General features: G+C 41.6%; 1 protein-coding gene across 2 annotated transcripts; it reads right to left on the bottom strand.

Moving 5' to 3' along the window:
* Nucleotides 1-40,105: 40,105 nt before the first annotated feature.
* On the bottom strand, nucleotides 40,106-130,231 carry LOC148010529 (uncharacterized). Of its 2 annotated transcripts, none has more exons than XM_087672040.1 (5): nucleotides 129,568-129,671; nucleotides 41,453-41,521; nucleotides 40,978-41,372; nucleotides 40,780-40,889; nucleotides 40,106-40,701 (listed from the first exon to the last, which is right to left on the bottom strand). In XM_087672040.1, the coding sequence occupies exons 2-5, from the start codon at nucleotides 41,517-41,519 to the stop codon at nucleotides 40,542-40,544; spliced, it is 732 nt and encodes a 243-aa protein (XP_087528166.1). In that variant the 5' UTR covers nucleotides 41,520-41,521; nucleotides 129,568-129,671; the 3' UTR covers nucleotides 40,106-40,541. The 2 variants fall into 2 exon arrangements, with proteins under 2 accessions (XP_087528166.1, XP_087528164.1); XM_087672038.1 differs by lacking the exon at nucleotides 129,568-129,671 and adding an exon at nucleotides 130,037-130,231 and having other exon boundaries at nucleotides 40,112-40,701.
* Between the last annotated feature and the right edge of the window lie 13,948 nt (nucleotides 130,232-144,179).

Here is a 144,179-nt window from a genome sequence, read left to right as displayed (position 1 = left end):
AATCATGAGCAATGTGAAGATGTTGATGATGTACAATGGTTGCATTTTGAAGATCTTGAGTAGCCCATGTTTAATGAAGACACACATCAACCTAGGGAATAGTTTGAAATTCTATCTAAAATAGATGATTATGGGTAATTGTTTGATTTGGATGTCAAAGATTTTGATCTTGTGGATGACGAAACTCCAAAATTTCCATTTGATCTGAGAGGTAGGGAGAATATTATGGATGCTTTTGAGGCTAATGGTTATGATGTAGATGATGATTTCTATGTTGAAATATCCTTTGATCTAGATCCTTTCACCTCAAAACACAATTTTGATGGTGGCATCCTTCAAAGTCTCTTAGTGATGTGAAATCCCATACTTAAACTCAAGAAGAACTAGTAATGATGGAAATATTTAAGGTAGAGTGTTGAATTCATTGAAAAAATACATTGTTGTATTAAAATCCTATAGTGAATTGAAATCTCATAACTCCACTAAGTTCTAGGTTTAATGCTTTTAAAAGATGTCTAATGTTGCCTACTTCACTCCAGACACTTTATTTGTCTAATTAGGAGCTACCCAAGAAGACTTATGGCCCTTTTACTATTATTAGCCAAGTTTCTTATTGATTAACAAGACATTCATATTTTGGCCTTCTATTAGTACTTATTTCATTGGAGATCTTCATCACACTTATGTGGATACTTCTAGATGAGGGCTACATATTGTAGGACTTCTTACCTTGAGCTTCCACTCTATAGTGTCCTATATTTTCCAATTTTGAGGAAAAAACCTTTTCAGGAGGGGATGACTTGTCACACGTAGTAAATTTAGCCTAGTCTTATTTTGAGAAATGAGCATAAATTGTGAGAACTAGGGCTAGGTGTAAAAGGAGAGAGATGTAACATTTTGGAAACTTTTGATCATTGTATAATAATTCTCATTTGTGGAGCTTTGAGGTTTCCATCCTCCCACGTTTCATGGAGGTGGGTATCCATGTACACCTTTCATGGGGTGAGTTTCCATGCCCTCCTAGCAAGAAGATGTGTATCCTTGCATGAGTAGGCCTCATTAAGTGCCATTATCTTTGATTTTTAGTCATGGTTCCTTCTTGCCATGAGCATTACAGGAATATATGCTTTGGCTATGGCTTCTTGGTTCTATTTCATGTGTTTTGCCAAGTATCTTAAGTTTCATTTCAATTAGAAGTTTCCCTCCATTACACTTCTTGCCCATGGCAAAAACGCCTCTCACATGCATGGATGACAACAGAAGCAAGGAGACAAGTGAGTGAGTACATGCATGGGTTGTGGATCATAGCTTGCCAATACGAATGACTACAATGTGCCAAGTTTTGGTAAGTGTGTTCACTATATTGCATTGAGTCATTTAGATTTGTATAAGCATGCAAGTAGGCTAGGTGAGAGGTAGCTACATGCTTCATATGTTGTTGAAAGCCTTGAATCAATAAGGATGTGTCCAATGGTCCTAACCTTGAGTTATATAGCATAACAACATAGCTAGATGCAATTAATATCCATGGCATCTCCATGCTAGTTAAAATACAATACATATATACCAAAAAGTGAATGCATGTGACAAGTCTAAACAACACATAAGTTTCATGATCAAGGATAGAAACGAAAATTAGTTGATTTTCACAAAGTAATTATAAAAAAGAGATAGTATAAATTGCATATGTACTTGGAAATAAGGAAGAAAGGTATTGATGCTTTGAATTGAGAAGCATGTCCACATTGAACCATATTTAGTGTTGTTTTTAATTACCAAAGCCTTGCTTTTTAATTCATGTGCTATGCAAATGAAAGAACAATGCTAGACGAATAGATTATAATGCTTTTTATCATAAAAAATATAAAACTATATGAATTGTTGATATTATTTAATTGCACACACATATGCTATGCGCACTATGATAGTGCCTCTTATGAAGGATATCAATGCATAAATTGAATGTCATATGATCCTTGAAATAATAGTTCCTACAAAGTCTATGATAGACACAACCACATCTACAAGAATTTATATATCAATCTTTGAATTGTTGAGACTACTTTATAAGTTGATCATGTGACTTTAAAGTAAGGTAATGGAATCCTTATAATTCATTTGCTTTAGTACCAAATCCTTGTGTTTCTTTGTTCTTTCCTCACTAATGACATCCTTAGATACATTTATTGTGAACAAAACTATGACTTTAGGCTTCTGCTAAAAGGCCTAATAACAATGTATCATTTCCATTACTAAGTTGAAATTTGGCTTCTTTGAGTCTTGGCCAAGGTCATGATATGAAACCCATTGATTCCTTCATGGTGAGGGGCATAGTAGTGAAAACATCTTTAATGATGAGATGTTGAAGTAGTTGCAAGCTAGTTAAGGAAAGGATGGGAGAAATAGGAGGAAAGAGGGTTAACGGTAGACTAAGCAATTTAGAACAAGTGGGGGGTACACAAGGGAAATGGTCTACATTGGATTAATGTAGGTGAGCCAAGCTAATCCCTTTGAAAATTAATATCACAATCAACTCTATGCTTCCATTCTTGTCCTAAGATTAAAGTCTCGTAGACCTAAGGGTGCTTGGGTAGGACAACCGTCCATTGAACAATTTGACTAGTGCCAACTTTGAATGTTGCATAGAATTTATCCATAGCATTGAGACTCTCTCTAGAGAGTACCAGCTTGGACTTCAGTGGTATGTATTGACTCAAGGCATCAAAGATGCTCATAGACATGGTATGGAATAAGGGTTAGCAAACTTCTATCATCGAACAATGCTAAGATCATCACTTGATTGTTGAGATTGCAAACTCGACACATGTAGACATTGATTATGGATCACTTGGTAAGATAGGTCCACACATTTACAATTAGCACATTGGTGGTCATTATGATTCTAACATAGACACCAACTTATCACTTACTATATTTGGTAAGTTACAACTACTTACAGCTAGCATAATTATAGCGCCAGTAGAATAGTATAGTTAGTTATGCATTGTTTGACTTAGTGGGTCACTTTCCTTTATATTGTATCTTATTTATACTTTGTGTATATTGCATTGTGTGTGGATAAAAGAAGAAAAACCAACTAGAAACGTTTTGGTCTCCATCCCTCTTGTGTTATTGAGCGTGCTTTCTCTTGAGCATATTGTGTGTGTTCAGCACAGTATCTCAAGCGAGTCCCCCCACCATGTGATTTGTGACATTAATAAGGGGATGATTGGCCGTAAATGGCAACATTGGGGTAGGCTAGAGGAAATAGGGAAAGAAGGCATTCTCATAATTTGAGACTACAATGAAAATGGCAAGCATAAAAAGAAAGTTTGACACCTTAGAAGATCGGGTAAAGGTATTATAACATGATGGAGAGGGTGCATTTGGAAATAATACTTTTTTACACAACTATCATTGTAGAATTCCACACAATCCCTCCCAATCATGATCAACTACACATTGCCAACGTTAGAGATGTCTTTGACCTTGTAGGGGGTCCAATGCCTCTATATTTAAGTTTCTTCTTGTGTCCCTTGTCATAAAGTAAGAGAAGCATGCCTATGTTAATCCATTGTATTCTTGTGTTTGGATATCAATTCTCTTTAACATTATCAAAATGCTATTATTTTTCTGTCGATACACTTGCATAAGAGTGAAATATCTAAAATTCTTAAGCAATATATGAGATAACAATAGATAAAATTGAAGTTCAAGGAATTGTCACGTTTCCTAAGTAGAATAAATAGACTATAATCTAAAGGGAAATGTTTATCTAATAAACAAGAAATCACTAAAAGTACTAAATTTAAGGAAAGTTGTGAGAATTACATCCTCACTTACCTCCAGTGACTTACCTCAAGTGGATCACACACTTTGAAGCTATCACTTGCCTTGAGTTGGGATTATCTTTGTACCTTGGGTTGACCTACCTTGAGTAGAATCCTTACCTTGAATGAACTAAACCTACAAATTCATTTGAATATCTTATGAAGCTCCATTATTATTGGAAAAAACACAATGATACTACATGAGAATTGCACAATTGCTATTTCCACATTTATCACTCTATACCACAACAACTTTTTTGAGGTCATACAAAATCAAAACACTTTGATATAAGGTTTTCCTTCAATTGATTCAAGGATTCAATCTATATTTCAACCCATTTGAAAGCCACTTTGTTCTTTTGTAAAGCATGAAAGGGAGTTATAATCTTTGTAGCCCTAAAAAGTGAATCTCCGTCAAGAAGAACACTCTTCTTGCCATTAATGATCACTAAACCATGGTTGAAATATATTGAAAAACTATAGTTAAATGCTTCTTATGCTCCATTTCATTCTTTTGAGTAAATAATGATGTTAGCAAAGAATTTCCCCACAAGGATCTATGTTGGTGAAATATCACGTGTATCATATCATGCAAGTCAACTATGATTGGTGCATCTTAGTCATTTTTGAGGAGGCTTTGTGTTCTAGGCTATGTTAGCTAATGTTTAGGTTGGCCAAGGCGTTTGTGATGGTGTATAGTCTGGCTTGTAGGGCCACATGTTTAATCTATCAAAACTTATGTTTGGAATGTGGAGACTCAACCAAGCTTTTATGTTCGATGCAGATTGCAAGCTCATCCACTTGGTATGTTTGGCTTGTAGGGCCACATGTTTAATCCATTAAGTCTCATGTTTGGAATGTGGAGACTCAACCAAGCTTTTATGTTCAATGCAGATTGCAAGCCCATCCACTAGGTATGTTTGTACTACTATCTTTAATGTAAATTCAACATTATTGATTGGAAATGTTGGTAAAGAGATTACTAGCATAGCTACCCTAGAGTCTTGCATCCACTTATCTATGACAACCTATATGATGCTCACATATTTCAATGTCAACAAAATTAAAAGAAGGAAGATACTACAAATGAGAAGTTCAATCTTGCCACAAACACGTGACCCAAATGATGATTCTCAAGAGACATAGTTGGTTGCTCAGCCACATTTACAATATGATCATTCACATGGGGGAAATTTTTTAGCAAGCTTCTTAGGCAAGTTTTTTCAGGATATCTTTATTTTAGGTGAGCCTTTGCTCCATCATTTAGATGAATGAGATCATGGTTTATTAGACATTATCAAATCATTCCAACAACGGACTATGCTAAAACATGTCACACAAATGAGCATGTTTTACCTCTGATTAGTCTCATATACTTTATTGTGCACCCAAGTGGAGTCTTGGTCTCTTGATGCTATGCCCCAGATCTTTGAAATGCTCTGTTAATGATATTGGTTCTTTCTCTTGCACCATTAGTGTCTGGTGTGGACTTTCTTCATTCTTGATGTCTATAGCTTTGCTCTTACCTATCATAAAATACAATCTCGTGAGGTTACCTTTCTTTTTTTGGTCCCCACTTTGCGAAGAGAATATGCATGTTGATGACATATGCATGCTCTCTCTCCCTACCTCCCTCCCTCCCTCCCTCTCTATCTCTATATCTCTATCTCTTCCCCTCCCTAAGACTCTCTCTCTCATAAACACATAGTCTCTCTCTCTAACACACACACACACACACACACACACACACACACACACACACACACACATCCAAAATTGTGACCCTTGGATATATCATATATCTATAGTAAGCACATTGTATGTGTGTGTGTGTGTGTTTTATTGACTTGGTTGTGCTGGCCAGTCATAAGGACACCAATCATTCTAGTAAGATGAAATGGTGATTGATAGCCTGTCAAGGATGCTGATGGAGCGGCTTGCTGACATTGCAGATGCTCCGATAGATCCTCTAACTTCCTCCTCCTCGATCGTGACCTCTGGCTCTGTGCTTTCCATTGTGCTTTGAAACACGGTGAGCTAGGATGATGGGAGCTGCAGTAGTACAAAGCTGCGAGCGAAGGGGAAGATGACACACCTAACTGTAGGTGGTGAAATTATAAGTCTAATTGATTGATTGATTAATGCTATGGACGGCATCGACGTTGGTCTTGGACGTCATGATGAGGAAGAAGAAGAGCGGTGAGTACAGTGGCTGCAGTTGGCTGGCGAAGACGTTCACGCTGCTGGCTGCTGGCGGATACGCTCGCGCTGCTACGAATACCTCCAGCGCCTAGTGCTCCCGCTCGCGCGCCTGCAACGATAATTCTCACATCCATGCCAACGTGCTTCTTCGGAGCATGCTATGGACGGCATCGACGTTGGTCTTGGACGTCATGATGAGGAAGAAGAAGACCGGTGAGTACAGTGGCTGTTGGCTGGCGAAGACGTTCACGCTGCTGGCTGCTGACGGATACGCTCGCGCTGCTACGAATACCTCCAGCGCCTGCTGCCGCTCGCGCGCCTGCAACGATAATTCTCACATCCATGCCAACGTGCTTCTTCGGAGCTGCACGTTCACGCATCCAAAGCAACCACCCCAAAAAATACAGACCCATTCAGTACCTCTAGGGGTATAATTTGTAAACAATTTAACCATAATTTATGGATTCTTAAGTGCATGTGATATAATTCTCCTCCCCATCGGTCCCACCCCATATGGTTGAGAGCCTTTGCCCTACCTAATAGCGCCACTCACATCCACACTTCACGAATCTCCCATTCAAGGTCACACATTTGATCCTCAATAGATCCCACATGTCATCACTCCACACCTTGTTGAGACGTCAATGCCAACCCCACACATCATGAGGTCGCCCACCACCTTTCGACATTTCACATGCCTCCCTATCAACTACACAACAATTCTTTGTAGACCATCTTCACCTCCCCCATTGTGTGCACAATGAGTCTTAAGTTTGTAGACCCCTTTCGCTGCACGTCCCCTGCATATCAGGCTCAAACCATTCACCCTAGTGCACTAGCTAGTTTTAGCCACCAACCACGAGCATATAATTGCACTAGCTATAGCAAGGTGCATCTCCTCTTGCAACAAGAGAGAGGGTTAAGATGCACATCTAATTGTGGCACATTCATGCCATTCACCCGCCAACTTAAAAAAACATAGAATCATTCAGTATCTTTGTGAGTGCCAAGACCACTTCTATGCTCACAAAAGGTACCAAATGCTATTTTGCAAACAATTTAACTATAATTTATGGATTCTTAGGTGGCATGAGGTGGGTTGTGATTTTATGTCTAGAGAGAGAGAGAGAGATTTGGCAAGAGCTTTTGTTGGCTAAATCTAAGCTGCCAAATCATATTTAAGGACAATTGCATACCCCATTTGGTAGCTCTAGGAGTGTTGAATTTGACACTCCCATAGCTACCAAGGGTATCTGAGTTTTGCATCCATTTTGTACTTGACATGATTGCTTGCAACTTATTGCATAGGGATGATTTGAAATGGAGTGGTTTTGCAATGTGTGGCCTTCCTTTAGACTTCGTTAGTAAAGTAGTTTCAAAATTCTTCTCAATAAATCTTAATTTCAAAGATCTAGTCTTGTCCTCACCACTAGAATGGCAAGGCAATTAGAAGATGGTATTAAATAATACAAGGCTACAAATTGGAATGACCAACCTTGACATTGAGGGGCTTCTTTAAGTGCAAATGAGAGACTAGGAGCAATGAAATGTTTGCTTGCATACAAGTGTATGCATACTTGTTAACATGAAAATGTTTAAGCTACCCACATTTATGCTTCACATTTTGATGTTATGCAAGTAATTCATTGCAAATGATACTTTTCTTGAACATCAATACGTTACAAGGTTACTTGGGATAAATTTTTTGTGCTTGCATTGTTTATTTTGGTGTTGATAGTCGAACTATATGACTTTTTCAAGTAGACATGATGTTACTATTTAGCTTTGTCGTTTGATTGCAATCTCTAATGAACTAGAAAGATAAAGCAGGCTAGTGTTGTATACTTGAACTTATGTAAGGACTAAGTTGATCGAGCAAGATCTTCCATCTTGTAAATAGTAGATCTTGTACACTGCTTGACAGATAATGTGAGATAGTCATAAAAAGTAGAAGCTTGTAAGATCAGATATGCATAAAGGTATCAATGCTTACAAGGGATATATAAGCTCACCTACACAAGCTCACTAAAAAGATGCACTTCATTTACACCAGATAGATGTGAAGAGTATAAAGTGTCAAACTTTAGTCCTCTAGCAACAATAAGTGACCCTTTGCATATCTCCTAAGAGTGACTGCCAAAGGCAATACAGTAACCACAATAATCTAGGTGTCTAGTGCTAATCAAGGTCCTCTTTGAATATGATAAATGATAGACACTTTTAAGCACAAAAGAGGAACCATTGGCAAGTGATAAATATATACCTCCCACCCAATAATGTGGCATGTGAAGTCATTGTCTAATTGAAAAAAAAAACATTTTCTTCCTACATCATAAGAAGCAAATTACTCCTTTGGAATGACATGAAAGGATACTTTTGCATCAAGGATCCAATCTTCTAACATACCGTCATCAATAGCAACAATAAATACATCATCAATAGTAGAGACATATAATACATCACCATCATCACTATTGCTATAAATAGTGTTTACTTCCTCAATATTTTCCTCGGGGTTCTCTTCCTTTTTGTCATCCTCATCAGTTTTTTGCTTGCTTTGAACTTGCTTTTCCATTTAAGTCACATCCCTTTTAATGTGACCCTTCTTATTGCAGTAAAGATATTTCCACATCTTCCCTTGTGTGAGACTAGCTTTAAAAGTTTCCTCTTTTATAGGCTTTTCTTCTTGGATTTGACCTCCCTCTCACAGTAAGTATACTAGAGTCCTTCATATCTACATTATGTTAATTAGTAATCATATTTGTTGTAACTTATTATCTCCTACTTGTGAGCCTATAACTTGAGTCATACAAGGACTTTAGGAGCTCTGGCATGTCTATCACTTGTTTTAACAGAGGAGATAACTCATTCTAGAGCACTTAGTTTATTGTCTTTCAGTGTATTTTCTTCTCCAATTGGAAATTTGTGTGCATTTCTCGGGTAGTTACTACTTTTCACAATCTGCCTCCACTTGTCGAGCATTGTCCACCCTTTTTGGGTTTTTTTCTAAGCATTTCTAGTCATTTTACCAAATGTTGGTCAGCCATATTTTTTTCCTAGATTTTCAATCAACCATAGTCTCCCCCATTCAGCTGGCTCATTCATTCATTCATCTTCCTCCTTCCCTAGTAGGTGCACACTCTGACTCCGTCATCTCCCTCTGTCTCTGATGCTACCATCATCATTATCTTGATAGGGTACCCTCACTGACGTTGTGGGCTAGTGTAGGGACTGATCAATCTCCTTTGGCTTTCTCGTTTGTATTAGCATTCTTTCTTGTTTAGTGTAGATTTCATTCTTCTTTTTTTGCAATCTCTCTATGTTCCTTTGTCTTTATGTTTTTGTTCCTTTCCATTGCACACTCTCACACATTATTCTTTCTATTGATCTCCTCTATGAGCAAATTACTCTTAATTTTTGAATTAGTCAAGCCCTTGCTAGGTATTGAATTACTAATAACAATCCCAAAAACATCCCAACTTTGAGGTAATGTTACAAGCAAAAACATAGCTTTAACAAAATCCTCAAAAGCAATATTTTGAGCAAAAAATTAGCTAAAGCTAGTGTTCAACTCATTTATATGGGCGTCCCCTCTCCCGTACAAAGATCAATGAGCTTCTTTAACTAGTCAACTTGAGATGGAACACTTTTCTTTTCATGAAGGCATGACAATTTATTTTCAAACTCTGTATGCACCACCATTTGTTTTCATCAAACTCTAGATTCTACATCTTTCACATTAAAATATTGATATAGAGATATCAACATGATAATATAGCATGTAAGATTATCAATTTTATCCCAAATATCCATGTTGATGTCTTCATGCTTCACACCTTATACTTTAATGGGATCAATTTCCTTCTTTTGCACCAAAATATTATAAATCTGCTCCTTCTAGTAGGAGAAGTTAGTGCCATCCAACTTTTTAATGTTAAAAAGTGAATTATGGAAGAAAATGATGAAGCCATAACAAACACAATAGATGCAAGTCACAAAAGCAACCAAGGTATTATCTACAACACTAAGAAGACCAAAAATTACAAAACGAACTGCTTAAGACAATGGCCAATGAGTAGCAAAAGCAATGTCAGAATAACCTAAGCACTCTTCAACGCATACCAAAGGAAAACAACCTCCAAAACACTAGTACCTTCTTCCTACAACTTGAAAGTGATTCCAACTTGGTTAATCTTAATCCAAAGTTTGCAATGAATGGCTTTTCTTAAAAAATAATGCTTTATACATTCTATATTTAAAAAATGTGAAGAAAATTTCTTGAATAGTCCTATCTTTGAAAGTGTATCAAAACAAAATTTTTAATATCAAGAACAACCTTCTATAACACCCTAATAAATATTGGAGCCCACAAACATCACAATCTCTACAAAATTAACTTCGTTTATCTTTTTTCTCTATAATAGATTGAAGCATACCTCCAACTTCTTAGACTAAACAAGCCATATGCTTTTACACTCAAGCTGACCCTACTTTCATGAACAAGTTGCTCCTATGTCTAAGTAGCCACTGTGCTTGCATACATCAATACATGAGCCAAATCTCTTCTCAAGTAATCTAAAAACCCAATTGATTGCCTTGTTTCCAACCATTATTGTCTATGCAATGCTTGAAAATTGACTATGCTAGTCCCCAAATTGAGCCTCAATGAATCCCTTAATTGAAGCACTTGATTGAGTTAAATTGGAAAGTTCACTGTTAAGATTTATCTCTTTCCAATCGAGATAGCAAACATGAATGTCAAGGTAAAGCTGGACTTCTCGATCTTGTGGTAAATCTTGATACCTTATTCTCATTGCTCTAACCATGAGATCCCACAGATATATAGCTCTCAATCAATTGAGAGGAAGCAATGAAATGATACAAAGTTAATGCATTGAGAGAGAGAGAGAGAGAGAGAGAGAGAGAGAGAGAGAGAGAGAGAGAGAGAGAGAGAGAGAGAGAGAGAGAGAGAGAGAGAGAGAGAGAGAGAGAGAGAGAGAGAGAGAGAGAGAGAGAGCACAATAAGTTTTAGGTGGGGGGACTAAAGTAGTACATTACTCTTCTTCATTATCTTTACTTATGTATGCTTATATAGTTTGTACATGTACAAGGGGTATGCGCCACCTTTGGCCATCAACCTTTATCTTGACATCATGTCACTGACACACTAGATGGAGGCTGTTAATGGATTAGTAATATGCTACCATGTCAATTTAGACATACCACGTAAATAAGTATATGTCTCAAATATTAGATTGAATTGAATATCCTAGGAAAATACTCAAACATTAAATGAAAAGCAATATTTGTTTAGCATGTTTCTTAGCACAATGAACTAGTATTCAAATAACACACAATGAATCATATTCAATTTAACAAAATAATAGGTATTCTACCTATTGCAATGAAACATGTCTTGTTGAACTTTTTGTATAGCTACTATCTATATCAAAATACATAGTTACAATTTAGCCCATTGCATCTCTCATACCAATCTTTAAAAATAATCATGAATGTATCAATTGGTGAATCAAACTTGGAAAATTAAGACAAAGAGGTTCATTTTAAATCATTGCCTCATAATACTCAGTGAATATGGAAAACAGATTGGGCTGGTTGTTGGTAATGAATGCCATAGATGTGCGAACATAGCAAAGCACATGCAACAAATGCTACAATGCGAAAACTTAGCAAAACACAATGCAACATGCATTGCACAAAACCACATATTTAGGAATTTGAAAATTTCATAAAGTTTAGGAATTTCTAATGTGATTAATATTTGAACACACCATCAAATCTTATCCCCTTACTTGAAGGTGAAATTTTTGCTAAGTACTATATAAAAAATCCCCCCAAGTCCCACTCTTAAATATGGGGCTAAGATTTAACCACTTAGTCAAATCTTTACTCCTTATTTGAAAGTGAAACTTGGAAGATTCCTGAATTCGTTAATATGGTATCAGAAGGATAAACATGCATTAAGAATAAGAGCTACTAAAGGCCTATCTGAACATCTTTCAATATAAAGAAAAGCTCAATTAACATCCTCTTTCTAGTAAGGAAGATCCAAGGACTAACTAAGTGAGCCATTAGCACCATCTTTGTAGTAAGGAGATTCTAGGGCTAATAGATAAAATAAGTTGGTTGCCTCTTATCTAAATAAATCCAAAAATTAAAAGTTTCAAAGCCAATCTATATACCACAATAATATAATATGACTTAATTGCTACCAAGTGCCACAAAGGTGGCCCATACATGAAGCCAATTTGTGAAATCATTATTAGCCATCGTGTGTGTGTATGTGTGTGTGTGTGCACATGCACATGTGGGTACATTTATCAATATACAGGTATACCAATGTACCAATAAAGATTTCAATAGTAATACACATTATTCATAGCAATACACTATTTCTTTGTTGCAACAAACATATCTACATCATGATAGCATCACAGTGTCGAAGGGTTTTTGTCGAAATGTCGTATCCATCGGGGATCAGAGATAGAAGGAAGTAGAGATAGGAGATGGAAGAGAAGACAAAGAATAAACAAGAGGTAAACACAATAATGACAAAGCACAATGAATCAAATCAATATGTATTGACAGAACCTGAAATTCTTTGTCTGGCACTACTTAGAAGCACTCTCCAAGCGTTAGATCTCCTTGAGCTCCTTCGTACACAAAAAACGTGCATCAAAATAAAAGCTTCCTCTATGCTACTCATAACCCAAATTTGGTGGTTGCATTGGCTTCGGAAGGGGGGTAAAATCCTAGGACACTTGGTTTAGAATCTCCCAGTTGGCTCCTTCTTCTTTCAGTTCTAAGTGCAGTTTTAAGCCTGTCAACATCGATCGCGATGAGCGCAATTTTATCTCTTTTTTTTTAAATATGAAAATTCCCATAACTGGCTGAAATAGCAAGTTACTTTTTGCATACAATCCTAATCTAGAAGCTTTTCTAACTTTTTTGGATTTTTATAATAAATAATATTTAAAAAATGCTAAGATTTTAAAAAAATCTAATATTTTTGGATAATCCATGCAATGGACACTAGCACTAATGACTCAGGTCACATTGACTATCTACATTAATAAGGAAGTCGGATGATGATACACTCCAAAGTTTTTCACACCATGTCTGCGTAGTGGCACGACATCAAACACAATAATGACAAAGCACAATGAATCAATTCAATATATATTGATAGAACTTGAAATCCTTTATTTGGCACTACTCAGAAGCACTCTCCAGCCATTAGATCACTTGGAGTTCATTCGTAGACCAAAAACGTAGATCAAAATAATAGCTCCTCTGCTACTCGAAACCCAAATTTGATGTCTCCGTTGGCTTCAAAAGGGGAGGTAAAACCCTAGGACACTTGGTTCAGAATCTCCCAGTTCACTCCTTCTTTCAGTTCAAAGTGCAATTTTCAGCCTGTCAACAGCATCCCCATGCACGTGATTTCGCCAATCTATCTTTTTTATGAAAAATCCAATAATTGACTGAAAAAACAAATTGCTTTTTGCATGCGATCCTAATCTAGAAGATTTTCTAACTTTTTTGGTTTTTTACAATAAATAATGTCAAAAATAGGCTAATCTTTTGTTTCTCTTTCGTTTATCTTCATCTCTATTTCGTTTCTCTTCCACAAGTACATTCGTGTTTTGTACCTTTGCTAAATATACATACACTGAATATGCATCTACTGATGATTCCCAACCAGTTATGTTACGAATGTCTTGCCCTGCATGAGACATTTCACAATCAGTAACCTTTCTCTTTCAGCTGCATGTAAAGCATGTGTCTGTATTTCAACCTTTGGACCAATGATCACTTGGCCATGTATTCTATCCAACTGTAGACAAAAAGTAGAAGCATGTATCACCGCATAAGCATTTCGAATAGCCAAGTATTCCAACAACTTCTACATACCTCCCTTTTTAAAATTCAAAGCAAGAGATAATCCCGTTTCTTGTGCATGGATCTTGCCATCTTTCCAAAAGATGAGCTGTCAAGCCAAGGCCTCTTGATAGGCAGCATAATTCTTTCTCTCATGTTGCAAACTATCACACCACATACATATTTTTCCTAGCTTAAGGGTTGATGCTCGTCCCCTATCCTCTTTGGTGCACAGATCGGACGCTGTATGCGCGCGTAGTGAGCGCCGGAAGGTCCCCAAGAACAAAAGACCTCTACTTTTGCACAAAAAACAAGAGAGAAGGCTTGCATGATATGAAGCAAAAGACTAATTGGGTTCAATATCCCCCCATGCCTTGTGTGAGCGCTCCACAAAGCAAGTATTTGATATATTATTCATCTCTAAGCTCAAAAAATAGCCCAATTTACAATTAGCACGCTTTAGCTTTTGTGTTTGCTTTTGTCCCACTTAAGAATTAAAGCTATTGGGTGTCCAAAGAGTCGAGATGTGTCCAAATACAATGTCCAATACAAATATTTAAATCATGCGCCCATGCGTATACAAAATAATAAATAAATATTAAGCACCTTAATAAATAAGCGTGTCAAAATAAATATTGGTGCCACGCCTAAGATGTGCGCCCATAAAAAATGGATAATTTCTTCTAAATACCTTGAATACACGCTATCGCCCAGTGCTTCCCAATGCCACCGCTGCCTGCTCTACACATCAACTGAAGCATTCACAATTGTTAGAAAATAATAAAATTAAATCGACAAAAGTGAATACCTAGCAATTTTCAGCTACAAAATAAATAAATTGGTTAGAACTCAATCCTAACCTTAATTTATTACGAGTGCGCACTCTAAACTCATAAACATCTATTAATTTAAATATGTATTTTGAGAAATCACCCGCTATAGAATCACCCATTTGCACATTAAATTAACAAGACGTCCGAAAAGGACATGTGTCCCCATCAACTTTTCGCACAAGGAATCCATCTTGTGTATGAGCCCTGGCAATAAATAAAATTTTACGAAATCCACTGCAAAACCTTACGAAATCCACCGTGGAATATGCCTCCTGGCCTCATACCCCTAGGGCTGGTGCACCGATCAGATTCTATATGCGCGCGTAGTGAGTGTCGGAAGGTCCCCAAGAACAAAAGAACTTTACTTTTGCACAAAAAACAAGAGAGAAGACTTGCACGACATGAAGCAAAAGACTAATTGGATACAATCTCCCCCCATGCCTTGTGTGAGCGCTCCACAAAGCATGTATTTGATATATTATTCATCTCCAAGCTAATAAAAATAGCCCAATTTACAATTAGCACGCTTTAGCTTTTGTGTTTGCTTTTGTCCCACTAAAGAATTAAAGCTATTGGATGGTCAAAGAGTCAGGCGGTGCCCAAATACAATGTCCAATACAAATATTTAAATCGTGTGTCCATGCACATATAAAATAATAAATAAATGTCAAGCGTCTCAATAAATAAGTGCATCAAAATAAATATTGGCGCCACGCCTAAGATACGTACCCATAAAAATTTGATAATTATTTCTAAATAACTTAAATACACGCAATCACCCAGTGCTTCCCAACGCCACAGCTGCCTGCTCTACACATCAACTAAGGCATTCACAATTGTTAGAAAATAATAAAATTAAACCAACAAAAGTGAATACCTGGCAGTCTTCAACTACAAAATAAATAAATTGGTTAGAACTCAGTCCTAACCTTAATTTATTACGAGTGTGCACTCTAAACTCATAAACATCTATTAATTTAAATATGTATTTTGTGGAATCACCCGCTATGGAATCACCCACTTGCACATTAAATTAATAAGACACTTGAAAAGGACAGACGTCCCCATCGACTTTTTGCACAAGGAATCCATCTTGTGTATGAGCCCCGACAATAAATAAAATTTTATGGAATCCATCGCAAAACCTTACAAAATCCACTGGTGCACAAATCAGATGCTGTATGCGTGCGTAGTGAGCGCCGAAAGGTCCCCAAGAACAAAAGAACTCTACTTTTGCACGAAAAACAAGAGAGAAATCTTGCACAACATGAAACAAAAGACCAATTGGGTACAATCTCCCCCCATGCCTTGTGTGAGCGCTCCACAAAGCATGTATTTGATATATTATTCATCTCCAAGCTCAAAAAATAGCCCAATTTACAATCAGTACGCTTTAGCTTTTGTGTTTGCTTTTGTCCCACTAAAGAATTAAAGCTATTGGGCGCCCAAAGAGTCGGACGGTGTCCAAATACAATGTCCAATACAAATATTTAAATCGTGTGTCCATGCACATACAAAATAATAAATAAATGTCAAGCACCTCAATACATAAGCGTGTCAAAATAAATATTGGCACCATGCCTAAGATGCACGCCCATAAAAAATTGATAATTTCTTCTAAATAACTTGAATACACGTTATCGCCCAGTGCTTCCCAACGCCACCGCTGCTTGTCTTACACATCAACTGAAGCATTCACAATTGTTAGAAAATAATAAATTTAAATCGACAAAAGTGAATATCTAGTCATCTTTAGCTATAAAATTACGAGTACGCACTCTAAAATGGTAAATATCTATTAATTTAAATATGTATTTTGCGGAATCACCTACTATGGAATCACCCACTTGCACATTAAATTAACAAGACGTTCAAAAAGGACAGGCATCCCCATCGACTTTTTGCACAAGAAATCCACCTTGTGTATGAGCCCCGGCAATAAATAAAATTTTACGGAATCCAATGCAAAACCTCACAAAATCCACTATGGAATATGCCTCCTAGCATCATACCCTCGAGGTGGAATAGCAATTGTTCTGTTGAAGAGGCCGAATGGATGCACGCTCGAGACCTAAGTGCTTACCTCTCACTGCTGGCTCCACATTGAGCCAATAGTAATTGAGGACAATTGCTATCCCACCCCAAGGATATGATGCTAGGAGGCATATTCTACAGTGGATTTTGTGAGGTTTTGCGGTGGATTTCGTAAAATTTTATTTATTGTTGGGGCTCATATACAAGGTGGATTCCTTGTGCGAAAAGTCGATGGGGATGCTTGTCCTTTTCAGACGTCTTGTTAATTTAATGTGCAAGTGGGCGATTCTATAGCAGGTGATTCCGCAAAATACATATTTAAATTAATAGATATTTATGAGTTTAGAGTACGCACTCGTAATAAATTAAGGTTAGGATTGAGTTCTAACCAATTTATTTATTTTGTAGCTAAAGACTGCTAGGTATTCACTTTTATCGGTTTGATTTTATTTCTAAGAGTTGTAAATGCTTCAATTGATGTGTAGAGCAGGCAGTGGTGGCGTTGGGAAGCACTGGGCGATAACGTGTATTCAAGTTATTTAGAAGAAATTATTAATTTTTTATAGGCGCGCATCTTAGGCGTGGGGCCAATATTTATTTTGACGAGCTTATTTATTGAAGTGCTTGATATTTATTTATTATTTTGTATGCGCATGGACGCACGATTTAAATATTTGTATTAGACATTGTATTTGGGCACAAGCCAACTCTTTGGGCACCCAATAGCTTTAATTCTTTAGTGGGACAAAAGAAAACACAAAAGCTAAAGCGTGCTAATTGTAAATTGGGCTATTTTTTGAGCTTAGAGATAAATAATATATCAAATACATGCTTTGTGGAGCGCTCACACAAGGCATGGGGGGAGATTGCACCCAATTAGTCTTTTGCTTTATGTCGTGCAAGCCTTCTCTCTTGTTTTTTGTGCAAAAGTAGAGTTCTTTTGTTCGTGGGGACCTTCCGGTGCTCACTACGCGGGCATACATTATCAGATCTGCTATATACATCAGATTCCATGTGTTGCCAATAAAAATCTTCAATCAGTGTACGCAAAGTAGAAATAATCCCTCTATGGCCTTGGTATGGTGGACAATGAATTTCATGCAAAACAAATGATCGAAATGGAACAATTACACATAATCCTTTTCATAAAACATAAATCCATCAATATAGGACAATGAATCAATGGGAATCCAATTATTTGCAACTAATTTATTCCAATCAGCTTGAAAACTAGGATCTTTGTCATAAGTAACTTTCATAGGGAGAAGAGAGTCAAAAGATATCATAGAAATATTGTGAATAGTCGGTCTTCTACTTAAAGGATCGGCAACAACATTCTCTTTTCCAGGTTGATATTGTATGAGTGGATGAAAACTTTGAATAAAAGCAGTCCATTTAATGTGTCGGTCAAATATTTATGGTTGACTAAGGAGCTGTTTAATGCTTTGTTGGTCAGTTTTGATCATGAATTCAGATCCCATTAAATAGTATTTCCATTGACGTAAAGCTTGTACTACAGTTAGCAATTCCTTTTCGTAAGTAGAATAATTTAAGTTCAGAGGGTTTAAGTTTGCAAAGTAGACTATGGGATGAAAATCTTGCATAAGGACTGCTCCTATTCCAGATCCACTAGCATCAGTGACTACTAGGAAAAATGGTCTATTGAAGTCAAGTAATTGCAATACAAGAGCATGAGTTAAAGCATGTTTCAGTAAATCAAAGGACTTTTGTTGATTGTCAGATCAATGCTATACAATGCCTTTCTTTAATAGTTTTGTCAAAGGTAATGCAAGCAATGAAAAATTTATCACAAATTTTCCGTAAAAGCTAGCAAGACCTAAGAAAGAACGTAATTTGTGCACATTTTTAGGTATGGGCCAATTCAAAATTGCTTTTATCTTTTTAGGGTCAACTTTAATACCTTCAGATGAAACAATATGTCCTAGGTATTCAATTTGTGTTTGAAAAAATTCACTCTTTTCTGGATTAGCATATAATTGATTCTCTTTCAATAATTTGAAAACCAAAGATAAATGTTCATAATGCTCGTTTTCATTCCTACTGAAAACCAATATATCATCAAAGAAAACAATGACACAATGCTGATGCTTCAAAAATATGTGATTTATCATACGACTGAATGTGGTTGGTGTATTAGTTAGACCAAAAGGCATAACAAGGAATTCATAGTGTCCAAATTGTGTTCTAAATGCAATTTTGAATATATCACATGTGTCCAATCTTACTTACAGATCCTTGCCGCTTTGGATATCTATTTAGGGTACGATAATCAATGCACATGCGATAGGTATTGTTTTTCTTCTTCACTAATAAGACAGGTGCACCAAATGGAGAACTACTAGGTCTATATGGTTATGTCTATATGGTGCTTTACATGGTGGTTGTGATCGAAGAATTAGATCTATCTTGTGATCTTTGAGACGTATAGGTGGTAATCCAAGTGGTAAGTCAGCAACAAAACAATCTTGAAATTGTGAAAGAAATTGTATGTGCCTAGGATGCATTTAATTTTCTTTAGCTTCGATTTCATTCACCCATATTAAATAGGATTTGCTACCTTTTCGTAATGCACGTTTAGCTTGAGTATGACTAAGCAATGGAAAATTATCGAAAGTGTGCATACCATGCAATGTGATTTGTTTCCCATTAGAATAAATCTTCATTGAATGCGTGGAATAATCTATATCGAGATTGTACTGATGACGCCAAGACATTCCTAAGATAATGTCATTCGATTGCAAAGGCACAGCTAAGAAATTTCTACGTTCAACATAATCACCAATTTTAATTTCTAAGTCATGCACTTCTTGTGATCCATTATATCTAGTGCCTAAGAATGCAACCTTGATGTGATAATGTGTAGAAACAGTATGTAAATTCAATTCTTTGACCAATTTTGCAGAAATAAAGTCGTGTGTACTCCCATCATCATGTAAAATGGTCTTTTCTTTACCATGCACAAGACATCTTATCGTTAATAAAGAATGGGGATTTGGCATACCTGGTAAAGTATCTAAAGTAGTACCAATATCGTCATCGTCTTCCATGAAATCTGGCATTTCTTTATGTTCATCTTCTGTCGCTTCCAAATAATTTACATTGTCTCTTTTGGCAATTCCTCATGGAAGATTCCTCGTGGGAATCTTGTTATTGTAGGTGGTGCAAAGTGTAGTACCCTATATTCTTTGCTTGTATCTAGGTCAATTGACAATGTTTTGGCTATGGCTATAGTTCCACATAAATCTCTTTGGTATTGTTGCATTGGGCACATATCTTTGAAAGAAATAAAAATGCTTCACTTTGTAGTATCTTTTTCCATTAGACTATAAGTGTTTTGAGTCTTGTGATAGTTGTTTATATAGCAAGTAGACACATAGTACACATAAGAAGTTTGTATGAAGTGTATGGGTGAGCCTTTGGCTCTTGTTCATTTGGATGCATGTGGTCCCATGCCTTGTCTTTCGCGCTTAGGTGGTGTGAAGTACTTTGTCACATTCATTGATAATTACTTACATGAGGTCTAGGCTTACCCTGTTAAGAAAAAATCGGATGTCTTGTCTACCTTTCAACGTTGGCTCGCTCTTGTTGAGAACCATATTGGTGGGTACAAGCTAAAATTCCTAAGGTCCAATAATGGGGGTGAGTACAAAAGATTTTGAGCGGTTATACTATGCTTAGCTAGGCAAGCTTAGCACAATATTTCTGGTCTGAGGAAGTGACTACTATCATACACTTGATTAACTCGTCCCTTTGCACTGCTATTGATTGCTAGGTTACAGAGGAGGTGTGGACTGAAAAACCTCCATCCTATGCTCATTTGTGCATCTTTGGTTAGGAGGCATTCTAGCACTTTCCAAAGGGCAAGCACAATAAGTTGGATCCTAAGTCTATCAAATGCATCTTTCTTGGTTATGGGGAAGCAAGTGAGATGGGCTATCACCTATGAGATCTATAGGCTAGCAAGGTTATCCACAATCATGATGTCATTTTTCGTGAGGAGGAAAAGATGCATGAAGAACTTGAGCATGTGGTTGAGGCACACAAGGCGACCTTTCAAGAGGAGCCTCTTGCTCCCATACAATCAGTAGACAGCTTGCACCAGCTAATACTCTAGTGGCTGAGACTCCTCCTATTATGCAGAATCAACCTACTTTAAGATGCTCTACTAGAACTAGACATCAGCCCACCTTCGTGGATTATGTCATAGTGACAGTTGCATGTGATTATCTCTCTTATGATGAGGCCATATACAAAGATGATAGTCACTCATGGGACATGGCTATGCATTTAGAGTTTGACTTCCTATAAACTAACCATACCTGGGATTTTGTTCTTTTGCTTAGTGGCAAGAAGGCATTGACATGCAAGTGGGTATACAAGCTGAAAAGTATCCCTGAACGTCCCAAGCCCGCTTATAAGACCAGATTGGTAGCTAAGGGTTTCAAGCAGGAATATGGTGTTGACTTCGATGAAATCTTTTCTCCTATGGTCAAAATAATGACCCTACACTTGGTACTAGCATTGGTTGCTCCAGTTAGATTTGGACCTTTATTAGATGGATGTAAATATGAAATTTTTTACATGGGGACTTGCATGATGAGATCTATATGTAACAACCTAAGGGCTTTGAAGAAAAAGGTAAGAAATGCCTAGTATGAAAGTTGAGAAAGAGCCTTTATGGCCTTAAGAAGGCACCTAAGGAATGGTACCACAAGTTTGATACTTTTACACACATTTATAGGGATATAGCGATAGTGCTATGGATATGTGTTTATACACCAAGAAGGCTCATGATGACAGCCTTATGATTTTGGTACTCTATGCGGATGATATGCTTATTACTGGGAGAGCTCATGATGAGATGGATGCCTTGAAAACTTAGCTCAATAAGAGCTTTGAGATGAAGAACATAGGACATGCCTCATATATTCTTGGGATGCGCATCACACGTGATTGCTCTAAGGGGCTCTTTTATCTCTCACAAATTGAATATATCCAGAAAATCCTTAAATGTGGTTTCATATGCAAGATGGTAACTCTATTGGTTTTCCTCTTCCTTCTCATGTGAAGGTTAGTCTCAGGCCAATTGTTCAGATGAGAAAATGGATGAGATGGTCAAGATCCCTTATGCATCTACAGTGGGCAGTTTGATGTATGCCATGATAGCTACTTATCCTAATATAGCATTTGCAATAGGCATTGTGGCACCTTCTATGGCTACACCTGGTAGAAGGCATTGGGATGCCATCAATGATATCATGAGGTACATGAAGGGCACAACAACTATCTACATATGCTATGGTAGCCAAGATATAGCACCGTCCTCTCTACTACCGAGGTTGGGTATGTTGCAGCCATTGAGGCTTTCAAGGAGGCTCTCTAGTTAGGCCATTCGGTGGTAGACCTTAGTATTATTGATGCAGTCCCTACACTACTTTCAGATTCTTTGAGTGCTATTTAGTTAGGCCAAGAATATGGTCTTCCATGCAAAGACAAAGCACATTGAGATGTGTTACCACATTATTCGAGAGGTCATTGAGGATAAGTCCATTGAGCTTTTCAAGATCCCAAGTGACCAAAATCCTGCAAATCTACTCACCAAAAGTGTCTCAACAGTGTTTAGCCTTCCTTAGGAAGCTGATGGGCATTGGATGAGATGGTATCTTTACTCATCTTGTTGTACTTTATGTACGTTTGTACTTTGTTAATTTTTTATCATTCTCTCCTCACTAGGGGCACATTCATCTAAGTGGAAGGTTGTTGGGGTAAAGGCACTTATGCCTAGCCTCTCATGTATTAGTTACACTGACAGTACCTACACACCTATGTACTGCATGTGGTGAGCACCCATCAATATCACTTTATTCTTTATTCTTTTAGTGACATTTAAATTAGGAAAGGTTAGTTACACATTATGATTGTTGGAGTTCCCACATCTTCTCTCTCTCTCTCTCTCTCTCTCTCTCTCTCTCTCTCTCTCTCTCTCTCTCTCTCTCTCTCTCTCTCTCTCTCAGGAAAAGACAAAGTGCAGGATAAGTCTTCTGATTGCAGCATAGTACCTACAAAGTCCAGTGTTAAAATTGAAGAGATCAATGTTATGCAGCCTGAGAATGTTGTTGATGATGATTATATCCTAGCAGCTTCTTCTGGTGCTTTGCAGATGACAAAGATACACTCTATGTATGCATAGTGTTGGCTCTTGGACTCAGGTGCATTCTTTCATGTGACACCTTGCCGAGAGTGGTTTCATTCATACCGTACTATTTCGGGTTCTGTGCATTGGGTGATGATAGCTCTCTTGATATTGTGGGCATTCTCTAGAGGTATGCATTTAGTATTTTCTTCTTTCGGTTTATTCGAGTTTACTCTGCACTTGTTAAGGAGCTTTTCAAGGCTTAACTTAGCCTTGTTGAGTGCTTATTGAGTTAAGGAGCAACAATTTGATCCATTTTTAGTGGATACAGAGCATGGTGTAGAAGTCATGGACAATTATGGAAACTTGATAACACTATCCTATTTTGGTCATAACGTTTACATATGATATGGAATTTAGGCATTCTATAGCTAGAAATAAAGAGCAGGACGAGAGCTAAAATTTTGGGTACTCATAGATTTGATTTTGTGCAATTTTTTGTTATCTTTTTTACACAAAATATAACTATTTTAGTTGGACAACAAAGAGTAAATTCCATAATGCATGTTTGATGCATTGAGGGTGCTATTTTGATGCCCCGATGGTATGGTTATGCTTTTGGATTGATTTGAGAAACAATTGGCTTAATTTTCTTAGAGATTTCATTGCTATAATAATAGGGTTGAATGTTATTTATCAATGAAAAGCTTACCCTAATGCTCATTGATGCCTTATGGGATACTCCATGGATGTATTGCTACTTCAATTGTTATGTATACTTTTCAATATGCTATGGCATGCTTTTGAGGTAAGATTTAAGTTCCATTACATTGATATTGGTTGTGGTTACATGCCTTGGTTACTTTAGTGGCTTACATAGTTATGGGCTTGAAACACACATTGGGTTTTATGCTTCTGGATGCATGATTTATGGATCTTGGATGTCTGGATGTCATTCAAATGATGACTTGAGCTTTGCTTATTCATTTGGTATTCAAATTTTGATTTAGTGGGAGCTATTCAACTTTATGCATTGAGCCAGATTAGCACATTGATGTACTACAAAGCATTTCGCTTATGCAGTTGAGCTTGGAGCTTATTATAATGAGACAATGGAACTCATTACGATATGTATATGCTCTCTTGATATTTATTGGAAGCAATCACCCTATCATGGGTTGATTCGATCTCTTGGCTTGGACCTGGTACTTATTTATGTCAAGGTGTTATAAGTGGTATTTATGTGCTTCTAATTATGTACTGAGATTTGCTCAGTGGGTTATGTATGTGGCAATTCTCTTCATTTACCTTTGAGACCTACCCTGTGCATGATGTCTATGCCTATTGCATGTGTGGTTTCTGACACACTATAATTGTGACAGTCTTCAATGCGGATTGTTCATGGCTTATTTCTTCTTGGTTGCTCATAGTTGGTTGTTGCCATATTGCTACAATTTATTACAGCAACTTGTCATTTAAGTTCTTTGCATTCTATTTGTCACCTGGACTTGACAGTCTTTTGCTTATAGTTTGTGGACAGCTCATTACTTTGGCAGTATCTCTTGTCTCTTGCTTGATCTAGCAATAGTTTTGGGGCTGATTTGCATGGTATTACAACATCTTGTCTTGCCCTTTTGTGCACTTTATTGGTCTCATTATGGCTAGTGGTTCTCACGATAGTTCTCTCTTCAATATTGAGAAAGTGGATAGGATCAATTACAGCTATTGGAAGACCCATGTATGGTAGGTTTTGGTGTAGAAATTGTAGGCTAGACTACTAAAAAATGGAGTTGCCAAGCTTGAAAACATTACAACCGAGGATTGAGATGAATTGGATGAGCTATGCAAGTTCACAATCATTTTATCACTCTCTAAGCAGGTTCACTACAATGTTGTAACTAGAAATCAGACTACTTATGAGCTTTGGACATAGATTAAGAATCTCTATAACAAGCAAATTCCTGCATCTTAGATATATTGGCTAAAACTGTTGATGGACCTTCACATGAAGGAAGGGACTTCTACGTTTTCACACTTGAATGAGTTTCACTCCATCATTAGCAACCATTTAGCTTCACAAAAGATTGAGTTCAAGGATACTTTGCATCCTTTATTTCTACTTGGGACTCTATCTGAGTCGTGAAACACTTTCTGTATGGCTCTCTATGCTAAGGATAGGGTGAAATCGCAAGATGTTACGAGTGCCCTCTTTTGACAAAAGAGATGAACACAAAGAATGTGGATGCTTCCTATACATCACATGCATTGACAATGAGAGATCAACACGACAGAAATGGTCATGGTAGTGACTCTAACAAGTCTCAGTCTAGGACATGTGGACAATCTTATAATAAGTCTCATGACCGTAAGTTTGATATCACTTGTCATTATTGTGGGAAAGCATGTCATATTCGGCCACAATGCAATAACATGCACGAAGATAAGTGCAAAGAAAAGGGAAAGAGTAAAGTGTAGGACAAGGATAATGATCGCAGCATTGTGCCTAGCAAGTCTAGGGTTAAGTTTGCAGAGATTAATGTGGTGTAGCTTGATGTATCTCATAATCTTATCTAGGAAACTTCTTCTGTGGATGCTTCACAGGTGATTGATGCTTTGTCAAGATATACTCAATGTTGGTTAGATTCAGGGGCTTCCTTTCATGTGGCCCTCATAGAGAGTGGTTTCACTCCTATCATAGTATGACTAGATCTGTATGTTTGGGTAATGACCTGGCATTCGAGATAGTTGGTATTAGTGATATCCAGTTGCATTTTGGTTCATGTAGCATATTCACTCTTCATGATATACATCATGTATCGACTCTAGCTTTCCTATGATAATATTGTTAATTGCACATCGTGCTAAGTCAAATACCCTCTATACTTTATTTACATCTGGGTTAGTCAACCATGTTTTAGCTGTGGCTGCAGTTTCACATGTATCTCCTTGGCATCATTGCCTTGGGCACGTCTTTGAAAGGAATGAAAATTATTATCAATCTATAGTATCTTCTGCCCTTAGACTATAAATATTTTGAGTCTTGTAATCATTGTTCATATGGTAGATAGTCACATAGTATGCATAAAAGTCTGGAATGAAGCACATGACTGAGTCTTTGGCTCTTGTTCATTTGGATGTGTGTGGTCCCATGCCCTGTTAGTTGCTAGGTGGTGTGAAGTACTTTATCACATTCATTGATGATTACTCATATAAGGTTTGGGCTTACTCTATTAAAAGTAGAAATCGGATGTCTTATCTACCTTTCAATGTTACCTTCCTCTTGTTGAGAACCAATCTCGATATAGATTGAAATGCCTAAAGTCCAATAATGGGGACACTTTTGTGATAAGTGGTGTATTAAGCATCATTTGACTGCCCCTTACACTCCTCCCCAGAATGGAATTGCTGAATGCATGAATGGGGAAATTTAGGAGAGAGTCTACAGAATACTTAGCCAGCCAGGCTTACCCCAACACTTTTGGGTTGAGCCAGTTACAACTACCGTAGACTTGATTAATCGGTCCCCTTTGCATTGTTATTGATTACTAGGTTGCAATGGAGGTATGGATAGGAAAACCTCCATCCTATGCTCATTTGCGCATCTTTGTTTATGAGGCATTTTGCCATGTTCTCAAGGACAAGCACAATAAGCTAGATCCTAATTTCGTCAAATGTATCTTTCTTAGTTATGGGTATGCAGGTGAGATGGGCTATCACCTATGGGATCCGCAGGCTCACAAGGTTATCCGCAACCATGATGTTGTTTCTCGTGAGGAAAAGATGCATAAGCAATCTAAGCATGTGATTGGGGTATGTAAGGTGGTCTTTCAAGAGGAGCCTCCTACTCCGGTATAACCAGCTAGATAGCCTACACCAGTTGATGCTCTAGTGGCCAAGGTCCTACTTATTATGCAAGATGAGCCTGCTTTGAGATGCTCTACTAGATCTAGACTTTAGCAAGAGTGCTTTATACCCTCCATGGATTATGTCATGGAAACACATGCAAGTGAGTCTCTCTCTAATGATGAGGCCATGCACAAAGATGATAATCACTCATAGGACATGGCTATGTAGTCAGAGTTTGACTTCCTATAGACTAACTATATGTGGGAGTTGGTTCCTTGGCCTAGTGGCAAGAAGGCATTGCCATGCAAGTGGGTATACAAGCTGATAAGTATCCCTAGACACCCCAAATCCGCTTATAAGGCCAAATTGGCAGTTAAGGGTTTCAAGTAGGAATATGGTGTTGACTACTTCGATGAAGTCTTTTCTCATGTGGTGAAAATGACGACCCTACACTTGATACTAGCATTGCTTGTTTAAGCTAGATTTGGACCTTTATCAGATGTATGTAAAGATGACATTTTCTACATGGGGACTTGCATGATGATATCTATATGCAATAACTTAAGGGCTTTAAAGAAAAAGGCAAGGAATGCCTAGTGTGCAAGTTGAGAAATAGTCTTTATGGCATTAAGTAGACACCTAGGGAATGATACCACAAGTTTGATGCTTTTATGCATTCACAAGGATATATTGACAGTGCTATGGATTCGTGTTTATATAAGAAGAAGGCTCGTGATGGCAACCTTATAATTTTGGTACTCTATGTGGATGATATGCTTATTGATTGTTGGGGAGAGATCATGATGAGTTGGATGTCTTGAAAACTTAGCTCAATAAGAGCTTTGAGATGAAGAAAATGGGACATGCCTTACATATTCTTGGGATGTGCATCACACACGATCACTCTAAGGGGCTCTTTTATTAGTCTCACGAAAGGAGTATATCCAGAAAGTCCTTAAGCAGCTTCAGATGTAGGATGGCAAGCCTATTGGCTATCCTCTACCTTCTCATGTGAAGGTTAGTCAGGCCGATTGTCTACAATCTAATGAGTAGAAGGTTGAGATGACCAAGTTCCCTTATGCATTTGCCGTGGGCAGTTTGATGTATGCCATGATAGCCACTCATCTCAACATAGCATTTTTAGTGGGAGTTGTGGCATGCTATATAGCTACACTTGGCAGATGGCATTGGGATGCCGTTAATGATATCATTACCTGAAGGGCACATTAGTAATGTGCATATATTTGGTGGCTAGGATACAGGAGTCGTGGGATACCCTAACTCTAATTATATAAGACATGCAGAGAGTAGGAAGTCCACCTCTAGCTATGTCTTCACCTTTGTTGGAGATGTTGTTTCTTGGATGTCGAGGGTGTAGAAATGCATGATCCTCTCTACTACCAAGATTGAGTATGTTGCAGCCACCACTGAGGCTTATATAACGAGGCTCTCTAGTTAGGCCGGACCTGATATTACTGATGTGGTCCCTACATTGCATTCAGATTCTATGAGTGCAATCCAGTTAGCTGAGAATCTAGCCTTTTATGCAAAGATGAAACACATTGAGGTGTGTTACCACTTCATCAAAGAGGTCATTGAGAACAAGTTTTTTGGCCTTGTCAAGATCTCAAGTAACCAAAATCTTATAGATCTGCTCACAAAAAGACTCTCCATGGAGCATTTTGCCTTCCTTAAGAAGTTGATGGGTGTTGGATGAGATATCATCTTTCCTCATTCCATTTATGTACATTTGTACTTTGTCATTTTTTTCTTATTCTCTCTTCACTAGGGGCACATTCACCTTTAAGTGGGAGGTTTTTGGGGGTAAAGGTGCATGTATCTAGCCACCCATGTATTACTACACTGAGAGTACCCGCACACTTGTACACTTCAAGTGGCAAGTGTCCATCACTGTCATTTCATTATTTATTCTTTCAATGTCAGTTGAATAAAGAGAAGGCTATCACACATTGCGACTATTGGAGTTTCCACACATCTCTCTCTCTCTCTCCTTCCACCATAGGTTCACTCCCTTTAGGACCAAAGGAGGGTATATCTATCCATGAACTATAATTAAAAGAGTGCCAAAACAAACTATCTACTCTTCAAGAATGCTAAAAACTATAATTACAACAATGCTGAAATAAAGATGGTAGTATATGTCAATCAAAATATGGGCAAATAGCCAAGAAAGCAAGCTCCCACTGCCAAGGATATGTGGGTAGCACTTGGGATATATAAAATGCAACTAGCAATGAATAGGCATAGACCACTGGTACTAAAGACTATCACAAACTCAAATTGTCAGTAAATGATACATCCCATAAGCATATACATCATGTAGAAGATCTCAAGAGCAATTGTAGAGATATGCCAAATGCATAGCTAATTGAGCAAAGAGCAATGATGCTCAATACTACATAACCAATATGAATGTATACATCACTAACAATTTTTTGACAACGGTAAGTGTCAGTGTCCAAAGCATACAAAATCAAATAAGCCAATAAGCGTAGGTAATTGTGTCCAATAGCATACAAGAGAGCATATACATAATGCAAAAAAGTCCCTCTATCTCAATAAACCAAGTTCTAGATAAAAAGATACAAAGTGCTCTAATGCAAAATATCCAAGGCACATCCACTGAAATGTATTTGAACTATCAGGTGAAAACCAAAGCTCAATACATCAAGCATATAACATTCGGGCAACCAATACAGAATAGAGTCCCCAAATACATTCACTGTAGCTCAAAGATAGCCCTCAAATTTCACCATAGACATATCCCAACATATACATTAGTGCCAAGCATTTACATAAGCATATGATATATTATTGGAGAAGCATGTGGGCTTCAATACATAGATCTTTCCTAGTTAAATTATTGATGACCAAACAATTATAGTAGTAAAACCCTACAAACACTATATTTGAGCTCAAATGAAGCCAATAAGCACCTCAATGCATCCTCCTAATATCCACCAATGATATGGGTACCAAATAGCCATCAATAGCAGTACACATGAGCTCAAACCTAAAGAGATTATTGCTTTAAACCTATAGTAGTAGGTTTGTCATAAATAACAACACATAATAGAAATAGGGAACCTCCAATGATGCCCAAGAGAAAGTGTCCAATGCCTAGGGAAGTTTCCAAGTACTTAATCAAGTTCCCAAGAGGTCTAGGAGTTGGAGGAGTGATGAAGCAGATCAAGAAGGGGGACCTAAATACCATGTGCAAACAACATGCTTGTTGTTGTACTCAATGTTGATGCCTTTGCCTTTATTAATGCACTTAGAGAGCTCCAAGAAAGCCTTGGGAAACCCTTGAAGGAGGCCTTAACATGCTAAAAGGAAGCTAGAGAAGTGAAGCTCAAAGCATACCTTGAAGGGTTAAAGAAATGGTTTCCATAGAGAGAATGGATGAAACTTTGTCATGGGCTAAAGCCATTGAAGAAGAAGCTCTTTGAATGTGTTGGAATTTGAATTTCATAGTAGTATGTCTCAAGTGATTCCAACACATACTACCAAAAGCTCCTATGTTGGACAAATCATCTACCTACTACACTTATCACTTGTGTGATGGGGGTTAAAGACCACCTACTTCTAGCTACCTACATTTATTGGATACAGACTTGCACATAAGTACACTCCATATGGAAAGTTCCAATCATTGTTACTTTATTCTTTATTCTTTTCATGAAAAATAGAATAAGGGAAGGCATGTCACACATTGTGATTGTTGGGAGTCCCCACATATCGTGTCTCTCTCTCTCTTATTCTCTTGCTCCATCTCCAATAGCTCTTGATTCACTCTTGCTTCCAATTGGGCTCTACCTTTCAACTAGTATCAAAGCCTACTATTTGAGAAGCTTCTTCTTCTATGGATTTAGCCCATGACAAAGTTTCATTCACTATTTCTATGGCAACCATTGCTTTAGCGCTTCAAGGTGTGCTTTGAGCTTCACACCTCCAACCTGCTTTCATCTTGTTAAGGCCTACTTTAGGGGCTTTCCAAGGATTTTTTAGAGCTATCAAAGTGCCTTTATAAAGGCAAATGCATCAGCATTGAGTATAACAACAAACACGCTATTTGCACCTCGTATTCAAATCCCCCTTTCTAGATCTGCTTCATCACTCCTCTAGATCTTGGACCTCTTGGGTGTTTACTTTACTTGGAAACTTCCCCATGCATTGGAGGCTTCCTCTTGGGCATAATTGGAGCTCCTCCATCTTTGTTATATGCTATTATTTATAGCAAAACTACTACTTCAAGTCTAGAATACTCATCTGTTTAGTGTTTGGAGCTCATGTATGCTTCTATTGATACCTACTTGGTACCCGAATCATTGGTGGATGTCATGATGATGTATTGAGGTGCTTATTGTCTTCATTTGATCTCGAACAGCTCAATCTTTGTAGGGTTTTACTATTGTACTTGTTTGGTAAGCAAGCATTTAACTAGGAAAGATCTATATATTGAAGGCCTACATGCTTCTTGGGTATGTCATATGCTTATGTGAATGATTGGCACTAATGTATGTGTTGGGATATGTCTATGGTGGCATTTGAGGCTTAATCTTTGAGGTACATTGAATGTACTTGAGCACTTTCCACTTGATTCAATGCTTATTCCTGAGGTCACTTGTAGGTTTGATTTAGTGCTTATTCACATGCATATTCAGTTATGTATACATGCATATTGGTTATGTGCTGAGTGACATTGCTCTTTGCTCAATCAATTGTGCATTTGGAAAATCTCTACAATTGCTCTTGAGATCTTCTACATGTATGATGTGTATGCTTATGGGATGTATGGTTCACTAACACTTTGAGTTCATGACAAGCGGTAGTCTATGCCTATTCACTGCTATTAGCTGCCTAGATATCCCTGGCAATGGGAGCTTGCTTTCTTGGCTATTTATCAATAATTGGATTGACATATATTGCTGTCTTTATTTCAACATTGTTGTAATTATAGTTTTTAGCATTCTTTTGAAGAGCAGGCACTTTGTTTTGGCACTCTTTTGATTGCAATTTGTGGGATAGCTACACTTCATTTAGTCCCACCCTTTTGTTCTCCTTTTAGATTAGTTTTGGGGTTGTTTTGTTAAATTTATAGCAGGCCATACCCTTGTTATTTGCAAACATTTACTATCATGGAAACTTCATAAATCCTCGATATTGTTATTTTCAATCTTAAAAAGCTTGATGGCAATAACTTTAAATATTGGAAGATGCAAATATGACAAGTCAGTGTGTACAAGAGGCAAGTTAAACCATTGATATTAGAGGGCATCAAGCCCAAGATTTATGATGTAGAGGATTGGGCGGAACTTGATGAGCTATGCAAGTCCACTGTCATTTTGTCGTTATCAACATAAGTGTATTTCAATGTCATTGATATTGAGGGTGGTGCTTATGCATTATGGAAAAAGATTTGTGATCTTTATGACAAGAAAAGTCCTACATCATCTTAGTTATACTAATTGAAAAAGCTTATAGACCTTCACATGAAGGAGGGTATGTCTATGTCTACTCATTTGAATGAGTTCCATTCCATTTTTTAGCCAATTTATCTTGTAGATCATTTATTTTGAGGATAATATGAAATGTTTCTTCTTGCTTGTCACACTACCTAAGTCATGAGACACTTTTTATATTGCTATGAGTGCTCATTCCTTGGGGGTAGTTTTAACTGTAACAATGTAGAGAGTGCTCTATTGGCAGAAGAAGTAAACATAAAGATCATTGATACAGCCTACACTTCTTACGCATTGATTATTAGAGCCAAAAATGATGAAAATGGCAATAATAATCATGGTAGAGACTCTTGACAAATCTTAGTTTCCTAGGCACTCGCAATAAGTTGCATAGAAGATGTAAGTTCTCTTTGACATGCCATTATTGTGGGTAGAAGGGTCGTACTCGGGCCCAATGCTACAAATGTGTAATGAGAAAGGCAAAGGGAAAGTCCAAGAAAATGCAAAGCCCACTGAGATTGTACATAAGTCCAATGTGACGATAGAGGAAATAAATGCATTGGAGTATAGTTTTGATTATTATATTATTGCAACTTCATCTCATAATGCTACTCAATTGATTGATGCAATGTCTACTTACTCTCACTATTGAGTTCTTGATTCGGGGGCTTCCTTTTATGTTATGCCGCATTGCTATTGGTTTCACAACTACCACACTATTACGGATTCTGTTAAATTGGGGGATGAGACTACATTGGATATCATTGGCATAGGTACCTACAATTTGGTACTAGTGCTCCATTTGTGCTTCATGATGTACACCATGTCCCAAATTTGACAAAAAACATTATTTCAATTGGATAGTTGGATGATGCTATGTACCATGTATGTTTTGTTGATTCTTCATGGAAGATCACCTATGGCAGTTTAGGTTTTGCTAGAGGTACCAAGGTTAGTAGCCTCTATCCTTTGCTTGTTTTTGGGTCAGTTGACCATGTATTAGCTATAACCAATCTTCCACATATATCTTTGTGGCATCATTGCCTTGGGCACATATCTTTGAAAGGAATGAAAGTCTTGACCCATTTGCAATATCTCCCACCCTTGGATTACTCTTGTTTTGATTAATGTGATCATTATCTTTGTGGCAAGCAAACTTGTAATTTGCATAAGAAGTCTAGTTCTATGCATGTGGGCAAGTCTTTGGCTCTTGTGGATTCCAATGTTTCTGGCCCCATGCCCTATCAATCCTTCAGTGGCACAAAGTATTTTATCACGTTCATAGATGAATTTTTTGCATAAGGTTTGGGCCTATCCCATTAAGTAGAAATTGGATGTTTTGTTTACATTTCATTGGTTTTCACCATGCTTGAAAATCAATCTTGGTATAGACTGAAATGCCTATGGCCTAAAAATGGGAATAAGTATGTCTTTAACTCTTTTGAGCAGCTATGTGATGAGAGGGGTATTAAGTGTCACTTGACCACCTCATATATCTCACCCTAGAATGGTATTGCTTTGCAAAGTGCATGAATAGGACTATTCAAAAAAGAGTCTATAGTATGCTTAGTCATGCAAGCTTACTACAATACTTTTGGGCTCAGGCAGTTTCTACTTCTATGCACCTCATTAATAGATCCCCATGCACTGCTCTTGGTGGTAGAGTTGTAGAGGAGGTATGGTTAGGAAATCTCCCTCATATGCACATTTGCGAGTCTTTGGATCTGAGGCTTACTACCATATTCCCAAAGACAAGAGTAATAAGCTTGATCCAAAGTTTGTCAAATACATCTTTCTTGGATATGGGGATGCAAGTGAGATGAGTTATCGTCTTTGGGATTCGCAGGCTTGGAAGGTTATCTATAACCATGATATTATATGCCATGAGGATATTATGCATATGAGACCAAAGCAGGTGATTGAGATACGCAGGGTGATCTTTCAAAAGGAGTTTCCTGTTATCATACAACTTGTTGTAATTGTTTATGATGTAGTTGCCCACAATCTGCTTGTTGTGCAAGATCATGCTCTTGGATAGAAAGGATATGTCGTACATGCCCCACGGCCAACTTTGAGGCACTCTACTAGAGCTTCACTTCCTCCTAATCCCTATGAGCTCTCTATGGATTTTGTCATGGTGACATACTCTACTGAACCAACTTACCTATGAGAAGGCTATGTGCAAAGGTAATTCTCATGCTTAGGAGAGGGCTACACTATCTAAGTTTATTCACTACAAAAGAGTTGTATATGGAACTTAGTTTCCTTGGCTAATGGTTAGCATACATGGCCATGCAAATGGGTGTACAAGTTGAAGAGTACCCTTGGTCACCCTAAGCTAGCACATAATGCTAGATTGGTTGCAAATCATTTTAAGCAAGAGTATGGTATTGACTTTGATGAAGTATTTTCTCATGTAATTAAGAGGACTACCCTATGCTTGGTTGTAGCCTTGGTTGCTCAATTGGATCTATATATTTATCAAATGGATGTTAAGATGGCTTTCTTATATAGGGACTTGTATGATGACATTTATATGTAGCAATCCAAGAGCTTTGTAGAGAAAGGTAGAGAACACCTAGTGTGCAAATAGAAGAAGAGTCTTTATGGACATATGAAAGCACCTTGGGAGTGGTACCATAAGTTTGATGTTTTCATGCATTCACAAGGGTCCTACAATGATATAGATTCATGTATATACACAAAAAAGGCCCATGATAGAAGCCTTATTATTTTGATACTTTATGTTGATGATATGCTTATAGTTGGGAGTGCTCATGCTAAGCTGGATGCTCTAAAAACTGAGCTAAAAAAGAGCTTTGAGATAAAGGACATGTGATAAGCCTCACTCATACTTGGTATGCACATTACACGCAATCACTCTAAGGGACTTTTGTACTTGTCCCAAAAGGAGCACATTTATAGAGTACTTGAGTGATTCTATATCCAAGATAATAAGCCTATTGGTTATCCTTTACCTTCTCATGTGAAGGTTGGTTAGGGCGATTGTCTATAGTCAAATGATGAGAAGGCTGAGATGGCCAAGCTTTTGTATACATCCATAGTAGGTAGTTTGATGAATGCCGCGATAGCCACATGTCCTCTTAACATAACATTTGTAGTGGGAGTTGTAACACACTATATGGCTACATCTAGTAGGTGACATTGGAACATCGTGAATGGTATCATGACATACTTGAAAGGCACAATAGATATGTGCATTTGCTATAGTATCTAGGATGCAAGAATCATTGGTTACACTAACTCCAATTATACAGGATATACAAACAGTAGGAAGTCTATCTCTAGGTATATCTTTACCTATGCTAGAGGTGCTAACTCTCAGATGTCCATGGCACAAAAATGCACAACCTTGTCTGCTTACTGAGGTTGAGTACATTGCGGCCACTAGGGCTTACAAGGAGGCCATATGATTAGGCCGTCTGGCTTGCAAATCTTGGTATGATTATGACTCCTACATTACATTCAGATTTGATGAGTTCATTTGGCGTGTAATCTAATCTTCCATGCAAAGACAAAGCACATTGAGGTGTGCTAGCACTTCATAAAGGAGATGGTAGAGGACAAGTCCATTAAGCTTGTCAAGATACCTACGGATACGAATGTTATAGATCTACTCATTAAAAGCCACCAAGTCATGATTTTCTTAGAAGTTTGATGGGTGTAGGACGAGATGACATCTTTCCTCATCTTATTGTACTCTATGTGCGTGTTGTACTTTCAATTTTTATATTTCACTTCTCACTAACACACATTTTCCTAAAGTGGAAGGTTGTTAGGGGACAAAAGGTTGCATGTGCCTTGCTACCTATCATTATTGTATACAAACACACACAATTATACATTGTAGGTAGTGAGATCCTATCACTCCACTTTATTCTTTATTCTTTTAATGACAAATGGATAAAGGAAGACATGTTACACATTGTGATTGTTGGGAGTTCCCACATACTGTGTGTGCCTCTCTCTTTTGCTCCATCTGTCATAACTTTCAATTTAGTTTTGCTTTTGATTATGTGCTTCCACTCGAGCTCTACCTTTCAGTGTGCTTCGCCTACTAACATAAGAAGTGATGAAGACTACACAAGCCATTTTCCAATAGGTCTTTAAAAATTCGCAAAATCAAGTTATGGAAGATGTGTTAAGAGCATGCATATATAAGGTATGGAAATGGATCTTGTGACTACTTTCTAAATTGGCATGTTGCGCATATCTTAAGCATTCTATCAGCCTTCAATGTTGTAGTCCTATAACAAGCCCTTTAGACAACCTTGATTTCACTTTCTTTGAGTCATTAGAATATATTTAGGAGACTCTCCATGTTCACCATTACGTGGAGCAATGCTAGAAGGTAGGCTTCTCAAGCATTACATGGAAACTAGGCATAAGGAATAATGTATATGAATAATGTCAAGGGGGTTTACATAGTAACTAGGGAATCACTACAATGAGTAAGCCTCAAAAACAACATTATGTGTATAAGCCTACAAATTCAAATAGAGGGCTTATTATGTGTATAAGCCTACAAATTCAAATAGAGGGCTTATTACACTATAAGTGACCTAGTGATAGACTCCAATGGCCACATCACTTGAGTGTGGTGATCAATTGCCACGAGAAAAAGTGTGTGCAAGCTTTTCCTATTGTTGCAAGATAATATTACTCATGGGATTTTACAATTTGCATTGAGCCCAAAACTAAGAGTGTACAATAGTTGTGCTTTGTGTTATATGGGTATTTTAGGGACCAATCAATTCGATCTCATGTTGCCCCTCATATTCAAAGACTGTTTGTACAATGACCCTTGAGTGTGAAGTGCACAATAGGACAATAAGAAGTGTAATATGGCAATGGCCTCTTGTTTAAGCTCTTTGACTCTCAATTCTCTAGCTCATGAGAAATAGACCAAGGCCAAGGCACCTTTGATGAGGATGTTCAACCACTCAACTAAATAACCAACCTACAAATGCAATGCTCTGTGTGTGTGTGTGTGTGTGTGTGTGTGTGTGTGTGTGACACCTCAGTAAACATAAGTCTCCTAGATGGGATGGCCTAACGGTGGAATCTTATATTTCCTTTTGGGACGACTTAAAAGAGGTCCTCTTGCAGATGATTAATGTTGCCTGGCAAGAAAATCAGCTGCTGCACTCTTGGAAGCATGGCTTAGTCAAGCTTGTGCCCAAAAAACATCTTAGTGATCATATATCATATTGGAGGCCCATTACCTTGATGCCTGTGTTTTACAAACTTATTGCCAAAATGATTGTGCATAGGCTACAGGGGATACTGCATGCAGAACTTCATCCTCATCAGTATGGGTTTGTGCCGAGAAGACAAATCCATGACAATATATCCAATGCCTTGACTGCAATTGAATATGCTAAATACTCGCATCAAGACGTACTTATATTGCAGGTGGATATTGCTAAGGCCTTTGATAATGTCCAATGGGATTTTATTTTTCAAATCATGACTAAGTTGGGCTTTGGTCCCAAGATGGCAAATGTTGTTTACTGGCTTTACTCTGACTCTATTGCTCAATGCATTTTGGGGGGGCATTTGTCTCGCTCATGGATATTGGGTCGACCAATCAGGCAGGGTTGTCCTCTTAGTGCTCTTTTCTATGCAATTGTGACCCATCCTCTTCTAGTATATCTTGATCACTTAACAAACACAGGGCAGATGATTGGTTTTCAAATCCCAAGGACTACATCATTTTTGGCACAAATGTATGTCGATGATTCTTTTTTCATGCCACAAAATTCTCCAAGGGAACTTCACATGCTTATGGCCACTCTTTCACTATATGGTCTAGCAACGGGATTACATGTTAATTTTGACAAATCTAAATTGCTTCCCCTCAAACAATGTGACTGGCACTCTATTCTATGGCCTAGTCAGGTGGTGCTTTCCACAGATATTGTCAGGCATCTGGGATACCCCATAGGATGGCATATCACTAGGAAAATGCAACTGAAATGGATTTTCCAAAGACTGCAACATAAACTGGAATACTGGAAGATTTCTACTTGGCCCCTTCATGTCAGGCTCAGAATCGTACAATCCATTGTGATGTCTTATGTCCAGTTCTATTTGCCTTTGTTGCATTGGTTATCCAAGGATATCTCCGCTTTTATGTCTCAAGCTATGGAGATGCTATGGAAGACAAAAGCTGCTGTGAAAGCATTGAGACTCATGAGGATGGAAATGGTGTGCTCTCCAAGGATGCATGGTGGAGTAAATATCCTCAATATAAGATATCATGTCCTTCCAAGGAAGGCTACCATGTTGCATACTTTCTTCCATCAGCAACAGCCGTGGACTTGTATGCTAGCATCCATGTGTGCCAGCATGAGCACTTATGCATATGGTCAGTGGATTACGGATTTCTGGGAGGTTGTCATTGGCCGATTTGTGGGCAAAATACCTGGCTATCCTTTCTCTACTGCTTTGATACTTGATTGGAAACAAGTTCTCTCTAAGGTCAAATGGACTCCTAATAGTTGTTTGGGGACAAACTCCATGCGAAAAGAAAGCATTCATTGGAGTGCCATTTTTGACATTCCTCTTGCTTTATAGGAACTTGTTCGAGCATACAATCTTATGAAACTGGGAATTAGGTACATGCACGATGTGGTGGATGATCGAGGATATACTTTATCCTTTCCTCGGGCCATGACCTCTTATGCATTGGGAATGCATCATAGGTTTATATGGAAGAAAATTACTGATTTACTGCATCCCTTTCTACCAATTCCACCTATGCTTGATACAAATAGGCTTATGGATTGGCAATTACAACCATCTACTACATGCATTCGTCCTATCTCTCTTTCTGTCTTAACTTCCATCAAAGTATACAAGCTTCTTCAGCCTACCCCATGGATTCAGTAGCATGCTAATTCTCTGTGGCACTTAACGAAGTCTCTTGCATGGTGGCGGAAGAATCTTAGGATGCCACTGAAACAAAGGCTTTTTCTTTGAAGTTGTTTGACAGGCACACTGTCAGTAGGGGTCACACTTGCTAAACGTCACATTGCATCATCCACATGTCTGAGATGTTTGGCTCCCTCAGAGATTGTCCCTCATTTAATTTGGCATTGTCTTTGTTCCAAGATCCTTCTCAGGAGAATTTCTGATTTGCTTTGGCATCATTTCCCGAGTCATAGCTTTGGGAAACATTTCTGGCTCTTTGGCAAATTTATGCGTTCTTTGTCTCAATACTCTTTCTTTTTTGGGTGAGATATTAGGCTCTTTGGACAATCTGGAGTAATCATAATTTGGCATAGTTGGGTCGCCAAAACCACCAGCAATATGAATCCTTCTGAGCCTCACTGCGGCAATCTCTATATGATGCCAGCTATGAGGGTGACATGGACACTTCCTGCATAGAGCTTTTCTTTTTATGTTTCTAATAGTTTGGGATAGCCCCCTTTTCCGGGGGTCACCAGCTTGTAAATTTGTGAGCACATAAATATACTGCATTGGATATTACCAAAAAAATGTGTGCGTGTGTGTGTGCACGCACGCGTGTGTTATGAGAGAGACATTGATCACCTAGAGAAGCAACAAGGTGGAGGTGAAAAACTCAATGTGTACTCAAGTATCATTTTTACTGGTATAAGAAGCCTTTATATTATACAAGTATCATAGCGTAGTCTAGCACAAGGGTATGTTGCATTTGCATTGATGGAGAGACTATGCCACTACACCCATTTTCAAGAACTATACATAGATTTGCCCTTTTAATACTATAGCTATGATGAACATGTATTGGCTCCTAGCCTCTCCATTTATGATTGGCGAATGGATTCGTCATTCTACCCTTCACCTTTATAAGGATGGTTTCGTCATTCTACCCTTCACATTTTAGAGTGGGTAATTTTTCTTTTTCCAAAATTTATCCCCATGGTTTCTCTTCTTCAAGAGAAGGTTCCTTTTTTCACTTATGTGGATTTTCACCCCCTTTTTAGGACCTGCAATCTGAAGCGTTAGCCAATAACAAAAGAGTGCATATGCACTTGCCACAGGATCTCTTTTCTGAGTAAAAACTTCTTGCTGATTATTCAAGGGGATTCATATTTACCACAGCATCATGTTACATAGAAGCCATGGCTGCCAAGAGTCCTGTGTAATTTAATAATGTCCACTGGGTGGCCTTTGCAGTATGAAAAGCTTGGTGCTCACAAACTATCTATATTAACAAGGATCCTAATGCACTTTCCCATTAACGGCATCACAAATGTCCATCAGTAACATCGTGCTTGCACACTGGGCATAGCTTAGAGTGATTTAGAAACCACTCCAATCCACATGCTTCATGGTAAGCATGTGAACAATGTAAGATCATGAGTGAATCCCCATCCTTAAACTTATCCTGACAGATTGTACATAATCTGCAAATACAAGATACCCAATTTGAGCAGAAGTCACTGATAATCTTTATCAAATAGACAAACAAACTGCATACTTACTCATCCAAACTTTTAGACGAGGGAATGTTCTTCATGAACGTGTGCCCAATCAGGGTCTTAAGAATAGCAGAGGAGGCTGTACATTTCACATTCTCCAGTAACACAAGATTCTGCAATTGACAGGTGGAAGAATTACACGTAAATGTCTAAGATTGCCCTGATGGTCAAAGCAAAATATTCAAACATTGCCACGTGTACCTCATAAGACATGTCTTCAATTTCAAAATGTTCATCTTCAGAAGAGCCATCTTCATCCACACTCCCTGTTTCATCTTCCATTGAGTTATCTAAATTTTCGACCTGTATTGACCTGTTTGCGCCACTATTTTCTTCCAAAGAGCTAATCAAGTTTGCAGTCTGTGTTACATCTGAACCACTCAAATTTTCTTGAGAAATGATATTCACAGTCCCAATTGCTCCCCCTGCACTGCTACTATTGTTTTCAGAGAAGCTATCTAAACCTGCAGCCCACAAAGGTCCATTTGCACCACTAGCATTTCCTCCCAGAGAACTAATCAGGTCTGCAGTCTGTGTTGCATTTGAAACACCAAAATTCTCTTGAGAAATTCCATTCACAGTCTCAGTTGCTCCACCTGCAATGGTACCATTGTCTTCAGAGAGACACTTTCTAAGTTTGCAGCTCATGATGATCCATTTGCACCAAAATTATTACCTTCAGAACTGTTATCTAAGTTTCCGGTCCGTGTTACTCCATTTGCACCACTGATATTCTGAGACATGGCTGGAAAAATAAGAAAGAGAAAATTGGATTAAAGGAAAGCCATCCTTAGCATGACGCATACTTTCAATGCTACCAGTAAACGTAGAGATCCTGAGCAAGGCATGTCACTTTTGCATGGGGCAAACCCATCGCAGTGTTCCAGATCTATGTATGTGATTAAAGTGGGCATGGTCATCTCCAACATATCCAGCTCCGCCATATTAGAACCATCTTTGTGCTGAATTATTTTACTAAACAGCAAGTCCACATCCTCACACTCTGTAGTGCTTGGGTTATACATTCCTGATTGACATAATTACCTTTGATTTGCATTATGGGAAAAACTATGTTTGCTATTTTTAGTGTTTTTTGCACTGTGAGCTACTCTAGTGTTGGAGGTGCCATCCTATTAAAAATGAATAAAATGTGGTGATTGTTAACCCCCTATTCCTAGACCCTGCTATCATTGTAATTTATCTCACAATAAATGCACCATAAATTAGCTATGTAAATTCTCACACAAAAACCAATTCTCAGAACTGATGGTACACATCTGAATGCTGAACGCTTGACTGAATCATTGGACTACCAAATACAAGGAACAAGGAGCTTACGCCTGGCTGTGCGTCAACGCATGGGACGGGAGTACAATGTACCACTGCTAAAAAGCTGACAACTACATTATGCTGACACAAACCAATGACAGGGCTACTCTTACACTTTTCTGTCCTGAGTGCTTCATCATTAATACTATTTCTTCTCTCTCTTTCTTCTCTCTCTCCATGCACCTGTGTTTGTGCCTCTCATCATGGTATCTGGCAGCTTCCTCTGCTGGAGCTGCATTGGCATTTCGCATTCCTGCATTACCCATCAGCATGCAATGTATGGAGGCTCCTCTAACTTGTTTGCTGCGACTTGCTAGCCAGTGTCTGCACAAAAGGGGACCTAGCTGTGCACACATGGACAGGAGTACAATGTATCACTGCTATGAAGCTGAGAACTACATTATGCTGACACAAACCAATGACAGGGCTACTCTTACACTTCTCTGTCCCGAGTGCTTCATCGTTAATACTATTGCTTCTCTCTCTTTCTTCTCACTCTCTCCATGCACCTGTGTTTCTGGCTCCCATTATGGTGCCTGGCAGCTTCCTCTGCTGGAGCTGCATTGGCATTTTGCATTCCTGTATTTCCCATCTGCATGCAATGTGTGGAGGCTCCTCTAACTTGTTTGCTGCAACTTGCTAACATGGGACAGGAGTACAATGTACCACTGCTATGAAGCTGAGAACTACATTATGCTGACACAACTGCAGAAGCTGCATTGGCATTTTGCATTCCTGTATTTCCCATCTGCATGCAATGTGTGGAGGCTCCTCTAACTTGTTTGCTGCAACTTGCTAACATGGGACAGGAGTACAATGTACCACTGCTATGAAGCTGAGAACTACATTATGCTGACACAACTGCAGAAGCTACATTGGCATTTTGCATTTCTGTATTTTCCATCTGCATGCAATGTGTGGAGGCTCCTCTAACTTGTTTGCTGCAACTTGCTAGCCAGTGTCTGCACAAAAGGGGACCTGGCTGTGCATCATCACATGCACAGGAGTACAATGTATCACTGCTATGAAGCTGAGAACTACATTATGTTGACACAAACCGATGACAGGGCTACTCTTACACTTATCTGTCCCGAGTGCTTCATCATTAATACTATTGCGTCTCTCTCTTTCTTCTCACTCTCTCCATGCACCTGTGTTTCTGGCTCCCGTCATGGTGTCGGGCAGCTTCCTCTGCTGGAGCTGCATTTGCATTTTGCATTCCTGTATTTCCCATCTGCATGCAATGTGTGGAGGCTCCTCTAACTTGTTTGCTGCGACTTGCTAGCCAGTGTCTTGCACAAAAGGGGACCTGGCTGTGCATCAACACATGGGACTGGAGTACAATGACCACTGCTATGAAGCTGAGAACTACATTATGCTGACACAACTGCTGGAGCTGCATTCGCATTTTGCATTCCTGTATTTCCCATCTGCATGAAATGTGTGGAGGCTCCTCTAACTTGTTTGCTGCAACTTGCTAGCCAGTGTCTGCACAAAAGGGGACCTGGCTGTGCATCAACATATGGGACAGGAGTACAATGTACCACTGCTATGAAGCTGAGAACCACATTATGCTGACACAAACCAATGACAGGGCTACTCTTACACTTTCCTGTCCCGAGTGCTTCATCATTAATACTATTACTTCTCTCTTTCTTCTCACTCTCTCCATGCACCTGTGTTTCTGGCTCCCATCATGGTACCTGGCAGCTTCCTCTGCTGGAGCTGCATTGGCATTTTGCATTCCTGCATTTCCCATCTGCATGCAATGTGTGGAGGCTCCTCTAACTTGTTTGCTGCAACTTGCTAGCCAGTGTCTGCACAAAAGGGGACTTAATATTCCATAGAATTTTGCAAACCAATAGAATAAGTCTTCCAATGCCTCTTAAGCATGAATTCAGAAAGTCATGCATCTACTACTTGGACTTGATCAAACTGGCTCACGACTTGCTGGAAAGTGCATATGCATTGACCAATTGAGTTTTCCAGCATCTTTGTGTGCTTCAAGAAAAGAGTGGCATTGCTGCATGAACAACCTTTCTCCTGTGGTGGCAATGACTCAGATCTGCACAAGTGATGCTTTGTCAGCCACTTTCCCAGTGGTGACGTGTCAGGGTGGGGCTGGCAGTTACTCACCTTTCATGTGGCTCATCCAACATTGACATTTGCAACATGTATTGGTGATCATCCTGTGTTGTGCCTTTTTCCAAGGCATCTTTTTCTTGGTAATCCACACTAGTCATCTTTCTCTACTCAGAGTCACAGGAACCTCAATGCACACACTGCACACCTAAGGGCACCTGTGCCCACACGAGAGAGAGAAAGAAAGAAAGAAAGAAAGATATATTAACGTCTACATAAGGCCAATGTGGCCTATGAGACAAAATCCAGAGTACATCCATGTCTAATGTCACCTCATCAGTAAGGTAAAGATAACATTACAAGTAAGTAGGTGGCCTATGAAACAATACTGAAAATAACTATACGATGGGGCTATACTAGGGTTGAACCATGTGTAGTGTTGTTCCATCGATAGAAAAGAAAAGGACAGGAAAGGAGAACCAGATCTGATTTAGCCATGTACAAAAGTGTGGTGGAGACTATGGGACCAGATCTGATTTAGCCATGTACAAAAGTGTGGTGGAGACTATGGGCTGTAGCTGGTCTCAAGATCTGCACATGATCTCAGCTATGATGCGGTTCCTAGCTGCTTCACTGATATGCCTGGTGGTGAGTCTGCACTATCTCGTGATAATGGCTCTAATCCAACTGTGGTGTGGCCTCCTCGGATGTGGTCCTGGTAGACGGGGTCATCGTGCTCGACAAAGGGAAACGGCTCTATCCAATGTGACTCCACGGTGTGGCCTGTAAGGTGTCTGGCGGGTGGCTCTGTCTCTGCTAGGCTGGTAGTGTCAGTAGGGTCGGCTCTGTAGAAGAAGTCTGTCATTACTCTCTGTGTGTGTCCCTCTGGGTGAGCTAGCCTCCTATTTCGCCATAGTGCAGTTCGGCGCCTCTCGAGCTCCAGGAGGAAGAGACCTAGGCATCTCTGGTCCTCGTACTCCATGACACGACGAATGGGTCCAAATCCATCCCGGAAGAGGCAATGGTACCGTCCTCATATGTCATAGTATATTGTGCATCTGCATATGTAGTGCTCCTCTGTCTTAGGCTCTCGACCACAAAGCTAGCAAGTCCTATCCTCTCCTAGGGTGTTTGTCCATCTGGAGCCTATGTGAGGAGGTGCGAATCTGTTCAATAACAACCCGTACGCTATGGGAGAGATGGGTGTCCATATATGCTGGCCAAATAGTGAAGCCATCATCAGAGAGGCACGAGAAATGACTCCTGTAGAACTGCATCCTTGATCCTAGAGGGAGTGGTGGGTGGATCCATGTCCTTGCCGTCTCAATCCTCAAGATATCAGCTCTAATCACCTGGTTCAACTCTGATCGGCTGAGAGAAAGTGTAGGGCAGTCAAGGCTATAATCCAAAGGTGGAAGACAGTCAATATCCAAACCATGTAGGCTCATCCAAATAGCCATCTGTGAAAACCAACAGTTCTTCTCACCTCATGTTGCTAGTTGTCTAGATGAGGTTAGTGCCAATCTAGAGTATCCATGGCATGGAAGTTCCCATAGTCTGTGCCAAAAGGACACTGCCCTCTCCATGCGTGCTATCCCAACCATCATAATAATCCCTCTCTACTCCAATCTGATCAGTGAGTGGGCTAAGGCACCTATGGTACAAGCTGCAACCCCATACCTCTGCTCCATATAGTAATGTAGGTGTGACTAGGGTGTCAAACAACCAAAGTTTGGTGCGGGGCTCCTGGAACTGTATGTGAGCACATTGACTCTCAAGTGCCCCTAGTGCTGCGTATCCATGTGCCAGACGTGCCTCTGACGCCCCTCTCAACAAAAAACGTGGGCCAAAGAAAGTGACTCCCAAATAGACATATTCTCTCACATGCTCCAGTATATCTCTCCCTACATAGATCTAGTCACCCATGCTACTGAAGTATTGAAAACCATGGTTTTGGTCTCCCAAGGTTCTTGTGCCCTCCCATTTAGTAATCTATAGATTGCATCCCTAACCATTTTCTATGTGAAGAAAGACCACTGTGTAGGCCTACAAGCTTGTGGGGGCTGCATAGGTGGCTGTCCTGGCAGGTCATACAACTGTCTCCCATAGTCAAGCCAAGCATCTAGTGATGTAATCTGTATGGGGGGCTGTCTTTCATGAAACATCTTCCATGCGCTCTTGCTGTCCCGCCCCAAAAATAGCTGATATATCTCTACTTCTACTTTCGTTAGGTAGTCTCGTTTCTTCTTCAACACAAGGCGTTTGAAGAACGCCTTTGCTTAGTGATGTGTTTGAGTGCCTAGCTCCACTTCCCTCTGTAAGCGAGCTCGGGTGACTCTACACTCATCATCATACCAACTATTTTGGGGAGCAATAGATCGTGTGGGTCTACATCGGGGCAAGGTGTGTGGGAATGCATACATGGCTGATCCATGTATGGCCTCTGCTAAATCCCTTGTACATTCTTCCAACGATCTGCTCAAGTCCAATGTATGTAAACTGGTCTGCAGAGAACCACTTTAGATATGTGAGGTGTCTTCTGTAAAGTAGTATTTGGGATGTTTAGGGAGGCATGGTGTTTCATGTTTCATATGTACACAAGAGAGCATGAGTATCAGAATAGCATGATCTGCTGCTATGCCAATTGGCCTCTTAGATATCTTGAAATTCTGGATGACTGGTATCAATGTTGGTGAGCCCATCAGGTAGTCGACGATACTTGCCCCTCCTTTATGATTCCAACATGTCAAATTGTCAGATCTTGGCCATTGTGGCAGACCATTAAAGATGGCTAGTCTATGTGCACTTCCCAAAGTCAATAGGTGTGTCCCATAGGTACTCACTTCTTTATCTTGGGCTCTCCTGCATAGGCCTATTTCATCTTTGTCGATCTCTTTGAACATGGCACTGTCATGCATATAAAAGTCACTCTGTCTATCTCCAGTGCGTGCATTGAAATCTCCTACTAAGTTGAATGTAAATAATGAATTAAGTGGTTTGTTAGATGAATTTAAAGATGTGTTTCCTTTTGATTTATGAAGTGGCCTTCCACTAGATAGGGGTGATATAAATCACCCAATTGACACAAATAAGGATACACACCCTATTTCTAAACCACCTTAAAAGTTAAGTGAAACACAGCAAGAAGTTGAAAGACAAATTAAGGATTACCTTGATAAAGGGTTTATACAACCCAGCAATTCACCTTGGGCTTCGCCAATTTTATTGGTAAAGAAAAAAGATAGTTCTATGCGACTTTGTGTTGATTATAGAGCACTTAATAAAATAACGGTGAAGAATAAATTTCCTAAGCCCAGAATGAAAGATCTTTTTGATCAATTACAAGGGGCAAAATTCTTCACAAAGATAGATTTAAGATCAGGCTATCACCAAGTAAGAATTAAGGCATAAGATGTTCCTAAGACAGCATTTCGTACTAGATACGGGCATTGTGATTTTCTGGTGATGCCTTTTGGCCTCACTAATGCACCAGCTACCTTTATGAAGCTAATGAATAGTGTGTTACGGCCCTATCTAGGACATTTTGTAGTAGCCTTCTTGGATGATATCTTGATCTTTAGTAAATCAAGAGAAGAACATTTGGAACACTTACAACTGGTATTCCAACTGTTAAGAACACATTCCCTTTATGCGAAGAAAACTAAATGTGAATTCTTCGCACAAGAGGTCAAATATTTAGGGCATATTATCTCGAAAGAGGGAATTAAGATGGATCCAGCAAAAGTAAGAGCAATTATTCAATGGCCATCTCCAAGGAACCTGGAAGAGCTGCAGATCTTCCTAGGTTTATCTGGATCTTATCGTAGATTCATTCGAGATTATGCCAAAATAGTTGTTTCAATGACAGACCAACTTAAGGAAAAGGAAAGAGCTTTAATTGGGGAATAGAGCAAAATGAAAGTTTTCAAAAACTTAAGGTAGCTACTGCTACAGCTCTAGTACTATTAATTGTGGATCCCAATAAACCATTTGTGGTTGAAGCCGATGCCAGCGATAAGGCGTTAGGCGCGGTCTTATTACAAGAAGGTCGACCAGTTGCTTTTGAAAGCAAGAAATTAGACCGTGCAAAAAAGAATTATTCTGTTTATGAGAGGGAGCTGTATGCAATAGTACATGCAATGAAGAAATGGAGGCACTATCTGTACAGTGCCAAACTTTTGATCTTGTCGGATCATGAAAGCATTAAGTGGCTTAATGACCAACCAGATCTACAAGGGCGTAAAGCCAGATGGGCTGAACTCCTCCAAGAGTTCAACTATGAGATAAGGTATAGAAAAGGAAAGTATAATATAGTGGCTGATGCACTCAGCAGAATGCCCATCATAAATTAATTGAGTTTTACTCAGTTCACTTCCAATTCGCTTAAATCCTTAAAAGGGAAATGCCAGGTTGATCCAGCATATTCCAACATATGGGAAGCGATAGAAAATGGAGATTCAAATGGAAGGGCCTCCACTGAGGAAGGAATATCTAAGGATGTTCAACAAGGAAATGGAGCATCAGGGGTTGCTCAAACCGGATTCAAGTGGAAGAATTTTACCATTGATAATGGTTATTTACTCTACAAGGGTAGGGTATGTGTCCCGAAAGATAAAGAAATAAGGCACCAGATACTCTTTGAGTGTCATGATACCCCTAGCGTGGGACATCCAAGAGTTAATAAGACTTATAGTCTTATTAAAAGGCAGTTCTATTGGCATGGAATGAATAAGGACGTCCTTGAATATGTGGTCAAATGTAATAAATGCCAAGTTAATAAAGCTGAAAGATTGAAAATGGGAGGACTTCTCCATCCATTAGAGATTCCTTCAGGAAAATGGGAGAGTATCTCCATGGATTTTATTGTTGCATTACCCAGAACACAGAGGGGGCACGACTCTGTGTGGGTGATTGTGGATAGGTTAACCAAAATGGCTAGGTTCATTCCAACTTCAACTGATGTTAAAACACCAGAATTGGCTAGATTGTTCGTACAAAACATATACCGATTGTATGGCCTTCCGGAAAATATAGTTTCTGATCGGGATAGAAAATTTAATAGTCAATTTTGGCGTGCGGTATTTAGGAAGTTTGATACTAAACTTAGCATGAGTACGGCGGCCCGCAAACAGATGGGCAAACTGAAAGGGTTAACCAAATCCTTGAAGATATGCTCAGGGCGTATGTAAGTAAAAGGCAAACTAATTGGGAAGAGTATCTACCGATAGCAGAGTTTGCATATAATAGTGACAAGCACTCTTCCACTGGGTATAGTCCATTTATGTTAATGTATGGGTTTCAGCCCAGAGCTCCTCATGCAGTAGGACTGCATAAGGAAAAGGTTCAGGCAGCCACAGACTTTTTGGAGGATATGAATAGTATGTTAAAATTTGCTCAAGAAAATATTAAGAAAGCTCAAAATTGAGCTAGAGCTTATGCAGATCCTCACTGAAGAGACGTCTCCTTTGAAAAAGGAGAATTGGTCTATCTTAAAGTGCCTGAACAAACTAAAACCATGAAAACAGGACAATGTCCAAAGCTTTCACCCAGGTATTGTGGTCCTTTCACAATGCTTAAAAAGGTGGGAGAACAGGCTTACAAGCTCCAACTACCTGCTGGTAGTAAAATACATCCAGTTTTTCATGTGAGTAAGTTAAGGAAGAAGCTGGGTAATTTGGATAATTTAATCTTAAATAATAACATTGAGGAGCTATTAGATGACCAATCTAATCAACATGAACCAGAAAGAATATTAAATGTTTGTAACAGACGAACAAGGAATACTATTTATCAAGAATGTTTGGTTAAGTGGAAAGATTGTTCAGAAGAAAGCTCAACATGGGAGCGAGTAAGTACCCTAAGAAAAAGGTTTCTCAATTTACAATTAGACCTTCCAAGTATCGTTTTCGAGGACGAAACCAATTCTTAAGGGGAAGGAAATGTTATATTAATAAGGTAAATTACGGGAAACAGGCGCGAGGGACGACCGTCCGGGGGCCTTGGGCGCCCGAACGGGGTTAAGGGGAGCCTAGAATAAACTAGAAGAATAGTAGGACTCACTAAAGGTTGACGGCTGGCAGTCGGATCACGAAGAGAGTTGCCAGCAACTATCTAGGCAAGGCTGGGAGGAGAAATGGGACTCGTGCTATTAATCATCAAAAAATCAACTCTTGGAGAGTTGGGTTTACCTGTTTCCATGTTTTCATTTACCCTGAGCATATCACGGCCTACAAGTCGCCAATGGTCATGGACGATAGAGAGCTCCATTCAAACCAGCTTGCTTATTTGACACATATGATCCCTGTGGATGACCATAATGCAGTGCTCAAGGAGCTAGGATACTATGCACATCAAAGAGGGCATGTGAATTTTACTTCTCACACTTGTTGGAGGAGGGAGTAACTTGTGAAGCCTCTATTTTGGTGGCAAAACTTTGGATACACTCTCGAGACCCTTCAGCCCTTAGCCATGAGAGTCCTTGCTCAAAATTGCTCTTCGGGTACATATGAGAGAAACTTGAGTGCCTATTCCATCATTCACACAATGATTCACAATCGGCTTAGCACACCATAGCTAGAGCAGCTAGTCTATTCCCACACTAACTTACACATGATGAGGGCTATGATGGGCATGGGTAGTCCAAAGCAAATAAACACTTTAAACTTTAAAAGTTATACTTTACAATTTAAAATTTAAACCATAAAATTTAAATTTTATTATTTTAAACTTTGAAGGTTACTTACTTTACAATTTAGACTTCAGCATTTACAATCTTACATGTATTGTATAGGTGAATGTTGATAAATTCAAGTTGATGAGTGACACTCTTCTAAGAGTACATACACGAGAAGATGATCTTTGCAAAGCTCTATTAGAGAGCTTATAGCAGCAAATACTCGTGACACTCACAGTTAGTGCGCTCATGGGCAGGGGGTTCGAGTAAGTGGTAGCATCAGTCAATGTGCTCATGGGCAAGGAGTTCGAGTAAGTGGTAGCATGGGCATGGTCATTTGGCGCCCTCCAACATCCATTGGGGGTGGTTCAAGTGGCTTGCAAACATATGTAAGGCGGGGCTCTAGTAGCGCACATCTCATACCCCATGATGACATCCCCCCCTCTTGCCTACACAGTTGGCACCTAGGGAGCCATCATTTGATAATGATGGTAACCTCATCAGTGAGGATGAGTGTGAGAGTGTCATCATCCGACATCTAGGAGTCATCTTCAAACTCTCTTAATGAGCACTCACATGGTTCTAATGATGATGATAATGATAATAGGGATACTTCATCATAGATTCATAGGTCTCTCTTTTTTGTATCTACTATCATTGTATCCACATGCCACTACGATGCATCATCCATGAACCATGTATGTACTAGACTTTGGTTGTATCACATGTTGCGCGTAGCCCATGCAACCGCAATGGCCACCCTTATGTATTTATCTTATTTTGTAATGAAAGGGCTATTTCCACTTTAAACATGTGTTCTATTATTTAATGATTTATGGTTTGTTTTCAATCATGTTAAAATTTCTTTTTGTACTAATATTATTCACAATGGATGATCTACCATCTAAAATCCTTGACGATTCCTTGAATTTCAGGTGCTAATTTCAGTGTGCGATGCCCTTGACTGATAGCACAAGTCCTAAGTTGGCTGCTAAACCCTAATTTCTACAAAAATTTAGGGTTAACAGCAGAATTCTCACTCTTGTCCACCAAATTTACTGGAGAAATGAAGAGATCTTCTAAGAGAAGGTGAGAGAACTTTGAAAACTATTGCTGCCAACCTAGAACAGCCATTGGATGCTCTTGCATGTTGCCAGGAGGCCATTTAATGCTGTCACCAACCCCTGCTGCTGTTGCATGCACCTAAGAGGGTTGAAATTGTTGTCACCTACTCCCAGATGGCCTTCTCCTACTATAGGCTGTCCCACAAGGTCCTCCAATGACTGCCAATCGGACCAACAACACCTCCTTCCTCTCTCTTGCAAGCAAAATAGACTAAATGGCTCAAACCAACCCAAAAAAACGTTTTTCTCTGTTGCATGGGTATTTGTAACAAGTGCCAGCCTTGTAAACCCATTTTTCAGCATTGAATTTGTCCATCCATAAACAAATTGGCTGGGCCATTTGCAATTGGGAGTGGTCTCCAACCTCTATTGACCCATAGACTAGCATTAATTAATTAACTAATGCCCAGCCCCTAGCGTCACCACTGACACTTAATGGCCAAACAATTGTCCTAGGGTCAAAACTGACATAACTAACAACCAAAACCCACTTTGCATAACTTATCACAACTTTTGCCTTTGACATCTACTGCATCCTCGGGGTCATCGGCTTGTTATCATAAAATAATTGCCATGTGTAACACATGCTTAACAACCTTGCATATTTGATCATTAACCTAATCAAATGTCAATAGCAACATAAAAGCATCTTAAAATTTTCACATCCCCGAGATAGCCTAGCCACCTACATTTACTTACATTTACTTGTAGTTACTGGCTGCACACCTGTACACTACAAGTGGTGGCTGCCTATTACTCACTTTATTCTTTATTCTTTCTATAACAATAGAATAATGGAAGACAAGTCGCACATTGTGACTATTGGAGTTCCCACATACCGTCTTGCTCTCTCTTGCTTGAACCTCTATAGCTCTTGCATCCTCTCGCTTCCGCTTGTACTTCCACTCTTCCTCCACCTCTCAGATAAACTAGATCGGACCAATTAACTAAGATAGGTATATGATAGGCATATACTCCTTGCAACATAGTGTGCAGTCATGTCAGGCATTGAGATTAGGCCAACAAGCCAAGCGGTTCATCCACTATTACTAGTGGTCCGTGGATCATTAGCACTAGCTCCTTCTATTCCTCCTCCTCTACAAGTAACCAGTTAAGATAGCAAGGGATGCTCAAACATATACCTTAATTGTGCTATAATATAAGAAGTAGATTATTCTGAATATACGGCCATGTACTATATGCAAATAAGCATGGGAGAAACTCGCTTCCCTCTATTAGGTACATAATGAGGTATATTTTGCTTGCTTATGTAAGCGATTGGAGTTTGATCATAGGACTAAGTGTGACTTCATTGATGCATATATCACTCGCATCAAATATATCAATGAATAACATGCTGATATTGATGCCATTATTCTTGATACATCACTTGTGTCCACTAAATTGGCTAGTTTGCAAGAGCTATATCAAAGCTTTATGACTAACTCTTCGTTTACTCACAAGAGATAATGTTGGCATAGACTTTTGATGAGTTTGTCTCTTTGTTATTGCAAGAACAACAATCTCAGCTTAATCACTCAAGCATGGTCATAGACAAACAAGCATTTACAGCTAGCCATAAAGGTAAAGGGAAAACATGGCATCATTTAAATTCTAAGGGAAAAGGCAAGGCAGTCCCCCTCTTCTGACTCTCATAACAACAAGCAAGGATGAGAATAAAAAGAGTAAGCAATGTATCAAAGGGGCATCTTATTGAGGAATGCATGAAGCATATGGCAAGCAAAAAAAGAAAGTAATCAATTATGACTATGGTTGAAAATTTAGCAAATGTGATGCAGCAATGCACATGGTCCACTTGGACATATCTTCATTTTATGCACTTGTTGTGTAATGCTTTTATGATCCCTCTTCACATGCACAATGTTTATCCATGGCAAAAGCCAAGGATACATGGTACTTTGATGGTGGTGCTTATAAGCACATCAACTCTTTTAGTGAGCTATTTGTCTCACTTTAGGATGCACCAAAGGGAAGGGGAGTCATCTGTGTGGACAAGGCTTCCTATGTGATCGGGGAGATTCTAATTGTTGTGATGGATATCATTGTGCTTAGAGACATATTGCTTTTGCTTAGCATTTTTAAAAAAACTTGCTTTCAGTTTTAGCCATTGCATATGTTGCATTTGTTGTTAAATTTCACATGGACAAATGCAATGTGCATGACTGTAGGAATGGGAAAGACCTTGTGGTCATAGTCATGTTATGCAATGGTCTCTATCAACTTGACATGCATGAGAGGAGAGTATCAAAGCATGCATTAGCCACGGATTGTAAGGTCATTAATGACCCTCGGTTGTGGCATGGCAATTTGCTTCATCTTAGAATGAAAGATATGGTGCTAGATCTCCCTCCATTGAAAGCAATAATAAATTATGTACGTTGTTGAGATACCGAAGTCATTAAGTTTATTCTATTGCATTACTTTCTATTTTGGTTTCCACTTACATCCCTAAAAAGACTTTAGTTGTATCATTTATTAGTGTTGGGATGCCACTAGTTGGGGTACCACCCTAGACAACAGTAACTCATGTGTCTATAAATAGGGCATGGGCATTCATCCAACTCCACACTCCACATTTACTCTCATTCATTCTTCATCATTCCCCCATTATGTGGGCCATCTCATGGGCTATGCATTGATGCCCTTTGATTTATGGTCCGGGCTCCTTAGGCATTTAAATTACCATTAAATGCACTTGTTGCCCCTAGGATTAGGGTTTCCTATGACAATTAAGCAGTTAGGGTTTTATTTTATAATAAAAAGACACTTTGTGTCTCATTAGTACATACATGTGGCATTATTCATTGTGATTGCCTTTGGCGTTGTATTCTCTCTCACTCACTATTACATCACCTGTCTTTTTGTGATTGAGTGATTGAGCATCCATTAATTTGTTCTTTATCTTTCAATTAATCATGTAATTACTTCACACCTAGGCCAACGATGTATCAAAGCCACTTTTCTTCATTGCCATCTCCATCGCTCGCGATCATCCGCCACTAGCCATTGCCATTGAGCTCCTCTCACTTGGTCGGTTGTTCAACAAGCCATTACCGCCGCGCTAGCTCAAGCCTTCTTGGTGATTGTACTTAGTGCCGTTGTCGCAGGGAAAACGCGTAGGAGTTCGTGAAAGTTGCTCGTCATAGGGACGCTTTGCGAGATGGAAGCCCTCCTTCACAAGAATCCCTTATCACAAGAATACTATGCAAGAAGCCCTCCACTCTATTCACAAGATACAAGGAACGTAACAAGAAGAAGAGTAAGATAAGGAACTCATATTAAGATTCACGAAGCCTCTTAAGATTCAAGAAGCCTCACATGGAATAGGATAAGACCTCTTATCAAGATACAAGAAGCTTGACAAAGAATAGGATCAAGAGTTCTGCACAAAGAAATGATAAGTCTCATCCACATCTCCAATAGAAATCTTCAAGTTCGGACAAGCAGCATACAAATCTCCTACAGTGTTGTTGGCCGCACACATGCGCCAACCATGATCCACATCAATTGGCCATCTACTAGTATCATACAACCCACGCACTATGACATTAATCTCAGAGCCATGATCCAAAAGAGCAACACAAGGGGTCTCCATCTCACCAAGCTTGACTACCGTCTCCGTAGTCGTACGAGCCCATGACTACGAGAAAAATGGCTACGAGGCACCAATCTAGGCATGTCATCACTCTCCGCATACTATACAGGCTGAAGAGTCTTCTTGGACTGCATACATAAAGCTCTATCTGTAGACTCCTCAGTAAACTCCTCATCAAAATCAATCTCTTCAATCTACAAGCCATAGATAATAGCCTCAACAACTGCTAAAGCATCTCGATGGATCATATCCTGTGTTGACTCTTCAATAACATGTCATTTTCTTTTAATGATGTTGATGATAACATCATGAAATTCTCTTTTCACAATTCCCAAGACTTCTCCGAGAGTGAATTCAATTTTGCAATTAAGAATCCGATCTTCAAGCGCCTTCTTCAAGTCCGTAGTCGTCTCAATGTCGAAAAGCACCTTAAATCCAGGTTGCTTTTTTGGCTTCGGATCCTTTGTCTTCGGGGCTTTCTGATCTTCTTGTACTTTCGGCTTCTGAACATCAGCCATACTCTGCTCTGGTCTTGAAGAAGAAGGCCAAGTAGCTAAATCACTCCTAGTCACCCTCTTCGAACCTTCAGGCTGATCATCATCTCTTTTTCGCTTCTCCTCAACAAGCGCTTCGAACTAAGATTTCACCATATAGGCATAGATAGAAAAGACATCAACTCGATCATCCCATCCAGTTCCTTTCCTGATCTTATCACCTATGGCTCAAAGTTCTAATGTTGAAGCTTTCCCATTTTTCTCTGTATGCAGTGCATAGGACCATAAAGGAGATTTGTCCTTTGGCAATTGCTCTAACTAAAGGCCATAGGCAGCAGCTTCTCTTGCCACCTCTCACATCGCATAAGAAGAGCCCAAAAGCGACTCCTCTAGCAATTTCTTCATACCACCCTTACCAAAATTTGGTTTGATCAGCCACTCCAAAACATATCATCTTGTCTTTCCAGACTACCAACTTCAGTCTTCTTGCCTCTTCAAAATCTTGACAGTCCTTTTGCTCATGATCTGGACTATCATACCACATACAATGACGGACACGATCATTTTTGGAAGAATTTGCAAGAGAAGAAGAAGTTGGGGCTAAAAGTGGAGCTGGACTAAGTGGCTGCTGCTCCATTCTAGTCATCTTGATTTGTAGGTCTTTTAAGTTCTTTGATATCTCCTCCACTATAACTTCGACGGTCTGTTTTATAAATGGTCTGACAACCACACCCTATCTCTATGCCTATGTCTATTCCAGTTGTTAGACCATCTGCAAAACCGACCGTCGAAGATATGGTGGAGGAGTCTTGAGACAATTCATGCTTTTTTGCAGCTACATGTGCTCCACCACAACATTCATGTGCAAAGCAAAGTAACTCCCGACCGACACACCATTGCTCCCGCCCCCGCCATCGCAACCCGTCGAAACCTCCCCCCCCTCCCCCCCGCTGACGCGACGTGTTCCCTATCTCTCCCTTGCCGACTGCCATTGCGTTCTTTGAGCCGCCGATAGCTCCTGCCATCGCAGTGACAACCCTCTCCTCCCCTGCCCTACGGCCGTCCATCCTATCTCCCGCCCAACAGCTTGCCCCCGCTTTGCGCCGCCTACCCTGTGGCCGCCTGTTCGCCCTACGCCCGCCCCCATTCGCACCTGCCTTGCGCACCCCCCCTCTCTCGTGCTCGCCTTTTTCCCCTTTGGCCGTCCACTGCCCCCCCCCCCCCCCCCCCCGGGCGCGCACTCTCCTGCCTGGAGGCCCATCTAGGCAGTCACACCACCACTCTGAAAACAGCAAATTTCCCTTCTCCCCCCCACCTCCAGTTGCTCCCTCCCCCTGCAGCAAACCCCCCCCCCCCCCCAGTAGCGCAGCAATGTGTTAGGTAGGTTCCCGACAAGGACGCGCAAGACGCCAGTGCATTCTGTGAGTGCCCCCCAATCAAACACCTTGCGCATCATCCTCTCTGAGGAACAGCTCTCAGTCGTCCGTGCCACAGAGCTGGAGTTGAAAGAAACAACATTCTTCGGTCAGGTCGTTGGACACTCCCCATCAAGGGCTCAGCTGCGGGATTGGCTCCACTTCACCCTGCGCATTGGCACAGCACAGATGGTGGAGGCAGTCCTCATGGGCGGAGGGATTTTCATGGTTCGACTCACCTCCGCGGATGCAACTCATGAGTTAGTGGAGAGCTTGCCCTATGCTTCTACGAAGGGGGTCATCTACATGGTTCCCTAGTATAGCGGCTTTACGGTGGAGACATTCGCATTCTACAACAGATTTCTCAAACACCCAGTCACTCTACTTTTCCTTGGACTAGCGATAGAGTACCGCCAATTAGTGGAGGACTTTTTACGGCTCTTCAGCACAATTCTTCCTGCCTCCTTCGCAGATGCAGTGATAGCTGCAGGAGTCCCAAAGGTACGAGTGGCCGTGAAAGACACAAAGTGTATCCGAGCGAGTTCCTAGAGATTGAGGCAGAAGGTCACTCCTTTAGGCAGCAGGTCATTGTGACTAGGCAACAAGGGCAGTGCCTGCGCTGCCACGACTTTGGACACCATGCAACAGATTGCACACATTTTAGAGCCAAGGCAGCTCCGCCGACAAGCCCACAGGTGGACGCTGATGGCTTCGCACGGGTCGAGAGACGACAAAGAGAAAGATGGCAGGGGGGCCGCAGCTAGCACCATAGTCGCAACCTCGACAGTAGGGTGTAGGAGGGTGAGCGACGCCCCCTCAGCAGAGTACTCCACAGCCCCCCCTGCCCGTCCCACCCGGCAGGATCGCAATCCCCCACAGCCACCACCCGCACCACAAACTACCCCACCTGAGATCCCACAGCCCCCACACCCACTCTCCCCCACCTCCCAGGTCCCCCCTCCCCCCGCTAACCCTGGCCGACAGCCCCCCACTTCCAGGGCCACCAGCCCCCCCCACACCCGCCACATACCTCCGACCATCCCACCGTCCCTCGACCCTCTTCCCCCCCCACCATCTCCCCTGCCGAGCACCCCCCTTGATCCACACCCGTGTCAGGTGATCCCCCCCTAGTCCCCTCCCACACAGCCACCAGCTCATCTGCCCCTGCCACCCATCACACCTTCCCAAGACAGGCACAGTTGTTGTCACGGGAGTTCTTCCGCAGTAGCACATGGTCCTACCTGAGAGTTGCCGAGCGCGGAGTGTTCCCACTACCTCTAGAGGTGGGGATCTTCGTGGTTCGCAAGTCAAGTGGGGCAAGGTCAATCTACTAGCACCACCGAATGGACCAAACTACTCCTTTTTCTTTCAGTCCTCTCACTCAAGGGATTGGACGACGACACAGACAGAGGAGTTGAAGAGTCAGGCGGCGGACCACATCTCCCAATGGATGGGAGAAGAAGGACTAGCACTGTTTGCACAGCAGTGGCTTGGTTGCATGATGGACATTAACTGGTGGGCTGGGGCCGAGGTCCCACACTTGAGCATTATCTTTCGAGCCCCTCCACAGTGGAGGGCTCCGAGGGATGTGTTCGAGTGGCCCCTAGCACAAGCGGCCCGTTTCTACCAATGTACGAAGTCACAACTCTCAGCATGGCTGATAAATGCATTGATAGTACCACTTGGAGCATCTATCACCCCAGGAGGACTAGAGTTCGCCGTCTAGACCTGCGGCAAAGCGTACTTACATGCCCCATAGTTTCTCATCCTCATCAGAAGCCTCCATACCGGACAGATGTCTGCTCGGTCAATAACAGGTTTTCCCATGAGCTTACACCTTGCATCCTGGAATGTGAATAGTCTCCACTACAGTGGGGCACGTGGTTCCAGGAAGTTGATTGTTTGGAAGGAGTTGCAGTCTGCCCTTGCCGGACGGATCGACATTTTACTTCTACAGGAGCACAAGCTCACTCCATCCTAGGCCCAGCGGGTAGGTAAGGTACTCCCGGGCAGCTCGCACACTTACTGGGAGCATGCCATAGGTGCCCACCGCAGGAGTGGAGGCATATGCACTTCTATTGGCCCGAGTCTCACTGCCTGTGTACAAGACCATGGGACGATAGTGGCAAGGAGGTTTCTATGGATCAGATTGGATATTGGGGACTCATGCCTTGGAGTCCTCAATGTCTATGCCCCTACGGAGGTTAGGGCATGCAGCAGGTTCTGGGTGGAGATCGTGAATGGACTCCCAAAGGTGGACTCCTGGATCGTTGGAGGAGACTTCAACAACCTGGAGGCTTTGGAGGACTAGCAAGGCAGAGGCAGAAACTATTAGGGCATGGTCGGGGAGGAGCAAGAGGCATGGGAGGTATTTCTATTGGCAGTAGGTACACGTGATGCCTGGAGAGACCCTACCTTCCACAGGAGGGAGAGATCGCTGGACTTCTCTTGGGGATACAGGCGGCTAGGTGGAGTCCTGCTAGAGCGGTTGGATAGGTTTTATGTGGGAGAGTGGGGAGGCTCTCGTGGAGGCCAGATTGGGCAATTGGCAGGCACCATGTTGTCCAATCATTGCCCGTTCTTCTGAAACTAGATCCCCCAGCATCTGCCCTAGACACTCGATCCTGTAGGATCGCTAACTCCATCTATAGGAGGGAGGAGGTGACGAGACAGATAGAACAGCTCTGGACTAGGGAGTGGGGCAAGAGGGACCGGTTCGCAAAGGAGGTTGCAGAGGTCCTAGCCGAGTCGAGCAGAATCTGCCAAGAGGCATCCATACACGCCAGGCAGTAGAGTTGGGAGGAGGAGAGAGCGCTCTGACGAGACCTTGCAGCCACGCAGAGATTACTACAGGAGACACCAGGGGATCTCATTCTCCACGCACAAGAGGTGCGAGCGTGAGCAGCCATTGCTAGCCTAGAGGATAGGCGCTCTGAGTTCTCTTTCCGCACCTCGGCGGCTCTTTGGGCGTAGAAGGGGGACATGATGTGCAGGGAGTTTTTCTAGGTGCACCAGCCTCACACTTCAGGAGAGCAGATACGCAGCCTTCGAGATCAGTATGGGAAGACTCGTTCTAGCCCAGACGAGGTGATGGAGATTGCCACTGATTACTACAGACGCCTTTTCCAGCAGGAGATAGCCTCAGCTAGAGGGCAGCGATGTAGGCAGCAGGTCTCAGATCACATCCCGTCTGTTGTCGCAGAGGAGATGGGATGCTCCCTCCTAGCCCCCTTCACAGAGAAGGAACTAGAGCAGGCTTTCCATACACAGGACAAGCAGAAATGCCCGAGAGAGGATGGCCTCTCTAAGGCATTCTTTACTATCTACTGGGAAGTAGTGAAGCACCCCCTACTGATGGCCTTCCAGGAGATTTTCACTTCAAGACAGATACCAAGGAGCCTTTCGACAGGCCTTATCAGTCTTCTCCCCAAAGGGGGAGACCCGATTGGAGCTTTCCTAGTGGAGACCGATCACCTTATTGTCATTGGCCTATAAGGCACTGACAAAGATGATTGGTAGGCGACTACGCCCCGTGCTACCAAACATCATCCATGACACACAGATAGGCTTTGTCCAGGATAGGAGTATCCTAGACAATGTATTCACCTTCTTTGAGGCGACAAAGTGGACTCTGCACAGTGGGCAGAGACTGGCCGTACTACTCTTGGATTTCAAGAAAGCTTATGATAGGGTGGACTGGGATTTCCTAGAGGGCACCATGGTGAGGTTGGGTTTCCCCAAGGCGTGGATTCGCGAGGTCACCGCACTTTACAAATCAGCCACCAGCAGGATTCTCATAGGTGGTAGGCGAGGGGAGGAGTTTCGGCTAGAGAGATCAGTCTGGCAAGGCTGCCCCGTGGCCCTGTACCTGTTCCTACTCTTTGCAGAGACGATGTCTCACTTCCTCAAGTCCCATGTGAGCGGATTACGCGGCCTCCGACTTCCCGTGAGAGAGGAGACTGAGTTGCTAGACTCAGAGTATGCAGATGATAGAGCACTCTACATACAAGACGATGAGTTGATGCTGGAGAGAGTGAGGCTGGTTCTTGAGGTGTTCTGTTCTGCAGCGGGAGCAAAAATCAACTAGCGAAAGTCGGTTGGTTTCCTCACAGACCTGGACTTTAGCATGGAGTGGGGCGTCCACCTAGGATTTAGATGGGTGAGCAAAGGGCAGACCGTCCAGTACCTAGGGTTCCAGGTGGGACTCGACATCACTCCCGCCCAGCAGTTTCTTCCAGTTCTCGATTCTATTCGGAGAAAGCTGATCTACTGAAGCATGGCTCGCCTCTCACTAGCCAGCCGAGCCCTAGTGGTTAACCACGTCCTCCTAGTAATGGCTTGGTACATCGCCTCGTGTTGGTGCTTCTCCTCATCCTACGTAGTGCAGCTTCGCCGCCTAGTGCGGCACTTCCTTTGGTCCGAGTCAGACGGCTCCAGGGATTCTCGGGCTAAGGTGGCGCAGGTGACCATCATACCGCATCAATCAGAGGGAGGGCTTGGAATTATAGACCCAGAGTTTGAGAGTATGGCCCTCTTGGGCAAGCTAGTTGTCCGCGGCCTCACACCAGGAGGGTAGACTTGGAAACTCCTATTGCAAGAGGGTCTTCAAGATTGTAGACAGAGACTTGGTGGGGAGTGGAGGTCGTCCCTGAGATGGATCTTCACGTCAGCCCAAATCACCCCCCCTAGATCACCTTTCCTATGTAGCTTACTCTGTGTGCGGCAGGGCCTATGTAAGGCCCTAATCTAGAGCCCCCCAGGCTGCCAGAAGGAGATAGACCATCAACCGGTGATCTAGAACCCCCAGCTAAAAGATCGAGAAGGGGCACAGATTGGCGAGCTCCCCCACATCCAGTGGGCTGGTTGGGAGGCCGGCCCGGCTCGTACCATCAAGACATGGAGGGAGGTGTATAGGATGGCGGACGCGGAGGTGTTGCAGCAAGTATCAAGCTACCAGAGAGAAGTGGAATTGAGGCGAAGGGAGATAAATGCAGCAATACCTCCGGAGTGGCTTGCTTCCCCAATACGAGTGCCGATAGAGCCTGGGGAGGTATGGGCCGCCAGGTTTTCACCAGCAGGCATCCCCCTACAGGTAGCAAGTAGAGTGGGCGGCGCTCCGCAAGGGACTTTCTTCACCATTCAGGAGGGGGGGCGTCTAGCCCTTGATAGAGGGCAGCAGGACGAGGGGATAGCTGCCCTTTCGTGGAGGAGGATTCGGGTGGTGGGCCTTCAAGGGAAGACATGGCGGATGGACCCCTATGTTTTCTGGAAGGAGCTCAAGGAGTGGCGCCTTTGGATCTGGAAGGGCAGACCACTTGATGAGCTGGAGTGGAATCCAGGAGAGTGGCTATGGCCAACCACTGCAGTCATCAAGAAGCCACCGAGATTCCTGGAGTACACTGCCAAGATTGGCAAACACATACTGATGCAGGAGGATATGGATTGGGAGTCGTCACGTAGCAGGCACTAGGCGGAGCACAGCATCACGGAGCCGTTCTGACGGACCTTTTGACGTCGCCGATGGGATAGCTGGAGACCGAGGAGGGTATCGTATTTCTTATGGCTGGTGGCACATGGAGGCTTGGCGGTGGAAAGTTGGCTTGCCTAGATGCAGGAGGGAGGTTCTAAGCGTTGCCCACAGCAGCCTCTGGAAACCCCAAAGCACTGCCTTTGGTCATGTAAGGAGGCGTAGCTTGTGTGGAGAGGAGCATGCTACATCCTTCGCCATACAACACCCAGCCTTGGATGTATCTCATGGGGAGCTTTCTGCTGGCAGGCAGTCAGCCAGGGCCGTCACCTTTTGTATGAGGCCGGATGCAGGATATGATATTCATCATTGAGGCAGGGTCGTGCGCAGTGGTCGGTTTGGAGACTCTACCCATCCGCCAGATACTGGAGCCCACAGCAGACTGCTCTGAGGTATGGGAGATCATAGGGAGTCTTGCTAGATGGCATATCTAGAAGGCGCAGTATCAGGAGACTTTCGGCGGAGAGAGACTTTCGGCACAGGCGACCTTAGCAGAGTTCTAGACCTCCATCATTCACTCCCTCCGCGACCGTTGGGATCAGGTGTAGGGTGAGTCCAAGGCTCATCAGGAGCTCCGTTGTCATTTCATGCATACTTGGGGTGGCCAGGACCTGTTTCTTGTGATGCAAGCAGGCAGCCCCAGATGGCGATACACCCCCCTCCATGGCTTCTTGCCCCCATCCCCCCCAGACCGCCTTGAGAGGCTTGTATACATGCTGTATTTGTGTTTCTGCATCAGCTCCAACTAGTCTGTTGAGCATGAGCACTCCGTTGTAATCAATTTCTTTTGAGTAATATAATCAGCCACATATTATTTGCAAAAAAAAAGATATGGTGGAGGAGATATCAAAGAACTTAAAAGACCTACAAATCAAGATGACTAGAATGGAGTAGCAGCCGCTTAGTTCAGCTCCACTTTAAGCCCCAACTTCTTTTACTCTTGCAAATTCTTCCAGGAATGATCATGTCTATCATTACATGTGGTGTGATAGTCCGGATCATGAGTGGAAGGACTGTCAAGATTTTGAAGAGGTGAGAAGATTGAAATTGGTAGTCTCTGGAAAGACAAGATGATATGTTTTGGAGATTTAGAGCAGCCGATCAAACCAAATTTTGATCAGGGTGGTATGAAGAAATTACTAGAGGAGTCTCTTTTGCGCTCTTCTTATGTGATGCGACAAGTGGTAAGAGAAGTTGCTGCCCATGGCCTTCAGTTAGAGCAATTGCCGAAGGACAAATCTCCTTTGTGGTCCTATGCACTGCATGCAAAGAAAAAGAAGAAAGCTTCAACATCCGAACTTCCAGCCATAGGTGATAAGATCAGGAAAGGAATTGGATGGGATGATCGAGTTGATGTCTTTTCTATCTATGCCTATATGGTGAAATCTTAGGGATTCGAAGTGCTTGTTGAGGAGAAGCGAAAAAGAGATGATGATCAGTCTAAAGGTTCAAAGAGGGTGACTAGGAGGAGTGATCCAATTTCTTAGCCTTCTTCTTTTGGACCAAAGTAGAGTATGGCCGATGTTCAGAAGCCAAAAAGTACAGAAATATCTGAAAGCCCGAAAGACAGGATCCGAAACGAAAAAAGCAACTTGGATTCAAGTTGCTTTCCGACATTGAGACAACTACGGACTTGAAGAAGGTGCTTGAGGATCGAATTTTTACCTGCAAAATTGAATTCACTCTTGGAGAAGTCTTGGGAATTGCGAAAAGAAAATTTCATGATATCATCGACATTATTAAAAGAAAACGACAGGTTATTGAAGAGCCAACACAGGATATGATCCATTGAGAGGCTTTAGCAGTTGCTGAGGCTATTATCTATGACTTGCAGATTGAGGAGATTGATTCTGATGAGGAGTTTACTAAGGGGTCTATAGAAGGAGCTTTATGTATACAGTCCAAGAAGACTTCCTCGCAGTCACTGCTCGTGCGGCTACAGAGATAGTAGTCAAGCTTGGTGAGACGGAGACCCCTTGTGTTGCTCTTTTGGATCATGACTTTGAGATTAATGTTATAGTGTGTGGGTTGTATGATATTGGTAGATGGCCAGTCGATGTGGATCGTGGTTGGCACATGCGTGCGGCCAACAACATTGTAGGAGATTTGTACGCTGCTTGTCCAAACTTGAAGATTGCTATGGGAGATGTGGATGAGACTTATTATTTCTTTGTGCAGAACTCTTAATCCTATTTCTTGTCAAGCTTCTTGTATCTTGATAAGAGGTCTTATCCTATTCCATTTGAGGCTTCTTGTATCTTAAGAGGCTTCTTGAATCTTAATATGAGTTCCTTATCTTACTCTTCTTCTTGTTACATTCCTTGTATCTTGTGAATAGAGTGGAGGGCTTCTTGCATAGTGTTCTTGCAATAAGCGATTCTCGTGAAGGAGAGCTTCCATCTCGCAAAGCGTCCCTGATGATTTCTTCAATTTTTTAACATCCAAAATATTGCCATTGGTCATAACATAATATAAGGTGAATCTTTATCAATGACACCAATAGCTAAACTCTAGCAATTGGTCAACCGTGTCAAACCTAACAATAGCTTCATAATCAAGCTCTTCGGATCCACCCTTCCAAGCTTGTATTTGACCAAACTGAAATTTCCTTCATGTTTCTTCCTTCAATTTCTTCATAAACTCCAATATGATGTACAAACCCTTGAATTCTTTAAAATGAATATTCTCTTCATATGAACTTGTTCTTCTATGCAATGTGTCCTAACAAGGAAATATACTTTGAAATAGTACTTAGTACTCATCCACCCATGATTCGAGAAATTATGCAATGTTGGATCCATGCGATGCAATCAATCAAACGATGTCCACACAAAAATTATGAATGCACTGAAAAAAATGTGCCTAACCTATCTACATGTGCTTGTGCGTCATGCAAAATGCAAACAAAAAGACACACAACGGAAAACAAATTCCTAATGACACTGACTAATGAGTTCAAATTCCTAGCAAAAAACTGCACCCTCAAGTTCGTAGTGGTGGACGCGCAGCGTCACGACACCGCCATCTTCACCCATTCGTTGCCACACATTGCTCAAGGCTCAACTCTGCAATTTGTCTCGATTGGCATGTTGCTTGCATGTAACATCTCGATTGGCTACTTTGACTGTGTGACCTTTTGCACTAGTCCCTAACTACTTGACGTCAGCCTAGTTGATGCCAGAGACTGACACCTAAGCCAACAATGGCTTACTTGCCTCTTTGTTGATCAACCAATAGTTGTGGTCACTTTCGCTCTGTCAACCACTATGATACACCACACTCTGCCTAACTTGTGGGCATTGTCGTTGCCCTTGGAATCTGTCAACCTAATCATCATGCCTGGTGTCTACAACGTCATTTACCTACCCACAGGCTGTGTACTGCCTTCGTCGCATCATTACCATATCTACTAATCGCTGCCCTACCACACACGTATTCAATGTCACGATCATCACATGCAAAAGCTGTCGACTGGAGTGTTGCTATCCTTGCCCAAGGCACCTTGGCAACCTACTAGCTTGTCCCTGACAAGCTCAATGAAAATCTTCTTTTAAAAAATTTACCCGTTTATTTCAACAGGCCCCTGTGTCTACACATGCCACTTATCAAGCACAAATTGGGCCAAATTTGGGGGTTTTCATCATTGCTCCAACTTTCAACAAAATTCAAAGACTCTCCGTCAATTTCATCAAATCAAAGAAATCCAGCAACATCATCAACAAATTTGGGGATTTTCATCGACTTGGCCGAATTTTGCCCAAATTTCACCGAAAATTTTAGGGCTTTTCAAGAATTTGGTATTCTTCATTGATTTGAGATCCAATTCATCAATGGCCACAACATTCACCATCGTTCGGGTAAAAATTTCACAAAATCCTTTAAATTCCCCTTCAATTTCCTGATAAAATTTGGAGCCTTTTCACATTAAAGCTCAATTTCACCCCAATTTCTTTCAAAAATTTGAGCCTTTTCTAAAATTCATCAAATTTCTTCAAAATCAAGACTCAATCCATCAATGGGCACAACATTCAGTACCATTCAGGTAAAAATTTCACAAAATCCTTTGAATTCCTCTTCAATTTCCCAATAAAGTCTGGGGTCTTTTGACATTAAAGCTCAATTTCACCCCAATTTCTTTCAAAAATTTGGGGCTTCTCTGAAATTCGTCAAATTTCTTAAAGATTGAGACTCGATCCACCTTGAGGCGCAGTGTTTGACATCAATTGAGTATTAATTTTATTCAATTTCTTTAATTTCACTTCAAGTTTTGGGTAAAATTTGGGGCTTTTACTCAATTCCACCTCGGAGGCACTCGAAATTTGAGGCTTTTGCCTCAATTCATTTTCTTTGGCCTCAACATGATCAAAAATCATATTATTTGGTTGTTGGCCCTAATTTTCTTGACATTGAAGACAAATTTTATTATTTCGGTGCATTATTGGGCGAATTTTCATTAAATTTTACTGTTGATCGCATTATTGGAGTACTTTCAGCCATTAACTCTGATTGCAGCATATTGTTGATTAATACCTTGTTCAGGTAATAGTTTATTTCTGAAAATTATATTTTCAGCTTATTTTTCTCTCCTCAAAATGAAAACAAAAAGAGAAATTTATTATTATTTATATTATTTGACTTCATTGAGGCAACCGGCATCTCTTCTATTATTGGTTTATTATTATTTGAGCATTTATTTTTTCTCTCTCCTCTTGCAAAATATTATTTTATTGCTGATTTTCACTCATGGCCAGCAATAATAATGATTTGTTGGGTATACTTAATGTCGATGACAAGCTCGACGGTACCAATTACCTAATGTGGGCTTACACGATGCCACATGTTCTGCCACCAAGTAGCCTGGCTGCCCCATCATTGCATGCATGCCATGCTATCCAAAAAGCATTGGATTGGCACTACCAAGATGGCCTTGCATATGCATCATTTGCTTATGTTTGGAACATCATATTGTTGTATTGGCTCTTCCTTCACTGCACCTTGCTGTCCTGAAGCTCTCGAAGATGATCTCCGCTTCTTGTCTTTGTTGCCCTCCTTTAAGGGGTTCAAAAAGTGCATGAACCAAGGATCATTTGCCAATTGCATAAACATTTCAGCTCTTGTCCTTAACTAATCTTTAACCGGTCATCAAATTCATCTTCCTCTTGTTGATCATCAACTTCTAAAGGCCTAGAAGGACCCACATTTTGGTCTAATTCCCACATTCTTGACTAGCTATCCATGTTGTGCCTTGTCCAAGATTAAGCACTGCATTTTCCCCAACACTTTGTGAATTTTCAAATCGAGAGACATATCCCTCCTTAATCCCATCTCACTATCTGAAGACATTCTTGCTGTAATACTCAGCTGAATTCAATTTCAGCACTAGAGCAAAGCTTCTGACCTTCAATCAAGGGCCTTGAGCACACCAATTCAAGGAAATTGATGGTGTCCCAGCAACGGAACCATGAAACCACCCTTCCTTCTCAGATAGGGTGGTAAATAAACTGATTTAACACTAATTACAGCAAGCATAATATCCACATAAACAAAAATCCTAATATTACCACTTTAATCTTGGACAATGGACACCTTGTTGGCCCCAAGCTAGCACCTCTTGCAGTATTTCCTTATCTTATATTGCAAATGGAAGGAGTATAACTAAGATCCTCTAATCTTCTCCACTAATCCAAGTGCCTCTCGCTATCAAAACTAACAAGCAAGCCTCCACACCAATTTGCCCCGTGGTTTGCTTGAAAATTGGCCTTCACCATACTCTTTGAAAAAGAAATTTAGCCCCAAATCTGATATTGACTGGCTGCCTCTTAAATCTCACTAAAATTCCTCAATTTCAACAGTTAGAATGCAAGTCTAAGGCCCTCGATTCTAAGCATGCATCTCGAGGTGGTTATCAAACCTTATGTTGTAAATTAGGGTTTATAGCAGAGATTGACTAAAATCTCTTCCTCTAATTGGATCGCATCTTCATAAAGGATTTTTGGACACTTTCTTTGATGGCGTAATTATCTATTCAAAGAATAAGATAGAGCATAGAAAGCACTTAGATGCAATGAGCTGTATAAGCATAGGCAACTCATTAATGACAAGAAAAGTAAATTCTTTTTGCATAAAATCCACTTTTTGCAGCATAGTGTCGAGTGATGATATTCATATGGACTGTGCAAAGATTGAAGCAATACGATCATGGCCACCTTTGAAAAATATACATGAGATCCACAACTTCTTGGGTTTATGCTCTTACCATAGAAAGTATCTAGGCGGATTTACTGAAATTGCATCTCCATTGTATGCTTTGCAGAAGAATGCAAATTTCAGCACTTGAAAAGTTAAAAGAAAATATGACTTTAGATCTTGTGCTTATGTTGCCCGATCTAAGAAACTCATTTGTGGTGTAGTGTGATGCATGTAAAAATGGCATTGGGGTTGTTCTAATGCAAGGTGGTCGAGTTGTGCCTTATGAGAGCCGTCTTCTCCACGGTGCAAAGAGAAATTTGCAACTCTATGAGAAAGAACTCTTGGCTGTAATTCATACATTGTCTACATGGAAACATTACTCATTAGGGGCTGATTTTACAGTGCAAACAAACAATCAGAATTTGAGGTACTTCTAAGGTAGACAAAGTTATTAGAGAAGCATATGAGAGAGGCAAATTTTCTCTCTATGTTTCATTTTCAGATTGTACATATTGATGGTAAAAAAAATGTTATGGCTGATACACTATCACATAAACCATAAATTTCAACCATTAGCATGGTCGATCACACTGAGTTGGATGCCATGAAAGAGCAATACACTACTAATTCAACCTTTGCTAATGTTTATGATCAACTTTGCAATGACCACAGGCATGAGCACTTTGTGTAAGAGATGGATTTTTTATAATGCATGGATGGCTGTGTCACAAAGTAGTTAAAGCCTAGAGTAATCATTGAAAGTCATGCTTCTCCATATATAGGACATAGAGGTATTAATACCACAATCAAAGCAATGAAGCATTTCTTTTATTGGCCCACTTTGAGGCATGATATAGAGTAATTTGTCAATACGTGCATCGTATGTCAGACAGTTAAGCAAGATAGGCAAAAGATGTCGGCTTTGCTACAGCCCTTGAGTATTTCAAACAAGCCTTGACAGAGCATTGCTATGGATTTCATTTTTTGAGCTTCCTAGGACACCTACAAGGAATGATGAGATATAGACTATCGTTTGCAGGTTTAGCAAGCATGCCCATTTCATCATGGTAAGGAAGAAAATAAAGATTGATCATATGGCATGTTTGTTCTTGTAGCACATCTTTAAGTATAATAACATACCAGAGTCAATCGTCAATGATCAAGATCCTCGGATGACCGGTTTATTTTGGAAGGGATTGTTTGGGAATATGAATACCACGCTGAAATTCACATCATCCTTTCATTCGCAAACAGATGGTCAATCTAAATAGGCGAATTCCAGAGTGTTGGATCTTTTGAGGCGTTATGTATCAAACCATAAGACACAATGGGAGCAGTATTTGCCATTGGTTGAGTTCGCATACAATAAGATAGTGCATAGTTTCACTGGCAAAGCTCCATTTGAGGTGGTAGAGGCTGGCAAGAAGCTATTACCTATCTTATAGACTAAGGATAAGATCTTTGAGGCTAATTGCTATATGGAAAACTTGGATGCACCCTATGCAAAGATAAAGTATGCCCTTCAAAGATCACAGGAAAAGCAAAAGAAGACAATTGATCGCCATAGACACACTTTGTTGTTTTCATAGGGCAATTATGTATTGCGAAGCAATTTGCAGTTTTCTGAGGGCGATTATGTGTTGTTGCATTTTGAAAAGGCAAGGCTGAAAAAGATGAAAGAAAGAGAGAGATTGTATCCAAAGTTACGAGATACTATGGGCCCTTCCAAGTATTGGAGAAGTTCAAGGACGTGGCATATCAGTTGAAATTACCTCCACATTGGTGGATCTTCGTGATGTGGAGGCTGGAGGTGGTGCCAGTGTTGGGAGTCCATTTGCTCGGTGCCATTGGCAATATGCCATAGATTCTTCATGATAAGAACATGTCACATCATGTAAGCCCACATTGGGTAATTGGTGCCCTCGAGCTTGACGTCGGCGCCAAGCATGCCCAACAAATCATTATTATTGCTGGCCATAAGTGAAAATTGGCAATAAAAGAGTAGTTTCCAAGTGAAGAGAGAGAAAATAGATGCCCGAATAATAATAAGCCACTGAAAAATGAGATGATGTCTGCCTTAGTGAAGTCAAGTAATATGAAGAATAATAATTTTTTATTGTTGTTTTCATGCTGGGGAGAGAGAAAAATATGCAGAAATAAAATATTACCCAATAAGACAGCAATCAGCAATATGCTGAAATCAGAGATAAATGACTGAAAGTGCTCCAATAATGTGGACAGCAGTAGAATATACTGAAATTCACCCAATAATATGCCAAAATAATAAAATTTGTCTTCAATGTCGGAAAAAAAAATGCGAACATCCAAATAATATGATTTTGGAGCACATTAAGGGACAAGAAAATGAATTGAGGCAAAAGCCCCAAATTTCACATGCCTTGGTGGTGTAATTGGGCAAAAGCCCCAAATTTGACCCAAAACTGAAGAGAAATGGAAGAAATTGGATAAAATTTATACCCAATTAATGCTGAATACCGTGCCTCAAGGTGAATTGAGCCTCGATATTGATGAAATTTCATGAATTTCAAAAAAACCCAAAATTTTATCGAGAAATTGAAGAGAATTTCAACAATTTATGTGATATTTTCGCCTGAATGGTGCCAAATGTCATGCCCAATGATAAATTGAGGCACAATGTGATGAACCATGCCAAATTCTGCAAAAGCCCCAAATTTGAAGGTGAAATTGGAGTGTAATTTGCTCAATTTGATAAAAATCCCTAAATTTGATGAAAAGCGACAACTAATTTCTTCGATTTCACGAATTAGTTGGTGAAATTGATGAAGAATCCCCAAATGTTTTTGAAAGTTGAACCAAAGTAGGTGAGTTTAGTCAAAATCTCCAAATTTGGCCCAATTTGTGCTTAGAAGGGGGCTTGTGCAGAAACAAGGACCTTGCTAAGCTGAAAATAATAGAAATAACTAAATAATATTCTTTAATGTGTCAGGCCTAAGGCCACAAGATGCTATGATGATGTGGCAACTGAAAATCATATTAGGTGATGTAATATTTTCATGCAATTAAAAGTTAGTTGATTAGTTCGAAAGTTAGTTAGTCAATTAATAAGTTAGTAAAGTTACTAGCTAAAGACTAACTAAGGTAAAAACTAACAAACAATTTTTATTTGATTAAAAATATTTTATTTAAAAAATTTAAAAGTCGTAAATCTGATATTTTCCTCGGATTAACAAGGACCATAGCCACCCTTCACAGAAATTACAACGTGAACGAGAGTTATGAGCTATATTAATCACTAGGTTAATGTGTATAGTATGAATGGTCTAAAAATATTAGATTTTTGAACAAGACTAGTATATTTTAGATATTCTCCTAAAAAAATATCGAGATTTCTAGAACTAGATGTCATTTAAAAGAAAAGACAAGTGATGTTTTAGTTAGTTTTTGAGATTTTATAAAAAGAAAAAAAAGAGAGAGATTAGCGAAATCATGCACGCCGCGATCGCAGTCTACAAGCAGTAGACAACACTTCGAACAGGGAGAGAAAGAAGGAGTGATTTGAAAACTTTCTAACCAAGATTCTTGGAGTTGTATCCCCCTTTTGGAGCCAATGGAACCATCAGATTTATGAGTTAAGCATCAAATCACTGATTTTTCCAAGAGTCCCTCTACCAAGAACTCTTGTTCTCAACCACATCCCCTCTTCTGTAATTCATTATAAATATGAGGCATGGGGAGGCACAATAAAGCACAAGGAGACCCCAAGAGATTGCGAGAGAGACTGAGAGAGAGAGAGAAGGTTCTTCCTCCCTTTCCCCCTCCTTAGAGGGTGGCCACACGCATTCTCTCTTTTCCTTTTCCCCAAGCCGATTTTCCCCAATTTTCCTCTTCTCGAGCAAGTGGCTGCTGAAGTCTAATGCGTAATGTATTTCTAAATTGATAGATGCTTGCTTTAATTCTCGCATGAGATACATTAGACTCCATACTATGATGTACGAGAATAGGTCATGGGAAGGGATAAGCCTCTTCTCACATATTCAAAAGATGAAGTTTTGCAAAGTGCATATATCAAGGGAAGTTAAGTTCACTTAGTTGCATATGGCTTATTCATTGATAGAGCAATCGGACAGGGTTATAAATAGCATAATCGTAAAAAGAATGACATTAAGAATTGTGCATACAAGTATTAAGTAAATTTTGCATGGAATCGCCCTTTGATCCCAAGGGGAAGAGCAAATATGCGATGGAATTATTATCGCATCTATTTTTGTATTGTTTGGAAAAAAATACAATTAGTTTTGTTGGTTGATTGAACAACACCCTAAATGCTTTTTACAATCAACTGATTGTTACATTGTGATTTGGATAAATATTCCAAGTGCTTGTGTTTGATGGTAAAAGCATGACAAATGTCAATAATGACAAGTAGCCATGGAAAATAAAAAAATGTTTTACTAGAAGATGATATTAGGTTGATTGCCTTGATTATGCTTGATTCTTAATTGGATTAATTAAGGAATGATATTTTGCAAGGGTGGATCATCTCCAAGATCGCACTGCAGATAACCCCAAGAGGGTGTTAAGAAGACTGCTAGGGTTTGCACTGAGGACACACAAAGTGTATAACCATGACAGAAACACAAAGACACACACACAGAGACAGAGGGCAAAACTCAAACCCTAAACACAAAACTCAAAACTCAAACACAAAAACTCAAATGAAACAGAAGCTGTAGATGTACCTAAATTTCGTCTGCTTCGTGAGTCCCCTCTATTGAAGTTCATATACGCAAAGCCATTCGGATCCTGTACCTCAAAAGAATAAACAGGCGAGGGTTTTAATTCATGCAACACAAAAGAATTGTACATACCTGACATTGGACCTGGCGGAGATGATGAAGATGAATTGCCAAACGTTCCGAATGCTGTATGTCCTTCATGATCGAAGAGGTGGCCAGCCTCACCAACCGTTCCGAATGTGGTAGCAAAACTGGTAGGAGGGGTGTAAACATCACCGTACTTTTTGCGATAGTACTCCTCAAAGTCCTCTATCATGTTAGTGAAATCTGGTGAAGGTGGAGTGTCGTCCTCCTCACCGATTCCATGATGCCATCTCAGGGCCTCCAATGATGGAGAAGCCTGATAAGACATCATAGGGACTGGAGAAGAAGGTGTCTGGGACATTGTGATTCGGTTACGAGTCGTATTGTGTGCCTTGCACAAAGACTAGCTCTCAACAATATCCGCAGGATACTCTTTACAAGAGCACCGGCTCTAATACCATGTTAAGAAGACTGCTAGCGTTTGCATTGAGGACACACAGAGTATACGACCACGACAGAAACACAAAGACACAGACACAGAGGGCAAAACTCAAACCCTAAACGCAAAACTCAAAACTCAAACGCAAACAGAAGAACGGAGAGAGAGAACACAACTCTGAAGTGAATGAAAGCTGTAAATGAATGTAAGAGTGTACAGTGTGCTCAAGGGCAGAGCAATGTCGGAGTGTGACGTCCATCGAAGATGGATCCCAAGTCTGTGACCACTAGTCCGAGTGTAGGAGTGTTGAATAGTGAATGGCAGCAGGCTGATCACCAAAACGCAGCAGTCTAGAGGCTGGAAACTGGTAAACGCACAAGTGTACCACAGATCAGGGGCTGGAAACTGTGCATAATCTGCTGTAAACAGCAGGCTGAAACAGTGTTTGAGAGTGTCAAGACCTGCAATGCTGAAAACACAGGCCGGCAGACCCTGGAGATGATGGACAGCAAGCTGTACAGCAGTCTAGGACAGTCTGGAGCAGTCGCCAGCAGCTAAGAGCTGTCACCAATGGAACCAATCAGATTTATAAGTTGAGCATCAGATCACTGATTTTTCCAAGAGCACCTCCATCAAGAACTCTTGTTCTCAACCACATTCCCTCTTCTCTAATTCATTATAAATATGAGGCATGCGGAGGCACAAGGAAGCACAAGAAGACCCCGAGAGGCTACGAGAGAAACTGAGAGAGAGAGAGAAGGTTCTTCCTCCCTTTCCCCCTCCTTAGAGGGTGGCCACACGCATTCTCTCTTTTCCTTTTCCCCAAGCCGATTTTCCCCAATTTTCCTCCTCTCGAGCAAGTGGCTGCTGAAGTCTTGTGCGAGTCGTGTTTAAAAGAGAAGAAGATCATGGCCCCCAAGCGGAAAATGTTACGCGCAGATGGCAATCCCTCAAAGGCAACGAAACCTCGAGCAAGGGCATCACTACCAATCCAACCGCGATTCCGGTCGTAGGTAATGTATTTCTAAACTGATAGATGCTTGCTTTGATTCTCGCATGAGATACATTAGGCTCCATACTATAATGTACGAGAATAGGTCATGGGAAGGGATAGGCCTCTTCTCACATATTCGAAAGATGGAGTTTTGCAAATTGCATGTATCAAGGAAAGTTAATTGCACTTAGATATGTATGGCTTATTCGTTGATAGAGCAATCAGTCAAGGGTTGTGAATAGCATAATCGTAAAAAAAATGACATTAAAAATTGTACATACAAGTATTAAGTAAATTTTGCATAGAATCGCCCTTTGATCCCAAGGGGGAGAGCAAATATGTGATGGAGTTATTATCGCGTCTATTCTTGTATTGTTTGGGAAAAAAATACAATTAGTTTTGTTGGTTGATTGAACAACACCCTAAATACTTTTTACAATCAACTCATTGTTGCATTGTGATTTGGATAAATATTCCAAGTGCTTGTACTTGATGGTAAAAGCATGGCAAAGGTCAATAATGACTAGTAGCCATGGGAAATTAAAGAATGTTTCACTAGAAGATGGTATTAGGTTGATTGCCTTGATTATGCTTGATTCTTAATTGGATTAATTAAGGAAGGATATTTTGCACAGGTAGATTGTCTCCAAGCTCGCACCGTGGATTACCCCAAGAGGGCACTGCTTCATTCACGGGTCGAAGGTTGAGTGGTGAAAAGGCCAACCACGGAAGTTGTGTCTCACTCCTAGGTCGCTTGGGATCAATGGAGCTCTGGACACCCCTTGCCTAGACCGGAATGGAATTGTAGACTGCCGTGAGTCCGATGTCTAGGGCATTGAAAGATTCTATTCTAGATAAGGGATGGAAATTTTGGTACCATGTGATTTGGACTGGATACTTCTGTTGGACAGAAGGGATACATAATTTCTCCTGTATGGACAGGAGACAAAGATTAACTTGAAGATAAGTTAAGAAACTTGTTTGTCAAAAGGTCTGCTTACTCTGTTTTCGTATTTGTGCTGTAAATTACGCAAACGAACCCTGTTCCCTAAAGGTTTAATTAAGGAAGCTGATTTTAAATGCCACACAAAAATGATAGGACCTAATTAGATAACTACGGAATGCCTATTGAGGGAAGCGGGTGGACGAAACCCCCGACAGGTTTGTCCTACAGCACGATGGTCCCAAAAAACTGGGAGACTTCTCACAAGGATTTATTGCTATTCAACTTTAGGTATTGTTAAGTTAGAATCCAATTCATGCCGTTTTAGGGGACCGGAATGGGACTATACCCTACAGGCAGAGAGGTTGAGCGGCACATCCCTCTCGTTTCCCATTTTCTTTGAACCAAGTGCGGTATGAATCTGCTTCGGATTGGATATCTCTACGTAAAGTAGGATATCCAAAACCCAACGCTAGGATGCTGTTTAGATTAGGTATCTCTGTATAAAGTAGGATGTCCAAAACCGAACGCTAGAATGTTGTTAGGAGACCTTGGCTTTAGGAACCCAAATTTCAAGTCGATCCTAGGAGGTTCGACCGTGAACATTCCGTTGCGAGGCAGACTCGGGAAATCCTAGGCGATAAACCCCAGAACATTCCCTGGGAATACTGGGCGACGACGCTTAGATTCGTTTCTCGATAGGCCGCTAAAACATGCTTGGACAGCCAATCGGCGAGCACATTACAGGTGACAAGCGGTCGACAGCTTTTGCACTCAACAAAAAGGTGGCAATTACAATGTGTGAACAGCTTGGCACGCAGCACCTTGTCACAATCAGGTCAATGCAAAGGTAGTCACCCGATCGGCTTAGCGACAAGCAAGTCACGTTAGCAAAGGCGTGAGATTCAGGCGGTGACATGTCAATGATGTGGCAGCAGTCTTGACGAGCTTGTCGGTGGATAAGAAACTGTCGCGAGTCCCGGTCGGCTCCAAAGCGGAAGCAACAACACAATTAGGACAGCGCCACAAAAACGGGGTGCAGTCACATTGGATGATCAGCAAATGCGCAATGTGATTTTTCACAAGACAAGCCACGATCAAGGAGACAAATATCTGCTAGCATGACAAAAACGAGACTGTAGACTAAAACAAGACAAGATAGCTTGTCAACATGACCTACAAAAGGGGTTGTCAATGCATTTGCACAAATAAAGTTGTTGGCCAATTGTCAATCAACAGACAACAGCACAATGTTGGTGCAAGAGATGCAGGACCACTACTTCTCATTTGTGATGGAGTATCCTTGTGCATTGATTAATTCTTTCATTCTCAGTCATTTTCCATTAAATTAATTGCACAATTGCTCCACGCCTAGGCCAACAGTGGTATCAAAGCCACTTTCCTTCATTGCCTGCACCATTGCTTGCGACATCACCACCAACCATTGCCATTGAGCTCCTCCCACTCTACCGGCTATCCTTTGAACCATTGCCACCACGACGGCTCAAGCCTTATTGGCGATTGCACTCCATGCTGCCATCTTCACATGGTACCCATATTCTCAAACAACCCCATCCAAAATAAATTGGTCATCCAAGGGTCTCCATCACTGACCATTGACTTTTGCCTACCATGATACTTAAAGATATGCTGCAAAAACTATCGTGTCTTTCTTCCTCATTGAAATGAAATGGGCTTGTTTGCTTAACCTGCAAATGATAGTCCATATCCCATCATTCCCTATAGGTGTCCTAGAAAGCTCAAAAATAAAATCCATTGCAATGTTTTACCAATGCCTATCTGGAATAGGCAAGGGTTGCAACAAGCCCAACATCTTTTGCCTATCATGCTTTACCTTCTCACATACGATGCCTGTCCTCACAAACTGCTCTACATCAGCCTCAAAGTTGGCCAATAAAAGAAATGCTACACTACCTTATTGTGGCATCAATGCCTCTGAGCCTTACATATGGTTTAGTGATAACTCTAGGCCTCAACTACTTTATGACTCACACTTGTCCATGCATCATAAAAAATCCATCTCCAAGCACAAAGTGCTCATGCCTCTAGCCATTGCAAAGCTGATCATAAATATTAGCAAAGTCCGAACCAATAGCATATTGCTCTTTCATGGCCTCTGGCTCGGTGTGACCACTGGATGCTCCTCTTCAGGCATCACTGGAATCCCCACCGATGCTTGCCGACAAGGACCTTTGCTCCCTATCCTACCGAAGAATATACATCTACCCCCAGGGACTCCTTGTGCCACCTCTTCCTTCTGGGCCACAGAGTTCAATAGCATATTGCTCTTTCATGGCCTCCGGCTCGGTGTGAAAAACCATGCTGACTTCTTCCCAAGAAAATGGACAGACCACTGGATGCTCCTCTTCAGGCATCACTGGAATCCCCACCGATGCTTGCTGACAAGGACCTTTGCTCCCTATCCTACCAAAGAATATACATCTACCCCCAGGGACTCCTTGTGCCACCTCTTCCTTATGGGCCACAGAGTTTCTTCTACACCGGCCTTTAGATTTTTATGCTCAAGGCAATAAGACACATCCAATGCGCACTAAACCCTTTCAAGCCATAGAAGGATCGACTAGAACCATGGCCTCCTCGCACCTGCCGCAACGCACTACAGAGGTTGCTTTTACTTCTTCCAAGGTTTCAAGAATGCCACCTTGACAACCCGCGATTCTGTAGTCTGCTCCCCTGAGAGACAGTAATTGTTGGATATCATCCCCTTGACAGTCCGCTCCTAAGAGAGAGAGTGATTGTTTGACACCCTCCATTACTTCGGCTCCGCAATCTGCTCCACTAAGAGACTGTGACTATTGCCCAACCGAGCTTTCCTTTTGCCCACCTTCGACTACTCATGTTTGAGAGGCCACCTTTGGGAGTTTGACCCCCCAAATACCTTTTTCAACACGAGTGATAGCACTTCCTTTGTCATCAAATGATTCGAAGTTTGTGATCCATGAGTTTTTAGATTCTCTCTCTCTCATAGAGGGAGATTCAAAGGGGGCTATACTCTCTTTGCCCTCAAAGAGGGCTTACTTGTTCGACTTCAGAGAAGGCCTTGCACCTCCACCCTCAAGGGGGACACCTTCTCATCATGAAGTTCTGTCAGAGTGCAACGGTGCGGAAGCGTAGGACTGAGAGAGAGAGAACGCAGAGAGAGAAGGGAGAGAAAGAGACAGTGGACAATGAAGATCTGCTGTATAAAGAATGCTGAATACAAAGATATACACGGGCGCAGTGCGCTGGACTGCGTGTCTCCACCTCGACGATGCGACCTGCTGTCCACCTCGAAGTCTGCTGCAGTCTGCACTGTCTGCTGTCTGAAATCTGTGAACAAAGACAGAAAACTGCACGGCACCGGTCTGTAATCTGCAACAGAGAAGAGTAGCCAGACTGCTGGAGACAACGGGTATTTATAGCCGAGATCTGCCAGAAATAGGGCGCCAGAAATGCCCAGTCGGCTGCATTAAAATCTGCATTAAAATGCAGCCGACTGCCTGCTGCAGGGTCGGACTGCCACGTGGCAGTCCGACTGTGCAGTCCGACTGCATGCAGTCCGACTGGACTGCACCAGGCTGAAACCTGCCTGGCTGTGATCTCTCTAACACCCCCTCTCAAAGCCTGGGCAGGGCAGAAGCCTGAGGGATCTGGAATGTTGCCAAAGTAGAGCCTGAGGAAGCGCCTTCGTAAACAAATCCGCAAGATTATCCTCCGTCTTGCAATACTCCACAGTGATGGTCTCATCCAAAAGCTTTTCTCGGATGAAGTGGTACTGGATCTCAATGTGCTTCGTCCGGGCATGAAAAACAAGATTCCTCGCCAAGGCAATGCAACTTTCATTGTCACATCGCAACAATGTAGGACGAGTCTGGGGACACCCAAGCTCCTCCAACAATCTCCGAAGCCACACAACCTCGCATGTGGTAGAAGACGCGGCCCGATACTCCGCCTCAGTAGACGAAAGGGCTACCGTGGGCTGCTTCTTGCTACTCCATGAAATAACACCTGCACCCAAATTAAAGCAGTAACCTGTTGTAGACCGCCTGTGGTCCACGTCACCGGCCCAATCCGAGTCGCTCCAACCTGCAAGTACAAGATCTGACCCATCTGTCCCTGCGGGGTAATGAATCCCAAAATCAGACGTCCCCCTCAGATACCGAAGTATCCTCTGAGCAGCCTGCCAATGCACCGTCTTAGGTTCACTCATGAACCCTGCCAAGAGCCCAACAGCAAAACAGAGATCAACCCTCGTGTTGAGAAGCCAAATCAAAGACCCTATCAACTGTCGATAGCGGAACGCATCCGCCAAAGGAGAAGCTGAATGGGAAGTGGCCTTCCAGTTCGGATCCATAGGAGTAGAGAGGGCCTGACAATCTTCCATCTCAAAAGACACCAAGAGCTCCTGTACATATCTCTGTTGGGAGAGAAAGATCCCCCTCTGAGACTGATAAATCTCATGGCCTAAAAAGAAATGGAGTAGCCCCAAATCCGTCATCTCGAACGTCCGATGTAAAGCTGACTTTGTCTCCTGGACCTGCTGTGCATCATCACCTGTGACAATCAAATCATCAACATATAATACAAATAGCACACAACCATCCTCGGAAGTGTGAACATACAGCTGCGGATCGGCCTTGGACCGCCGATATCACAACTGAGACTGGAGGAACGAATCAATCTTCTCGTTCCAAGCTCGCGGGGCCTGCTTGAGGCCATACAGGGCCTTCTTCAACCTGTAGACTTTCCCATCTGAAGAACCAAAGCCAAGAGGCTGCTCTACGTAGATCTCCTCCTTCAAATCACCATTCAGGAAGGCCGACTTCACATCCAACTGATAAACAGGCCATCTCCGATGGCCAGCCAAAGCAAGAACAGCTCTAATGGTTGCCATACGAGCTGTGGGGGCAAAGGTGTCATGACAGTCAATTCCTGGGCGCTGGGCAAAACCCTTAGCAACAAGGCGAGCCTTGTGCTTATCCAAAGTACCATCACTGAGATATTTGGTCTCGAAGACCCACTTGACTCCAATCACCTTCTTCTTCGGGGGGCATGGCACAAGTGACCAAGTGCCATTCCTCTCAATAGCCTCCAACTCAGCTTCCATAGCTTTCTTCCATGGGGCGAACTGTAAAGCCTCATTCACGGAGGTGGGCTCTCGATCCTGCATAACACGGGACATCAAACAATAATTGGAGCAAACAAGCTCCGAAGAATGCGCCTGGTGCCTCCGTGACCGCCGCGGACCATCCTACAGTCCCCACTCCTCAGGAACCCCCTCGATCCCTGAATCACGGAGTGTGTCACGGGCCCAGCGAGGAGGAGGCCGAACCTCCCCTCGTCGTTCTCCATCAATAGAAGACTCTGGAATGTCCACCGGTGGTAACTCCTCAGAAGGGTCCGGTGGAACAGTACACTCTGTGTCAAAAACAGAATCATAATCAAAAGGCACGGGCTCCAGTGGAACTGTAGAAGGAGCCAAACTCTCCCCTGGATCTCCAAGAACGGGGTGCTCCTCACCCGTTGAAGAAGCCGGAACCTCCACAAACCGCACATCACGGCTAGTATATACATCCCGCTTGACGGGATCATACAGTCGGTAGCCTTGGGACTGGGAGCTGTAGCCAACAAATACCTGTTTTCGGGAAGCCGCTTCAAATTTGTCACGGTGAGCCTTGGGAATGTGAACATAGGCATCACACCCAAAGACCCGAAAGTAAGAAACATCTGGCTTCGTCCCAAAATAAACCTCAAATGGAGTCATCCCTTCCACGGCCGAAGTAGGGGATCGATTAAGAATGTGGACTGCAGTAGCCACAGCCTCGGCCCACAGAACCTGAGGGGTCTGTCGGTGCTCCATCATGGTGCGCGCCATCTCGATCACACTGCGGTTCTTCCGTTCTAGAATACCATTTTCTTGAGGAGTATTGGTATTGGCAAACTCCTGGTGAATTCCTCTATCTGCACAAAACCGAGCAAATTCATTAGACACAAATTCACCTCCCTTGTCGGATCGCAAGGTCTTCAACTTCCGGCCTGATCAGTTCTCCTCAAAGAGAAGCCAATCCCTGAAGTGCGAGAAAGCTTCTGACTTTAGTGCCAAAAAATAGGCCCATGTCATCCTGCTGTAGTCATCCACGATCAGCATGAAGTACGAGCTCCCACGCAGGGACTCATTCCTCATAGGGCCACATAGATCCGTAGATACTAGCTCCATCGGTAAAGTAGACCGCCGCGAAGCGGTGTGGGGAATGGCATCTCTATGCTGCTTCCCCCGTATGCAGGAGACACATGGCTGCTGGCTCACCACTATATCCGGCAACCCTCGAACAAGCTGTCCACGTGACGCCCTCCGAAGATAGTCATAGTTCAGGTGACCAAACCGAGCATGCCATAACTCAGATTGTGACTGTGAGGTAAGAAGAAGAGTAGAGAGGGCAGTGGAAGACTTCAGTTTGTAAATGCCGTTCTCCTCATATCCGGATGAGAGAACCTTCCTCGATCCACGATCAAGGACTCGCACAGTAGGACTGTCAAACTCCACCAAAAAACCAAGGGAGCAAATCTTATGAACTGAAAGGAGATGGTACCCTAATCCTGGTACATGCAAAACCTCTAAGGTATGGGTGCCACCTCGTCCATCCGGAATAAGCTGCATCTTACCCCGACCTGCAACAGAAACTGAAGAGCTGTCGCCAATGAGAACCTGCCCACGCGAAGGTCGCAGCTGGGCAACACCATATGATGAAGGAGTCATGTGCCGTGAGGCACCACTATCAACAATCCACTCTCGAGCTTGGGGAGCCGTCATCGCAGCATCAGAAGCATTCGGTGAAGCGTCCTCAATGACAACTAGATGTAGAAATGCAGCTGATGAGGGTGCAGCCACCGCTCCAGAATCCTTGGTATCCTTCTTCTTGGTGTCCTTCGTGTCTTTATCAGGGCAATCCTTCTTCCAATGGCCACTCTTTCCACAAATATGACATGTGGAGTCTTTGTCCTTGTCCTTCTCCTTGTCCTTCTTGGACTTGTTATCCCCCTTCTTCTTCTTTTGGTCCTTCCCCTTCTTCTGAGAGGCTTGACCTGTCAACACCTCCGTCTTGGAAGCATTCTATCCCTTTAACTGTTCCTCTTGGTCCAAGACCATAGGAACCAACTCTTCCTAGCGAAGAGTAGACTCTCGCCCCGAAGCAATAAGGGCAGAGTAAAATGTACCGAATCGTGGCGGCAACTGGGACAATAGTGTGATCGCCATGTCTTCGGAGGAAATCGGCTTCCCTGCATTCTGAACCTGCATCTGTAGCTGCCTTTAGCTTGTTAATGTGTTCCCTTAGCGAAGAAGACTTATTTACGGACAAGGTCCGCATCTGTACCTCCAAAGAAACCCTCTTCATCAGGGTTATCCAATTGTACATTTGATCAAGCTCCAGCCATATCTCACGAGCCACCGTCAAGTGCTCGATGTGAGCGATCACGGCTGTTGTGCATGATAGAAAGAGAAAGGATCAAATCCTGGCATTCAGTTTGTCCCAATGAGACTGGGCCCTGGCCAACTCCGTACGAGCATCGGAAGAGAGTTTGGACTCATCTCTTACCGAAGGCCGGTCAATATCCTCCTGTACCAACTCCGCCAAATCATAGGACTCAAGGATGGCCAGCATCATAACGCGCCAAATGCGGTAGTTGTCGCCGTCGAGCTTCTGATTTGTAGAAAGAGCCGGTAAGACAGGCACCTTCCAGTCCATAATCGCCTGGAACTCCAGATCCATCTCTGTAGACATCTTCACCTGCAATGCCTTCTCAAACGCAAAAGCAGCCCCCTCTGACTGGGTAAACTCAGCCTGCTAAGGCTCTTCCGCGTCCCAAAGCTTCTTCACCCGCCACAGGCGATGAAAAAGCAAAACCTGCACTTTTAGGTTGAAAACTCAAACTTCCTCCGTGTCAAACAGCAGTAAACAGCAGCAAATCCACCACCTGTACTCCTTTCCTGTGCGCCCACACTCGTTTCAGCCTTGTTCCAAGGCGCAGCCCTCCTGTCTGCCCTTAAACGCAAAAAACGCAAATTTGTGTCGCAATGGAAACTCCACTTCAGGTTGATTCTGCGCTCAGTCAGCCCTCAAACACTGCTCTGATACCATGTCAGAGTGCAGCGGTGCGGAAGCGTAGGACTGAGAGAGAGAGAACGCAGAGAGAGAAGGGAGAGAAAGAGACAGTGGACAATGAAGATCTGCTGTATAAAGAATGCTGAATACAAAGATATACACGGGCGCAGTGCGCTGGACTGCGTGTCTCCACCTCGACGATGCGACCTGCTGTCCACCTCGAAGTCTGCTGCAGTCTGCACTGTCTGCTATCTGAAATCTGTGAACAGAGACAGAAAACTGCACGGCACCGGTCTGTAATCTGCAACAAAGAAGAGTAGCCAGACTGCTGGAGACGTCGGGTATTTATAGCCGAGATCTGCCAGAAATAGGGCGCCAGAAATGCCCAGTCGGCTGCATTAAATGCAGCCGACTGCCTGCTGCAAGGTCGGACTGCCACGTGGCAGTCCGACTGCATGCAGTCCGACTGGACTGCACCAGGCTGAAACCTGCCTGGCTGTGATCTCTCTAACAAGTTCATCACCGACCCTTTACTCTTTTGGTATGGCTATCTTCGAGCAGTCATTTCTCCTATTGATAACCAAGATCTTCAAAGACCGCCTAGATCGGGCCTCGGAGGTTCAACCACGACTTGGTGACAATACCTTCGAATTCCTTCCAGCATGGAGTTACAGAGCCAGTGGCTTCTCTCTCGAGGTGGAGTTAGGTTCTACAATTCATCCCTTCTACTATTCCTTACCACAAGTGGCAATCTTGGATCTTGGGATCCTTTACATTTTCCTCATCTCTCTCTTTGCTCCTCTTTCTTCATCCCTTTTTGGTCTTGAGAGGGAATGTTGAGAAACCACTTCTTCAATTTACACATTTCATTTAGGACTTTGCACTAACAACCCCAAAAAGGGCCGATGTTCACATTTTGGTCACTTTTTCATTGGGCGCCTACACAGTGGTGCATCACCCTAAACAACTTATGCCTATAAATAGACAATCACTTCATTCATTCTTCACCACCCCACCCACTCTTCAATCATTCTTTACCCCCTCTTCCTCCATCATCAAACATCCTTCCCTTCACCAACCCCTTCCACTGCCCTCACACCCCTTCAAGAGGACATTGTGATTCGTGGCTCGTGGCTGCCTTCACCCTTCCTCTTGTGCTTCAAGCACCTTGTTCTATCATCAAGCCTTGCATTTGGAGCATCTTCCACCTAGTATCACCATCATCTACTTGGCATCAACACCCTTCTCCATCAAGCTCCACCTTCACCTACGTTTTTCAGTGTGGATACCTTATCCTTGCTTGGCATCATCATCTCTAGCTTGACATTAGCATCCTAGCCTCTGGCAATAGTCTCCATCACCAAGCATCAGTGATTTCATCACTTTTCTATCACAAGGGCTGTTGGGACCTGCATTTTTGCAGCATGGCTCCTCCTCCATCACTTGATGTCACTCGACTATCACAGGGACTACTAGGATCTACGTTTTTGTGACTTGGCTTCTCCTCCATCACCTAGCGTTAGTCATCTCTCACAGAGGCTGTTGGGACCAGTGCTTTTGCAGCCCGGCTCATCTTCCATCATTTGGCATCATCATTATCCACCTAGCGTTAGCATCTGGGCTGCTCTCCCTGTGTTTAACAGCTCTAACACTCTAGGATTTGCGTTTTGTTACCTAGGTTACTCTCAGCATTAGATAACCGGTTCGCTCCCTTGACAGATGGTGATCATCTTCCACATCTCCGACAACATCAAAGGACTGTGATTCGCTCCCTCGACAGCTGTCCTTCACTTTCAAGTAATTACTTCGACAGCCCACTGCCCAAAGGACTGCATTTCGCTCCCTTCACCATGCAAATTTCCCACAGGTATTGTCACTTGATTTAGACAAGATAGTGCAATTATCTTTTGAGCTTCGACTCCAATGTATCAGTTTTTCTTCTCCTAGCATGATTCAATGCATCATCACCATGTCTTTGTGTTCCAGAATTTCTTTTTTCTCTCAATGTTTGCCATAGACACTCAATGTTACTCCCTGCAAACCCTACTATCCTCTGCACTGTCACCTATTTCAACACGGTATCAAAGCATACCTATTATTTTTTGACATGGTATCTATTTCCACATTAACTGGTACGCCAATAAATATTCATTATCGAATGTCACAGTTGTAACCACTCCCCACAATTCTTTTTTGATCTGTGGATATTTTCTTTGTCTTTCATTGAGCACTTTAGCCCCAAACCTTACAGGATACATATTTTCCTCATCATCATCCTACCCAATGGCCCAACCAATCCCTACAAGACTTGTATCAATGGTGATAATGATGGGCCTTCCACCTGCATAATCAGTCTTCCTCAATAGAGGTGTAGTTCGTAACAATCTCTTTAGCTTTCTCATTGCCTCTGTGTGCATTCTATCCGACTAAAATCTTTGCCCTTTTCTCAATAACTCATAAAGAGCATTTGCAATATGTGCAAAGTGAGGAATCTAGATGAGATAAAACACACAAGCTCCCAAAAATCTTCGCACCTCTGTGTTGTGCTAAAAATACATTAGCTTTAATTAAATAATCCCAAAACTAAAATTAATTAATGAATTTGACCTTTTTATTTGAAACAAATGCAATCTGAGAGAGTTTGTGTCCCACATGCAAACCCTAATTTGGAAGGCCCCAAATTTTCTATAAATAGACAAGCTGCCCTCCCATTCAATTAATCTCGTTTTTGTAGATTACACATGCCAGAGCTCTGCTGCCCACACCCCATTCATGGATGACATCTCAACCGAAGTTGTCTCACACTGTCTACCACCATATGGTGCCTATTTGCAACCTTCTATTGTTTTCTCCTCTTCACTCCTGCTACTGTTGCCTTCATTGCCTAACTTCTATTGCTGCTGTGTTTGCAGATTTTATATCTACTCTACCCATCTATCATACTAATTCAGCTACCCACAACTATTGCCAAATACCTTCGAAGGCTGCCTTGTTGTATTTCGGGATCTGTCAAGAGTGCGACACACTCTCCGGCTCATACTCTCTACCCCGATCCTTAAGACATAGGAGTTCGGGGGTCAGTAATCCTTCAGTGCATAGTGTGTTTGCTGCATGAACATTGTATTCTATTCAAATTCATTCAACTTCTTATTCCCTGTGTTCATTGCCTCTAAGTTACCCTAAACCTAACTGTGTTCTATTCTCAGTTTGTACTTTGTCGCACAAGTTTCTATGTTAGGGCATTTCTCCACATGGTATCACAGCCAGGTACTCTCTAAAGAAACCTAAACCTAGATCTAAAAGCTTCTCTTGAAAGCCAAGAACTCAATCCCCAAAGGAGCCTATGCCAAGAATTGAGCAAAAGTAGCATCCACAACCAATTCCGCAAGGTTCCAACACAACCAGAGATTCTTTTGACTTCATTGGAGACATCACCAATGATAAGCTATAGCTGATCTTGGCTCATAGAGCTAGGAAATCCAAAGAGTTACATCGACAAGCCTTCAAACAAAAGCTACATAAAGAAGGTATACTTGATTCTTTCTCATCAAATATAGTGCACAAGTTTGATGATATTGCAGAGCCATAGAGACCTCCATTAGGGATGGGCCCCCCTCTTGGAGAGAGAGAGATCCCGAGTACGTTCCCTACTTTCAATCTATCTCTACTTCGGTGCAAGGTGCACAAGTCTCTACTTTTGTTAAGTCATCTCTCTTTTTCTTCACTGCCTTTGCAGCATGTTGGTAAAAGAAGGCATTGAATAAGAGAGCCATATGCGGATCATGGCAAATCTCCTATTGAAGATCCACTCATGTATGTCAATACCAAAAGGGTTGATTATAAGAAAAATTCCTATATCTCTTCTTCTTCCTTTCCTTTTTATTATGCTTCTCATAATCAAAATGAGTTTGGTGCATCATCTTCTTTGCACTCAATATCTTCACCGTCATTTAAATTGTCACCACCTAATCAAAATCAATTTAGTATATCACAACAATTTTTCAATCCCACCCACTTCTTCCGCTCCATCACCATTACCTTTTACATCATTCACTTTTTGCATATCAATCACCTTATGGTTTTGCACACACCATACCAGGGGGTCCATCAAACATAGGCATAGCCTTTAAGACCTCTTCAATCTCAATTCCTAGTGGTGCTCATGCACCTTTGGGGGAGGCTCAACCTCCATCCTAAGCACCTTTAGGTTACACCCAACATGGGATCCCTACCACTACTTACCCATGTGTTGATCAACTAATACCACAGTTTACCTCCATGACTTTACCTAGTGGACCTCCTGGTCACTCATGTTGTATCCCACCAACATTTGGATAAGGCTTATGTGCTCCAATGCCTCCACCTTCATTGGCACCTTATGGAAACATTCATATTCCAATGCTTCCATGATCCATTGTTGGCACCATATGGACACTCATAGCCTATTTCTACCTACCCACCACCTCTTCCTACTTAACCCCCTCCCTCCTACGCTTATTCTTCTTACACTCCCTATCCAACACCTCATGGTTCATCTTCCTCTTTATTTATTTATTTATTTATATTCATATTATATATTATATATCCTTTGTTATATCATTTATAAATATTATCAATAGTCTCAAAAATCTATGGGATCTTATGTAACAATTGGAACCCCAACCCGATTCCGCACTTGTTCCATACAAGGTTGTCCACTCATGAAAGGCTAGGAATGCCTCTGCCATAGTCGAGTTGATGCAAGGTCTTCTCCTTGCGATTCACTCACAGTTACAACACTTTGACCTAGTATCCGAGCAATGGGCATACTTGATTGACCGCTATACGGCTCGAGATAGGACCTGTTGTATCACCCTTTACCATGAAAACCAGGATGACCATAAGGTCAAGTTGACTGAGTATCGGCAACTTCTCACAAAGTTCTCTACCACAAGGGCTCTTAAGTCCTCTAATGACCAAGTCATGTTGTTTCTAAATAAGCTACTGAGGCAATACTTTCATTTTGTGAAGCATGTGATCTCATAGCCTACCATCCCTACCTTTTATGAAGTTCAGTGTCAGCTATTGTGTTATGCTTGGTTGTTCAATTAGCTTCGTAGTCCTTTATCTTTACAGGGGACCCTCACTGCAACTTCTCAAAAGGGGCAGCAATGAAAGGGCAAACAAAACCAAAATTCAAATCAAAATCAAAATCAAACCCAAGCTAGTAAGTAACAAGCAACCTCCCAATCATCTCTTAACCTGAGCGGCAAAATGAACCTAAAAAGAGCAAGTATTGTCAACATTGTCAAAAGGCTAGCCATTTTGTTAATAAGTATCGATCAAAGCCAAGAGACACACAGCCAAAATCACAGTCTCAAATCCCCACCCCTCCATTAGGTAACCCCCGGCAAGGGAGGCAAGGTGGTGACAATCAAAATTAGGGGCAATGGCATGGTCAAACTCACACTACCACACTGATTAGTAATCACAATTGAGTTGACTTCATTCTCAACACCAAACGGCTTATTTGATTGGTCTATCGAGGCTCACCTCGTCTCTTTACAAACATCTAAGAATTCAAGTCTTGTTCACATTTGCCAATCATCTCCCAACAAGGTGGCTATAGAAGCCCACTCTTCATAGCCGAGTACTTCTTCACCTACTTGGATTGTGGACAGTGAAGCTATACATCACATGACCCCCATCCAATACATTTTTCTAACCCGAGCCCCTATAGCTGCACATGTTTGGGTTCAAAAAAACTCATCGGTCAAGATTCATACTTAGGATCGCGTCCGTTTTGCTATTAACCAGGGTCCAAATCTCGCTATGCTGGACAATGTCTATCATGTTCCCCCAACTTGGGGTGAACTTGTTATCTGTTCAACAACTTTGCTAGTTAGGGGGAGTGGTTTTCTTTACAATAACCACAATCGAGGTCCTTGACTCTCAGATTTGTTTTGTGATTGCTTGCAGTGAGGCACATGTCAGAAGTGGAGCAGCGGTGGAAGCATAAACATGTGCTGAAATAAATTGCTGAAACACAAGACAAAAAGAGAAAAGAAAAGAACACGATACAGATGAGAACTCAGATGTATGCATGGGAAATGGAATCCATATATCTGAACACGAGACAGTCGCATACAACAGTGAGTCACTGGCTGCGTGGGCACTGGCACTGGCTCCTCTCTCCACAGAGTCTGCAGATGGTGAAAATGAAGTGACTGACTGAGGAGAAGCCACTGAGTATAAATAGGCTGAAAAAGTGGGGAGCAATAATGCTGGTCGGACAGCATTAATACTGGCCGACTGGTGCATAAAAATGCTCCACTGGCATAAAATGCCACACCAGAAAAATACCTAATAAAAATGCCCAGCCCAGATCAAGCTCAGACTCACACATGAGCTGACAAATACTCTGCTAACACCCTCTCTCAGATCATGAGTGATCTGATACAATACAATAGTACAATGAAAAGGGATCAGAAACTATACAACATAGAACCACCAAGTAGAACCATGGATACCCAAGCAGTGGGTGATCAAGCCACCACCAAGGTGCCTCGGAGAGAACCTGATGTCAATCGTACCAAACACCTGAAAATAGAGAAGATCATAGCATGTCTCTGTGTCCATCACCAATATCTTGCAGTAGCATACAAGACCATCCTGTCAAAAATGCCTCTGAACATAGGTGACCATGGATTCCCCGCCTTTGGCCAGACCACCAAAGTGTCCCCTCATGTGAGCTCCAAACGAAAGCCTCCCGCTCTCTGTCAGATAACCAGCTCAACATGAACCTGGATGTCAATCCCAGCTCCAGGATTTGCTTCTGCCAGAATGAAGTCGATGCGTCAGAGACGTCCCTCTCTGGAACCTGTGCACCTGCATAAAAGTATAGATGAGGCGCGGCTGCCCCATCTGAACACCCGCTCACACTCCCTCTCTGGCACAAGAGAGTCGTGAGGGATGACCTCATTACCACCATTAGAAAGCAGCCGAGGAAGGGGCCACCAAGCCCTTCCCGCGATCCGAAGAAGAGGATCCCTTCTGCGCCTTGGACTTCACCTTGGTCAGAGGATCGGAGTCGGAGTCTGATGAAGAAGAGGACTCATCGGTAGAGTCAACATCCCGCTTCGTCTTCTGCTTCTTCTTCCTGGAAGCCGCTAACTTCTTGCAGTCCTTCCGCAAATGTCCCTTCTTGCCACATTGGTAACACTGGGCCTTCGACTTCGCCTTCCCGTTACCCCTCTCTGAAGCTACATAAGCCTCACCTCCATAATGTGCTGGAAGCCGCCCCTGTAATCTCAAGGATGTCTCATGGTTGTCCTCATCAAAGTCTTCAGGAAGAGGAAAAGGACGGAGAGGAGGAGGAGTAGCTCCATAGACGATGTACCATAACCGCTTCTGCACAAACCAAGCTTTCATGACAGCACTCCATGTGAGATAATCAGGTCCATGTAACTTATCATCAGTGGAAGTGCACGGAGGAGCCATATGGAGAGGATAAGAAGAGAAGTAGAGAAGAGATGGAATTTAGAGAGGAAACACAGCCAAAACACAAGCACAGACTACAGAAAATGAGAGTTCACATGCAATATAACCCAAAATCTGATCAATAGAAGACAAAATCTGCTGCAGAAAGTCAAAAAATCAGTCAAAAACTGCCAAAAACAGCAAAAACGGCCTGAAGTAACAGTCACCCAGCCACGAGAGATGCTGAATCAGCAAAACGCAGGCTGTAAACTAGAGAAAAACAGGTAGAAAATTGTCGCCAGCAGCTGCAGATGAAAAACGCAGGCAGCAGAGGGTGCGTAGTCAGCAAAGGGTGCGGAGGCAGCAGGCGATGGCAAAACTGCAAAAAACGCAGGCTGAAAACAGCCCCAAAACAGGTCGCCTGGCTGCGACAGCAGTCGTCTGATCAGCAGGGGTACAAAATAGTCCTGAAATCAGCAAGAAAACACAGCAGAAACACAAATCCTGAAAACTGATACCATGTCAGAAGTGGAGCAGCGGTGGAAGCATAAACATGTGCTGAAATAAATTGCTGAAACACAAGACAAAAAGAGAAAAGAAAAGAACACGATACAGATGAGAACTCAGATGTATGCATGGGAAATGGAATCCATATATCTGAACACGAGACAGTCGCATACAACAGTGAGTCACTGGCTGCGTGGGCACTGGCACTGGCTCCTCTCTCCACAGAGTCTGCAGATGGTGAAAATGAAGTGACTGACTGAGGAGAAGCCACTGAGTATAAATAGGCTGAAAAAGTGGGGAGCAATAATGCTGGTCGGACAGCATTAATACTGGCCGACTGGTGCATAAAAATGCTCCACTGGCATAAAATGCCACACCAGAAAAATACCTAATAAAAATGCCCAGCCCAGATCAAGCTCAGACTCACACATGAGCTGACAAATACTCTGCTAACAGCACAGCCTAATGACCTATACCACATGACCCAATTTCTTTTCGAGCCGATCTTTGAGGCTCAGAGTTCCACTGCTTCCAAGCTTTGGCCACCACGCATGAGCCTATGAACAATGAGCATCTTTGGCATTATTGCTTGGAGCATCTCCAGTATGACTCTCTTTATGAGCTATCTTGCCTATAGATGGTTGAGGACCTTCCACGCCTAAAGCTGTCTAGAGATGTTTATAAAGCATTTCAACTAGGAAAACAGCACCATACTTCATTTCCTTAGCAATCTACACCCTAAGATTCATCCATGTAGATCTTTGCGGACCAACATCCACTATTTTCTTAAACGGCATTGAAAGATGGGACAGAAAAAACGATGAAGCCTCTCTGAGCACGAGTCCGTTTCTCCTCTCGTGCATGTTCCCCTAGATTTACCTTAATGTCACATTAAATGTCGATTTAATGTCACATTCAATATTTGTGACCTTAACGTTACATTAAATGTCACTTTTAATGTCACATTTCCTTCCCCTTAAGAATCGGTTTCGTCCTCGAAAACGATACTTGGAAGGTCTAATTGTAAATCGGGAAACCTTTTCTTTAAAGTACTTACTCGCTCCCATGTTGAGCTTTCTTCTGAACAATCTTTCCACTTAACCAAACATTCTTAATAAATAGTATTCCTTGTTCGTCTATTACGAACATTTAATATTTTTTCTGGTTCATGTGGATTAGATTGGTCATTGAATAGCTCCTCAATATCATCATTTAAGATTAGATTATCCAAATCACCCAGCTTCTTCTTTAATTTACTTACATGAAAAACTGGATGTATTTTACTACCAGCAGATAGTTGGAGCTTGTAAGCCAATTCTCCCACCTTTTTAAGTATTATGAAAGGGCCACAATACCTTGGTGAAAGCTTTGGACATTGTCCCTTTTTCATAATTTTAGTTTGTTCAAGCACCTTAAGATAGACCAATTCTCCTTCTTCAAAGGAGATGTCTCTTCGGTGAGGATCTGCATATGCTCTAGCTCGATTTTGAGCTTTTTTAATATTTTCTTGAGCAAATTTTAACATACTATTCATATCCTCCAAAAAGTCTTTAGTTGCCTGAACCTTTTCCTTATGCAGCCCTACTGCAAAAGGAGCTCTGGGCTGAAACCCATACATTAATATAAATGGACTATATCCAATGGAAGAGTGCTTGGCACTGTTATATGCAAACTCTGCTATCGGTAAATACTCTTCCCAATTAGTTTGCCTTTTACTTACATATGCCCTAAGCATATCTTCAAGAATTTGGTTAACCCTTTCAATTTGCCCATCTGTTTGCGGATGATCCGCCGTACTCATGCTAAGTTTAGTATCCAATTTCCTAAATACCGCACGCCAAAAATGGCTATCAAATTTTCTATCCCGATCAAAAACTATATTTGCCGGAAGGCCATACAATCGGTATATGTTCTCTACGAACAATCTAGCCAATTCTGGTGTTTTAACATCAATTGAAGTTGGAATGAACCTAGCCATTTTGGTTAACCTATCCACAATCACCCACACAGAGTCGTGCCCCCTCTGTGTTCTAGGTAAAGCAACAATAAAGTCCATGGAGATACTTTCCCATTTTCCCGAAGGAATCTCTAGTGGATGGAGAAGTCCTCCCATTTTCAATCTTTCAGCTTTATTAACCTGGCATTTATTACATTTGACCACATAGTCAAGGACGTCCTTATTCATTCCATGCCAATAGAACTGCCTTTTAATAAGACTATAAGTCTTATTAACTCCTGGATGTCCCGCACTAGGGGTATCATGACACTCAAAGAGTATCTGGCGCCTTATTTCTTTATCTTTCGAGACACATACCCTACCCTTGTAGAGTAAATAACCATTATCAATGGTAAAATTCTTCCACTTAAATCCAGTTTGAGCAACCCTTGATGCTCCATTTCCTTGTTGAACATCCTCAGATATTCCTTCCTCAGTAGAAGCACTTTCATTTGGATCCCCATTTTTTATTGCTTCCCATATGTTGGAATATGCCGGATCAACCTGGCATTTCCCTTTTAAAGATTCAAGCAAGTTGGAAGTGAACTGAGTAAAACTCAATTCATTAATGATGGGCATTCTGCCGAGTGCATCAGCTACTATATTGTACTTTCCTTTTCTATATCTTATCTCATAGTCGAACTCTTGGAGAAGTTCGGCCCATCTGGCTTTACGCCCATGCAAATCCGGTTGATCATTAAGCCATTAATGCTTTCATGATCCGATAAAATCAAAAGTTTGGCACCATACAAATAGTGCCTCCATTTCTTCATTGCATGTACTATTGCATACAGCTCCCTCTCATAAACAGAATAATTCTGTTTTGCATGGTCTAATTTCTTGCTTTCAAAAGCAACTGGTCGACCTTCTTCTAATAAGACCGCGCCTATTGCCTTATCACTGGCATCAGCTTCAACCACAAATGGTTTATTGGGATCCACTATTAATAATACTGGAGCTGTAGCAATAGCTACCTTAAGTTTTTGAAAACTTTCATTTTGGTCTGTTCCCCAATTAAAACTTTTTCCTTTCCCTTTAAGTTGGTCTGTCATTGGAACAGCTATTTTGGCATAATCTCAAATGAATCTACGATAAAATCCCGATAAACCTAGGAAGATCTGCAGCTCTTCCAGGTTTCTTGGAGGTGGCCATTCAATAATTGCCCTTACTTTTTCTGGATCCATGTTGATTCCCTCTTTCGAGATAATATGCCCCAAATATTTGACCTCTTGTGCAAAGAATTCACATTTAGTTTTCTTCGCATAAAGGGAATGTGTTCTTAACAGTTGGAATACTAATTGTAAGTGTTCCAAATGTTCTTCTCTTGATTTACTAAAGATCAAAATATCATCCAAGAAGACTACTACAAAATGTCCTAGATAGGGCCGTAAAATACTATTCATCAACTTCATAAAGGGAATGTGTTCTTAACAGTTGGAATACTAATTGTAAGTGTTCCAAATGTTCTTCTCTTGATTTACTAAAGATCAAAATATCATCCAAGAAGACTACTACAAAATGTCCTAGATAAGGCCGTAAAATACTATTCATCAACTTCATAAAGGTAGCTGGTGCATTGGTGAGGCCAAAAGGCATCACCAAAAAATCATAATGCCCGTATCTAGTACGAAATGCTGTCTTGGAAACATCTTGTGCTTTAATTCTTACTTGGTGATAACCTGATCTTAAATCTATCTTTGTGAAGAATTTTGCCCCTTGTAATTGATCAAAAAGATCTTCCATTCTGGGCATAGGAAATTTATTCTTCACCGTTATTTTATTAAGTGCTCTATAGTCAACACAAAGTCGCATAGAACCGTCTTTTTTCTTTACCAATAAAATTGGTGAAGCCCAAGGTGAATTACTGGGTTGAATAAATCCTTTATCCAGGTAATCCTTAATTTGTCTTTCAACTTCTTGATGCTGTGTTTCGCTTAACCTATACGGTGGTTTAGAAATAGGGTGTATATCCTTATTTATATCAATTGGGTGATTTATATCACCCCTATCTGGTGGAAAGCCACTTGGTAAATCAGAAGGAAACACATCTTTAAAATCATCTAACAAACTACTTAATTCGTTATTAACATTCAACTCACAAACATAAGAAAATTGTTGCTTTATATTACAGAAAGTAAAAGTGTTCTGTACAGGAAGAGACCATAACATATATACCTCACAAACTTCCTTTTTTATCAGCTTCTGAACTTCAGTAGAACACAGCAAAGGATTATCAGATACTTCATGTTCACCTTGAATGACAAAAGTCTTACCATCCCTTTCAAATTCCAGTGTATTATGGTGATAACTACATTTTAAGGATGGTTCCAATCCCCATAGCCACTCTCTCCCTAGAGCAATATCAGCTCTTTCCATGTTCATTATTTGGAAATCAAGTTTATCTTTATATTCTTGAATCTCAATTTCCAAATTGGATACCATTGTATCCCATATTTTATTGTCTTGGACTTGCATCATACGAACAACATATTGATGCCCACTCTTTTGTTGGGGAAGTTTCAATTTTTTGACAAGTGCATAATTTATAAAATTATGTGTGGCAGAGTCATCAATCATGACTCTAACCCTCTTTCCAGCTATCAATCCATGTACTCTAAGTAAATCATGTGGCCCAAAAGTAGGCTGCCACATAGAAGTTGACATACAACACTTATATTGTACATCCATATGCAAGACCTCTAAAGATTTGTACTTTTCATGCCCCTTTAATTCTAAGGTCTGCACTACATGGATTTGTTTTTCTTTTCCCTTGCCCTTGTCCTTATCCTTTCCTTTGTCTTCCCCCTTTTTCTTTTGAGGGCAATTCCAAGCAGCATGGTTAGGGGATAGGCAATTGAAACACAACTTTTCTTTTTTGGCCTTATCAAAGTCATCAGGACTTAACTTTGGCCTCACATATGGTTTCTTTTCAAAAGGTTGTTTTTTACCCTTAAAGAATTGTGTTGGGGTATTTTTTAGTTTATGTAAATCTTCCCATTTTTGGAGGAAATTAAAGATTGTGTCTTTATTCCTATCTTTTTCCTCCCCGTAAAATTGAGGTGGTTTCATATCCTTTAGAACTGGATTATCCCTCAATTTATGATAAGATTGGGGTTCCTTAGGATCTCGCATAGTCACATCTAAATCTTTCGATGAAGATGGGACATCCGAGGTTTCTATCTTATTTTTATCTCTTTCCAACAATAAAGTTAATTGAGATTTTATTTCAGTGAGTGTTTGGGTTAAAAATTCCATTTGAACCCCCTGAGCTTGCACACGAGCAGTAAGATCATCGAATTGCTCTCGTGTAGCAAAAAATTCTTCCCATTGTTCTTCTTGTATTTCTGGTTCATGGGGATCTACCATAAGTTGGTCCCCAGAACTAGAGCTTTCCATTACCCTTTCTTTCTCTTTTTCTGCCATTAATACACTGGAATTGGAAAGCAAAGATAAGAAATTTGCATACAAAGTAAAGTACTTCCCTGATTTTAATGGCAGATAGTTGTTGCTGGTTTGGAAATAAAGCCGAAGAGTAAGGAATAAATTTTATCGCCCGATCAAAGTCGGTCACGGAGGAAATGGAGCTTCTTTGCAGAAACGACTAGTATTCAGCCCCCTTCTTTAATAATCACGCTGGTCATCAATGTCGCTTTCCTGAATTTGCTTCCTGCTGAACCTGTACTTGTGATATAAATACAGTCGAGGCTGAAAAGAAGAATTCCGAACACGCAGTCGACTGATCAAACACATATCAAAAAATAACTTCAACTTCAGCCCGTGAAAAGGAGAAGAATGCGTGTCTTATTGGTGTGTTCATGGAGGGGCATTCACAGACAGGCATGGCCAGGATTTGGTGGCCCACGATCAGCCTACGGCGTTCACGAACAGGCGTGAAAAAAAAATGGCTGCCCTTTCGATACGTTACGTGACCAAAATTACACGTCACGTCAAGTTTTTTGTGACGTGTCACCTAACATTTGACCAGCAGCTTACGGGTCCGTCGACTGTCGATTAAATAGATAGCGGGGCACTTGACGTTTGACCAACAACTTTACGGGTCCGTCGCTGCCCTTTTGTTGAAAATCTCCAGGAATCCACATTGCTCTGATACCAATGAAAGATGGCTTAGGAAAAGACAGAAAAAACGATGAAGCCTCTCTGAGCACGAGTCCGTTTCTCCTCCCAACCTCACCTAGATAAGTGCTGGCTCCTCTCTCCCCGTTTCCTCTGCCAGCCGTCCACTTTTGGTGAGTCCTACTATTCTTGGACTCTCTTACTCTCTAGGCTCCCCTTAACCCCGTTCGGGCGCCCAAGAGCCCGGACGGTCATTCTCGTGCATGTTCCCCTAGATTTACCTTAATGTCACATTAAATGTCAATTTTAATGTCACATTAAATGTCAATTTTAATGTCACATTAATGTCACAAGCATGCTGTACTTCTTTTTTATATTGGATGATTTCTCTAAGTACATGTGGGTGTATTTCTTAAAACTTAAATTTGAGGCATTCACCTACTTTTATGCTTGGATGCTACTGGCACTAGACTTGTCGTCATGTCAATTGCACGATGAGTGATAGTAGTGGTGAGATTATCTTCCACAAGTTCACCGACTTTCTACAAGAGCATGGCATCTCTCACCAACTCACCTTTTCAAAATCGAGTGGTAAAGCATAGAAACTAGACAGTCATGAGCATGGCACGTTGTATACGGTTCGCAACAAAGCTCCTTGTGCACCTTTGGGTCAAGGTTGTTAGCACTTCAGTGTACATCCTTGTAAACACCCCAAACAACATAGTATGTTTAACAATTATGATATTCGCTTGTTTTCGAGATTTAATATAAAAGAGAATGAACACTTAAAGCTGAAAATGAAAATTACTCACAAAATTACAACCATGAAAATGTAAAAGTAATGGAGACAAGATTGAGGGTTGAAGATGGGCAAAACCCCCTCCCGAAGGAATGTATTTCTGCTCAACCCAAGTCCCTTAGGGAAGAGCTCAGTTACAATCAACCTGAGAGTAAGGAGAAGTAATTCTCACTCTCACAAGATCATGCAAAGATGTACAAACACACATGCATTATCTATTATGCAATGATAAGAACTAATTTCTTTACAGTATGAGAGAAGAAAGAGGGAAAATCAGCCTTTCTTCATCGTTGATCAGCAGTACATGGATAGGGCTTGCTTCTTGTTGCTAAAATGGAAGAAAGAGCTCGAGAAGGAGGTGCTGTAATGAATTTACAGGCTTGCTGTCCTGTAAAACAGCAGTGATAGAAGAGGGAATATGGAGGAATTTGATAATGGAGAAGCGGGGGATGATGATGGGGATGGATGGGGCCAGTTTCTAGCTATCTATGGGTACTGTACATGAGTTTACAGCAAAGAAAAATGATGCTGAATGAAGAAAGACGAGCTCTTATTTATAGGAGAGGGAAGAGCTAGTACAAAAGGGGAAAGTGAAGTAGCACAAGACAAGTGTCCAGTCACATGTCATGAGATGTGACAAGTGGTGGGACACTTGGAAAGTTGTGTGAAGTGTCTTGACACTTGTCTCTTCTCTATGGCCTTCCTTTTTGGGCTGAATACTGTCAAGAATAGAAACAACCAAATTTAGTAAGCACAGTCAGAGTACAGAATTTACTATTTTTAGAATAACATCCCTATTTTTTAGAACTAGCATTTTTAGGCTAATTCGAGGCTCCTACAATTTAGGGACCTCCTAAAATTTAGGGACCCCCCCAATATGGGTGTCATATGAAAGCTTTTTCCGTGTACGTCACAAAAACGGTATCAAAATCTTCATGTGACTTTCCTATGCAAAGAAATGTGCATTTCAAGCTTTCACCCACACATGCACATTGTACAAGCATTTCATGATCATGCCATCTTGTTGATTGTAACTGTTTGTTCTGGCAGATCTAGCCCACACTTCAAGACATCAATTCTTTCTGTGTGCGAGTCTAGCCCTGATATGCGTGAATTCTGGTCACAGGCGCCCAATCGGGCAATATAGGTGGAAGTGTGAACTATCTTTCCTCTAACCCACCGCATGGGTCCACCATAACCTGTGACCACTCATCAATGGCTAGCTCCAATGCACTTTTCTTTATATCTAATTAGTACAAAGGAAACAAATTTAATAAAACATTATATAGACAAATTAATGAAAAAGGATATAAATTCTGTTTCTATAGATTTGTGACAACCCTCTGGCTTTTATTCAGCTGTCCTCAGCTGAAAAGCTTCTTGATATGGCTGAAGAATGTCTGGGTAATCCTTCATGAATTTTTCATCTACCCACTATGCATCTGTTGTGGGTAGATTCTTGAATTTTAGTAAGAATTTTCATGTCACAAGGCCACTTCTCGTGGTTCGATCCTTGTGAAACAAAATCTGTTCAGGTTCCAAGAGTTGCTCTATTTCTTCAACTTCTGGGGGATCTTCAGTAATGGGTTCCTTTGGTTCTGGTCCTATGTAAGGTTTTAGCAAACTTACATAAAAAGCATTTTGTATTTTTCAATGAGCAAAAAGCTCAAGTCGATAAAAAACTTCATTTATTTTCTCAATCACTTTGAAGGATCCAAAGTATCTACTAGAGAGCTTTGGAAAAGATGAATTTTGACCGGAACCTTGTTTGAGCCTGCTTTTATCAAACTTTGGCAAGACATATTGACCTTTTTCAAAAGCCAAAGATCTTCTTCGTTTATCTACTTGCTTCTTTTGTCGCTCTTGGGCAACTTTGATAGTGGCTCGAACTTGATCCATTGCTGTTTTTAAATCTGAAGCAAACTCATCAGCAGCAAAAACCTTATCTTTAGTGCAAATAATTGGAGGAGGAATCACTTTACCCTGTACTATTTCATTTGGAGCTTTCAAATGGATGAGTGCACTGTATTGTTGTAAGCAAACTCCAATAATGGAAGATATTTCTCCCATTGTGACTTCACTAACATAAGCTTTCAACATATCCAAAAGAGTGAGATTCATCACCTCTGTTTGGCCGTCAGTTTGAGGATGAAAAGCTGAGGAGAACTTTAAAGTGGTTCCCAAATTCTCAAATAAAGCACCCCAAAAGTTACTTGTGAATTTGAGGTCTCTATCTGAAATGATCTTAGAAGGCATACCATGTAATCTAAAGATATGTTGAATGAAAAGTCTTGCAGCTTGTGCGGATTTCAATGTTTTATGACATGAAATAAAATGTGATTGCTTGCTGAATCGATCAATTATAACCCAAATCATATCATGACCTTGAGGTGTTCTTGGAATACCTAAGATGAAATCCATTATGATAGATTCCCATGGATCTGTGGGCACTGGAAGAGGTTGCAACAATCCTAGAGTCTTCTGCATATCATACCTGGATTTTTGGCATACTAGACAAGCCTCAATGAAGTTATGTGTATCTCTTCGTAATGTTGGCCAATAAAAGTAGCGCTCAATTGTACTTAGAGTGGCTGCCCTCCCTCTATGCCCTGCATAAGGGGGTTCATGACTTTCTTTAAGCACCTTTTGTCAAACAGGAAGAGTGACACAAAGGCCATTGTTCATGAGAAGGTAACCGTCTTTGATGGAATAATCTGGATGAGAACCTCCTTGCTGTAAATTTGACCAAATTGCTGCAAAATCAATATCTTCATCATAAGTATTCTTCATCGTTTGAAAATCTTCATGATGAGCCACTGTAATAGTTGCAATGCGAGGCACTCTAGAAAGTACATCAGCAACTACATTTTGTTTTCCTGGAGTTTACATAATTTGAAAATGAAACATAGACAAGAAATTTTCCCATCTTGCATGTTTCTCCTGCAAATGCTTTTGAGTCTTAAAATACTTCAAGCTCTGATGATAAGTTTTAATAAGGAATTCATTGCCTAAAAGATAATGTTTCCATATCTTCAAAGCATGAACCACTGCTAAGAGCTCCTTTTCATAAATGTCATACCTTTTCTCCACATCATTTAGACGGCGGCTTTCAAAGGCTACGGCATGGCCTTCTTGATTTAGCATTGCACCAATACAATCACCGCAAGCATCTGCTTCCACCACAAATGGTTTTACCAAATTTGGAATGATAAGAACAAGTCCATAAGTAAGCTATTTTCAGCCTTGTGAAGGCTGCCTTCTCTTTTTCCTTCCATTGGAAAGAGATCTTCTTCTTTGTAAGGTCATGAAGTGGAGAAGCCATATGTGCAAAATGTTTGATGAAGCGGCGGTAATAAGAGCATAAGCCAAGAAACGATCGCACCTCATGTACATCATGAAGATTAGGCCATTCTTGGATTATCTTGATCTTTCCAGGATCCATCTGAATCCCTTCAGAAGAGATGACATGCCCAAGGTAATTTATTTTATGCATGAAAAATTCACTCTTTTTACCATTTACCAAGAGTTGATTTTGTTAAAGTAATTGTAAAACAATCTCCAAGTGCTGATGATGCTCCTCTTCATTCTTGCTAAAGACAAGAATATCATCAAAGAAAGTACCGATATATTGTCGATGCTCTCTAAAGATGCGCTCCATCGTTCGATTAAAGGTGGCTGGTGCATTGGTTAATCCGAAAGGAACCACCAAGAATTCATAAAGACCATATGAAGTGCAGAAAGCAGTTTTGTGTACATCTTGTGGTATTACCCTAATTTGATGATAACCACTCTTTAGATCAATGCAGCTGAAAACCTTTGAGCCTCTTAGACGATCCAAAATGTCGTCAATTCTGGGAATAGGAAACCGATTCTTCACAGTGATTTTGTTGAGGGCTCGATAATCAATGCACATCCTGAATGTGCCATCTTTCTTTTGAACAAGAAGAACCGGTGAACAAAATGGTGAGCTACTTGACCTAATTAGCCCACGGTTGAGTAGGTCTTCAACTTGCTTTCTGATTACTTCTTGTTGAGGTCGGCTCACACGGTATGGTGCTATATTAGGAGGAGAACTGCCCAGAATAATATCAATATGATGGTCTTCTGGCCTTTCTAGGGGAAGCTGATAAGGAAGATCTTCCGAAAAACAATCTTTATACTTTTCCAAGAGCTGAAGTCGCTCTTGGATTTCAGCATTCATATTATCTTTTACATCAGTGACATAAAGCAAACAACATTGAACACAATCCTTAATTGCTCTAGAGACTTGCATATGGCTTACCATAGGTATAGTGTCTCCAGAAACTCCAGCTTGGATGTCGTACTTCTTGCCTTTGTTTGTGAGTTCTACCTCTTTTTCTGAGAGAAGATGGTTGAATCTACTCTATGATTCCAGGGCATGCCAAGAATCACATCGCAACCATCAAGGTCTTTGATACAGAAGGTATCTTCGTCACTGTAGCCTTGAATTTGAAACTTGAGCTTGCCAATGTAGAGTGTCACAGTCTTCACTGTGTCACCTTCATCGGCATTTAAAGCTTAGCGAACTTCTGCCGGAGTGTCCATCTCTTCATTCTTTAATCCAAGCTCTTTAGCTAATTGCAAGGAAATGACATTTTCATTCGCCCCAAGATCTATCAAGAATAGTGCTTGCTTACCTTGCAACTGTCCCCAAGCTTTTAATAATTTGCGCATCTCTGGAGTGTGAGTTGTGTTTGCAACTACATCACTGATAGCATTGATTTTCATTGGCGACTTAGGCTTGTTGTCAGAAACCTTGCTTTGTCCTTTGTTTGGACATTGCTGCGCTATGTGGCCTGTTTGTCCACATTTAAAGCACTTCCCTTCTTTCATGAAGCGCTGCTTTTCTTCTTCGGAAAGTTGCTTTGCTTGTGGGTATAGATTGGAGCGAAATTGAGGAGCATTAGGAGGTGCATAGGGCTTCATCTTCTTTTGATTTGATGGCTGCTTTTGCCACTGTTTTTATCCTTCATTTGGGGTTGAATACTCCTCATCATCAGCTACTCTCTTCTTATCATTCTTTTGGAATGATTTGTTGCCATTGTGCTCCATTTTCCATGTCTCAGCATGGTCAATGACTTCCCTGAGACTAGAACAATGATAATGATTAAGAGCAATACGAAGTTTAAAATGCAAACCTCCTTGAAACTTCCTAAGCTTTTCCGAACTGCTGATCTGCTTGAAATGTTGGACCTTCAAAAGTAGCTCCCAAAATCTCTTGGTATAGTCACCAAGTGACTCATTTTTCCTTTGCCAAAGCCGATCCCATTCCATTTTTACATCTCTTTTGAAATGAACAGGAAGAAATTGGCTTTGTATCATGCGAACAAAGGACTGCCATGATTTTGGGGCAGCATGATCATATTCCAACCCCGTCCACCTGTTAGCAGTCATGTTTGTCATGCCTTGTCATCTCCTGCCTGTGAGCCTCAGTCTGAGTCAGATGAGGACTTTAGGAGCTCTGACTTGTCTATCACTTGTTTTGACGGAGGAGGTAGCTCATTCTAGAGCACTCAGTTTATTGCATTTCAGTGCATTTTCTCCTCCAGTAGAGATTTTATGTGCATTTCCCGGGGCAGTTTCTGCATTCTTCAGCCTGCCTCACCTGCCGGACATTGTCCACCTTTTCCGGGATTTTTCTGAGCATTCCTTACATTTTTACCAACATTAAATGCTGGTCAGATCAGCATTAAATGCTGGTCGGACATATTTATGGCCTCAAATTTCAGGTCGGCCAGTTTTTGGGTTTTTTGGCTATTTATAGCCATTTCCCACTTGGTAGTCAGTTGTATTATCATCTTCCCTCCTTCTTTGGCAGGTGCACACTCTGACTCCGTCATCTTCCTCCGTCTTCAGTGCTGCCATCATCATCAGCCTGATCTGGTGCCCTCACTGACGCTTCGGGCTGCGTGCAGGGGCTGATCAATCCACAATTTTGTATTCAGCATTCATTACAATCAGTGCAGATTTTCTTCCTTCATTTTCTGATGTCTCTCTCTCCTCCTCTATGTTCGTGTTCTTCTTCCGTTGTGCACTCTCACATGGTATCATCGCCTAACTGAGAGCACGGAGGACCTAACCTTGTGGAGAGATACCTCACCCCTCTTCTGCTGCTGTCGCCTCATCTCCAACTGCCCAGGCGGCCCCTCCAGGTGGCCATTCTTCTTGCGTTTGCTGCAGATGACTACTCCCGAGGCTGCCACGTCATCAAACGACTCCTCCTGCTTGCGTTTTCCATCAGGCGGCCCCTCTTTCAGCTGGGCGACACATCATCAGGCTGCGTTCTGCAGATCTGGTGGTCGTTTCCACTCCAGGCGGCTCATCTCTTGCTGGCGACCCACTGACAGACTGCGTTTTGGTGCTGGCGGTTTCTATTATGGTGATCTTCATCAGATACCCTTGTGTTTTGCAGCTCCAGGTGTTTGTAGGCTATAACAGCCTGTGTTTTGGTGGTTGGTGACCAGACTGCTGGTCCTACTTCGGCTTCGGCACAGTTTTCTTTGGTGTTTGGTGTTTTGCAGATTGGAAGATGTCTTCTCATCAATTTACACGCTTTGATGACTCAGATGACGAGCTTTTGTCTCAACACTCATCTGAACGGAGGCGTGATTTCTATCACGAGGACCGTCGTCCGGAGTCTATTCCTCTTTCCCGTCCCCCTTCTATTCATGTATCTCGGCAATCCCCTTGCAGTGGGCCGAAGATGCAGCCTTTGGTACCCCCTGTACAGGTACCCGTACTTCCTCAGCTGCCCAAAGAGGACTGATTGGATGGCTCCAACTTTTCTCTATGTTCCTGCAAGGTGGAGTGTATCTTGGACTCCTTCGATCTTTGGCAGCTTGTTTCTGTTCCTATTCCCCGGCCTAAGGTGGATCCCGCAGATGGGACATCTATGGATCGTGCAACCTTATGGGATCGGCTTAATTCTAGAGCCAGATCTTGTTAGAGATCATAGCCTGTTTGGTGGGCAGGCAGGCCTGTACAGTCGGACCAGCAGGCTGCTGCACAGTCGGACTGTGCAGTCCGACTGCCACGTGGCAGTCCGACTGCCTGCAGCCGACTTATTCCAGGCTGCGCCCTATTTCTGGCGCCCCATTTCAGGCAGTTTTTCGGCTATATATTGCCGACGTTTCCAGCAGTCTGCCCATTCTTCTCTGTCGCAGATTACAGACCGGTGCCGTGCAGATTTCTGTCTCTGTTCACAGATTTCAGACAGCAGGCAGTGCAGACTGCAGCAGACTTCGAGGTGGACAGCAGGTCGCATCGTCGAGGTGGAGACACGCAGTCCAGCGCACTGGGCCCGTGTATATCTTTGTATTCAGCATTCTTTATACAGCAGATCTTCATTGTACACTGTCTCTTTCTCTCCCTTTTCTCTCTGCGTTCTCTCTCTCTCAGTCCTACGCTTCCGCACTGCTGCACTCTGACATGGTATCAGAGCAGTGTTTGAGGGCTGACTGAGCGCAGAATCAACCTGAAGTGGAGTTTCCATCGCGACACAAATTTGCGTTTTTTGCATTTAAGGGCAGACAGGAGGGCTGCGCCTTGGAACAAGGCTGAAACGAGTGTGGGCGCACAGGAAAGGAGTACAAGTGGTGGATTTGCTGCTGTTTACTGCTGTTTGACGCAGAGGAAGTTTGAATTTTCAACCTAAAAGTGCAGGTTTTGCTTTTTCATCGCCTCCGGTGGGTGAAGAAGCTTCGGGACGCAGAAGAGCCTTAGCAGGCTGAGTTTACCCAGTCAGAGGGGGCTGCTTTTGCGTTTGAGAAGGCATTGCAGGTGAAGATGTCTACAGAGATGGACTTGGAGTTCCAAGCGATTATGGACCGGAAGGTGCCTATCTTACCGGCTCTTCCTACAGATCAGAAGCTCGACGGCGACAACTACCGCATTTGGCGCGTTATGATGTTGGCCATCCTTGAGTCCTATGATTTGGCGGAGTTGGTCCAGGAAGATATTGACCGGCCTTCGGTAAGAGATGAGTCCAAACTCTCTTCCGATGCTCGTGCGGAGTTGGCCAGGGCCCAGTCTCATTGGGACAAACTGAATGCCAGGATTCGATCCTTTCTCTTTCTATCATGCACTACAGCCGTGATCGCTCACATCGAGCACTTGACGGTGGCTCGTGAGATATGGCTGGAGCTTGATCAAATGTACAATCGGATGACCCTGATGAAGAGGGTTTCTTTGGAGGTCCAGATGCGGACTTTGTCCGTCAATAAGTCTTCTTCGCTAAGGGAACACATTAACAAGCTAAGGTAGCTACAGATGCAGGTTCAGAATGCGGGGAAGCCGATTTCCTCCGAAGACATGGCGATCACACTATTGTCCCAGTTGCCGCCACGATTCGGTACATTTTACTCTGCCCTTATTGCTTCGGGGCGAGAGTCTACTCTTCGCTGGGAAGAGTTGGTTCCTATGGTCTTGGACCAAGAGGAACAGTTAAAGGGACAGAATGCTTCCAAGTCGGAGGCGTTGACACGTCAAGCCTCTCAGTAGAAGGGAAAGGACCAAAAGAAGAAAAAGGGGGATAACAAGTCCAAGAAGGACAAGGAGAAGGACAAGGACAAAGACTCCACATGTCATATTTGTGGAAAGACTGGCCATTGGAAGAAGGATTGCCCTGACAAAGACTCGAAGGACACCAAGAAGAAGGAAACCAAGGATTCTGGAGCGGTGGCTGCACCCTCATCAGCTGCATTTCTACATGTAGTTGTCATTGAGGACGCTTCACCGAATGCTTCTGATGCTGCGATGACGGCTCCCCAAGCTCGAGAGTGGATTGTTGATAGTGGTGCCTCACGACACATGACGCAGCTTATTCCGGATGGACGAGGTGGCACCCATACCTCAGAGGTTTTGCATGTACCAGGATTAGGGTACCATCTCCTTTCAGTTCATAAGATTTGCTCCCTTGGTCTTTTGGTGGAGTTTGACAGTTCTACTGTGCGAGTCCTTGATCGTGAATCGAGGAAGGTTCTATCATCTGGATATGAGGAGAACGGCATTTACAAACTGAAGTCTTCCACTGCCCTCTCTACTCTTCTTCTTACCTCACAGTCACAGTCTGAGTTATGGCATGCTCGGTTTGGTCACCTGAACTATGACTATCTTCGGAGGGCGTCACGTGGACAGCTTGTTCGAGGGTTGCCGGATATAGTGGTGAGCCAGCAGCCATGTGTCTCCTGCATACGGGGGAAGCAGCATAGGGATGCCATTCCCCACACAGCTTCGCGGCGGTCTACTTCATCGATGGAGCTAGTATCTACGGATCTATGTGGCCCTATGAGGAATGAGTCCCTGCGTGGGAGCTCGTACTTCATGCTGATCGTGGATGACTACAGCAGGATGACATGGGCCTACTTTTTGGCACTAAAGTCAGAAGCTTTCTCGCACTTCAAGGATTGGCTTCTCTTTGAGGAGAACCGATCAGGCCGGAAGTTGAAGACCTTGCGATCCGACAAGGGAGGTGAATTTGTGTCTAATGAATTTGCTCGGTTTTGTGCAGATAGAGGAATTCACCAGGAGTTTGCCAATACCAATACTCCTCAAGAAAATGGTATTCTAGAACGGAAGAACCGTAGTGTGATTGAGATGGCGCGCACCATGATGGAGCACCGACAGACCCCACAGGTTCTGTGGGCCGAGGCTGTGGCTACTGCAGTCCACATCCTTAATCGATCCCCTACTTCGGCCGTGGCAGGGATGACTCCATTTGAGGCTTATTTTGGGACGAAGCCAGATGTTTCTTACTTTCGAGTCTTTGGGTGTGATGCGTATGTTCACATTCCCAAGGCTCACCGTGACAAATTTGAAGCGGCTTCCCGAAAACAGGTATTTGTTGGCTACAGCTCCCAGTCCCAAGGCTACCGACTGTATGATCCCGTCAAGCGGGATGTATATACTAGCTGTGATGTGCGGTTTGTGGAGGTTCCGGCTTTTTCAACGGGTGATGAGCATCCCATTCTTGGAGATCCAGGGGAGAGTTTGGCTCCTTCTACAGTTCCACTGGAGCCTGTGCCTTTTGATTATGATTCTGTTTCTGACACAGAGTCTACTGTTCCACCGGACCCTTCTGAGGAGTTACCACCGATGGACATTCCAGAGTCTTCTACTGATGGAGAACGACGAGGGGAGGTTCGGCCTCCTCCTCGCTGGGCCCGTGACACACTCCGTGATTCAGGGAGGGGGTTCCTGAGGAATGGGGACTGCAGGATGGTCCGCGGCGGTCACGGAGGCACCAGGCGCATTCTTCGGAGCTTGTTTGCTCCAATTATTGTTTGATGTCCCGTGTTATGCAGGATCGAGAGCCCACCTCTGTGAAGGAGGCTTTACAGTCCGCCCCATGGAAGAAAGCTATGGAAGCTGAGTTGGAGGCTATTGAGAGGAATGGCACTTGGTCACTTGTGCCACGCCCCCCGAAGAAGAAGGTGATTGGAGTCAAGTGGGTCTTCAAGACCAAATATCTCAGTGATGGTACTTTGGATAAGCACAAGGCTCGCCTTGTTGCTAAGGGTTTTGCCCAGCGCCCAGGGATTGACTGTCATGACACCTTTGCCCCCACAGCTCATATGGCAACCATTAGAGTTGTTCTTGCTTTGGTTGGCCATCGGAGATGGCCTGTTTATCAGTTGGATGTGAAGTCGGCCTTCCTGAATGGTGATTTGAAGGAGGAGATCTACGTTGAGCAGCCTCCTGGCTTTGGTTCTTCAGATGGGAAAGTCTACAGGTTGAAGAAGGCCCTGTATGGTCTCAAGCAGGCCCTGCGAGCTTGGAACGAGAAGATTGATTCGTTCCTCCAGACTCAGTTGGGATATCGGCGGTCCAAGGCCGAACCGCAGCTGTATGTTCACACTTCCGAGGATGGTTGTGTGCTGTTTGTATTATATGTTGATGATTTGATTGTCACAGGTGATGATGCACAGCAGGTCCAGGAGACAAAGTCAGCTTTACATCGGACGTTCGAGATGACGGATTTGGGGCTACTCCATTTCTTTTTAGGCCATGAGATTTATCAGTCTCAGAGGGGAATCTTTCTCTCCCAACAGAGATATGTACAGGAGCTCTTGGTGTCTTTTGAGATGGAAGATTATCGGGCCCTCTCTACTCCTATGGATTCGAACTGGAAGGCCACTTCCCATTCAGCTTCTCCTTTGGCGGATGTGTCCCGCTATCGACAGTTGATAGGGTCTTTGATTTGGCTTCTCAACACCAGGGTTGATCTATGTTTTGCTGTTGGGCTCTTGGCAGGGTTCATGAGTGAACCTAAGACGGTGCATTGGCAGGCTGCTCAGAGGATACTTCCGTATCTCAGGGGGACGTCTGATTTGGGGATTCATTACCCCGCAGGGACAGATGGGTCAGATCTTGTACTTGCAGGTTGGAGCGACTCGGATTGGCCCGGTGACGTGGACCACAGGCGGTCTACAACAGGTTACTGCTTTACTTTGGGTGCAGGTGTTATTTCATGGAGTAGCAAGAAGCAGCCCACGGTAGCCCTTTCGTCTACTGAGGCGGAGTATCGGGCCGCGTCTTCCACCACATGCGAGGTTGTGTGGCTTCGGAGATTGTTGGAGGAGCTTGGGTGCCCCCAGACTCGTCCTACATTGCTGCGATGTGACAATGAGAGTTGCATTGCCTTGGCGATGAGACCATCACTGTGGAGTATTGCAAGACGGAGGACAATCTTGCGGATCTGTTTACAAAGGCGCTTCCTCAGGCTCTCCTTCGGCAACATTCCAGATCCCTCAGGCTTCTGCCCTGCCCAGGCTCTGAGAGGGGGTGTTAGAGATCATAGCCTGTTTGGTGGGCAGGCAGGCCTGCACAGTCGGACCAGCAGGCTGCTGCACAGTCGGACTGTGCAGTCGGACTGCCACGTGGCAGTCCGACTGCCTGCAGCCGACTTATTCCAGGCTGCGCCCTATTTCTAGCGCCCCATTTCAGGCAGTTTTTCGGCTATATATTGCCAACGTTTCCAGCAGTCTGCCCATTCTTCTCTGTCGCAGATTACAGACCGGTGCCGTGCAGATTTCTGTCTCTGTTCACAGATTTCAGACAGCAGACAGTGCAGACTGCAGCAGACTTCGAGGTGGACAGCAGGTCGCATCGTCGAGGTGGAGACATGCAGTCCAGCGCACTGCGCCCGTGTATATCTTTGTATTCAGCATTCTTTATACAGCAGATCTTCATTGTACACTCTCTTTCTCTCCCTTTTCTCTCTGCGTTCTCTCTCTCTCAGTCCTACGCTTCCGCACCGCTGCACTCTGACAGATCTTTCCTCTTTCTGAGTTTGCAGGATTCTGTCCTTGTTCATGTTCACAGGTTGAAGACTGCCGCAGACGTGTGGAGAAAGCTCGCATCTCTCTATCAACAGAAGACGTTTGCCCACCAGATATCTCTCGAAAAGAAGTTGCGGATGCTCGCTATTGATGATAGTCGTTCCATGAAGGACCACATCAACAGATTACAGGATATGAGGGATGAGCTTGCATCCCTCGGTCGGACGATATCTTCTGAAGACATGGCTATGATTCTTTTGACTCAGCTGCCATCGCCTCGGTTTGATGCCTTCTGCACCAGCCTTCTTACATCGAGGACTCGTGAGAAGCTTCTATGGGAGGAGCTATCCCTGCTTGTCTTGGAGCATGACGAGCGATTCAGAGAGGTCAGTGCTAGTGGATCCGACTCCACTAGAGCCTTTGTTGCAGGTTCGGGAGGACAGAAGAAACAGAAGACGAAGTCAAAGGCTAAGCAGAAGGACAGTTCTTCAGGCTCTGACTCAGATTCAGAGAGACCGAAGTGCCCACACTGTGGGAAAGGAACACATCCAGAGGAGAAATGCTGGAAGAAGTACCCTCACCTTCGTCCGGGAGCGAAGGGTGGATCTACATCAGAGCCTTCTTCTACCTCTACACCAGCTGTTACCCATGAGTCAGTGTTCCTTCATATCCATGCTTTGGAGGAGGTTCCTTCTTCCGTGGCTGCAGTGTCTTCTGCGCAGCCTTGGTTAGTGGACAGTGGTGCTTCGAGTCATATGACTCCCTGAGATGATTTGTTACAGGATCTCCGTCCATCAGAGGGTTCAGTCACTGTTGGTGACATTTTATCGGTGCCTATTAGTGGTGTTGGCACATTGCCTTTGTTTACCAACCGACCTTCGAGCTCCTTTTCACAGGCCCTACATGTTCCGGATTTGGGCCTTCCCCTCCTCTCAGTTTATGGTCTTACGAGGCTTGGCACACGCGTGATCTTCACCGAGCATGCCGTTGTTATTGAGGATTCTTTTACAGGAGCTGTCTTATCTACAAGTTGGCAGGAGAGCGGGCTTTACAGGCTCCATTCCCCTTCTTTGGTGCAGGGTCCTCCAAGGCAGTCTACACCCATTCCCGCTTATGCACCTTCTATTCCACAGGTTCCTTCCCATCCCCCACCTTCTCCTCCGGTGGTTCCCTCGTACCCCCCATCCCTTTCAGAGGGGGATGATCTCGGTGATGCGACTGTGGATTCCCTGGCCCCTAGTGTTTTAGAGGGGGCTTCCCAGGATCGTGAGGAGCTCCTTCAGCAACAGTCTACATCGACGAACTTCATTGACCTTGGCATTCCTCTTGCCACCCCAGGATCCGTTTCTCCCTTGGCCTTTTGCCACATCCACGATCTGAGAGAGGATGTTAGCAGTCGTGTTTGTCATGCCTTGTCATCTCCTGCCTATGAGCCTCAGTCTGAGTCTAATGAGGACTTTAGGAGCTCTGACTTGTCTATCACTTGTTTTGACGAAGGAGGTAGCTCATTCTAGAGCACTAAGTTTATTGCATTTCAGTGCATTTTCTCCTCCAGTCGGGATTTTATGTGCATTTCCCAAGGCAGTTTCTGTATTCTTCAGCCTGCCTCACCTGCCGGACATTGTCCACCTTTTCCGGGATATTTCTAAGCATTCCTGGTATTTTTACCAGCATTCAATGCTGGTCGCAGATCAGCATTAAATGCTGGTCGGACATATTTATGGCCTCAAATTTCAGGTCGGCCAGTTTTTGGGTTTTTGGCTATTTATAGCCATTTCCTACTTGGCAATCAGTTGTATTATCATCTTCCCTCCTTCTTTGGCAGGTGCACACTTCGACTCCGTCATCTTCCTCCGTCTTCAGTGCTGCCATCATCATCAGCCTGATCTAGTGCCCTCACTGACGCTTCGGGCTGCGTGCACGGGCTGATCAGTCCACAGTTTTGTATTCAGCATTCATTACAGTCAGTGCAGATTTTCTTCCTTCATTTTCTGCTGTCTTCCTCTGTGTTCATGTTCTTCTTCCGTTGCGCACTCTCACACCACCAAGTATGGGCTAAGTCGGTCAAATGTAAAGCTGCAAACTTAATCTTTTCTTTTTCTTTATACTTATCACGACCATACAAAATTTGAAATTGACGAATAAACTTCAAAAGAAGATCAAGATTTCGGGAACCATCATACATACTGAACTTGATCTTCTTTTCAAGTTGAGATAGTGACTTAGTCTTCTTCTTCTTCTTATGCCTTTGTCCATGCCCGAATCTTGAGATTGAAGATGATGAAGTGCTTGATGGAGACGAGGGTGAAGAATGTCGACGCCTTTAACGACGATGAGATCTTCCACGAGAAGGGTGTGACTCTTCGTCACTAGAAGAGGGTCCATCAGAGTAGGCGCCAAATGACTTTGAAGAAGAGGATGAGCTTCGACATGATCTCTTTCTTTGTCTTGAAGTAGAATGGGACTGCCTCTTAGAAGTAGTTGGACTTCTTGATCGGCTCCTTTCATTGGTATGGCTTTGTCTCCTTGAAGCAGATGGGCTTCTTTCCTTGAATTCTTTGGGATTCTCAACTTTTTCTAGTTTGAGAAGTTGCTCACGAATTTGTTGATTCTCCTCTCTCAGACTTTGAATGGCTTGAAGGATAGCACTCGACTGATCCATTGAGACTCTAAGAAAAATATGCTCAAGCACTCAATGCAAGGGCTGAAAACAAACAAACTTATAATTGTAAGCACTACCAATGTTGGGATAAGGACCGAGCCAAAGCTCTGATACCACTGTAAACGCCCCGAACAATGTAGTATGCTTAACAATTATGATATTCGCTTGTTTTCGAGATTTAATATAAAAGAGAATGAACACTTAAAGCTGAAAATGAAAATTACTCACAAAATTACAACCATGAAAATGTAAAAGTAATGGAGACAAGATTGAGGGTTGAAGATAGGCACCCCCCTCGCCCCGAAGGAATGTATTTCTACTCAACCCAAGTCTCTTAGGGAAGAGCTCAGTTACAATCAACCTGAGAGCGAGGAGAAGTAATTCTCACTCTCACAAGATCATGCAAAGATGTACAAACACACATGCATTATCTATTATGCAATGATAAGAACTGATTTCTTTACAGTATGAGAGAAGAAAGAGGGGAAATCAGCCTTTCTTCATCGTTGGTCAGCAGTACATGGATAGGGCTTGCTTCTTGTTGCTAAAATGGAAGAAAGAGCTCAAGAAGGAGGTGCTGTAATGAATTTACAGGCTTGCTGCCCTGTAAAACAACAGTGATAGAAGAGGGAATATGGAGGAATTTGATAATGGAGAAGTGGGGGATGATGATGGGTATGGATGGGGCCAGTTTCTGGCTATCTGTGGGTGCTGTACATGAGTTTACAGCAAAGAAAAATGATACTGAATGAAGAAAAACGAGCTCTTATTTATAGGAGAGGGAAGAGCTAGTACAAAAGGGAAAAGTGGAGTAGCACAAGACAAGTGTCCAGCCACATGTCATGAGATATGACAAGTGGTGGGACACTTGGAAACTTGTGTAACAAGTGTCTTGACACTTGTCTCTTCTCTATGGCCTTCCTTTTTGGGCTGAATGCTGTCAAGAATAGAAACAACCAAATTTAGTAAGCACAGTCAGAGTACAGAATTTACTATTTTTAGAATGACGTCCCTATTTTTTTAGGACTAGCATTTTTAGGCTAATTCGAGACTCCTAAAATTTAGGAACCTCCTAAAATTTAGGGATCCCCCCAATATGGGTGTCATATGAAAGCTTTTTCCGTGTACATCGCAAAAACGGTATCAGAATCTTCATGTGACTTTCCTATGCAAAGAAATGTGCATTTCAAGCTTTCAGCCCACACATGCACATTGTACGAGCATTTCATGATCATGCCATCTTGTTGATTGTAACTATCTGTTCTGGCGGATCTAGCCCACACTTCAAGGCATCAATCCTTTCTGTGTGCAAGTCTAACCCTGATATGCGTGAGTTCTGGTCACAAGCGCCCAATCGGGCCATATAGGTGGAAGTGTGAACTATCTTTTCTCTAACCCACCGCGTGGGTCCACCATAACCTGTGACCACTCATCAGTGGCCAGCTCCAATGCACTTTTCTTGATATCTAATTAGTGCAAAGGAAACAAATTTAATAAATCATTATATAGACAAATTAATGAAAAAGGATACAAATTCTGTTTCTATAGAGTTGTGACAATCCTAAACTAGTTCCCCTACTGTGGCAATTCTCAAATCATAAGTGACTCCGTATCAAGCATTCTTTGGCCCTCAGCCTGAAGTTTTCCACTTTAGAGTTTTCCGGTATCGTGCTTAGACACACACTCTTTGCTATTTGTTCGAGTCTCGAACAAACAAGGTGATTATATAGAGAAATGAAGTCTTTGATGAGAGAAACATTGTGTGGTCTTCTGCATCGGACTTTGAGCTAGTTCCTTAGGATACACCATCACAGATAGTGCCTTCTGAGCTGAACCTACTAGCCACTCCTGACCTTCCCACAAATTCTTTGGCTCCCACCTCCCTCCACAAGGCCCATTACCTCACTAGTATCAACAGACCCTATAAGATGCGGAGAACCCTCCACTAGATTCCACTCCAAACAACACCAGAAGACCTCCTCTACTTACACCTCAAGCTTCATTTGTGTTACTATTTACAACAGCCTATATAGTGCATTCCAAGCCAGAAAGTTGGCAGGGGGCTCTTCCACACCCCCATGGCAAGGAGCATGAAAAATGAGCTAATTAGTATCAACCAAAAATGAGCCTTGGACCTTGCTGGATTGTCCAATTTACAAGAAAGTCATCAGAACCAAGTAGATTTTAGGACCAAGCTAAAAGCTTATGGGACTTTAGATAAGTAAAAGGCTCACCTAGGTGCAAGGGTTTCAACAAAAGCAAGATATTGACTATGAAGAGACCTTTGCCCCTACTGCGTGGTTGACATCTTAGTGGTGGTTGGTTGTACTCACACGTTACCATAGTTGGTCAATCTATCAGATGGATGTCAAAAGTACCTTCTAAACAGTTATCTGGAGAGGGAAGTCTATGTAGAGCAACCACCTGGATTTTCTTCTATTGATCGAAACAATAAGATCTTTCGTTTGCAAAAAGCTCTTTATACACTAAAGCAAGCACTATAGCCTAGGTTCTAGAGGATGGATGAGTTCCTTAGGACTCACAGATACCATTCTACCCCTTATCCCCCGAACTTATATGTCTTACTTCAGAGGGGGTCAAATATGTCCTATTGTACATTGATGATTTACTTTGTATCTTTATCCACGTCATCAAGATAACCATGTTGTAAAAGGGCGCTCCAATGCATCAGTATTATGTTCTTGTAAATATACATCTGTGCACATTTATCCCCTTTCAGTCTTTGGAGTGGTCAACCCTAGATCCACTATATTCACGGCGTTACACATGGCAGTCTACAAGGGCAATCTCCCTTGCTTACTTTGCTTGCTCAACTTAGCTAGTTTGCTCCCTTTCAGAGTGAAGTAGTGCAAAAGCAAATGACCAAGACAAAGAGAGAATAGAGAGAAAAGAAAGAAAGAGAGAGAGAGAGAAACGCAGAAAATCTACAATGAAGAATGTTGTATAAGGATGCAGAAATATACATGGTGGTAGGTGAATTGGGTAGTCGGCCTCTAACAACCCCCAAGTCAACACCACAGGATAAAGACCGAGGATCTCCCCTCACAAAACTCACAAGACAGCACCACTAAACACATGATTAAATATTCTTGATCACTCACTCCTCACTGAGACTTCAACTCAACACTAAAACAGTTTAAACCTTCAAGCTCAAAATTTACCATTTTTAGAGAGAATCTGATGCGGAAACAACCATGGCTAAGACTCTGACAACACAAGCTTTCAGATTCACAACTATTTTTTAGGGATGGCAGCCCCATGCAGAAACTGCCCCATAAAGCGTGGTTGCCTCAAGCAATGCAAAATCAATTGTAGATTCTTTCTGTTCTTCTTTTTTCAGAGCACACATAAATACAAACCAAAAAACACAGGTGACCAAAGCTTTATAAGGCGAATTTTCATGCCAATTCAGCTGCTAAAAGCATTTCACTGTTGTAGACATTCCATGGCTGCAACAAGACAAAGTTTACACTCATATAGCAATGGATAATCATGATGGCTTTCATGGGAAACCAAGTTTGTAATGTAGATGCTATTGAATTCACCTGTTGCCTCATGCAACATAGAAGTTGCCTCATAGAGCACTGCAGACATACACTGCTGCTCTACACAGCAAACACATAACTTCCTTGCTCCAAGAAGCATAAACTTGCAAACGAGAGAACACTTTCTTTGATTTCAAATTATCATTTCAGAATAACAACAGATATATCTCAACATATCTTGCATTGATGAAGAGTTATGGAGCTTCGAATGTTATGAGCTCTAATTCATCATTTTCTTGGCTACAAATCCTTTCAAATTACTACTAACTCGAGTCCGTGCATTCAACACCTATCCATAATACATATTCTCTGCCACATACCCAATTTCAGATGTAGAGATCCTTTACTTCCATTCTTCTCTCCTGGCAGGAAGCCTCGCGCAAACAACTCACATACATCACTCTCAACACGACAAAGAAAAGCCCTTTGTTGTCTCTCACACATATCCATACATCAGAATAGATCTACATACTTTGTGCCCCACGAAGCAGTAGAAAAAAACAAGAAAAAAGGAAGACTCTTATTGCCATCATCTGAAAACTAAGAACTCGCATCAGCCAATTAGCTTCAACAGCCCTATCATCATACTCCACGGCTCCGATAACTTCAGCTGCACGGCCTCTTTCTTCAGATTTCTCCCTTCTCTTTAGACTGCAAGATTCTTCTCTGTGTGTGCGTGTGTAATACGCTTATTGTCTTGTGTAGAACCCTTCTCCCCCTCTCTTTTTTTTTTTTAAACTCCTCACGTTTTTGCTTTTTTCCCCTATTCTACCAAGCTGCCCCCTATTTCTCCTCAGTTACAAGATGGCAAACATGCCCCTTACCACATAAAATTCCACTTGGGGACTCAAAATCAGAAGCAAGAACACATTTTCTATATGAGGATATCTCTTTTTGCATGAGGCGTGTGTCTCAAAACTGAAATATCACAACCACGTGTCGAGCATGCATGGTACCACTTGGGATGTCCATCTATCAACTCGACTCCCGCTACGGGTAGGTGTTAGAAAGACAAAAAAATGATATTTGCATTTGTTACCCGACTTGACCCCACGCAACATCATGTCCCCGGTCACTCATTTTCACCCACCAACGGGTGCAGAGAGAACGTTTGCATATGTCCCCACCTCAAAGATCTCAATCTCAATCAGCCCCAAGGGCAGTCTCCATGGTCTACACCCTGAAAATTGGGAGCACAACTAGTGAAGACTGAAAAAATCGAGACTAATAAATAGGCCAACAAGAAAGTGCCAAAAATACCAAATCCTGGACAGCAAATCTGTCCGACTGCAGTATACCATCTGCCTGACACATCAGCTGCCACGTGGCACTCCTACTACACTTGTCACCAGCTATACTTGCTGTACCTACTGCTCCTACCTCCAAGTAAACATGTCTGCAAGATTGTTCTCTGTCTTGCAATAGACCAAGGGAATGATCTCATCTAGAATCTTCTCCTAAATGAAATGGCACTAGATCTCAACATGCTTCATCCAAGCATGAAACACAGGATTCCTGGGCAAGGCAATGCAACTCTCATTGTCGCATTGTAGAATAGTAGGACCTCTCTGCAAGCAACCAAGCTCCTCCAAGAGCCAACAAAGCCACACTATCTCACATGTAGTAGAAGATGCGGCCCGATACTCCGCCTCAAACAAAGATAAGGCAACCATGGGTTGCTTCTTGCTACTCCATAAAACAACACCAAGCATCTTTGGCATTTTCACTTAGGGCTCTTGGTTATGACTCTCTTTATGAGTTGTCACACCATGAGCTAGTTGAGGGCCTTTCCTGCTTGAACCTAGCTCGCAATGTCTATACAGCCATGTCAGCTCGGAAAGCAACATCGTACCCCTTTCCCTTAGCAGTCCATACATCGTGCTAGAGCGTCTCTTAGATTGATTCATAGTGATCTTTGTGGACCGACATCCACTGTCGCCTTGAACGGCATGTTGTATTTCTTTTTGATAGTGGATGATCATTCTAGAAACATGTGGATATACTTCCTCAAGCATAAGTCAGATGCTTTCACATATTTTTCTACTTAGGTACTGCTGGTTCATAACCAAACTGGACGTCGTGTTGGTTGCATGAGAAGTGATAGCGGTGGTAAGTTTATCTCCCACGAGTTTTCTGAGTTTCTACAACAGCATGGCATCTCTTGCCAGCTCACCTCTACCAACTCCCCCTCTCAAAATGGAGTTGTAGAGCATAAGAACCGAACAGTCATGGAAATGGCACACTCTATGTTGTTTGCAGCAGAGCTCCCTGAGTGCCTTTGGGTCGAGGCTATTAACACTACGGTGTACATCCTCAACCGCTGCCCAACTGCGGCTCTTCCTCGAAAGGCCCCATATGAGGCATTCTTTGGCTCTCGGCCTGTTATTTCCCACTTTAGAGTCTTTGGGTGTCGTGTCTACACACACGCCTGATGATAAGATAGGAAAGCTCACTCCCCGAGCTGATCTCCTTATTTTTTTCAGATATTCCTCTGAAGGAAAAGCCTATCATTTGTTCGATCCTCGGACAAATAAGGTGATTGTTTGAAGGGACGCCATTTTTTACGAGAGGGATATCGTGCAGTCCTCTGTACCGGATTCCAATCAGATTCCTCCTTCCACATCATCGAAGATCATGCCTACTGAACCTAGTCTACTTCCCGCTCCTGACATTCCTGCAGATTCTTTAACTCCTAGGCCCCCTCCACGAGACCTGTTACCTCGTTGGTAGCAACACACCATGTGGGATTTAGGGATCTTACCACCGGATTCCACTCCAGAGAGACCTAGAAGATCTACCCGGCTTCTCCTCAAGCATCATTTGCCTCGTTGTTTACAATTGATTACATAGCGCATTCTGAGCCGAATACAGGCAAGAGGCTCTTCAACACCCTCAATGGTGAGAGGCCATGGAGAAGCTAGAGTATTGACCAAAATGAGACTTGGACATTGGTGGATCATCTGAGCCACAAGAAAGTCATCGGAACAAAGTGGATTTTTAGGACCAAGCTAAAAGCTAACAGAACTTTAGACAAGTACAAGGCTCACCTTGTAATGCAAGGGTTTCGACAAAAGCATGGCATTGATTATGAAGAGACCTTTGCCCCGACTGCGTGGTTGACATCTTTCCAGTTGCTTCTCGCGCTAACCACTCACCACGGTTGGCTGATACATCAGATGGATGTCAAGAGTGCCTTCCTGAATGGTTATCTCAAAGAGGAAGTCTCTGTGGAGCAGCCATCGGGCTTTCCTTCTAGAAACTCGCAAGATAAGGTATTCCGCTTGCAGAAAGCTCTTTATGGGCAAAAGCAAGCATCGCGATCTTGGTTCCATGGGATAGATGAGTTCTTACAAACTCACAAATACCATTCTACCCCTTATGATCCGAACTTATATGTTCAATCTACTGCAAAGAGAGTCAGCTATATCTTGTTGTACGTTGATAACTTACTCATCACAAGCTTAGATTTTGCTGCCATCACAAAAATTAAGGCAAAACTTAGTGCTACCTTTGAGATGATAGACCTTGGTTTGTTGTCTTATTTCTTGGGGATGGAGGTAGTTCAATCTGGGGGCTATATTTTTGTGTCCCAACATAAGTACGCACTTCAACTTGTGGAATAGTACACTACGGATCTGACATGGCCAATCGCCACGCCTCTTGATCCTACTATCCACTTGTTGAAGGATACCCTAGGTCAATCCTTCGATGCACACACCTATCACTCTGTTATAGGGAAACTTCTTTGGTTGATTCATACTAGGCCAAATTTAGCTTAGTTAGTTAGTATACCCAATCACTATTTCACAGCACCTAGGATGTTACATTGGATTGCATGTCTTCATGTGTTGCTTTATTTAGGGTGTACTTATTCTTATGGCCTGACATATGGTTCTGGTTCATGTTTGTAAGGGTACACTGATTTTGATTGGGCAGGAGATCCTAATACTCGGCGTTCCCATGGCACCTACCTCTTTACCTTGGGCACAACTCCCATTTCCTGGTCTAGTCGTAAACAAGAGACGATGACGACTTCCACGGCCAAGGCTGAGTATAGGGCTCTCTTCGATAGCATCACCGAGGCCATCTACCTGAGGAGTTTACTAGCGGCGCTTCATTTTCCTTGTGACTCTCCCAGCGTTGTCTACTACAACAACCACAGTGCCATTGCCCTTGCAGGAAATCCGATCATCACACCAAGGACGCGGTATATGGGAGTCCACTTCCACTTTTCCATAGAGCAAGTTGAGCTAGGCACTATCAGCCTAGAGTTTGTGCCTTCATCAAATAATTTTGCACACATCTTGACCAAAGCGATCAACCAGCCAATACACGTGCTACCCAGGATCGACTTGGGTACACTCTCCACTACTTCAAATTGACGGGAAGAGGGTGCTTCTCTCTTGCTTTCCCTTCCAGTTTGAGAGGGGGCGGCTTCTTCTCTTGATAGTGACAGTGATGTTTACAATTTTTAGACATTCATTTATTATTTTATATTGTATTACGAACATTTGTAACTTCATCCACACTGTCAGGATGATATGATTGTAAAAGGATGCTTGGGCAAGTGGACAATTCCCCTACGAGGGCACTGTCCAAGTGGCACCATTGTATAGCATTTTGCGCGAGCATAACATCTTGCATCTCCCTTCACATTACCTCATGCATTAGCATTCTATTCATGTAAACATGCATCTGTGCACATTTATCCCTTTTCGGTCTTTTGGAGTGGTCAACTCTGGATCCACTATATTCGTGACATTGCACATGGCAGTCTCCAAGGCAATTTTTCCCTTGCTTGCTTGCTTTGCTTATCTTGCTTGCTTCACTTATTTGCTATACCCACACCTTAGTCATTTTCCTTCTTCACCGACACCCACTAATGGTAGGGATAGTATACTTGATTTGTGAAAGTCTTAGGTCTCACCATCCCTTATCACTCTCGCGTATTGAGACACGGATACTCAACAAGACGAAAATTGATTTACAACCCTTATTTAATGCTAAATCTATCAAATCTAAAAAGCTCTCAAAACAAAAAAAAAGTCCATAGTTGATTCCATCCACCTTTGTAGGGCTTGGTAGGCCATTGGGCAGCCGACGTGCACCCTTTGTCCAATGCCCTGTCCTCTTTGGGGTGATCACTTGGGCTCTCTTGGTAAGATAACCATCACCTTTGTAGTCTTAGTAGGCCACTGGACAGCCGACACACACCCTTTGTCTAATGCTCCGGCCGCTTTGGGGTGGGACGCCTTGGGGTAAAAGAAAAGAAAAAGGGCTTGGCTTGCCTTCATACTCATGGCACCATCGTTGGGCCTGAGAGGGGGTGTTGAGCTAAAAATGCATTAGCTTCACTTAAACAACCCCAACACATGCTTAATTAATGAAGTAACCTTGTTTATTTAAAAGAAATGCGTTCCTAGAGAGTGTCTGTGTCCCATAAGCACAAACCCACTTGGGAGGGCCCAAACTTTCTATAAATAGGTACGCTGCCCTCCATTCAGTGAAATATCTCGTTTTTGCAGGTTTCAAATGTTTTCAGCTTGCTGACCATAGCCCTTTCGCAGAGAACATCGCAATCTCAGCTGTCCCTTGCTATCATCTATAATCTGGCACTTGTTTCCAGACTTCCACCCGCAGTTTGCAGCTGTTTACAGCAGAGCGACTCTTGCTGATCACTCTCTAGCTGCCACCTGCTCAGTTTTCTCTCTCCTCCCTACTATCGCTCTGCTGTTTCTCTCTCCTCAGCCTATCGTAGCAGATTTTCTCTCCACTGCCTGCATTTGCAGATTTTCTCTCTCCTATGCCTGCGTTTGTTGTTTTCCTCTCTATACAACCTGCGTTTACTGCACACTCTCTCTCTAGACTGCCATCTACTTCAAGTCCAGCCATACACAAGCTGCGTTTATTGTTGTTCGATATCCGGAGGCTGCCTTTCTACGATTCGGGATCCATTAGGAGTACAACACACTCTCCAACTCATTACCCCTGCCCTGATCCTTGAGACACAAGAGTTCGAGGTTCAGTATTCATTCCCTGCATAGTGTGTTTGTTGCATGAGCATTGTGTATTCAGCAATCATATCACTTCATTTATTTTCTATGTTCATTGTCTTTGAGTTACCCTAATCCTAACTGTGTTCTTTTATCGATCTGTGCTTTGTCGTATGGTTTCTATTTGTGCTTCTATGTTAGGGTATTTCTTTACAAACAGCTCCAGCAAATCAAGTTTAAGCCGAAGAATATGATTCAGCCTTTTTTACTTCGTGTCATGTAGGTATAATACTAACTTTGACACATACAATCCGCCCTTCCAAAGGCTCATCTTGTGGTGACTGTGGTATACAAGCCCCCTTCGAAGTTTTATGGAGTGACCAATACTCTACAGGCTCAGACATATCGACACCTGTCAATTTTCTGCAGATGTCCTCAATGCTACTTGAGCATGAGACGTCTTTGCATTTACAGGGGAGGCTTCCATCACAATCTCGTGGTTCCAATGAGACCCTTACAACTTCAAAGAGGGGTGACAAGGAAAAGAAGTCGAAGAACCAATGTTATCACTATGGTAAGACAGGCATTTGCATAAGGATTGCAAAAAGTTAACGGCTTCATGAAAGGAGGAGGAGCAGAAGAAGAAGCAAGATCCGAACTCCTCCGTTGAGTCATCCAGACTCGAACTCCAATCCTTTGGCCAAGGCATGGATAGGATCATCTTCTTCAAATCACGAGGAGGACTTCACAACCCCTCCTGCTTTCTAGTCCAAGTGATGTGGTCATCCCTCGCAACTCTCCAATGCCAAAGTAGGAGTGTCAGGGGGTGGTGAGATAGGGCAAGTGAGCCTCATCTATTCAAGTATATAGGTACACATGTTCTCTCATGAGGACATATATTTTTGAAACCTCACTTAACGTGTGGATTAATTTTTAATCACATGGTTAAGTAAATGTTGCACATGTGAGGTGTAACTAGGATTAGAGTAAATTCACGAGCTCGGGACCCAAGGAAATCACGGGAATCAGGATGTCAAAGGCAAAAGTTGCTATCAGTTATGTTGCACAGGTACTTGGTGGTATCTGGTGCCAATTGGTGACCTAACGCCAATCTGATGATTAAAGATGGCATAGAGATACTTGGGGATGGAAGATGCCTAGCCAATTTGATTATTGGCCAGTCTGATTATTTTTCAGGGCACAGAAATCATTATTAGATTAATTTTTAGTATTTAAAGATTGAAAATTAATATTTAATTATGACTAATGCTCGAAAAACCATTTGGGAAGGTTACCACTTATCAAAAAAGCCCATGCAAGACTAAAAAACGTCTTTAGAGGCTGGAGAGAGGCATTTTTAGTCTATTCAGCCTGCAAGAGAGAGGGAGGAGATGCTGCTGGTCTGATTTGCAGCCATTGGAGAACCTTCTGAGGCAACCAGTGGCAGGAGAAGACCAATCAATAGCAGGTGACAGCATCTACAAGCTGTTGAGACAAGGTAGCGGCAGTAAATGACTGATTTTCTTCAGTTTTTTGCATCTACAAGCTGTTGTGGCTAGGCAGCAACTGCATTTAATTGAATTTCAGTCATTCTTCTAGACAAAACTCTGAATTTTCTCTCTCTATATCTTTCTCTCTCATCTCCCAACCATTTCACAGCCTTCCTCCAAAGATCTCAACATTTGGATCCTTGGAGGCTAAGAAATTGCAAATTTCTTTGCTGTAAACCCTAATTTACAATAGAAATTAGGTTTAGCAGCAGCCTCGAGAAGCATGCCAAAAATTGGGACTTGGATTTTTTAGGGCTGAAGGTGAATTTCAGCTAAATTCAAGTGGGAGACTAGGCAACCATTGAATTTGGAGCATTTCCATCGTCTATGAAATGGGTAAAGGCCAATTAAGTGTCCGAATCAAGGGGCAAATCAGATTGAAGACTTGCTAGTCACTTTGGACAGCAAGGGGTGTTTGGATTGCGAAGGGGATCAAGAAAATCCCATTGCAAATCAACTTTTTCTTTGATAAAGCTAAAGAAGTACCAAAAGGGGTGTCAATTTTGGGGCCAATCGGGTATGCATTGTCCAAGATCAGTAGGTAAATTTGTATTTTCAGATTCCAAAGAGAGACCTCCCTAAAGTATTGATGAAGTCTAGTAGGTTCAAATCTTGGAGCTCGGAATGACTTCCAAGTTCATGATGGGCCGTTACTTGACAAAGAGTAGGATTGACTCCTAGTCTAATCTCACATAAGGGGACACTTTGGTGATCTTGGCGAAAGGCGGAAAATCCATGGTCATGTATGTTCATAGGCATTTTTGATAGAATGGTCTTGTGTACTACTGTGAGACATTGTTGATAGACACACAAATCTATTATGACTCTTCTCTATTTTTCAAGTTTTGGTACGATCAACATCAACCTTAAGTTCTCTCCCAGGCACCTTGGTGGTGGCTTGATCACCCACTGCTTGGGTATTCATGGTTCCATTCTGGTGGTTCTTTGTTGTATGGCCTTTGATGAGTCATTATCGTTGTATAATTGTATTGTCAAATCACCCATGATCTGAGAGAGGGTGTTAGTAGTATGTCAACTCATGTGTGAGTCTGTGCATGCCAAATTGGGTTGGGTACATATCAAATAGACACATGACTTGTCTCTATATGACTAAGGTGTGAAACAAACCCAAATCTTCATGAAAGATGGATGCAAAGTATATGAATCAGTACATAGACATGCAAGTCCAGTCCCATAGGCATACAGTTTAAATACTATCACTATTAGACTTTCTAGGAGTTTTCAACCTTTAGACATGCATCCACATGACAACGAGCTAAGATCCTCTCTTCTTTCCTAAGATCTCAAGTCCAGAGTACCTTTTGGACAACTTTGTCACAAAGAATGTAATTTTCTCATAGTTTCATCGCGAGGAATCCCTCTATCAGGACTATACAGGACAATTGTCTAAGTGAATGCTTTGTGAAATTGGGCTCAAATATTGGCTGTCATTTTTAGGGTTTGGTTGGCTAAAGTTTTCATGTGCATTTTTGAACACTCTACAATTGGTTGGACCTTGAAGGGAAAAAGGCCGCTATGCACCTGTGGACTACTTATGCCACATGAAATCGCTGAAATCAAGCATTCTATCACAGGAAATGCATACGAAAATTAGGGAAATGCAAAGCAACACCTAATGGAATGCATATTGCAGGGATCACAACAATTGCTCTTTATTTTTGGGCATGGATTGTTATTTTGTTATGGTAGCAATATAGACCTAAAGTGTAGGTCTGAATTTGCTCTATTTGGCAGTCAATTGGATGCCCGAAGGTCAAGACAAAGCGTTGGGATTGATACATGACTAGAGCTGAGGCATGGTTCCGAATCAAATCAGTTTGGAGTTGAGCTTTGCATGAATTATGAATTGTTTCCAATGCACAACAATGTGGGACCAAATTTGCACCTCTGATGTCAACTTTGAGAGTCAGTTGGACCAAGAATAGTATGTATTGAAGTACATTACACTTGTTAGAGCATGAATGGACAGATGTGTCACACATTTGATCAAGGTTGGTGATTGAAACTAAGGACACCACGATCAAAATAAGTCTAGGCTGATTCAAGAAAGTGTCAATTTGTGACAGCAAGTCACTAGTGATTATCTAAATAATGATAAAGAAATGCCAAAAGGGGTGCCAACCTTTCGGACCTAGACAATGCAAGAGTATTCCAGCTCTCCTATTTAGTGAGTATTTTGTTTATTTATTGATTTATTTCATGTGTGCACAAGTTATTTTCTAATCACTGTACTTTAGGTTTTTTCAAGGGAGTTTCATAATCTTTCTTTGTTCGCAAATCAAGTTCCCAACCATTAGTTCTGTGACTTTTTTAATGAAGAGAAATTATCTGACTTAATAAGTACCACATTAACAAAATGTATTTAATGTGCTGCCTTGGAAGATGTCAAGAGCAGCACAACTTGTAAGGTATGAACCACCTCACAACTACTCTGACTTGCATTGCCATACTTACTAGTGGTTACACACGCAATTCCGACTCTCATACAATCTTGCTGTCCATGCAACTCTCCCACCACATCATCCGCCCTGTTACCTACCATATAAGCATGTGGATGTAGGCAATGCCCGAGTACAAACAACACGAGAGAGACAGAGAGAGAGAGGGAGAGAGAGAGAATGGTTGTTGGACAATCTCTACTATTTGAGTGCCCTTTAAGTTGTATCTCACACCTTTCATCATTCATTCATTTAGCATTTCTTTATTCATCAATTCCTTCTCCTCCTTTTGTATTCTTGCCTCAATGTGCTCCATAAACCTTGCCATATCTTCACTATGTATGTGGAAAGGATCGATGAAGTGTATAAGAAAGTAAAGCAAGCTCTTCAAAGGTCATAAAAAAGCATAAGAGACCAATAAACCATCAACATAGACATTTAGAGTTTACCTAAGGGTGATTAGGGTCCCTTGCACTTTGAAGAGAAAAGAAACCCTATTCCTAAACTAAGCATGAGGTACTATAAGCCTTTCATGTTAAAAAAAGGATCAATGATGTGGGTAACAAGTTGAACCTACAAACATCACTAGAAGATTCATAATGCATTCCATGTAAGTCTTCTTCAAGCTTTCCAAGGAGATGTGGCTATGCCTAAGAAGTAAAGCTTCATGTCTTGATCTAGAGAAGTTTCAAAATTATTCACCAATGGGTGCAAAGTGGATGGAGAAGGGTGACTTGGCAAATTCACCTCGGTTGGTGCAACTTTACCTAGAGGCATTTTAGCTAGAATCCGCTTTGCTTGGGTCTAAGACAAATATAGTGAAGTCCAAATCTACAACATTGCCTAGAGCTTAAAAGGGGAGTAGCACTTTCATTCCCTCATAAATAGATTGCTGCCAATATTTTGAATTCACTCAATGATGTTGCGCGCTCGTCTAATGTACTGATGGCTAGCAATAGATCTACTTTGGGACTTCTATGATGAGTGCTCATGAGAATCCAGTTGTAACAATTTGTATGGTTACTTTTACTGAAGCTATTTGTTAAGCAAATATTATTTTCTTACGAAAAGCATCCCACAAGAAAAAGATGAAGAAAACCTTGAAACCAAAAGCCAACTTGAACACAAAGGCAAATGCTGGAACTTAGAAACTCAAAAAGGACTGAAAAGCAAAAGCTAGAAACATTACTTTAAGGTGCCATGCTGATTTGCAAAATCAGCTTGACACTAATATAATCAGTTGAAATCATCCCTCTCATTGTAATGTCTTTTACCCTTGCAATGGAGCACAATTGCTGCAGCTGATGTGGTGCATCCGACCAGTTACAATGTGACAGACTGACCCACTACAAGTGGGACTGGAGGTTCACTCCAGCAGTCTGACCATGTGGCTGCCTTCCCCTGTTTCAGGGGCATCCCTTCAGGGCATGGAGACATGCTGGACCCTCCTGCTAATCATTCCCCATTCTACAGAGTGTTGCCTTGTATGTTTTACTTGCAAGTACAGACCACAGAATTCATTTTTGGAGCTAAATTGTCCCACATTTTCAAAGGTTTTACACTCTCTACTTTCATGAAGAGCATGTTCGCTTTCACCAAATCGATTTGTAAGAGTACCTACTGCTACTTCCATAATAAACGTCTTTGCTGTTACATAAGAAACTAGAAGTGCACCTACCTGTCACTTCTGACAATGCAAGCCTTTCTTAAACAACCTTTATTGAAGGGCTTCTGAAAAAAGAAAGCAACCGCTGCAAGGATGCTGCCACTTTGAGATGTATGCATACAGCCATTTCATTTTGCAAACATAGAGCCTTAATAAGTGCCTACCCATGGTGTAGAAATGAATCAGTTACTTGTAAGTTAAGACCTTAGTTTGCACTACAGCTCTTTTCGCCTACTCTGATGCATTATTTTGCTTCGACGCATACCCAAACAGCTAGGTAGAGGTAGCTTAAGAGCCTCTAGATGGTCACCTAAAAGTAGTGTGGTTAGCCTAAGCTAAAGCATCCTCTACATTGTTAATCAAGTTCTTACCACGAAAGAAACTGACACTATTTTTCCTTATACAGATGATCGCCATAAGAGGCCAAAAACTGAGCCCTAAGGAAGCCGAAAAGGGGAGAAAAAGGCGGCAGAAGACAGACCTGCAGAAGAGCATCCCCTCTGTTCTTTCTCTGCCTTTGTACTCTGACAGAAAGCGGAGCGATAGCCTCATACGTGACAGTTCTGTCATCCACAGCAGCGAATCGAGCGAGTCGGCCAAGTACGAAAATCTTCTTCGAAGTTGACAAGAGAAGTTCGCTTGCGTTAACGCAAGTGATCTTACTCTCGAGAGCCCCCTAAATAGACGTACATGTGTGTGTATTTTCATATTTACATATGCAGGCAAGTTTTGTTAAAAAGAATTAACCAAAATAAGAGTAAATGAAGCTACATAAATTGTCATCCTAAGTTCTAACTACAACTCCCTTGCCTTCATTTACATTCATTTATATATATGCATCTGCCAATGGTGATTATGGATGGTCTTTCCTTCTCACATTACACTAGTATTGATAACCCATGTTAGAGCCATGCCACACCTAAGTAAATTTCACTCGCATGAGTTTATATAGTCAAGTTTAATAGCATGTGGCTAGTTTTTTTTTTACCACTATTAACCTTGTGTCAGAACTTTAGGGTGCCTATGGAGTGCCTCTAAAAATGGTGGTACTCCATGAACTTGGAGAAGTCCAAAGACTTGGCAATCATTGATCGGTAGAAATCATGTTCTCTCTCTTAATGACATTTTTCTCTCTCCTCTAAACGTCTCTCTCTCGCCTCAAACACCCTCTCTTTCCTAATTGGCACAAATGGGGTCCTTGAATAGTCAATGTGTAGGTGGCCTTAATGCTTTCAATGTCCCTTTTACTTGTTTAAGTTTGTCAGCTTTGACAATGCTTTTACTTGTTTAAGTTTATTTACTTAGGTCTACCAATCAATGATTACCAAGTCTTTGGACTTCTCCAAGTTCATGGAATACCACCATTTTTAGAGGTACTCCATAAACTCCCTAAAATTCTGACACAAAGTTAATAATGGTCAAATAAACCAACCACACGCTATTAAACTTGACTATATAAACTTTTGCAACTGAAATTCACTTAGGTGTAACTTAGCTCTTAAGCATGGCATAGCCCTCAATAGGCTTCCCCATCAACTATTACAAACATTATTAATTCATGTAGTGATCATACATAGGTGAAGCAACCAATACTCTTGACAAGTTGAGTTACATCCAAGGGACAATGCAACCATTACACTTTACTATTGTAGGAAGGGGATTCACATGTAAAATGAGTATTTGGGCTTACATTGATACTTGCAATCAAGGGCCACCCAAATCCATGATGGTTAACTCTTACATGTGTCCCATTAAAATGTCCATCTTGGTGACTAGCCAAGTGGAGCCAAATCCCTTTTTACAATATACATGGTGCCTCACTATAGCCTATGAGAATGGAACCCTTGACTTGGGTTTATAGCACCGTTTCACTACTGCTTGAGCTAGTGAGTCTTGGTAGAAAGGGGATTTTTGTGTCGGTTCTCACATTGATGTTTTGCTTACATAGCTCTCTGTGTGTGTGTGTGTGTGTGTGTGTGTGTGTGTGTGTGTGTGTGTGTGTGTGTGTGTGTGTGTGTGTGTGTGTGTGTGTGTGTGTGTGTGTGTGTGTGTGTGTGTGTGTGTGTGTGTGTGTGTGTGTGTGTGTGTGTGTGTGTGTGTGTGTGTGTGTGTGTGTGTGTGTGTGTGTGTGTGTGTGTGTGTGTGTGTGTGTGTGTGTGTGTGTGTGTGTGTGTGTGTGTGTGTGTGTGTGTGTGTGTGTGTGTGTGTGTCAGAAGCTTTGGAGCTATTGTGTGACATATAATACTTCCCAATGCATTGCCATTTTACTCTCATCTTTTTCAATGTCAAGTTCTCTTTCCTAGGAGCATATGTTGAGAAAGTGTATCATGCATCAACATTAAATCTTCATACAAGGGGAGCTTAAAATGAAAATTGAAGATGAAATGGGGCTTATTGCATAGCCTAAATCCTAAACAATGGAGTGTTATGCCCTTATGCATCGAAATCCTTTTGGTATGCCCTAAGTATGTTAGCTTGCTATAACCCATCCCTTACTCCAAGTACATAAATCCACTAAGAAACATAGAGCTCATAATAGCCTTGCCCACAAGCTTTTCTCATAACTAAATCCATGGACTTTAATGACAACAAGATATCGCCAAAAGTCATCTCCATAGGATCGATCTTTGAGATATTTGGATGACTACATTATGCATATATACAAATGCGTGTGTGTGCATGCGTGCACACCCATGCTACTATTGCAAGCCATGTAGGCCCATAAAAGATCTAGAGTTGCCTCTTTCTCCCTTTTAGTCTTGATAAGCTTGCAATTGCATGTTCGTAGCACTTACCCAAGTCTCTAAGAGAGAGACATGCATACAAAGAAAGAGACTAAAAGAGATTGAGAGAGGCACTTTCAAACTGTGCATTTGCATTGTATTGTTTGCATGACACCCTAATTTTCACCTAGATAAAAGAAAGACAAAGAAAATGAGCATTCTCATTAGTCTTGGGATTATTTATTTGATTATATGTAGGACCATAAACTTCTCACAAAACCCCCCTCTCAAATTCTAAAAGTCACCCAAATGCACTTTTATGTTCTTTGGCCAAGTTGCACTATATTTCTTTCCCAAATGATCTACCCTTGAGCTTCTTAAAAACAAAAGTACACAATGCATTGCACCAAACAAATAGCTACAAGTTGTAACACACATGCACACATAGGGGATCCCTGAAAATAGAGTGAAAAGTGGATTTATGCAAATGTATGTAAAGTAGAGAGAGAAACAAGAATGACAAGTGTCTCACTTTTTTAATTCCCCTAACATCGAATGCACTTTAACTATTAAAATACCATGCCCTTACAATAAGCAATGCTACAAAAATCACCATAAATGGGTTGAAGAAGAAAGATATTTATCTCCATGAATCTTGAGTTATTTTATACATTTGATACATAATATAAGAAAAGTTATTTGCCTATCATTCCTCATTGATGAAACACAATTCTTGCTATCAAAACTTGTATAATATGATGTTTGGTGAAATCTATAAGGAGCTATAGGGAAATTTACCAAAATATGATTGGGTATTCTAGGAAGTCCAGGAAAAAAAAGAGGTATATTGCAAATTTTTGCATTAAAATGTCACGGGTATTTTGGCACTTCTTTTGAATTTTGGGGGAGTATTTGAGGAATCTCCACAAAAAGTTGACGTATTTTTGTAACTCTTCATTTTTAAGGTAAACATTTTTAATTAAAACATTAGATAAGTAATTGCTTATAACCCTTAAATGCTAAAACAAACTCAGATAGAGCAAGTGCACTTCTTGTTGAGAATTATTCAAGATAAGTGTGGAAGAGAGCCATGAAAGAAGTGAGGAAGAATTGATCATAGGGAGACACATAACTCTTCATTGATCATGGTACTTTTAAATAGGGCTTGAATACAAATGATATGGCTCATTATGGCTCTCAAAAGGTAGTCTTTAAATCATCTCCACCTCTTCTATGAATGTACATGGACCCTCTCCTTTACCTGGGTTCTAGATGACCTCATTGATCACTTTTACTTGACAAATCGCTAACTACATCAATTAAGAATGCTAGAAACATGTATATATATGCACCTATTCTAAGATTCTAAGGTTTTGATCTAGTTTTAATCAACCCTTGTTTTTGAACACTTTCATCGAGGGTAAGTTGTATTGAGTTTGTTTCCTTGCATAATAGTCACCCCCTAATTTTTGCCTATTAGTTTAGAAATGACTCATTACTCATTGGCTATAAAGTCTATACATAGTAGACATTACATTATTTTTAATAAGGTCTTAGAAAAGACTATTCTAATTTCATCAACATCTTGACTTGATTTTTTATTTGCATTTTTAGATGGTGTAGATTATTTAGTATCATTGGGCTTTTCAATTATATCAACATTTACAAAGGAGCCTCATGATGATGTGACATGAGTTATAAGTGATGCCCTCTAACATGCTCTTTAAAAAGTATAAGTAAATGGTCCCAAAATGGAAGTCCTAATGTCTAATCACAAAACACTCTCCTTGAAGCTTTAGAGTTGCCAATTACCCTTCATTGGAGGCCTTGATTCCCCCTTTCTACCATTCTTCTACTCTTCAAATTTTATTAAGAGGTTCCCTTATGCATAGGTCTCAAAGCACATAAGAGACTTTTAACCAATTTCACTTTTATGGGCTTTGCTACATGTACACTTGGAAAGGTGATGTTGGTGCTTATGAAAAGTGCACAATGTCAAAGCTTAGTTGAGGGCTTTGGACAACATTGAATAGCACTTCAGATTGACCTATAAAGCTCCTAAAATGATCAAGTGTAGAGAGAGGTGTTGGGAATTTAGTATAGTTGGTCTCTACATGATGTGGCTACTGCAAGCAAGGAGGAAGAGTTGGCTTGCGATTTAGAGCTATGTCTAATCATGGAAAGGTGACAAATGACCTAGTTGACAATAGGTAGAGTGATTAGAAAAGGCTAGAATGATGAGAAGGCTCGAATACCATGTTCATAATTAGTTAGGATAAATGGAAAGATAGCCATGAAAGAGGCAAAGGTTTCAACATAGACACACATATAACTCTTCATTAACTATAATGTTGTTTAACATGTTTTAAGTAAAATTGATGTGGCTTGTTATGGCTCTCAAAGGGTGATCCCTAACTCATATCCATCTCTAGGATGCACCCCTATAGTCACTCCATGTCCTTTGACTCTCTCACAAAATGCACAAAGGAGAGGATCATATCAATAGGCTAGAACAAGTATGTTCTATTATCTATTAATATGGATTGCTTAAATCTTGGGGATCTTTAGAAAAATGTACCTCCCATCTTTTCGTGATAATCTCCACCATGCATTCTTGGGTAAGGAGACCAAAGAGTGGATCTGACCACTTCCCCTCTCAAGAATAGATTAAGGCTTCCCAGGCCATCCTATTACCTTCTAGAAGAGGGTATCACTATTCTAGTAGTCTTGACCATACTTCTTTGGGCTTTAATTTTAGGTATATTTCCTTGCTACCCTGAATCTTGTATGACTTTTGATAAGCTTCCATATCTAGGGGATCAAGTCAATTTGCAACAATGTTTTCTACTGTTTGTATGAGCAGCCATACAATGCATAAGAGGAGGCCTCTTAAATTTACTCTCATAATTCATGTTGAAGTGAAACTTCATTGTACGTTTGGCCTCCTGCTTTTGATATTTCTGTAGCATCTCCTTAGGATTTTCCTCCTCTTCTTATGGTAAGAGATCGGGGGGATGGAATACTCTATTACTATTTGTGGTTGAGCTTAAAGGGTTTGGATCATGGTTGCATAGCCTTCTTCCTGTCTAGGTCTTCCTCTTTAGCTATTGGTTGGTCTTTTATCTCCCTTGTACCAAACTAACTCTAGTAGATCCATAGGGGATGTCATGACTCCCTTATGTCAACTCTAGCAAGTTTGGTAGATCTACAGGAGATGTCAAGTCTATAGGTGGGTATAGGGCAATGGGAGAGGTCATATGGGGCTACTCAAGTTGTATCAACCTTAGGTTTTAGTAAACCTCATTGATCACCTTATTTGACACATCATTGATTACATGAACTAGGAATACTAACACCTAATCTAAGGTTCTAAGGGTTTAGTGTATCCTTAATCTAGCCATGTTTCTCAAAAATGATCATATAAATCTATTGAATAAGATAACCAAGAGACAGAGTGAAATGAAACCAAGATACTACACTCCTCAAATTTTAGCATTACTACAACTATTCGTATATGAGACTTCAAAAAGAGGCAAAGTCATTATTTCTCATTAACCAAACACAGGTTGCTTCAAACTTATTTGATCATGGAGTTAAATTGTACTCGATACAACTTGTCACTTCTTGTACTTTTCTAATAGAGGCCCAAAATAGATGAAAGGTGCCTTAATCATGACCATTCTCCAAAGCAGAACATTAACTATCACGAAATGGATATGATTTATCCAAAATCACAAGACTTAGCAAACCAACTACCTTGTCTTGGGCACTAGACACACACCTCATCGAGGATTTTCCATGTGAACAAATAGTATTCAATTTAGGGAAAATTCCTCACAATTAGAGAAGACAATAGCTCTCTTTCACTTTGAACAATACTTATTGACCCAATTAGCCACCTTTTAGAAAAGAAAAACCTTGTCAATGAGTCATAGCTTAGTTGTTTGAGGTGAGTGTGTGTGTGCATGTTTCTCTTGGTTCACAAATTGAATCCTTCCTACTTGTGACATGGCTCCATGACACTACCATCTCATCGGTGCCCCACTTGGGGATCTTAAGCAACATCCCAATAAGCCAAAAATGGCATACATTACCAAAAGAAAAAGGAAAACCTAGTGTGCATGCCATTAACAAAATACAAAGTGAGATTCCTCTTTAAAAATCCCATGTCATCCCAAGTCTTTGACCCTTATCGAGATAAGCTTAACAGAAAGTCTAGGATTCACTCTATTAAGGGATGTGCCATTCATTAAGGTACTAGAATTAAACCAAATGGAGAGAGCAAGAGAAGAATCTGATCTACCCTTACTCCACAAATTCCACCTATTTAAGAATAGATCAAGTTAGTAGAATCAAGCCAAATGAAGGGAGTAAGATAAGAGTTTATTTTACCCTTACTCCCCAACCATTTCACCTAGTTAAGAAAAGAATTTAGAATGAGATTAGTAATTTAAAATCAATTAGTTTTACATGGAAAGGTTTCAACAGTAGATCACTTTTTACCCTTGTAAGAAGTTTATAGATTCAATATCATATATGCCTAGCCCTTAGTCACATTTGTTGATAGCAATTGTGACATATATTATAATAGCATTGTGTACACACCCTTACGATCACCCAATAGGTTTTTCCATGAGCTTGTACACCTCTTATCCTACTTCATTTTTAGGGTTGTGTACTTGTGACTTTATTCATTTTCGTTATCTCAATAATAGAGTGATGAGCTTCTTCTCACTTTTCCATTGTTCCTCCATTGCTGCTTGTGGTTTTGCTTTGCCCTCTTGCCAATGTTTCTAGAAATTGTTATCAAAGACTCCATTCGCGACTGTCTCCACAAGCCTCTCCCTCATGTGTGGGTGAAATTAGATTTTGCATTATGTGCAGGTGAACTTAGGTTTTGAGGAGGTATGTAACTTACTACATAAAGTGCTACCTAGATTGTGATTCAACAACCTATTCATGTTGGGGGGTGAAGGCACATGTGCTTACGCCGCCCTATAATTACTTCACACACCATGATTGCACACTTGTACACTGCAGATGGTGGGTGCCATCATTGTCACTTTATTTTTTATTCTTTTAGTGACTATTGAATAAGGGAAGGCTAGTCACACATTGTGACTATTGGAGTTCCGACATACTGTGTGTCTCTCTCTTGCTCTCTTGCTCCATCTGCCACCAAAGCTCTTTCTTTGCTCTTACTTCCGATTGTATCAAAGCCAACCACTTGAGGAGCTTCTTCATCTATTGCTTTGGCCCAAATTCAAAGCTTCAACTCAAGGTTTCATGGTAGTCATTTTTTCTTCCTCTCCTAAGCTATGCATTGAGTCTTCCCTTCTCCCAACTTGTTCCAACTTTCTCTCGACTTGGTGAGGAGCTTCTTAGGGCAGCTTAGCTGAGCCTTGTTGAGTGCTAATTGAACTGAGGAGAAGCCATTCTATCCATTTTGACTAGATATAGAGCACGCTATAGAAGTCATGGATAGTTATGATAGCTTGATAGCACTGTCAAATTTTGGCCACAACATTTGCATGTGGTGTCAAATTCATGCATTCTATAGCTACACATGAAGAGTGCAATGAGAGATATAGATGTAGGCGCTCATAGAGTTGATTTTGTATAGTTTTTAGTTCTCTATTTCACACAGAATACATTAGTTTTGGTTTGGATAGTGAACAATAAATTCCATAATGCATGTTTGATGCTTTGGGGGTGCTATTTTGGTACTCAAATGGTGTTTGATTAGCTCAATTTTGGAGGTGTTTATTGTTGTCATAGCGATTTGGACAACAAGCATACGACATTGAGTTTCATGATTTGAATACCTATTATATCTACATGGTATTTTGGGTATGCTATGCATCTACAATGATGTCTAGCATTTATATATGAGCCTGAATGTGATTATGACATGCTTTGGCACTTGGATTTGAGCTACATGTGATGTACTTGGGCTTTGGTTAGTTACTTTGAGTTTTTATGCTTATTCACTACATATATTGAAGCTTCATTTGACACTTATACTCTATATGCATTTGTGATGCGCTTGGGCTTCCTAGATGCTTTAATGTATATAGCTTGAGCTTTGCTTGCTCACTTTGCATTCCGGATTTTCTTCTAATGGGAGATATTGTACTTACTTGGTAGAGCTTGGTTCTTTGAGACAGTGGAACTCTTGGTTCATGTATATGCTCTCCTGTATGCCATTGGATGTAGTTACCTCCACTTGTGGGCTGATTTGATTTTGTATTCTTTAGACATCGATACTTACCTCTATCAATAGCAATTTGTCAGTGATGTATATACTTATGGGATGCATGGCTTACTGACAATTCGATTTTGTGATAGTATTTGGTACTAGTGATATATGCTTAGTCATTGATAATTGCATTCTTTGTACCCCAATTGCTACTCGAATATCCCTAGTAGTGGGAGCTTGCTTTCTTAGCTATTTGCCCATAGTTGGATTGTCATATACTATTTTCTTTAATTCAATATCGATGTAATTATAGTTTTTGGCATTACCTTAGAGAGTATACATTGTACTTTGATAATCCATTCCTTGTAATTGGTGGACAGCTCTATACTTTGGCATTCCCTCGTGTTTTGCCTTTGTTTTGGTTGAGTTTTGGAGGCTTATTTACAATCATTTACAAAAGCTCATTTTCTTGGATTTTACATTGGTATACTATCATTATGACCGGTTCCTTGAATGATAGTGCTATTTTTAATATTGAAAAGCTTGATTGCACAAACTTCACCTATTGAAGACACAGATGTGGTAGGCACTAGTTCAAAAGAAGCAGGTTAGGCCTTTGAAAACTAAGAGTGCAAAACTCAAAGGCATTGTATAGGATACTTGGGATGAGTTGGATGAGCTATATAAATCCACTATTATATTGTCATTGTCAAAATAGCTTTATTTCAACGTTGTGGCACCTAAGGATAATGCTTGGCAGTTATGGGAGAAGATATATAATCTTTATGATAAGCAAATTCTTGCTTCACAGATGTATTAGTTGAAATAGCTCAAGGACCTTTGCATGAAGGGACTAGTGTGTTTGAACATTTGAATGAGTTTCACTTGATTTTCAACTAGTTGACTTTATAGGGCATTGAGTTTAAGGATAGTTTTCCTCCTTTGTTCTTGCTTGTGATACTTATTGAGTCATGGGACACTTTCTGTACTACCATGTATGATAATATACCTAAGGATGATTTGAAACTCTAGGACGTTGAGGGTGCTTTACTCATAGAGAAGATGAATAGAAAGAATGTGGATGCAGTCTATACTTCTCACGCATTGATTGTTAAGGTTGATGATAAGAGCGGTAATGACTACCATGGTAGAGACTCAGTGAGGTCTCAATCTTGCGAGCAATCTCATAATAAGTCCTATGGTGGTAAGGCCTCCCTTACATGTCACCCTTACTATGGGAAGCAATGCTATATTATAGTCTCATAAGATGCACAATGATAAGCACAAGGGTAAAGGTAAGGGAAAAGTGCAAGATAAGTTTAATGATCACAGTATTGTCTATACTAAGTTTAGTGTAAAGATTGAAGAGATAAATGTAGTGTAGCATGAGTTGGATGATAATTACATCTAGTAGCTTCTTCTCTTGATGCTCGTCAATCGGTTGATGCCTCATCCACTTTTTTCTCAATGCTAGCTACTTGATTCAGGGGCTTCTTTTCATGTTACCATGCATAAGTATTGGTTTCATTCCTATCACATTATGACATATTTTGTGAGACTAGGAAATGACTTGACATTGGAAATTATTGGTATTGGTGATTTTAGATTGTAGTTTGCTTTAGACGGCACTTTTGTCTTGCATGATGTATGCCATGTTCTAGCTTTGGCCAAAAGCCTACTCTCTCTATTAGACAATTGGATTTTGCAAGTTATCATGTATCTTTTGGTGATTCCGCATGGAGGGTTACCCATGGGAATCTTGTCTTTCCTCGAGGTGCCAAGGCTGAAAACCTCTATATTTTGCTTGCATCTAGATCTATTGACCATGTTTTGGCTATGATTGACATGCCACATATATCTTTATAGCATCATTGACTTGGTCACATGTTCTTAAAAAGGAATGAAAATGCTCTCTCATTTGTAGCATTTCTTGCCCCTTGGTTACAAATGTTTTGATTAATGTGACCATTGTCTTAGGTAGACATGTAGTTCTCATAAGAAGTTTGGTATTATACGTAAGGGTGACCATCTGGCTTTTGCTCATTCCAATATATGTGCTCCCATGCCTTGTCAATCACTAGGTGGCACGAAGTACTTTGTGACTCTCGTTGATTATCTGGGCATATCCCATAAAGCAAAAATCAGATGTATTGGCTATCTTCTAGCATCGGCTTGCTCTTGCTGGGAACTAGTTTGGGTATAGGCTAAAATATCTAAGGTCAAATAATGAGGTGAATATATTTCTAAAGTACTTGAGTAGTTTTACAATGAGCGAGGTATTAAGGGCTACTTGATTGCCACTTACATCCCGTCTCACGATGGTTTTGCAGAGCGCATGAATAGGACGATTCAAGTGAGAGTCCATAGTATGCTTAGCCAGGCAACTTACCACAATATTTTTGGGCTAAGGCAGTTACTATCGGTATACACGTGATAAATAGATCTCCATGCATTACTATTGATTGTTGGGTTGTGGAGGAGGTATGGTCTGGAAAACCTCCATCATATGCTCATTTGCGTATCTTTGGATGTGAGGCTTTCTGCCTTGTTCTCAAGGGCAAACATAATAAGCTTGATCCTAAATTAGCGAAATGTATATTTCTTGATTATAGGGATGCAAGTGAAATGGGCTATTGCCTATGGAATCTGTAGGCTAGGAAGGCCATCTGTAGTCATGATTTTGTTTTCCATGAGGAGAAGATATATAAGCAGCCTAAGTAGGCAATTGAAGTACTCAGAGTGATATTTCAAGAGAAGTCTCCTATTATCGTACAACTAGCTAGACAACATGCAACAATTGATGTTCTAGTGGCCCATGATCATGATTTTGGATAGGATGTATGTAGAAAATGTTGGATCTAGAGCATGGCTGTGGAGGTTGAAAGAGGAAGAGTGAGCTCATGAGGTAACAACCATGAAGGCCAAATGTCACACAAGTGAATTAGGTTCCAAGATGGAATCTTGGACTCATAGACACAATCTCGTGTAGTGGACTGACAATGACACAGACACTTTTCTGGAAGTATAAAAGTACTATGACATTTCATTCAAAAAGAGAGCAAGTACAATGCTTTATAGGAATAGACTAGGTTGCACTTTCCACCACTGTGCATATGGGATTTTGCATCCTGAGCCCACATCACTCCATACAAAGAGGCCAAGGTGAGTGTGATGGCCAATATCTCAACAATGTATAGGTCCCATAGCCTATTTCTAATGATCTACTAAAGATAGACATCAGCCTAGTCAGTTTGCTCCCTCCATTATGGTGACGGATGTTGGTGAGCCTCTTTCCTATGATGAGGCTATGTGTTGTGACGATAGTCGCCATTGGGAGAGGGCCATGTAGTTAGAGTATGACTCATTGTAGAAAAATCATATGTGGAATTTGATTCCCTTGCCTAGTGAAAAGCATGCTTTGCCTTGCAAGTGGATGTACAAGTTGAAAAGTACCCCTAGACCCCCCAAGTTAGCATATAAGGTTAGACTAGTTGCAAAGGGTTTTAAGCAAGAGCATGGTGTTGACTTTAATGAGGTCTCCTCTCCTATGGTCAAGATAACCAGTACTAGCTTTGATTGCACAATTAGATTCGTAATTTTATCATATGGATGTCAAGATGACTTTTCTTACATGGAGACCTATATTATGAGATTTATATGCAGTACCCTAAGGGCTTTGAGAAAAAGATAAGAAACCCCTAGTGTGTAACTTGAGAAAGATCCTTTTTTTCCTGAAGCAGGCACCTAGGAAATGGTACCACAAGTTTGATGCTTTCATGTATTTACAAGGATATACACAAAGTGATATCAATGGCCTCTACACAAAGAAGGCTCATGATGCCAGCCTTATTATCTTAGTACTTTATGTGGATGATATGTTGATTACTAGGAGATCTCATGATGGGCTAGATGCCTTGAAAAGTCAGATCAAGAAGAGCTTTGAGATGAAGGACATGGAACAAGCCTCACATATTCTTGGTATGTGCATCACCCGTAATTGCTCTAAGGGGCTCCTTTGCTTGTCACAGAAGGACTACACATAGAAGGTCCTTCAATGCTTCCATATGTAGGATGTTAAGCCTACTAGCTATCCCTTACCTTCCCATGTTAAGGTCAATCACAAGAAAATTGTCCCTAGCCAGATGAGCAAAAGACCAAGATGTCCAAGATCCCTTATCTATCTGCAATGGGTAGTTTAATATATGCCATGATAGCCACTCATCCAAACATAGCATTTGCAGTGGAAGTTGTGGCATGCTATATAGCTACACTTGGTCAATGACATTGGGATGCCATAAAGAATATTATGAGTTACTTGAAATGCAATATATATATATATATATATATGAGCAACTGCTATGGTGATCAAGATACTACAATCGTGGGCTACATTGACTTCAACTATGTAGGACATGCAGATAGTAGGTGTCGTTTCTTAGATATCTAAGGTGAAAAAATGTATGGCCTTATCTACTATTGAGGCAAAGTATGTTACATCCATTGAGGCTTGCAAGGAGGGTCTATGGTTGTGGGCCGTTTGGTGATAGACCTTTGTATTATTGGTACTCCTACATTGCATTTAGATTCTATGAGTGCTACTCAATTGGCCAAGAATTTGGTATTCCATATAAAGACAAAGCACATTGAGGTGCACTATCACTTCATCAGGGAGGCTCGCAAGGAGGCCCTATGGTTAGGCCATTTGATGATAGACCTTGATATTATTGTTACTCCTACACTGCATTCGAATTCTATGAGGACTATTTAGTTGGCCAATAATCTGGTATTTCATGTGAAGACAAAGCATATTGAGGGTGCACTATCAATTCATCAAGGAGGCTTGCAAGGAGGCCCTATGGTTAGTTGTCTTGTGATAGACCTTAATATTACTATTACTTCTACATTGCATTCGGATTCTATGAGTGCTGTTTAGTTGGCAAATATTCCGATCTTCCATGTGAGACAAAGCACATTGAGGTGCACTATCACTTCATTAGGGAGGTGGTAGAAGACAAGTTTGTTGAGATTGTCAAGATCTCAACTGACGAGAATCATGTAGATCTACTCACTAGAAGTCTCTCAATGGAACGTTTTCCCTTCCTTAGGAAGATGATGTGCATAGGATGAGATAATGTCTATTTCTTACCCTGTTCTACTTTATGTACATGTGTACTTTAACACTTTTTGTTGTCCTCTCCTCACTAGAGGTACATTTTCCTTTAAGTGGAAGGTTGTTTGGGAGTAAAGGTGCATGTGCCTACATCACCTTGTATTTACTTCACACACTATAATTACACACCTATATATTGTAGGTGGCAGACTCCCATAATTTGTCACTTTGTTATTTATTCTTTTAGTGACTATTGAATAAGGGAAGGCCAGTCACACATTGTGACTATTGGATAAGGGAAGGCCAGTCACACATTGTGACTATTGAATAAGGGAAGGCCAGTCACACATTGTGACTATTGGAGTTTCCACATATGGTGACTATTGAATAAGGGAAGGCCAGTCACACATTGTGACTATTGGAGTTTCCACATATGGTGACTCTCTCTCTTGCTCTCTTGCTCCATTTGCCATAGCTCTTACTTTGCTCTTGCTTCTGCTTGTGTGCTTCTACTCGGGATCTACCTTTCAATTTGTGAAAAAAAATGTATTTCAAGTACATTTTGGGCTTTATAAGATATTTAGGGCACTTG

Source organism: Lygodium microphyllum, chromosome 29 (genome assembly GCF_053477565.2).
Source record: "Lygodium microphyllum isolate KBCC chromosome 29, Lygodium_microphyllum_v1.1.10, whole genome shotgun sequence".
Classification (NCBI taxonomy): domain Eukaryota; kingdom Viridiplantae; phylum Streptophyta; class Polypodiopsida; order Schizaeales; family Lygodiaceae; genus Lygodium; species Lygodium microphyllum.
Note: the sequence above shows the minus strand (reverse complement) of the source record. Positions and strands in the feature narration are given on the sequence as shown.

Bases quoted from the DNA above. Each gene is read 5' to 3' on its own strand.
- LOC148010529 (XM_087672038.1), bottom strand. From the start codon at position 41,519: ATGTCTCAGAATATCAGTGGTGCAAATGGAGTAACACGGACCGGAAAC. The intron at 40,890-40,977 runs GTACACGTGGCA...TGTCAATTGCAG, and splicing joins TTGAAGACATGTCTTATGAG to AATCTTGTGTTACTGGAGAA. The intron at 40,702-40,779 runs GTAAGTATGCAG...TTGTATTTGCAG, and splicing joins TCGTCTAAAAGTTTGGATGA to ATTATGTACAATCTGTCAGG.